The sequence below is a fragment of the Camelus ferus genome, chromosome 9 (genome assembly GCF_009834535.1).
Source record: "Camelus ferus isolate YT-003-E chromosome 9, BCGSAC_Cfer_1.0, whole genome shotgun sequence".
NCBI lineage: Eukaryota > Metazoa > Chordata > Mammalia > Artiodactyla > Camelidae > Camelus > Camelus ferus.
The window spans coordinates 10,400,387-10,544,565 of NC_045704.1; the positions used below are offsets into that span (position 1 = coordinate 10,400,387).

At 40.7% G+C, this 144,179-nt stretch overlaps 3 protein-coding genes, 2 long non-coding RNA genes and 2 other non-coding genes across 13 annotated transcripts in view; 5 read left to right on the forward strand and 2 right to left on the reverse strand.

Moving 5' to 3' along the window:
- The window catches only part of NLRP12 (NLR family pyrin domain containing 12), an 18,918-nt gene extending 16,476 nt beyond the window's left edge, over positions 1-2,442 (forward strand). The window contains exons 9-10 of the mRNA XM_014554582.2: positions 215-385; positions 1,171-2,442. Of these exons, the coding sequence (XP_014410068.2) occupies positions 215-385; positions 1,171-1,258 (259 nt within the window). The 3' untranslated portion in view covers positions 1,259-2,442. The remainder of the gene's footprint in view (positions 1-214; positions 386-1,170) is intronic.
- Positions 2,443-9,261: 6,819 nt separating this feature from the next.
- Positions 9,262-9,369, forward strand: LOC116666178. The gene has a single exon (XR_004323022.1). It is a non-coding gene; the product is annotated as a U6 spliceosomal RNA (small nuclear RNA).
- Positions 9,370-15,503: 6,134 nt separating this feature from the next.
- Positions 15,504-15,575, reverse strand: TRNAA-AGC. Its single transcript has one exon. It is a non-coding gene; the product is annotated as a tRNA-Ala (tRNA).
- A 25,999-nt stretch (positions 15,576-41,574) lies between these two features.
- Positions 41,575-46,288, forward strand: LOC102511787 (cationic amino acid transporter 3). Its single transcript, XM_032487378.1, is given in 13 exon segments — positions 41,575-41,969; positions 42,503-42,651; positions 43,284-43,461; positions 43,670-43,782; positions 43,942-43,988; positions 43,990-44,165; positions 44,336-44,475; positions 44,579-44,681; positions 44,858-45,048; positions 45,253-45,302; positions 45,304-45,420; positions 45,905-46,013; positions 46,167-46,288. Coding segments are annotated over 13 exon segments (1,890 nt in total).
- A 2,809-nt stretch (positions 46,289-49,097) lies between these two features.
- Positions 49,098-62,519, reverse strand: ZNF331 (zinc finger protein 331). Of its 6 annotated transcripts, none has more exons than XM_032487781.1 (5): positions 62,369-62,519; positions 61,245-61,313; positions 56,579-56,664; positions 55,407-55,533; positions 49,098-52,988 (listed from the first exon to the last, which is right to left on the reverse strand). In XM_032487781.1, exons 3-5 carry the CDS (start codon positions 56,585-56,587, stop codon positions 51,652-51,654), a joined length of 1,473 nt encoding a protein of 490 aa, XP_032343672.1. In that variant the 5' UTR covers positions 56,588-56,664; positions 61,245-61,313; positions 62,369-62,519; the 3' UTR covers positions 49,098-51,651. The 6 variants fall into 6 exon arrangements, with proteins under 6 accessions (XP_032343672.1, XP_032343674.1, XP_032343675.1 ...); XM_032487783.1 differs by having other exon boundaries at positions 62,286-62,487; XM_032487784.1 differs by lacking the exon at positions 62,369-62,519 and adding an exon at positions 62,017-62,163.
- Positions 62,520-62,698: 179 nt separating this feature from the next.
- On the forward strand, positions 62,699-115,651 carry LOC116666032. Of its 2 annotated transcripts, XR_004322884.1 has the most exons (5): positions 62,699-62,994; positions 96,386-96,478; positions 97,632-97,744; positions 113,403-113,527; positions 115,076-115,651. It is a non-coding gene; the product is annotated as an uncharacterized LOC116666032 (long non-coding RNA). The 2 variants fall into 2 exon arrangements; XR_004322885.1 differs by lacking the exon at positions 115,076-115,651 and having other exon boundaries at positions 113,403-113,628.
- Positions 78,974-80,424, forward strand: LOC116666044. The gene is made up of 2 exons (XR_004322898.1): positions 78,974-79,060; positions 80,244-80,424. It is a non-coding gene; the product is annotated as an uncharacterized LOC116666044 (long non-coding RNA).
- Positions 115,652-144,179: the final 28,528 nt, after the last annotated feature.

A 144,179-nucleotide genomic window follows, 5' to 3' on the forward strand; every position in this document is an offset into this window, starting at 1 on the left:
TCCTTAAAATGCCTTTGTTAAATGCTCCCCATCACTACATCGCCCTTAACCTGGACTGGTTCAGTTCTACTCCACTGTTTCTGAAATTGATCCTTAAAAATAATAATAGTAATAATAAATGCATCCTTACAAAACACCATCCTGTTCCCTGTGAAAACGACACTTTCCAACAGTGGTTCCTGACGTTGCTCCAACCGCTTCTTATCGTCCACAGGCTGGACAGCTGCGGCCTCACAGCCAAAGCATGTGAGGAGATCTCTTCCACCCTAGGGGTCAACCAGACCCTCACGGAGCTTTATCTGACCAACAACGCCCTGGGCAACACAGGTGTCAGGCTGCTCTGCGAGAGGCTGAGTCATCCTGGCTGCAAGCTCCGAGTCCTCTGGTGAGAGATGGGCCCTGCTTCTGGAGGAGGCCAGACACTGGGCTTGGAGTAGGGAATAAAGGTCAATAATTGAGACCCAGCTTGGAGAAACAAATAATCTAGAAAGCTTGAGTATTTATTTCCTAATCTGTCAAATGAGGCCCTTGTAGTTTAGTGAGAATCTCTAATTACTCTGCTTGGTCTCAAATTCTAATTCCATCACTTACCAATTTTGTGATATATTTTTGTAAATTATTCAACCTTTTTGCACCTCAGTACCCCTGTCTGTAAAATGAGGAAAATATAGTAGCATCTTTGTAAAATGATTACTGCAGGGGGGCAGGTGTAGCTTGGGGGTGGAGTGCGTGGTGGGCAAGCACGAGGCCCTGGGTTCAATCCCCAGCACCTCCATTAAAAAATGATAATAAATAAACCTAATTGTCTCCGCTCCCAAACCCAAGAAAGGGAAAAAGGTTACAAATTAAATGAGTTAAACACAGGTTAGGGACTTAAAATGGTGTGTAGCTTAGCGTAAGCCTATTTCCCAATATGACTCGGTGTCAAATGAAATCCTAGTTCATGGAGTTACATATTTAAAAATTTTCTTGGAGGGGGCAGGTAATTTGGTTTATTTATTTAATGAAGGTACTGGGGATTGAACCCAGGACCTCGTGCATGCTAGGCACTGAGCTACACCCTCCCTTGAGAATTACATATTTTAATGGGCAGGCAGAATGCATGGTAGACTTGATAGGTGGGTTGAATGCCACAACAGAGGCCTGAAGCATTTCCCTCTGTGTCCTCAGGTTATTTGGAATAGACCTGAATAAAGTGACCCACAGAAGTCTGGCAGCACTTCGAGTAACGAAACCTTACTTGGACATTGGCTGCTGAATGGTTCCATCAGCTGCTTCTCTTGCAGTCAGGATGGAGGAGGATCATCCCGGGACCCGTTAATCAACAATCCAGCTCTTCAAGAGAAAATCCGCTGCAGGATAATCCTTGCTGCTTGAGGGTCTACGGAGCTTGGAGGTTTAGGTCTGGGAATGTTGGTGCCCTGGAGAGAATTCAGGGCAGGGCCAGATTCTAGAGCAGCTCACAACTGAGGGCGATTTTTGTGTCCCCACTGGGGAACAACACGGCAGTGTCAGAGGATGTTGGTGTGGGGGGAAGCTACTGGTGTCTAGTTGGACGAGGATAAATATCTTAAAATGCGTAAGACAGCCCCCAACGACAAAGCGTTTAGCTTAAATGCCAGCTGTGCAGGAGCTGAATAACCTTATTCTCAATTACTGGGACAGTTTGGAAGGCTGGTGCAACTTTGAACGATCGCCACACCAACACCCCTTGCAACCTTGTTTTTGCACCTTAACTCTGGCCGCCCTGGCCGGAGCCAGGACTGTGGCTGAAACCTGCAGGCTGACCCACACCATTTCCACCGAGAACGTGAACCAGGAAACTTCAGACCATGTCAATGACTGGTGGGAAACTTCAGGACAGCATGAGCCTACTGGGCTGAAGATATCTGGAAAGGCCAGCATTATGAAGCAGTATTTTAAGATTTTGCGATATTGTAAACTAAAAGTGTTGGTTAAGCCCTGTCCCTGAAGACCTCATTCCCAGTGGCCATCAATATTCTGGCTATGCACACAAGTAGTATGAACTCAATATTAGGTACTGAACCCTTGGCTTCCCAAGCCTCAGAGCCCAAGCCCACCCCACCTTGAACAGCTTCTGCAACACCTTTCCACAAACCCCTAATTATGGGCTAGGCCCTTTAAGGCCGGCTCCCACTTCAACCAACCCCTAGGCTGCGTCAGGGGTTAATGAAATCTGTGGGTATGAATGCAGAGCATGCCCCTTAAAAGGTAGATTTTCTGGTTTCACAGTATAATATGTAACTAGCAACATAGTTCCCAGGGCTTGAATTTGCTGGTCACTTAATGGCCCGGGAGCTGGAATAGCTTGGGGAGGGGCCACTGGGCAGTTTGTAAAGAGATGGGATACACCCACAAGTGATGTTCAAATTCCTCCATTATATACAAACAGCCAACTTCTATAAATGGAGTTTCTGTAAATGGAGTGTAGAAATTGTGAATCACTGTTTCAAGTCTATACCCACAATCTCCCTGCCATTCCCAAAGAACAGACATGGACCAGGAGTGACCGAACATTGTTTATTAAAAGGGGTCAATTGGGGCTGGAGGAAAAATGGCCAATACTGATGCAAGGCTGCAGCATCCCCCAAATCCAGTTGTACGCAAAGTCCACCTGGAACAGGAAACGACTTATGCCAAGAACCTGGAAAAAAACTGCAAATGCTGCAAGTTAGGCAATGGCCCCATAAAGATAGGCATCTCAGGGCCTTATTTTCCTAAACCCAAACCCATGCATTTAGCTAATAGTGGTAAGGGGCCCCAATATCAGAGGGAAACAAGATTTTCTTGTCCTGCCTAGAGAAAAAGCCCGAGTGTTGAGGAGGCACAGAGCCCTGCCCACTGCCCCACCCCTCTATCACAAGAACCCAACCCCTCTACTCGCATAGACTGACCCACTGGAGTAGGTCATTTACTGGAAACATGAACCCGCACATGGGGCATGCTATTGTAACCACGCCGAGCTCAGTATACGCTGGTGCTCAGATAAATGGACAGACTTAAGGATCGAAGTTAAACACTGCACAGTATATTCGGCTGGGAAAATCTAGGGGGTGGTAATTATGTATTGTCACATTCAGCTAAAACCAAGTATAAGGACAAACCCCGCAATTTGAAGAAAAACCTGTTCAGGACAGAGCTGACACTCTCCCCTTGACTTTCAGACAAACTAAGGGGTGTTGTCAGTATACAAAGCCACTGGATCCAGAAAAGTAGCAACAGGATATTAAGGAATTGGCTTTTGCCATCATGGATTGTGGGGACCAATCTGAAGCAGGGCTGGCTGGAGGCAGGAAACATCGCAGCTCAAATCCAGGATCTGCAGATTAGGAACAGCAGTCTAGAGAATGGTTAGTTCTTTCCTCAAAAATCCCATTTCCAAACAAGTTCCTAGGACGCTTTCCCCAAACAGTGATACTCGAAATGGAAGCACTTTCCAGTCCAAAATTAACGGCAAGCACTCCCATTTTGAGTACCCCGGTCTGAGTTGTTGGAACTTGTTCCTGAACGTTCATCCTGGTGACGCGACCTGGCTCCTACAGCCTGGACCTAGATCGCCGTTTACCTGTGCCTGAAAGCAAGCAGTACATATCTAGTAACCAAGATACCGCGTGTTCGATTCGCAGCACACTACTGCTGTGGGAGTGAGCTTCACACGGGTGGGACGACAAACCATTCCTGAAATGCCTAAGTTTACAACCCTACCAGCCGTTCTCCAGATGGGGCCCTCCACGCTGACTAAGCGTCAGATTGTATTGCGACACCACACCGACCTCCCCATGAGTGTCGGGCCCCCAGTAGGGCCCCTTTCTAGAAAAGCCTGGACTGGGAACAGCCCCCAGGAAGTTAAGAGGACTAGCAAGGACCACCATCCTACCAGACAGGAGCTCCTTTCTCAATCGGTAACACTCAAAACATGGCGGCACTCCCCTTTGGAGAACAGAAAGTGCCCCCACAGTTTGAGTGCCACAGGCTGAGACGTTCCACGAGGACCCCACGCCATCACCCACGGGAGGACTTCCCGACAGGGAGGCACAGGATGACGAACCCACCTTAATCTTAAAACCCGGAAGATGCAGTTAAAGAGATCAGACATCAAGCTGGTTTTCATCCGGTCTGCAACACAGGAGTTCTCAGATCATAGCTAATGAGACTTTCAGCGACTTTAAGTTTAGCACATGCAGAGTTCAATTATACTTCTGGACTGTGGGGTGTCCTCACACTAAACAGGTAAAAACACCAAACTTTCAGGATCTGACTTGAGAGGGGAGAACATAGTTTAAGTGGTAGAGCACATGCTTCGTATGCATGAGGTCCTGGGCTCAATGCCTAGTACCTCCTCTAGGCCCCCACACGAAATAATTATGATTGTAAGATCCGACTTGAAATGGTCCACAATAGACGTAGGAAGACCAAGGCTTCCCTGCTTTAGATATCCAAGGAAAAGAAAAACCCCCACCTCCACCCATAAAGCTCCCTTATCCAAGAACCCAAGCGGGAGAGCAGAGCAGACCACGTGGCAGATAGGGGCAAATTCATGGAAACACACAAGAGGAAAAAGCTCAGGGTGCAAAGCATCCCAGTGGCATACCAGAACCCAGTAGAGAAGATTAGTCATCAAAGGGCAAAAGCTAAAAGGAAATAAAAAGTACAGCCAATACTTACAAGGCGTAAGGGGAATCAGTCAGGGACATTGCTCGTCTCTGCAGGTAAAGGCCTCCGGCAACTGCTGGGCCCTATTATATAAGCCAAAGACCTATTCATTCCAGAATCCACTCCCCTCCACTGGTCTCCGCCCAGACCCACCCTGCCCCCTTCCGGATCAGACCCACCCTCAAAATTTTTTTTTTTAAACTATCCAACTCCTTCGTTATTTATACCATCAGAACAAAGTAATTGTAAACAAACTGGGGAAAATGCAGAGAAGTACCCAGAAGATAGTAATTCCCCCTCCTGGGGGCTCAGTTATTCATTCAACAACCATTTACATGTAATATCTATTTGCGGTATTTACTGAGCAAATAAGACACAGCAGGCACTTTGCGAGTTTCTGGGGGTGAGTGGGGTGAATAGGCCTTGGGTGTTAGACTCTAGAATGGTGGTTTTCAACTGAGGGTGGTTTTTTTTTTTTCCTTCCCAGGGGTTATTTGGCGATGTTTGGAGACTTTGGTGTGGTCACAGCTGGGGTGGGGGAGTGGAATACTGTTCAGTGCACACAGCCCCTCACAGTGAAGAACTGTCCTGGCCCGAAATGTGAATCACACCAAAGCTGAGAAGCTACGATCGAGAAGCAGGGTGATGATGGGCGGGAAAAAACCCCACAAATACATATAATTGCTGTTCACATTATTTGATCTCAACCTCTGCATATTTATGTAAATATTTATGTCGGAAACACTTCTGTGCTCTTTAAATCCAATAGTCTATTAAAAAGTATTTAAAATATGTTTCAACCACCATGAATATTAGAATAATATTTCTCAAACAGTTGTCAATCGCTTTTAAAAATGTGCACAGTTTTATTTAATGTATACATATTTTTGAGTTCTGCGGGCTTATTTAAAAGTCTCCCTATGACAAATCTTGGACAAAGAGTAACTGAAGCCCATAGGACGCGCTAAAGCGGGAGGGTGTAGCTCAGGGGTAGAGTGTGTACTTAGCACGCACGAGGTCCTGGGTTCAGTCCCCAGTACTTCCACTAAAAAGTAAATAAATAAATAAACCTAATTACCTCCTCCTCCCATTAAAAAAACATAGAACATGCTAAGGACGGTTGGATGAATTTCATTAAATATAAAGCATTTGGAAAATAAATGTGTTTGATGTATTTTTCACGTTTTCTTTTGTTGTTCTTTAAGTTAATGTGTTTTAATGGTGGAATGGCAATGCAGAGTGTGCTTTTACCGTAATTTCATTAACCCCCTACTGTCAGACATTTTGAATTTTTACAAATTTAAGATAATTTATGAACAGCGCCACAAGGAAGCTTTTTGAGAACAGCTTTGCTAAGCATGAAGATATTTATTTCTGACATCTTCTGCGAATGCATGTTAAGCCTCCCAATATTCTCTGCGTTTGGAAGAACTGAGATGAAGTGATTTGCCCAAGAAAACAGGGCCAGAGGAAGTGGAATGGAACCCTGGTTTAGAAGTCCAGGCTCCACATTCTTACTTTGATCCTGGTCAAGGTTGCTGGCGGGCAGTGCTTATGACCTGGCACCTGCTGAGCTCATCCAGACTCAGATCTAACCTGTCCACTCCTCTCGCATCACCCCTGGACCCCCTAATATGCTAATATGTCCCCAGGCCCAGCAAGGTTCTTCCCATTACTTTCCTGTGTTTGCTATTTTCTCAGCCACAGACAGCTTTCTTTCCCTGCCTTTTTCGCCCATGCAGCACATTGGATGCTGGACTGACCCCTACATATCTTTCCTCTAACACTAAGTCATCTCCCCTGAACCTCCAGATTAAGTCCTCTAAAGCATTCTCCACTCACTCACCACCTTTTTTAAAAAAATAGAAGTACTGGGGATTAAACCTAGGACCTTGTGCATGTTAAGCATGGACTCTACCACTGAGCTGTACCTTCCCCCTCTCTCTGTCCCCTTTGGATGGCACATTTCACGTGCTTAGCATTTTTGTTGGTCTAATAACTTGCTTCCCAGTTCAATTATTTGTCACAATTTTTTTTCTTTTGGGCTTAGCTCCCTGGGGAGACAATGGCTTGTCTTATTCACATATGTTCCCCACCCCCAAACCAGCACACAGTAAAGACACGACGAGGGGGAGGGAAACTATTAATGCAACTGAATTTAAGGAACATTAAACAAAGACTTACATTCAAAGATGATTTTAAGTAATTTTAATGTAAAAGATCGTTTTTGATATGTTTCCAATGATGCCTGACATCTGTGGTGAGACAGTCGAAGATGTCCTGCCCTCATCCTTTTGTTCCTCTAAGCTGACATATTTGCTTGGTCTAGCCTTTGTTACTTCGGTAATTTAACATGCTAGTTAAAATCTCAAGATAATGTCTTTATTAGCTGGGTATTTTTTTTCCAATTTTTTCACAGCATTCTGATGTGTGATTGATTTATTAACGACTAATTCACATTGTCTCTAATATCTTTCTTCTTTAAGAAGCTGCTTTTTTTCCCCCCTTTATTTGGATACAGAAATTCCAAGACTTAAGATCTGATAGCTTGCGGGGCTGGGTGGGGGTTGGGACTAGAAGAAAGGGGTTTGCTTAATCAGAAAGTCTTCCTGCAGCATTGAAAGGCCCTCATTTGCAAATCAGCAGACCTTGTTGTCATTACAATCACCCTGGACTCTCCACCCTCCCCACCCAGTTCTTAGCATTATCTGGCTGGTCTTCTCCATACCAATAAGAATAGGTTTTTTTTTTTCTTTTTCTCTTCTTCTTTTTTTTTTTTTTTAATCCTCCACAGTTTTTGAAATCCCTTTAAGTACTGAATTCTACCTTCAACCTTTAACTACAGCCTGGGGCAGGGTGGGGGGATGGGTGATAATTATTTTCATTAAAAGGATTCTTACCTTTTAATCTGAATGTACTGCTTTGTGATGAGGTTACGGAGGAAAAGTGGGGGAAGGAAAGACAGTCTCCAGAATAGGTGGAATCTTCTCAAGGGCACCCGGGTGTCCCAGGTGCCTAGTTTGCTTACCTGTGTGCCCGATACCTCCAAGATTTAATACTGTGATGTAAGCAACATGGATAGACCTAGAGATGGTCCTACTGAGTGAAGTAAGTCAGGCAGAGAAAGACAAATATCGTATGATATCACTTACAGGAGGAATCAAAAAAAAAAAAATACAAACTCTATTTACAACCAAAATCAGACTCATACACAAAGGAGACAAACTCTGCTTATCAAAGGGGAAAGGCTGGGGAGGGATAAATTAGGGGTTGGGGATTAACAGACACATATTACTATATATAAAACATAAAAAGGACCTACTGTATAGCACATTGAACTATATTCAATATCTTGCAATAACCTATAATGAAAAAGAATATGAAAAGGAATATGTGTATGTATATGTATGACTGAAGCATTATGCTGTACACCGGAAACTGACACAACATTGGAAGCTGACTATACTTCAATTGAAAAAAAAAAGTGTAGCCTGAAAATTGAAAGTTATTTGGGGCAAAATGCCTGGGAGAGAGCACTTCAGACAGCTTTGAGGGACTTCTCTGAAGATGCAGGGGGAAGGTCAGTATTATATATGATTTTAGTGAAGGGAGGGGGTATGTGCAGTCAAGCACACATTTAGACAGAGCCTGGCTGCTAGTCACGAGGAGCAGATGTCACCTTTAATGATTTTAGTGCCTTTCTAGGTATGAGGAGATGCAAGAATTTGGGCTCATAAAATCTTCTCCTGAAAATATCTAACTTTCCGAAGGCCCGTTCTGCCAGTTTTCCCAGAGCACAGAGCGCCACATTCCTGACCTCCACCCTGAACACCTTTCCGGGAATGTTGAAGGTCTGACTGCACTCGTTCCTGATTTAATTTTTGCAGAGGCAGACGGCAAGTGCAAATTTTTAGTTGGCATATAGTAGTGTGTCTCTCTCCCTCACCTCTTTCCCCTTTGGTTAACCGTAAATTTGTTTTCTATGTCTGTGAGTCTGTTTCAGTTTTGTAAATAAGCTCATTTGTATCATTTTTTTTTTGATTCACATATAAGTGACATCATACGATCAGCCCCGCTTTCTCTCCATCTGTTTCTCATGCTTGACGACAAAAATGTAGCTTTTCTTCTGAATAGGGATGACATCATTCATCAGGGAATTTATCTCCCTCTTCTAAAAAAAAAAATGGCAGGTCAGAGAGTTTTCCCGTATTTGCAGTGTTTCAGGCGCCTTTCATGCAAAATAGTCAATATGCCAGAGCAGCATAATTTGGGGTGGCATTTCCCAAACTCCATCAGGGTCAAGACTGTCTCAGTAGGGGGCAGACTTGACTGCACCTGCAATTGCAATGAGAAATGGGAATTTGCCACCAAGCGTAGATCACTTCACAGGGGTCAGTGGATGGAAAACCACTGTAACGTGGGAGGGTTCTTACTCAATGAGTCCAACAGGATTCAGGTTAAGGCAGGTCAAGGACTCAGACATTAAGTGGAGGCACGGGAACTTGATGGTCAGATGTCAGAGGTGATCAGATATGAAGGGTGGGGGAAATAATTTAGCAGGATTCTTTGCTAAGACCGGGCTGGGCAGTGCTCAATTCAGCAGCACATATACTAAAAATTGGAACGATACAGAGACAATTAGCATGGCCCCTGCACAAGGATGACATGCAAATTGGTGAAGAAGAAGAAAAAAAAAAGTCTGGGTCCAGGACCAAAGTGAAGGTCATTATTCTCAAAATTACAAATGCAACCTGTAGGACAAACGGGAAGACTGAAGTGGGGTGGGTCAGAGCTGGGGAAATTGATGCAAAAGCAAAAGGCAACGGGGGCGGGTGGCGGGGGGGTGGGGGGAATCTGAAAGGGAAACGGGGACTTGGAGGCGAGAACTCCTCCCTCCACAGGAATTGGGGGAAACAGGCAGACCCCCACTCAGTGCAAAGAATGAGATTTGGTGAGCTGTTTTAGAGAGTGTTTTGAATATCAATAAACACAAAGAGTAGGCATACATCTGTTAATAATGGCGGAGTTAATTCTGTTTACTCGGAAAGCCTTAGAAGTGGGGCTGGGGAGAGGGACAGGCTCCCATTCTTTGGGTTTCTAAGAAATTACCAAGCCAGAACATTTTTAAAAAATAAACTTCTAATTTTAATTTTTACATAAACTTGTAATTTAAAACTTTTAACTTAAAAAAATTGAAGTATAGTCAGTTTACAATGTTGTGTCAATTTCTGGTGTACAGCGTAATGTTTCAGTCATACACATATATATATTCCTTTTCATATTCTCTTTCATTATAGGTTACTACAAGGTATTGAAGATAGTTCCCTGTGCTGTACAGTGGGACCTTGTTGTTCATCTATTTTATATATAGTAGTTAATACCTGCAAATCTCAAATTCCCAATTTATCCCTTCCCATCCTCCTTCCCCACTGGTAACCATAAGTTTGTTTTCTATGTTTATGAGTCTGCTTCTATTTTGTAAACAATAGAACTTTTAACTTTAAAACTTTTAATTTTAAAATAAACCTTTACTTTAAAAAAATTAACTGTTAATTTTGAAATGAACTTTATTTTTTAAAAAACTTTTATTTACAGAAAAACTGGAAAGATATTACAGAGTGTTCTCATTATACTTCCCCCTTTTCCCTTATTAGTACATTTGTATGACACAGTTAATAAACTAATGTCTTTATTAGCTGCAACCCATAGTTTATTCAGATTTCCTTAGTTTTTTTTTTTAATCTATTCCAGTTTCCTCTCCAGGACACCACATTACATGTAGTTGTCATGTTTTCTCAGGCTCTGTTCAGCCGTGATGGTTTCTCAGACTTCCCTTATATATGTTTTAAGTTTCTCTATTTTTCAAACATTTTTCAAAAAGTGAATTCTTTTTTTGTGTAGTAAGTTAGGTTTGTTTATTTATTTAATGGAGGATCTGGGGATTGAACCCAGGACCCCATGCTAAGCACAAACTCTACCACTCAGCTATGCCTTATTGTGGATACCCTGGACAGCTTTGAGACATTCTGGTCAGGTATTTCATAGCATGTGCCTCAGCTGGGATGGGTCTCTTGTTTTTCTCGTGGTAAGATTGGGTCATGGGTTTTGGGGAGGAAGTCCACACACGTAAATGCCGTTCTCATCACATTTCAAGGGGACATACTGATGTAGTGATGAAGTCTCTCTCCTTGACCAGACTTTAGTCTGGCTCCCCTGAGTCCTGCAGGGGAGCAAAACTGACCACCCCAAAATGTGTCTCTTTGGCATGTGGATTATTTGGAGCAGAACATAACAGAGGCCCCAAAGACTCCACAAGAACATTGGACCTTACCCCTAACTTCCTAAAGAATTTAGGTAGAAGGTCTGTTCCTGGAATAGAGCTACCACCAGGGATGTGTGCAAAGAATACGGGCTACACGTGGCGGGGGGAACCTGGGAAAGCTGGCAGGGCCTGGAGATCAGAGCCCTGCCTCTGCAGGGCCCAGCAAACATTTGTTCACCAAACTTATCCTTTTCCATCTCCAAGTCAATTGCTCTCCTCCCCTTTGACATCCCAAACCCCTAGCCCCGGCATCCTCTTTTGTCTTGAACTGAAGATGGCTTTTACAATGACAGTTTTTGGCCCTTTCGGCAAGTTCCTCCACCTTCCTGGGTCTCCCCCATGTATACACACTACTCAACCTTTATTTGATTTTCTCCTGTTAACCTGCCTGATGTCAAATTTCATTCTTGGACTGGCCAGGACCTAGAAAGGTAGAGGAACATTTCTTTCTCCTGCACAATACTTAACCAAGACTCTCTCTTGGACCAGACTTCAGTCAGGTTCCCCTGAGGCCTCTTAGCTGGGCCTTGACCTTGGCCCTTGACCTGCCTGTGGTCCATCCAGTCCAGCCTTAACAAAGACTATGGCTACAAAGTAGACCCCCACCCTTGACATCTGATAACTCCTGATGGCTGATCAAGTTCCTCTTGCTACTGCCTTGATGTCTAAGTCCTTGGCCTGCCTTTAGTAAGAATCCTGTTAAGCCACTGAGTAAAAACTCCCCACCCAAGACATCTCCTCTAGTAATTTTCCACACACCAACCCCTCCGTTTACTGTTGGCTATGACTCCCTTGCTTCTTTATGTATTTGGAGTTAAGCTCAATCTCACCCCCTATGGTAATGGTCACAACTCCTACTCATGTGCCCTGAATAAAGTCTTCCTTTAAACATTTAAAAAATTATTATTCTTATTTTTTTTATTGAAGTGTAGTCGATTTACAATGTTAGTTTCAGGTGTACAGCAGAGCAATTCAGTTATACATCGACATACATATATATATATATATATATATATATATATATATATATATATATATATATATTTTCAATTTCTTTTCCATTATAGCTCATTACAAGAAATTGAGGGGGTGGGTGCAGCTGAAGTGGTAAAGCACATACCTGGCATGCATGAGGTTCTGGGTTCAACTCCCACTACCTCTTCTAAAAACGAACAAATAAATAAATAAACCTAATTACCTCCCCCCTCCACCAAAAAAAAAAAAAAGGATGGAAAAATTATTAAAAAAAAAAGAAATTGAATAAAGTCTTCTTTACCAATTTTTCCCCTTTTTTTCTTTTACTTATTTTTCAATTAAATGTTTTATTGTATTTTTTATTTTTTCCTTTTTTAAAGTTATTTTCATTCTCTTCCTTTACCGATTTTAACAAGTGCCCGGTGGCTAATTTTTTTCCTTAACACTTGTTTCATAGCCTGCACTGTCAAACTCTCAGAGCCACACATGTTCTAGGATTCCATGCTCAGATGTGTTTTACTGATGGGATACTTCTTAAAAAAAAAAGTTGATGAGTCCATGCCAAAGTGGTGATGCAATGGAGATGCAGGGAAGGGAAAAGATGGGCCGTGAAGGACCTGTCTGGTCAGCACTGGGAAACCAGCATGTCAATAATCTGGGCCCCATCATCCAACCTCCGGACTCATGTTTACCACCTACTGTGTGCTGCCCAATACACTGGGCACTAGCCACGGGTAGCTCTTTAAACTTAAATTAATTGTTGAGTATTCAGCTCTCTAGTCTAGACCTGCCAGGCAAAATACAGGATGCCCCGGTAAATCTGAAGTTAAGATGAACAATGACTTTTTGTCTAATTTTTCAGTATAAGTATGTCCCAAAGGGTACATGTTTAACCTACCATATAGCACAAGGAACAATATTCAATTTCTTGTAATGAGCTGTAATGGAAAAGAATTTGAAATATATATATATATGTGTGTGTGTATATGTGGAGATATATATATCTGAATTGATTTTCTGTACTCCTGAAAGTAACATTATAAATCAACTGTACTTCAATAAAAAATAAGAATTAAAAAAAAGAGTGCATATTTATCTGACATCCACATTTAACAGGCTATCCTGTATTTTTTTGTCCTAAATCTGGCAATCGCCCCTCAGCAGCTGGAGTCCCATTTCAAGGGCTCATAATAGATGCTAGTGGCCCTTGGCTGCCGTATTGGACAGTACAGATACACAGGATCTGCGTCCTGCACAGACAGTGTTATTGGACAGCGCTGATCTGTAAAATTCCTTCTATGGAAAGAGTCAGGTCTGGGAGATCAGGAAGGACGTCACAGAGGGAATGGAAATTGTAGTGAGGGCTGGAAATGTGATTAGATTCCAAGGCATTGCAGCTCCTGGAAAAGAGACTTCAGGTGCCTGGGGCACCTCAAAGAGTAGGTTCTGGAGTGGGGAAGGTATAGCTCAATGACAGAGTGCCTGCTTGGCATGCACAAGGTCCTGGGCTCAATCCCTAGTGCCTCTGTTAAGGGGGAAAAACAAACAAACAAACAAAAAGAATAGGTTCTGATGAGCTTGATGTAAAAAGATACATATATATTTTTTTAATGGAGGTACTAGGGATTGAACCCAGGACCCTGTGTATGCAAAGCATGCACTCTTCCACTGAGCTATATCCTCCCCTGCAAAACATTTTTAATTTAATTTTTAATTAAAATGTTATTTTAATTAATTAATCACTGCTGAGGGGAGTTAACTAGGTTTTATTTGTTTATTTAATGGAGGTCCTGGGGATTGAACCCAGAACCTGGTGCATGGCAGGCATGTGCTCTACCACTGAGCTATGTTCGCCCCTCTACAAAGGTATTTTTAACATATACATATACAGCAGTAATAGGTCACTTAATAACAGGGAATTCCTCGTCGGATTACTGTAGACTCCTTAAAAGGGTTGGGGTGGGCCATAATCTCATTTTCTCTACCTGTTTAGGATTTGCTAGGCAGGACTATTTTTTTAGTTTCCCAAATCCACTTTTGCTAAATATTCCTAAAAGATTCTTGTGAAGAATTTATTTGTTGATTAGGTATTAGCTGAACTCTATTTTCCAGGTCTATTAGGATTCATTGGTAAGAAAGGGAGGTGTAACTCCTTAGTAATTGGGGGTCAAGGGTTCAGAACCTGAGAAGTCCAGGAGGTACTGGAGTGGGGTGGAGGGGTTCAGTGCAGGGGTAACTCCTAGTGATGTGGGATCCTCAGAAGGCATTCTAAAGAAAGCATTGGGAGGAAAAACCGTTTCCTCTTCCAAATGGTTCCAGTAGTTGGAGGCTTGAAAATTGACTGACAAAGGACAGATTATCAGGTGAAAAGAGGTTTATTTACATGTGCATGAGGGACCACCAGGTAATGAGAACCTGGAGGAACAGCCTGGAGGTTTTTTTAATCAATTTAACTAAAGGACGGCGTGTGAGGGCGTCAGTGGGAGGGCACGGGAAGTTCTGCTGGGCTTTTTGATGCTAAGGGAGTGAGCTGTCTGCTTTGGCAACTGAGTTGGCAGGAAACTGCCGTCGGAGGGGGTGAAGGGCAGCTGTTTTTTGTGGGAGGCAGATGAGGGAAGCTTATCGAAGATTTCTTCCTGCATCTTCTGTAGCTCAAATGTTTTCAATTTGGGATAAAGATAGCTTGAGTGGGGGGAGGGAAATAGATCAGTGGTAGAGCACATGCTTAGCCCTAGGCTCTGCGTTCAACCCCCAGTACCTCCATTAAAAAAAAAAAAGATAATTTGGGGGTAATTCTATCACAAGACAGGCAAGCATAGTAGAGTAAGGGGGGTATCTAAGAAGAGGTGATAAGAACTCACATTTACAGGATAAAGAACTTAATCTGAAATACTCTGGAATGCCTTTCCAAGGAAATCTTTTTCTTTTAATTATTATTGTAATGGAGATACTGGGGATTGAACTCCAGACCTCATGCATGCCCACATTCTGCCTTTTGGAAAGTCACAGGGCTGCATCTCAGTGTCCTGCAGGGTCTGAGGAGGAAGGAAAAACAAACTTGTGTGCTTTCTTCATTTTCCAAATTTTTGATTGATTTAATTTTTTTTTGGTTGAAGTGTAGTTGACTCACAATGTTAGTTTCAGGTATCCAGCAAAGGGATTCAGTTATACTTACACACACATATGTTTTCTTTTCAGACTCTTTTCCGTTATATGTTACTACAAGAAATTGAATATAGTTTCCTGTATAGACTGTATGCAAATTCCTTTTAGGAACACTCTGGTTTTTTGTCTTTCTCTGCAGGCCATTCTGCATCCTACAGACCTCAGTCTGGGGAAAGAGTTTAATGAAAGGCAGTTAGCACAGTCATCTGGTCACCAAAGGGCCCGGGCATGGGGCTGTTTTAAGGTCATTCCGGTTTTATTTATTTATTTTTTAAATTTTTCTTGGGGGGTAGGTAATTAGATTTATTTATTTATTTATTTATTTATTTATTTATTTATTTATTTATTTATTTATTTATTTATTTATTGGAGGTACTGGGAATTGAACCCAGGACCTCATGCATGCTAGGCATGTACTCTACCACTGAGCTATACCCTCCCCCAAGGTTACTGCATTATAATAACAAAATGCTAATACTTGCATGGTTTGATTGACCCCAGTTTATAAAAGGAGAAAATGAAAATAGCTATTAAAGATGTGACGCCAAGCGGTGGGCAAAGTCAGAATTGCAAGCACGGAATTATAGATGAGTTGGGTTTTGAACCCAGGACTCCGGCACTAGCGGGTTCTTATCTACCACGTCATAGAGCCTTTGCAAGCCTGATTTCATTCACCGTCCATTTAAGGGACAGCATCTCCCTGGGATGGCTTTGCTCGGCACGGCCCCTGGTGGTCGGGGTGGAAAAGCGCGTCTCTGGTTAATGCCATTTATTGTGTTTATGAGGTGCGCGCAGCGCTTTAGAGAAGGCAACTTGAATTTAGGTCAAATTTGGTTTACTAATCTGCATCCATAATATTTTATTTAATTTATTATTGTATTATTTAACTATGTTATCTGGGGGGAGGTAATTAGGTTTATTTCTGGAGGAGGTACTAGGGTTTGAACCCAGGACCTTTTGAATGCTGAGCATGCGCTCTACCCCATGCGCGCTAGCCTCACCCCGCCCCGCACCCCATAATAGATTTTATATGCACTCCCATTGCTGGTAGACCACTCCATCTCCCCTGCTATTCTAAGTCTGTTTAAACACAGAGTCTGTGATTCCGCCTGCTGAAACATCACCCCTGTAAACTTGTCCCTTGGCCCCATTGCCTCCTGTTGGGTGGCTATGTCTCACCTGGGATGACGAATTAGTGTCCTATACGCTAGCCCTACATCCGCTCTGGCTTCTCCGGGAAACGTCCTGGAGCTAGACCGGAATGTTCTTTTCAAAACGCAGGTAATTACCCTGACATAAGCACAGCTAAAAAGACCTTAATGGTCTCCAGTGTCCTTGTAAAGACCAATTCTTCCCAGCGCTTGCAGGGAGACCTGAATAACCTTGCCTTTGTTAGCTCTTCATCGTAATGACTCTCTCTGCCTCCTCATTACACTTCAGCCACGCTGCCTGTCCTTCTTTTCAGAGGAGAGCTGTCAGCTTACGAGTCTCTCTGCCTGGAATGCTTTTTGCTAGCTACTCACCAGCCTGTGTATCCTTTTAAACTTAAATGTCATCTCCTCAGAAAAAAAATGTTTCTGTTGAGACCAAATTCCCCTCTTTTTTGCACAATAGACCACAATTTAAAAAATCATACTCAGAAACTTCTTTTATAGCTATGTTTTTTTAAAAATAGGAAATTAAAAAAAAAAGAATAAAGAAAAAAAGGGAACTCAAATGTTACAAAGTGAACTAGAACATACTGGCTATGCTGAGTTTGGACCAGTCCCTGATTTTGCTATCAATTGTCTGGAAATAAAGACAATATAGGATTATTGTACCAAGAAGGTGCAACCAGCAAAATGCAGTCTGTGGGACACTTTCCTGGGTCACAAGGCTCAGGTTCTACAACATAGATTATAACAAAGGGAATATAATATTAGAGAGAAGGGTCTGGGTGATGGAGAAGCAACAGAAAAAATAAATGGGAAGATTATGTCCATATGACTTCTTTTTCTTTTTTTAAAGTGGTTTTTTTTTTTTTTTTGGTCTTTTCTTGGGGAGGAGGTAATTAGGTTTGTTTATTAATATTAATAACAGCAACAACAACAATTTAACAGAGGTACTGGGGATGGAACCCATGACCTCCTACATGCTAAGCATGCACTCCACCCACTGAGATATACCCTCCTCTCTCCGTATGACTTCTTTACTGTGGTGTCCATCAGTCTCTATTTTACTTAATGCTGTGTTTCTGTGTCCTCCTGGAGTCCTGAGTTCCTTGAGGACACGTTATTCTCGAGTTCACCATCTAAACAGCAGGACGCTGTTTGGCGTGGGGTACTGCCGCAAAACTTTTCTCAATCCGTTCTCTGAAAAATGCATGATGAATTTTCCTGTGTGAGATGAAGCACCATCCGGCCACATCAGCAAAGGCAGGGAGACAGTTCTGCCAGACAAGGGCCCTCACCGGCCCCTGGGCAGTGGAAATAGGCAGCCAGATAAAATCCAGGATGTCCGGTTACACTTGGATTTCAAGTAAACAACGTATCATCTGTTAGTCGAGGCAGTATTGTCACATATTATAGTGATTGCCACACTGCAGTAGCAAATCGCTTTTTCCTATGAGTGTGTCCCAAGTATGCAATATATATGGGACATAATTGTACTAAAACATTATCCACTGCTTATCTGAATTTCAGTTTTTACCAGATGTCCTGTGATTTATTTGCTCAATCTGGCACCCTTTGGTGGAGAGCGCCCCTTGGGAATTCAGTGAGGCGTCTCTCCAGATGGTTTGTGCTTGTGGCAGGAACTAAGGATGTGGAAATCTCAGCTAAGAGATTAGACTCTCATTATGTTTCATCACCTTTCAGAACCCCTGCCAGATCCTTGAATTTTCCACGAGATGTAAACTCTGGGCAGGAAGGATGGCTGGGCTGGAGGAACTGGCTGGTTCTGGCTGGGTGTCTGTCCAAAACCTGCTTCCTGCTGGCTTCCAAACCCCTGTATCAATCTCCATCACCACCATCCCCCCACACCCTGCCCCCTTTTTCCTTAACTTCCTCCAACATGCATGGTGCATGCCCTGTTTCATGAACGGAGGACTCAGCTCCAGTGCTGAGGGCTGAGAGACCGACCAGACCAGGATAGCTGCTCCCACACCCACCCCAGTTCACTCTGTGCCCGTTGATTTTTCTCTCATCACCAGCCAAATAGTGAACGCCGAGCTGCATGCTAATGAGCCACACGGGAACAGGGAGAGGGCAGCCTTTCACATAGTGCTCGACTTTTCTCCGTCCTCAAGCTTGAGTATGTGACCTAATCGCAGATGAATCCCCCTCCTCCAGGAGTACATTTCCAGAAGCTCCCACTTAGAGAATCTATTTTTCAGCTTGCTGGATGTGCTGTCATCTGCACTCCTCCACTGAGCCGCCCACCTCGGAAGCCACGAAGCAGGTGGAAGGCATTGTGAGGGCTCAGTGCCTATTGTCCTGGAGGGGCCATTGCTGTCACCGTCTGCGTTCCTGTGGAGAGCCACTTTCATTTATCATTCACGTCCATCTCCTGTGGTCTTAGAATCTAGAATGCATCTGTTATCCACGAAAACCACTAAAACTCCGTGTCCCATGTTCTCGGTGAGCCTTGGGTGGCCAGGCTTCTTTCAATAAGGCTTGGAGGTCCTCCACACCCCACCATCCATTACTAGGGCATCCATAAACCCACATACCTAATGCTTGTGTTCCTCCAGTTCAACCTGAACTGACAGCTCATCTGTAATTCTGTGTTTGCAATGCCGACTGGAACACAAGTCCTTTTAGAATCCTAACTTCCACCCTAGCCATGCTCAGTACTTTAACTCTTTCCAGCACCAAGGGGAAAACATTTTATTTTCTGGGAAGGTGTACCTTGCATTTCATTAGCTTTCATGCCCGTAGAAATCACCGCTCCTGGTTACGTCTTTTTTTCTGTAGTTTGATCAGCAGCTGTTTTGGGTTCTATGAATCGTAGGACTGCTCCCATATTGGTAGGAAATGGAACTGTTCATGAAAGAACATACCTATAACATAACTTTTAGAATGTCTGAGGCCAATTTATTTTCTTTTTAAAAAATTTTTATTTATGTTTTGTAGGGAGGAGGTAATTAGATTTATTTATTTTAATGGCAGTACTGGGGATCCGAATCCAGGGCCTTGCATATGCTAGGCACATGATCTACCCTCCCCTCTAAGACCACCATTCTTTTTGTTGTTGTTGTTTTTGAGTGTTGAAGGATTCCTATTTAATTTATTTTTTCTTTTTCTTTCTTTCTTTCTTTTAAACACCTTTATTCCCAAGACTACAATTCTTACAGGTTTACTTCTCATTCCTTCCTTCTTCCTTGCCTGAAAAATTAATTGCCTTTTAAGAACCAGCCTAAACCTCACTCCCTCTTTGACACATGAACTTCTCCTTTAAAAGTGTGATGCATGTGTCCCCAGATGATTTCTGCCTCTAATAGTTTCAAGTTTTACTTGGATCCTTAACAGACATTTGGCCTCAGGAAATTCAGTCTCAGGGAAATTAACCCAGAAGCTGCTGGCAGGGCTTCCCTCTCACTCTCATATTAGAACCTGCCACCTCTAACAATTTTTATCTGTCATCTCATCTCTCCAAGCTGTTCCATCTCCTTTCAGCCTGCGTTTCTCCAAAATGTGTCCCAGCCCTTCCTTTCGTGTGTTTTTTCTTTGTTTATATGTTTTGTTTTTGTTCTTTGGAGGGAGGATGTAATTAGGATTATTTACTTATTATGGAGGTACTGGGGATTGAATCCAGGACGTCCAGCATGCTAAGCATGTGCCCCACCACTAGAGCTATATACCCTCTCCCCTCTTCTGTATTCTTCATGCCAGACACTAAGTTAATTGTTGATTTTTTTTTTATTGAAGTATAGTCAGTTACAGAGTGTCCATTATGCTGGTGTACAGCACAATGTCCCAGTCATGCATATATATACATATACTCGTATTCATATTCTTTTTCATTAAAGGTTATTACGAGATATCGAATATAGTTCCCTGTGCTGTACAGAAGAAATTTGTCTTTTACCTATTTGTATATATATTGGTTATCATTTGCAAATCTCAAACTCCCAAATTTATCCTCTCTCACCCCCTTTCCCTGGTAACCATAAGATTGTTTACTCTCAGACACTAAGTTCATTGTGGAGTAGAGGTTTCCTGACTATGTGGGGAAGACACAGGGGATAACAGCATAGAGCAAGAAACAACTTAAGCCTGAATATCAGAGATCCTCCTTCACAGCTTGCATCAGACAAAACTCATTCCCTGGGATCTCTGTCTGGTTGCTACCGTCCACCTTGTATCCTTGCCTTATGTCCACCGTGATGTTAGGCCCGATTTGTTTCCTGAGCAGATCTGATCTCCTCTCTTCTCTCCTCGAGTTTCAGGATTCTCATACAACTGATGTCTCTGGAACCCAGTCCGTTTGGCACTGGAACACCCTCGCCACCCCCAGTGCACACATTTTTACTTTATTTTCCACAGCAGTTCTGCCCCTTTAGCTTGGCTTCCCCATTTCCAGGCTATGTTCTGAGAATTTTCTTTTATATCTGTATTAGCAGAAATTTATGCTAAGCTGATGTAACCAAGAATCCACAAACCACAGTGGCGAGATTAAGACAGACCTTAATTCCCCCTTCACAGAGGAAGTCTGTGGTTGATGCACGACCAGCAGGAGGCGCTGTTACAAAGCTCATCCAGGGATCCAGGCTGATGGGATGTCTCTAAACAATGTATTTTTTGGTTGGTTTGTTTCCATCCCTTGTCCCAAGGTGGCCACCATAGTGATCGTGTACTCTAGGCAGCAGGAAGATGGAAGGAAAAAAATGGAGAGAATGCAATTTTCTTAGGAAACCACAATCCATAAATTACACAGATCATTCCACTTACACCACAGCCTCTAAAACTTAGTCTTGTCACCAAGGTAGCTGCAAGGGAGGATGGGAAATGTCTCTAGCTGGACGTCACGTGCCCAGATAAAATTCAAAGTGTTCTGTTAGTAACGTGGAGACTGGATAAGCAGAATGACTAGCAGTCTCCATCGTTATGGCCAAAAAGCTGTGTTGTCCTGAGCAGGAGAGCAATTCACTCCCTCTTCTGTTCTCCTGGAATGCAGAAATACGCACAGTCAGCTTGGGAACCAGCAAACTTTTCTTCTCTGCTCAAGTAGGGAAAAAAATGCCTTCACCGAGACAGGAAAAAGAGCAACTAACAGGCGGCCCGTCTGGAAGCCTTATGCCCTGAGCGTCTTAGAAGGAACCCCTCCCACCTTGATCAGCAAATCCCTGCTCACTTTCTGGACCAGCTCATTCCTCAGGCAGTAGACGAAGGGGTTCAGCAGGGGCGACACGATGGTGCTGAAGAAAGCGACTCCTCTGTTGAGCTTCAGCCGCCCTGTCCGCCGGGGGCTCAGGTGCACGGTGAGGCAGCTCCCGCAGGTGAGGGCGACCACCAGGAGGGGGGAGGGGCAGGTGGAGGAGGCCTTGCGGCGGCCCCGGGATGAAGGCAGGTGCAGGACGGTGCCGCTGAGCGGCCGTAGCACAGGCCGGTCACCACCACGGCAGAGGCCAGGGTGCACGCGGCCACCAGGAAGGACACCAGCTGCAGGGGCCTGGGGTCTGCGCACACCAGCTCCAGCAAGGGCGTGCTGTCACAGAAGAAGCGGTCGAGGACGTCGGGGGCCACAGAAGGGGAGGGAGAACACCCAGACGCTGGGCCCGGCGAGGAGGAGGAGGAGGCTGCGCCCCGCAGCCCAGCACGAGGACGGGGCCCACCCCAGCGGTCCTGCGGGCGGGGCACCGCAGCGGCCGGCAGACGGCCGGGTAGCGGTCCGCGGACGTCACCGCCGGCAGCAGGGACTCCGCGGTGCCCAGGATGAAGCAGAGCCCCGTCTGGGAGAAGCATCTGGCTCGGGAGACGGTCCCACGTCCAGTGAGGAGGTGGACCAGCGCCTGCGGGGTGACGGCGGAGGCGCAGCCCGGCTCCAGCAGCGAGGAGTGCCGGAGGCAGCAGGGCATCGGGGTGGCGAGGCGGCGGTCGGCCACGGTCAGGGTGACGATGAGCAGGTTCCCCGGGAGGGTCAGCACGTGCGTGACCAGGAGCACAGCGAGGAGAAGGAGCTGGAGTCCGCGCACGTCGGTGACCCCCAGGCGCACGAACTCCGGCGCTGCGGTGCCGTTGGACGAGCGGCCGGGGCGGGGGGCCCGGTCTGTGACGGCAGCAGAGCCCGGGGCTTAGGTGTGCCCGCTGGGGTGGGGGTGGGGGCCGTCAGTGCACCCGCTTCCGTCCTGGCTCTGTGGTTTAGCCCCTCAGGGTCTCAGGGGCTTCATCAGTAACACAGGGATGTAAGAGTACCCCCCACCCCGCCCATAGGGCTGTTGTGAGGATGAAATGAAGGAAAACTTAGAACAGGGCTTGACCCATGATTAATACGCTCCCAAATGTTAGCTGTTATTTTTGTATAAAGTAAAAAGTATCATTTTCATTTTCACCAGAAGAACTTTCCTCTTGCCCCGACAAAGCCTGTTACGTGCTGGGTAAAACACTTTGATAATCCGCAGAGGGGTGAGACCTATTTCTTGCAGGGATTTTATTTTATACAGAAACAGTTAATGCAGTTTGGAACCAGAAAGGTTAGGACAGAGAATCTGAGATTTGCTTTTTGCAACAATTTGTTTGCTTGTGTCTTTGAACTGTAATATAACATAAATTATGAGAAGTGGACACGTCATTATTGTACCATTTGCTGCATTTTCTGAAATAGAACGTACAGGTACAACCAGCACCCAGAGCAAGGAACGGAATATGACCAGCACCCCACGCCCCCGATGGTCACAACCCCTTCTCCCAAAGGCAACCACAACTGAAGGAACTGGAGAGAGGGGAGGCAGATGAGGAGTTTGGCAGCTGGAGAATTCTTGAAAATTCTGAGCTACTACGAACTACTTTATCACATCTATTCTGTCTGCATCATGTGACGCGTAGATGCCTCCTTTGTCTTCATGTGAAATGCACACTCATTTGCCTAGACCAGCACTGTCCAACCAGAAACATAATGTGAGCCATAAATGCAAGCCACATATATAATTTCAGATTTTCTAGTAGCCACATGAAAAGAAATAATAAAAGAAAACAGGTGAAAGCGATGTTAGCAATATAGTTTATCTAACCCAGTATATCGAAAGCATTATCATTTCACCATGCAATCAGTTCGAAAAAGTTATACATGAGCTGCTTTATATTCTTCTTTTGGGTCTGTCTTAAAAATCTGGTTTCACACCCATAGCACATCCCATGGCAGACCGTCCACATTTCAAGTCCCCAGTAGCCACAGGTGGCTCATGGCTACCACACTGGACAGCTGTGGTCTAGTTCCCCCAGGCTCTCCTTCAGTCTACAGTCTAATTCTGCTTGTCTCAGAATCGGGAAGATCTCCCCTAACCTCAGTTCCTTCTTCAACACCTTCAGTGTCTCCTCCTGCTCTGTCCCCAGGTTCCTAGAGGATGGTGTGAAAGGCACAGACAACAGGTGATGACAATTTACCTGGCATTACAGTCCTCTTTATCACAAAGGGTCCAAGTCCTGATTCTGGACTTTTTTAGAGAGGCATATGGCGTGGAACAGGGGCAAAGGAGAAGGTAATCCACAAACCCAACAAAAGTGAGAGACAAGGAGAGGCCCTGGAGGGGAAAAGAGAGAAACATATTAAGCACAGACAGACACAGAAGGAAGGGGAAATGCAGGGAGAACAAGGGTACAGACTGGGGAAGACACAGATGAAGGCACACAAAGACAGCCAGAGAACTAGAGACAAAGCAGAGAGACAGGCAGGAGAGGAAAGACAGATAAAGCCAGAAAAACAGGATGAAGAGAGACAAAGGGAAAGGCAGAACAAATCAGGGACCAGAAAGAGATGACAAGCAAGCCAGAGTTTTGAACATTGTGGAGTTCTTTTAGATCGTTGGTAAGAATGGAGCCCTGCTGGTCCCCAGCCGTCACTGTTATTTCAGATACTAGGTCACACCCCACATGGAAAGGTGAGGAGCCCTTTCCCCTCCCCGATTCTTCTTACCCAGGAGCTCCCAGGAGGCAGAAGGGTCAGGCCTCAGGGGCCTGGAAAACTTTGAAAACGTCTAATCATTCTTAAGGGACTGGTTAACTCAACTTCCTTCAAACGTTTGCTGAAGGGAACTTGTATATGGGTGAAGCTTTAATAGAAGTTTTTCTTTCTTTCCTTGTTTACTTTTCCCCACGAGTGGAAAATGAGCAGACTGGACTCAGCACATTTTCTTTCCTTCCTTTTCCTCTTCAGCACAGCAGCAGGGGTCGCCCCCAACGGACTCGTGCAGCTGAGGACTATTCATTCCTTGGTGTCCCCAAGGTTTAGCCCTGCAATAATCACCACAATGAGGGTCACTTAATGAATACCTGCTATAATGGGTTATGTAAAATTTTTTACTGCCACGTTTCACCTCCTTTTCCTGACAAGATAGCTATCATCATTCTGGGGAATTTTCTCTGGCCAGAACATGAGAGACCTTTGATTGTCTCTACCGTTCCCTTCTTATTCCAAGACTCTCCATTTTAGCTGGTACCTGATGCTAGGTTCTGATGTGTGTGTTCCCACAAAATTAATATGTTGAAAACCTAATGGCCAATGTAATGGTATCAGCAGGTGGGGCCTTTGGGAGGTGATGAGATCATGAAGACAGAGCCCTCAGGAATGGGATTAGTGCCATTTGATTGATTGATTGATCGAGTTATAGTCAGTTTACAATGTTGTGTCTGTTTCTGGTGTGCAGCACAATTTTTCAGTCATACATGAATATACATATATTCATTTTCATATTCTTTTTCACCATGAGCTACTGCAGGATCTTGAATATATTTCCCTGTGCCATACAGGGATTAGTGCCATGTTAAAAGAAATCCCAGAGAGCTCGCTCCCGAACTGTGAGAAGTAAATTTCTTTTGTATATTAGCCACCCAGTCTGTCACGTTTGGTTGTAGCAGCTTGTACAGACTAAGATGCAAGGCTACCCAGACTTAAGGCTGCGTTTCTCAGTCTGCTTTGTATGACCACATGAGGACATTCAAGTCTTCAATATAGGCGGTAATTCAGTACACAATTCCAGGTCAAACTCTAAAAAGGAAATAATGAGCCATTCTCTTCCCTTTATTCTGCTGCCTCCCCCTTGCTGACTGGAATGCGACCGTAGTGTGAAGTCACCACACTTGCCCAAAACCCATTTTCTGTCTTCCATTTGGAACCCAATGTATGGCTATCTGATAAGGAATCAAAATTACAAATGTAGGGAATTATTTATTTGATTATTATTATTATTCTTTTTATCTTTTTTTTAGGGAGTTATTTTTTTTAAACACATGACTGGGTGTCTTCAGTAAAAAACAAACACGCCCTTTGGAGATACCTGATTCCATAGGGTTTTGTATCAACGGTAATTGTAGGTTCCTAATTTATAGAGGTGACTGAGTGATGATGTGGAGAGATTCATACCATTGTAAGATTCGTATTTTTTACATTTCTTGAGAGGTGGGGTAGGGCAGGCGATGCCATGCAGGACCACATTAGTAAGCTATTTATATTTATGTTTCACCTTAAAATATTTACCAATAGACAGTATGTAGCCCTACAGTAATAATAATGATGAGAACACACATTTGATGGAGAGCTTACCATTTCAATATGCTTTGTATATATGTACACATTTAATTTTCACACCAGTATTAGGAGGTAATAATAGTAACAGCTCACACTGCTACAGTGCTTACCATGTCCTGCATGTCTTGACTACATGTGTTAACTCTATTAATTCTCAACATGTGAGGGTAGATCCCATTTTTTCCACCTGTTTTCATAATGACAAAACCAAGGCAGATAATTTCAATAAATTTCCCAAAGTTGCAGAGGAATCTTGTTCCAGAAACCATGCAAAATTTATGCATAAATATATATAGATTTAGTTCATCCAAGAGGAAAAAATTATTGATAAGTGGTTTTGATCATTTTACAAAGTGGGGTCTGGGGTGAAGGATGGGAGATTGAGAATCTGAGATTTGAGCTCTAAGGAAAAACTTTTGCATGGTACATCCAAAGGCTCTGATTGACCCACATTTTCTTCCTTTCCAAAGTGGGTCCTTGAGCCCTGAAATAAACCCACACACCTACGGTCAATTAATCTCTGACAAAAGAGGCAAGAATATACAATGGAGGAAAGACAGTCTCTTCAGCAAGTGGTGTTGGGAAAGCTGGACAAACGCATGTAAATCAATGAAATTAGAACACTCCCTCACACCCTACACAAAAATAACTCAAAATGGCTTAAAGACTTAAACATTAAGACAGGACACCATAAATCACCTAGCAGAAAATATAGGCAAAACATTCTCTGACATAAATCGTCACAGTGTTTTCCTAGGTCAGTCTACCAAGGCAATAGAAATAAAAGTGAAAATAAATAAAGGGGAACTAAGTAAACATCTAAGCTTTTGTCTAGCAAAGAAAGCCAACAACAAAATGAAAATACTAGCTATAAATTGGGAAAAAACATTTGCAAATAATAAGACTGACAAGGGACTAATATCCAGAATATACAAACAGCTCATACAACTCAATAACAAAAAAACAAACAACCCAATCAAAAAATGGGAATAAGTTCTAAATTTTTCCAATGAAGACATACAGATGGTCAATAGTCACATGAAAACATGCTCAATATCGATAATTATTAGAGAAATACAAACCAAAACTACAATGAGGTATGACCTCACACCAGTCAGAATGGCCATTATTAAAAAGTACACAAATGATAAATACTAGATAGGGTGTGGAGAAAATGGAACCCTCCTACGCTGTTGGTGGGAATGTAGTTTGGTGCAACCACTATGGAAAGCAGTATGGAGGTTCCTCAAAAAACTAAAAATACAATTACCACATAATCCAACAATCCCACTCCTGGGCATATATCTGAAGAAAACTCTAATTTGTAAAGATATGTGCTCCTCAGTGTTCATGGTAGCACTATTTATAATAGCCAAGACATGGAAACAACTTAAATGTTCCTCAACAGATGATTGGATAAAGAAGTTATGGTATGTATATACAATGGAATACTACTCAGCCATGAAAGGATGAAAGAATGCCATTTACAGCAACATGGATGGACCTAGAGATTAACATACTAAGTGAAGTGAGTCAGATAGAGAAAGACAAATGTCAAATGATATCACTTATATGGGGAATCTATAAAAACGACACAAATGAACTTATTTATGAAACAGAAACAGACTCACAGGCAGAAAACAAACTTATGGTTACTAAAGGGGAAAGGGCAGGAGTGATAAATTAGGAATTTGGGATTAACAGGTACAAACTACTATATACAAAATAGATAAATAACAAGTTCCTACTGTATAGCACAGGGAACTATATTCAGTTGCCTTTAATAACCTGTAATGAAAAGGAATATAAATATATGTGTATATATATATATATATATATATATATATATATATACATATAGACACAGAACTAAATCACTATGCTGTGCACCAGAAACTAACATAACATTATAAATTAACTATACTTCAATTAAGAAAAAAAAAAGAAAAAGAAAAAGAAAAGAAGAGAACATAGAATTGGCCCTACCAGAATGACAGATAAATAGGCGGGCATTTGTTCTGAGACCATTGTAGGGAGATGCCTTAAGTCGGGTAGGGGAAACCCCTTACTTCAGTCCCTGGGAACCTGGGTGTGTCAGAGGTGCCCAAACATACATTGTGCAGAACCGTCTTCAGGGATTCCATAGAGGATCTGCTGGTCAGGGTGATTTACGTCTAATCAAATGCAGTACAATGTGTGTCTTTGTTTTCTTCTTTTTCTGAGCTGTCATTTATTTCACACATTTAAAACAATTCTCTTCTTTTTGGGGGAGGTAATTAGGTTTACTTATTTATTTATTTAATCAAGGTACTGGGGATTGAACCCAGGACCTTGTGCATGCTAGTCATGTACTCTGCCACTGAACTAGACCCTCCCTCGGAAGTCACAGAGGGATTGAGTTTCATTTTGACTTCTGGTGTTTCAGCGATGGCAGCCAAAGGGAAGTGTTAGGAGCCACTATGTGCACTGACGTGGTAGAAAGGAGGGGAAAGCAGGTGAGAAGAGAACTTGGGGTGATAGGAAAAGAATGGATGGAGGAGTTCAGGTGGGATAGAGTTTGGTGTATTTGTAAAACTAAATGAAAATATGTGTCTGTATTTTTCCCAATGCTTCTGATTTTTTCCCATCACCTGTTTAACACAGAAGTCTATACACACATATACATGTTAGATATACACACAGATACTCATATGTATTATGCATGTCTAACGCACACTCTGCAGGTTGAGATGTCCTAGAATCAGGTTTAAGAAGCTTCCCAGGTGATTTTCATCATCAGGCAATTTGACAAAACTGGATTTGAAGGTGGTGGGAGGGGATGAGGCAGGATTTGATGCAAGAAAAGGCTTTTGTTCTGAGGACACTAAAAAACCATTCCTTTCTGTTTTTCTAGAATATTTTTTTGAAGATCTATTTTGTGACAGACATTATTCTGGGACCTGAGGATAGCTGGGAAATAAGATGAAATCCCAGCTCAAATGAGGCTTATGCTCCAGCGTGAGGTCCCAGGCAAGGAATATTCTACATTCTTTGAAAAATAAAAAAGCCCCAGCATTCCAAATGCTTAGAGATAATTGGACTCATGGGTCACCATTGGACACAAAGAGAATTAAGTGTTTATATTTCCTGTATGAATCCTATTGCCTCATCAATTTTTACTTTCCTACTAGTAATAATTGAGGATAGTAATAATTGATGAAGCAAAGTGCTTACAGGCAGAAGGTTTGTCTCTAATAATTGTGGAAGGAATGATCGAATTAGTTGACATGCATTTGTAAGCCTTTCTAAGATGGTATTACTTCAGCGTTGACTTAAACAACCAACTTTAAGGGACCATTAGGGAAATTTGAGTATCACCCTGTAGTAGAGAGTAACCGTTGTTTTGTTGGAGGTTTACAGGGACACCATGACCTGGCCCACTGGGGCCAAGAACAAAGAATGCCTGCAGCAAGAAGATTGCAACAATCAACCTCACCCCCTCCCTTGTTTTTCATACAAAGGGAGCCTGTATTCTGACTAGAGCAGGATGGTTCTCCAAGACATTAGTCTGCCATCCTCTAGGTCTCCCGGCTGAAGTCGCTATTCCTTGCCCCAACACCTCATCTCCCGATTTCTTGGCCAGTTGTGCGGCGAGCAGAACAAGTTTGGACTCGGCAACAACCCGTTATTATGTTATACCAAGGGCTCCTTTAAATTTTTTTTATTTATTTATTTTTCATTTTTCATTTTTATTAGGTAGAATTGTTACAATTTGACTACACATATACAATGTAGTGCATGTAAATACATGTATACACAATATACTGCACATATTTTTAAAATTTACATATACGTACTTGTTCATTGTTTCTAAGAACGTTTAGAGCTTTAGCTTTTTAAACTTACGTAGTTATCAAAGGAATAAAGCCAACCACAAAATAAGAATTGATTCAAAAAGATACATACACCCCACTATTAACAGCAACATTATTTATATTTGTCAAGATATGGAAGCATCCTAAGTGAACATCAATAGATGAATGGATAAAGAAGATGCAGCACATATGTATGTAATGGAACACAACTCACCCATAAGAAAGAAGGATATTTTGCCATTTGCAGCCCTTCATTCACTTATTTTTTTCCAGTTCAAATACCAGAATTTTATAACTGGCATAAACATTTCTGTTTTAAAAAACACTGTGCTCAGTTTAACATGAATGGGTCTCACCAATGGAACGGTGCGTGAAAGAAGCCGCTGCACAAAAACGTTCATAGGTTATCATTCAGTTTCTCTGAATTTCAACAACAGGCAAACGAATCAATGGTGATGAGATGAAACAGTGATTCCTTCTGGGGAAATGTAGGTGACAGCTGAGAACACACATTTTATAAGAACGTGTACAATAGAGCAAGAAAGTCCCCCCCGCCCCCCGCCATGGAGACAATGTCCCCCACTCATCAGGTGAGGGGATCAGGACCAAGGTGGCTTATGTTCCACAGTTTGCCAGGAAAGGAGGCAGGATACAAGCCCAGCTTTGGGGTCTCCAAGTGTTTCCAATCTCTCTGGGTTGTGACACTGAACCTGAGGTTCAAAGTCTCTCACCCACTCCGCCGGCTCCAGCCCTCAGCCTCCTGAACAGCCTTGCCCCTCCCCCTCCTGCTCACCTGAGGACTTGTGGGAAATTCTTTCCTTCTCAAGAAGTGTATCTCTCTGGACAATTCAGGCTTTGGTAGTGTCTTTGAGCTTTGACCCTTGTTTAAATACAATCCTGGGCAAAAGTGTGCTCCTCTGAGGAACAAACATTCCCTCCCTTCCTGGAATCTGGGCTGTGAAAGCTCCCCAGGTGTTTCTTATCATCTTATCAGCAGGTTTGGGTCATCCTGGCCAGCAGGTGGTGAGAGGGCAGGGGTTTGGATTTGATGTAAGATCTCTTATCCTAAAGCACTAGAAAGCCATTCATTGAATCAACCAATTTCCCTCTCCTTTTGTCTTTCATTTAAAATAGCAAGATTTTTGGGATCAGGTAAATTAAAATGCATGGATTTTATGAAAAAAAATTTTTCCAGCTTTATTGAGATACGGTTGAATAGAACACTGTGTAAGTTTAAGGTGTACAACATGTTGATTTAATACATTTATGTATTGCAAAATGATTACATTAGCTAACACCTCCATCCCATCGCATAATTATTTCTTTTTTGTAGTGAGAACATTTAGGATCCAGTCTCTTGCAACTTTCAAGCATATAATGTAGTATTACCATTTTATGTTTTGATGAATCTTACACCCAGGTAACTGCCGTCCAGGTAAATGCAACTGAAGACATGAAACTTTTCCATCATCCCAATGAGATTGTCCAGTGTCTTTTTCAACTCAGTTCTTTCTACCACATGGACACTGACTGATCTGCTTCTGGCTGCTGTAGAGTAGTTTTTCCTGCATGTTCTGCAAATTCATAGATGGAATTATACAGAATTATCCACTATGTAGTCTTGTTTCTTTCACCCAGCATGTTTTTGAACCGCATCCGTCTGTGTATATCACATATACCACATATATACCAGTTCCTCCCCTCTGCCAACCAGTGGGCAAGAGCTCTTAAGGGGGAGTTTGGGGATGTTTGTTTGGAGGGAGGATGCTACATGCAGAACAGCAGTCAGCTCAGACAATCATCTTGAGGTTAGTCATGCAGTGGTCTGATCAGTGTCATCTTGATTGTTTTAAGAACAGTTAATCTTCAGTTCCAGGGTCTGTTTGTTCCCATTTCTTTGAGGCCAGTTCTTGGAATTGGGGCAGCTTCTGTCATGTCCACAGTCTGGTCATCACGTAGTTAATGTCTTCCACCTGGTGGGGGTTTTCAGTATCTATGAAACAGCTCACAGGACATGGCTCAGAATATTATTTATAGCCTTTGAGGAGGAACAAAAAAGCCTTTGACTTTTTTTTAATGACTAAGCTATTATTTTGTTTTGCATGGCTATTTCCCCTTGTTTCTGTATTCTCTTATTTCCCTGATTAAACTTATTCTTTTATTCATTTGTTTTTTATGAGGGTGCAGTAATTAGATTTATTTATATTTGGAGGAGGTACCGGGGATTGAACCCAGGACCTCACACATGCTAAACAGGCACTCTACCACTTGAGCTACACCCTCCCTGCTATATTTATTCTTTGACAAAAGTTTTTCTACAGACAAAAGGCAGGCAGAGGACATGGGGGGGGGGGTCTGTCCTGGGAAGACCCTACAGGGTCCTGCTCCATTTCAGTGTTTCCTTGTAAGGGAATCATTACAAATCATTATCAGATGTAACTTTCTGGGTCTAGCATCTCACACTAAGTTCTTTGTGGTGACAAAGAGCCAAGAGAATCAGAACTGAAGCTGGAAAAGAGAGCTTGGGATTCCAGAATGGGATAGAGACAGTATACATTAGGGTCTTGGCAGCAGCCGAAGTGGACTATTTTGTGGCCAGCAGACTGGTCTGTGAGAGCCTTCCAACTGGGCCATACGCTGAGTTGGAAGGAAGGCACTGAATGATCTGTGTAAACTAGAGATATGGGGGAGGCACCAATAGGGGGTCCGGGAGGTGTGTCCATATTTCCTTTGGAAGAGCTGGCTTTGACTCCTGCCTCAGCTAATTGCTCTTGTTGAGCCTCTTGTTTTGGTGGAAAATCCTCGTATTTGGCTTTCTTGAGTTTCGCTCGACGGTTCTTGAACCAAACCTAAGGAGAAAAGAGAGGAGCGAGGGGTTGATGAATCGGGTGATGTTCTTCATTTTGCCCGACACCTCTGCCACTCACAGCCTATTAGTGGAACCCCTGACAACCTAGATCCAGGAAGGAGCAGAAGTGAGAGGCTGTGGGGACAGAAAGTGAGGCAGGGACCAGAGCACACCCAGAGCAAGAGACAGGAGAGCAGAACGGTCACCTCCAGGGGATGTTCTAGGGCTGGTGTCACGCACGAATGCTCCTGGGCCAAATCGGACCCACCGCCTGCTTTTGTATGGCCCATGAGCTAAGAGGTTCTACATTTTGAAATGGTTGGGGAAAAATAAAAGCAATACAATAAGAATATTTTGTGACACATAAATACCATATGACCTTCAAACATGTGTCCCTAAAGTATTATGGAAATGCAGACACACCCATTTATTTGCACAAGGTCGATGGCTGCTCTTACACGATCATGGCAGAGTTGATTGCGGCAGAGAGTATGGGTCACAAATATTTACTATCTGGCCCTTTATGGAAAAAGTTTGCTGTTTCTTGCTTTAGGGGTTAGGAGAGAGGGCAACTGGGTATACCTAGGAGTCTGGGTGTTAGGAATCTTGGGGACTGGTGTGGTATCCAGCTTCAGGAATTATCCTGGGGTCCCTGAGTTTAGGGTACTCCGGGAGGTGGCTTGGAGAGGTGGGACGTTATTTTCTGACCTGCAGTACTCTTGGGTGTATCTCCATTTCCAAGGCCATTTCTCTTTGTAGGCTGGGGCTGGGGTATGGGTTTTTACTGAAAAAGAAGTTCAAAGATGCCAATTGTTTCTTTGTGAACATAGTTCGTTTCCTTAGTGGATACTTCTGGTGCTTTCCTGGAAAGGAGAGAAAGGCATGGATGAGGTATCGAGACAGTTCTAGTCTCAAAACCTTGAACTTCCACTGGCTCTACACAGCAGTCAAGCTTGCTGTCAAGTGACTGAGATTCCTGGATACTTACACACGGTGTGGATGACTTTGCTGCTGGCTTTCCTAAAGCCTCATCTTGCCACGGTTGCTAATCCATATACCCACCATAGGAAAGGGTTGTTCAAATATGGATCCCCTGGGTGTCAACTTTGGATTTAAATTTTTTGTGTGGAAAAAAAAATAGGCCAGTCAAGACATGGAGGCAACCTAAATGTCAATCGATGGATGAGTGGATAAAGATGTGTGTGTGTGTATATCTATCTACCTATATATATGTATATCCACACACAATGGAATACTACTCAGCCATATAAAGAATGAAATAATGCCATTTGCTGCAACATGGATGGACCTAGAGATGATCATATTAAGTGAAGCCAGAAACAGAAAGACAAATACTATATGATATCACTTTTATGTGGAATCTAAAATATGACACAAATGACCTTATTTAGGAAACAGAAACAGACTCACAGACATAGAAAACAAATTTGGTTACCAAAGGGGAAAGAGGTTAGGGGAGGGATAAATGAGGAGTTTGGGCTTAGCAGATACAAACTATTATATATAAAATAGATTAACAAGGTCCTACTGTATAGCACAGGGAACTGTACTCAATATCCTATAATAAACCATAATGGAAAAGAATATGAAAATGATATGTGTATATATGTATATGTGTGTGTATATATATATAAAACTGAATTATTTGCTGTACACCAGAAACTAACACAATATTGTAAATCAGCTATAGTTCAATTAAAAAAAAAGCAATAGGCAACTCAATCCAATGAGAGACGCCCATAACTTTACCCTTGTCGCTCATTCAACTTTTACTGAATAACTTTTATGGGGCACAGGTATTCTTTTAAGAATACAGCAAAGAAATAGAAAAATAAAATTTCTCTCCCCAAAATTTGCCCTCCCAAACGCATAGAATGTACAAGGCCAGAATGAACCCTAATGTAAACTATGGATTTGGGGTGACAAGGACCTGTCAACACAGGTTTGTCACCGGTAGTGAGGTGGAGTGGCACGTCAGATGAACCACTCCAGTGCGGGATGCTGTCACTGGGAGTAGCTGTGCCTGTGTGGAGGCAGGAGGTATATCTCTGTTTCTTCTGCTCAGTTTCGCTGTGAAACTAAAACTGCTCTAAAAATAGTCTAATGATAACAACAATACCACTGCTTTCATGGATATCACGCTTTAGTGGAGACACACATACACACAAACTAAAAGGGTTAAAATACACATTACGTTACGCAGTGATGATGTCACTGAGCAGGACCCTCTGGGGCTGTCCCAGGACAGAGCCCTCCCCCACATCCTTTGCGTCAGCGCCTCTCTGAGTGCCTAGGTAGCAGTATCTGATGCATGTGTCCTGCGTTGTTTTACACATGCTAACACCCCCACCAAATGGAAGAAATTAGCTACTTGATGACCATGAGCACGTATGTAGTCCCTAGACCTGCTGGTACCTAAAGATTGATAATATTAACCCCTGTGACACCGCCCTGTTAATTCACCATCAACTAATCAGAGAATTATGCCTGAACTGATCACATACCCTGGGATTCCTCCCCCCCACCCCTTAATCTTGCCTTTAAAAATGCTTCCCTGAAAGCCATTGGGGAGTCTAAGCTTTTTGAACACTACCTGTCCTGGACTCATTGCTTGGCGCCCTGCAGTAAACACTGCACCTTCCTTCACCGCAGCCCAATGTCAGTGGATTGGCTTCACTGTGCGAGGGTGAGCAGACCCAAGTTTGGTTCAGTAACACTGAATGCTCTACAGAGGGAAAAAACAGGGAAAAGGGGATGGGGAATTTGAGCAGGGAGTTTTAGTTTTAATACCCTATGAGTAAAGGTCTGTCTGAGGCGGGTAGGGAGGCATATACATTTGTAAAAACTTATTCAACTGTACACCTAAAATGGGTAGACCTTATTGTAAGTAAATTACACGTCAATAAATATTTTTTTAACTGAAAAAGAAAATCTTAACAAATTAGGGAGTAAAGCATCTTGCTTTACTTTGTTAAAGTTACATTCCAGATCCCCCTAGGAAACACTTCCTTAATGGAAAAACATAATATGCATTCCTTTTAGAATCGGCAACATGGAAGGGATATTTACAAGCATGGTGGCAGTGTAATCTTGTAACGCTATAAGGAAAGGAAAAAATGTGTAAGATCAGAAGGCAAAAGATGAAACCGATTCTTTGTAGATTATTTCCTACAAAAGCCAACAGAATCAACATCTGGGCTTTTAAAACTATTCAAAGAGTTAAGCAACTTAACTAGTTAAAACTAATTATACTAGTTTTCTAGTATACTAGAATAGAACTAGTATATCTAGTTATACTAGAAATAAAATTGAAAAAAAAAAAAGACATTTACCAAAGCAACAAAAAACTCCAAGATTTCTATGAATTAAGTTAATCAGGAGTTTAAAACTTTGGGGACTTAAATGAGAAAAGCACAGCCTAAAACAGAGAACACTTTTGGGAAATATGTTTATGAGTCCTAAGTAGGGAAGGATTTTGAAATTAGACATAAAATGAGCAAGCTGTTAAAGGAAAAAGATAGATACATTTGACTATATTATGATTAAATGTCATTCAAAGATTCCTTAAGGGAGTGGGGGGAAAAAAAACCCTTAAAATACATAGACCTTACTGTAAACAGCATTATCTGTAAAACTGAGACATCTAACCATTACCAGCTTAAAAGCTTACAATGATTAAATCATACCTGCAAGTGGTTTAACATAAGCCCTGAAATCTAGTAAGTGTTCAAAAAAAAAAAAAAATGATGAGCTTTCCAAATTTCCAGAAATCTTAACCAGATTTCTTGGTTGAGCTTACATTTTATAACTTCATCATCCTACTAGGGATCAGAGTCCCCATTTCTCAAGAATCAGAAGAATTAGGACCGTTAACAAGGGGAGATTTGGAATTTCAGCAGAGACTTGGGAGTCCCTCTGATGGGGCTTGCCTTCCGATGGCAGCTGCTTAACGGTCTCCACCATCCTCGTCAATGGCTCTCAGTTTCTTCACACCCCTTTCCGTCAGTTCTCACTCCTCTGGCTTACCTTTAGAAAGGTCCCCTGGGTCTGACATCCTGTAACCTAGATGTGCTTCCATGCACTGGTCCAGTAATAAGAACTGGCAGAAGTGGCATCAGGACTTAAATACATCCCTTGACAGCCACACCCCCAGTCCCGCCCACTCCACTGAAGTGTAGTTGATGTATAATGTTATGTTAGTTTCAGTTGTACAGCAAAATGATTCCTTTTCAGATTCTTTTCCATTATAGGTTATTACAAGATGTTGTGTATAGTTCTCTGTGCTATACAGTAGGTCCTTGTTGTTTACCTATTTTATATATGGTAGTGTGTATATGTAAATCCCAAACTCTTAATTTATCACGCCTACTCCATCCCTTTCCTCTTTGGTAGTCGTAGTTTGTTTTCTATATCTGTGAGTCCACTTATGGTTTGTAAATAAGTTCACTTGTGTCTTTTTTTTTCTAGATTACACATATAAGTGATATCATATGATATTTGTCTTTCTCTGTCTGATTTACTCCACTTAATTTGATTATGTCTAGTTTCATCCATGTTACTGCAAATGACATTGCATTCTTTTTTATGGCTAAGTAATATTCCACTATATATATCTTCTTTATCAGTTCCTCTGTGAATTGACATTTGGTTGCTTCCATGTCTTGGCTATTGTGTATAATTTATTTTTATTTATCTATTTTGGGGGAGGGTAATGAGGTTTGCTTATTTACTTAGTTTTTAATGGAGGTACTGGGGATTGAACCCAGGACTTCATGCGTACTGAGCACGTGCTCTACCACTGAGCTATACCCTCCCCACCCTTGGCTGTTGTAAATAGTGCTGCTATGAACATTGGGAGGCATGTATCTTTTCAAGTTAGTGTTTTTGGTTTTTTGGATATATAACTAAGAGCAGAATTACTTGACCATATGACAGTTTTTTTTGTTGTTGTTGTTGTTTTTTTTAGTGTTTTGAGGATCCTCCATACTGTCTTCCATAGTGGCTGCACCAATTTACGTCCTCACTAACAGTGTAGGAGGCTTCCTTTTTTTCCACACCCTCTCCAGCATTTATTATTTGTAGACTTTCGAATTATGCCCATTCTGACTGGTGTGAGCTGATACCTTGTTGTAGTTTTGATTTACATTTCTCTAATACTTAGCAATGCTGAGCATCTTTTCATGTGCCTGTTGGCCATCTGTATATCTTCTTTGGAGAAATGTCTATTTAGGGCTTCTGCCCATTTTTTGATTGGGTTGTTTGGGTTTTTTTTTTTTTTTATATATAAAGCTGTATTAGCCACTTGTGTATTTGGGAAATTAGTCCCTTGTCGTCTCATCATTTGCAAATATTTTCTCCCATTTAAAATGACAAATTTTATGTGTATTTTACCTCACCGACACAAAACTTCAGAAATATCCCCTGAAGGGTAACAACTGGCTAATTTTATCACTGCCGATTTGCCCCACCCATCCCCACCCACTCCCACCCAGGGGTTAAAAGTTGTCTTTTGTGCATAAGGGTTCCCAGATTTGGTTTGTAGAGATCTACCAGCTCTACTCCTACAGAGTGTGAACTCCACTCCACTGACTCGACCCAGTGCTCCAGGCTCTGCTCCAAGGATCCTGTAAGTCTGGGGCAACCCCTCTGCTGTAGGAGACTAGGTGCTGAGTTCAGATACTCCTAAACAGCCCTCTGCATCCAAGTGTGCAGTTGGGTCAGCCCAGCTTCAGCCTTAGGGTGGCAAGTGGATGAAAGCAGGAGCTGGGAGCTGTGTGTGTTTGTGTGAGAAGAGGAAGGGTGGGGGGAGATCGTATCAGTGTCTGGAGGCTCTAAGACTCATAATTTGACTGATGTTCAAATGACAGTAAAGACTACGCTTATAGAGGGTTTATGATATGTGGACCACTGATTTCAGTCTCCTGTGTACTGTTGGCCCTCTATGTCTGTGGAGTCCTCCTCTGCAGGTTGGGGGGTGGGGGGTGGCACTGTAAGGGACTTGAGCACTCGTGGATATTAGTCTCTGTGGGGGATTACTGTGATGATTTAATCCCCATGGGCTTTGTACATCAAGCGACTCTGAAACTCTTTCTACTATTTATCATTGGCAGCAATTTTTAAAAATGATGGTAAAGTACACATAACATGAAATTAACCACCTTAATCATTTTTAAGTGTATAGTTTAGTAACATTAAGTATATTTACATTGTTGTGCAACCAATCTCCAGAACACTTTTCATCTGGTAAAACTGAAACTGTGACCCCAGGTAACAATAATTCTCCATCCTCCCCCCACCCTGCCATGCCCCGCCAGCCCCTGGCACCATTCTGCTTTCTATGAGTTTGAGTACTTGTGTTGCTTCATAGAAGTGAAATTGTACAATATTTGTATATTTGTGACTGGCTTATGTGACTTAGCATAGTGTCCTCAAGTTTCCTCCATGTTGTAGCATGGGTCGGAATTTCCTGTCTTTTTAAGGCTGAGTAATATTCCACTGTGTGTATAGACCATACTGTGTTTATCTATTCATTTGGGGATGGATATTTGTGTGGCTTGCAGCTTTCAGCTTCTCTGAATAATGCTGCTGTGAACATGGGTGTACAAATACCTCTTTGAGACCCTATGTTCAGTTCTTTTGGGTGTACACCCCGAAGTGGAATTGTTGGATCATATGGTAATTCCTTTCTTAATTTTTAAAGGAAACTTCATGCTTTATCCACAACATCTACACCATTTTACATTCCAACTAACAGTGCACGAAACTTCAGCAGCAGCATTTGAACAGGAGGCGCACAGAGGTCCGGAGCAGTAAATGGCTTGTTCAAAGGCCCAGGGGTGGTGGGGGGGCCGAGATTCAAATCATAGTTTCTTGGCTCTTTAACTGCTTCCTCTAAACCAAAATGCAAAACTTGGGACTTCTGGAATATCATGGGTGGAGCCTCGTGATGGTAACTTGTGTTGCCTGGGTCAGCCTCGCCCTGCAGAGCCGTGCAGTGAGGAGACATTCCATGCCCCCAAAGGATAGGAAGTAGTGGTCCTGTCATTTCTGATTCAGAAAAAAGGTTAGTCCTCCCTCCCTGCAGGCAATTGGGAGGCTGCTCTGGTTTGATGCTTTCACTGCACTGGGCTAGAGTGTGTCCCTCCCTACAAATTCCATCTCATTCTGCCCCAACTCAGAGTTCCAGTTCCATTTCACACTGCAGGCAATGGCACAGGCAGCTATCAGGTTTCAGGATCCCTGGTATAAAAATGTGTGGGGCATGAGTTTGTTGGAGAATCCAAGTTCCTGCCCAAACAAACGAAAAAGTTTGGATCAGAGAAAGGTTTACTGATGGAGAGGGCTCCGCCCTCTTGAGAAGATGGGATAAGCAGGTTTATCTCAAATCCATTTTGCTGGTGAGCAGGGTTGCTAGGATTTTAAAGGTAACCGTGTAAAGGGTCTTTGTGATTTCAATTTCAGATTAAGAGCTGAGCTGCAGACTTCCTGGCACCATTTTGTGACTCAGTGGGTCATTGGTGATTGTGTTTGGCCCTGTGAAGCCAAAGAGGCAATCATGGTCTTGTGATCTCTTAACTTCTCTGTAGGACAGAGCAGAAACAATGGCTGAGGCATTTTATTGTTTACTTAGAGCCTATGTGACAGGTTAAGAATTTCCATTTCCAGTTGGCCCCCTGCTACTTTGTCTTTGTTTTTGTTTTTGTTTTTTTTTCCATCAAGGCCATTTAGCACTGCTTTTCCTTTGTGTCCATGTCCCATCACTTCCCTAATCAGTGCTGGTGGACCTGCATTTTGGAACTCCGGGAAGGCCCAGGAGACTTGAGCCTTTCTCTAGAAACTTGGGGGGCACAGAGGAACTTTTGTACCTGGGACGGTCCTGCAGGGTCCTGCGCAGTTTCAATCCCCCCTTTTCTTTGATACTCCTCAGTCCTGAAGGGAAAGGGGTGGGACAAGAGAGGGAATAAAGTTTTGGGTGGAGAGATCAACCATAAACCCATAAACTTGGCAAGGGAACTTGGTTTTGGGGGGACTTGCTTTCAATTTATCCGATCACTGAGCCCCTTAAACTGTCTCTTCACACACACGAAGGAAGGGAGGGGATAATGGCAATAATTTCCCCTGTTTTATGGAGGAAAGGAGGACAAAGCAGTATACAGCTTGTGCAAAATCAAAGCCACACGGAGCAGTGCTAGCTCTGAACCAGCAGGGCTGACTGATTTTGCTAAAAAGAAAAAATTAATCAATATTCTTATCCACTCACCTCATCCCAGTTAAGCAGCTGCTGTGTGCCAGGCACTGTGCTGGAAGCTTTTGCTTCTGTAGGGGTGGGAAACTTTTCTTGCCTGGTCTAATAGTTAAATTGACATAAGACAGATTAACTAATTTCCTATGTATAGGAGACACAAAAACGGAGGCTCGAAGACAGCCAGGCAATGGGGGCTTATATGCTACTACCCTGAGTGAAGGAGAAGGAGGTAGGGATCTGGGGCTTCAAAGGGGAGGAAGGCAACCCCAGGAAGGAGGGAAGAGCAAATGCTTGATAAATATTTGCCACTTGATGCAGACATATCCCTGAAATAAAGAATTGCCTCTCTTAATAGCTCTCTTCCTGGCATGGGCCTCATGACCTAGATTATTCTGAGCAGTTAAGGGAGAGGCAGAGAGCTCTCCCTGAGCCTGCTGGGTCTTGACTGCCTTCGGCTCAAAGCAACCCACATGCCAAAGTGGCACATCTGGGGAGACGGATTCCTTTCCCGCTCACTTCTCTTCAAGCCGCTCTTCCGGGAACTTTGAAACATGCTGAAAGTCTTTATGTTTGAAGAAATCAAAGCTCAGAGTTGGAGAACTTGCTCAATGTGTCCCTTTACCACCTGCTCCCCATAAGTCCGTTGCTCCATGGAATTTGTGTCCCAGGGCCACGGGTGGATGGACGTTCTTGATAGTTTTTTGTCCTGTTCTCTCAGCAGATCTGAGCCTTCTCAACTCCATCTAGAATGCTGTGTCAGGATGTTCTCCGATTCGGTCAGAAGCTGGTCCGCAGGCAGCTGCTGGAGCCCAGGGAGGGGTCTGAGAGTCTCCTGGCTCGTTGTCTGAACACCCTCGACCTGGTGGCCTTGGGTGTGGGCAGCACCCTGGGGGCTGGCGTGTACATCCTGGCTGGAGAGGTGGCCAAGGACAAAGCTGGACCGGCAATCGTCATCTGCTTCCTGGTGGCCGCCCTGTCTTCTGTGTTGTCTGGGCTCTGCTATGCGGAGTTTGGGGCCCGGGTACCACGTTCTGGGTCTGCGTACCTCTACAGCTATGTCACAGTGGGAGAACTGTGTGCCTTCATCACTGGCTGGAACCTCATACTGTCCTATGTCATTGGTGAGATGATGGGGTGGGGAAGGTGTGGGGGTTAAGGCTGGGAAACCAGGAGGGGGATTTGGGTCTTCAGTGATTCACCTTGTGGGGTGAAGTGGGTAGTAGTGGCGGGAAAACCCCACAAGTTCATTCTGTTTAGGTCTGTCCTGCTTTCCTTACATGACTGAACAAGAACCAAGAGGGAAAGGGAAGTGTAGGACGCGGGTGAGGGAGACAGGCTCATCCCTCACCACTGTGAAGGCTTTGCTCAGCTCTTGCCTTCCTGGCGTTTTCCTTTACCATTTGATTACAAATTTCAGCCTTCATCTCTCAGACCTCCCAGTCCCACTTACCCTGTTTTCTTTTCTGCATAACATTGTTCTCCTAACGTGTTAGCTGATCTATTTTGTGGATCATCTGGGTCTACTCTCTCCAACCCATGAAAAGAAATTCTTTGAGATTAGGTATCTTGTATGCTTCCCCCATCCCTGACAAAATACACCCCAGGGCACATGGTAGGGGTACGATTCATGTTTGTCAACAAGCATTCCTCCTCCTGCCGCTGCAGGCACCCGCCAGCGTGGCCAGGGCCTGGAGCTCCGCCTTTGACAGCCTGACTGGGAACCACATCTCTCAGGGGTTACAGGGCACTTTCTCCCGGCATGTGCCCTACTTCCTGGCCAAGTACCCAGACGTTTTTGCATTTGCACTGGTGCTGCTGCTCACAGGTGACACAGGGGCAGACAGGATGGGAAGAGGTGGGTGTGGAAAGGGAGCTGGTATGGGGAAGGCTTTGAGAGGCGGAATGGTGGTGGGGTTAGGACTGGAAAGAAGGGCCTGTGATATGAGAGACAGGAAGGCAAGACACAGACCATTGCTTCCCATCCTTGGCAATACTGACAGTCTGGGCTGGACCATTCCTTGGTGTGGGGTGCTGTCTTGTGCATTTTAGGTTTTTAAAAAACTCATTGTCGAGTGTTGAGTAGCATCTCTGGCCCTTCTCACTAGATCCCAGTGATTTATTATTTCCCCCTCGCTTTATTGAGATATAATTGATATACAAAATTATGTAAGTTTAAGGTGTACAATGTGATGATTTCTTAGATGTATATATTGTGGGAAATTCATCATCAGAAAATGTACAATTCAGTGGCACTTAGCACACTCACAGTGTCGTGCAACCATCACCTCCAGCTAGTTCCAAACACTTTCATCGCCCCAAAAGGAAACCCTGTACACATTTAGCTGTTACTGTCCATCCATCCACCACCACCAGCCCCTCAGCCCTGGCTACCACCTGTCTTTCTGTCTCTATGGATTTAACTGTTTTAGAGGCTTCACAAATCCATCTTTCCCACAGGAGTACTGGTTCTGGGAGCTCGAGAGTCAGCCCTGGTTACCAAAGTGTTCACAGGCCTGAACCTTTTGGTTCTCGGCTTCGTCATCGTCTCTGGCTTCACTAAGGGAGACCTGCACAACTGGCAGCTCACAGAACAGGACCACAAATTGGCCACATCTGGATCCAATGGCACCTATAGGTTAGCAGGGTGCTCCTGCCAATAGCAAGGCTTGTGGGTAGGGAGTGGGCATGCAGAATGGGGAATATGATGTGGAGTAAAGAGATCTCAGCTGCTGGATCCAGGCGATGGGGGCACTAGGGGCCAGGACTTGAGGTATTTTTTGAGAAATCCAGTATGGCTGAACATACCTCACCTACGTTCTTCCTCGTTCCTTCTCTCACCGCAGCTTGGGCCCTCTGGGTTCTGGAGGGTTTGTGCCTTTTGGCTTTGATGGGATTCTCCGAGGAGCAGCCACTTGTTTCTATGCATTTGTTGGTTTTGATGCCATCGCCACTACAGGTAACATGGTCACTGTGTGTCCCATCGGAGGTTCAGGCACAGTTTGGGCTGCCTTTGGGAAGAGGGGTTGGTAGAAGGCTAGCCTGCTTTGGGAGGTTCAAGAGGGAGGCGGATTTTGTGCTTTCACCCCAGTGTGTTTTCCTTCCACCCATCCTGCAGGGGAGGAAGCCCGGAATCCTCAGCGCTCCATCCCCTTGAGCATTGTCAGTCTCACTGTTCATCTGCTTTTTGGCGTATTTTGGCGTCTCAGCGTCACTCACCCTCATGATGCCCTACTACCAGATTGACCCTGAGAGCCCCTTGCCACAGGCTTTTCTCCATGTTGGGTGGGCTCCTGCCAGCTATGTGGTGGCTGTTGGCACCCTCTGTGCGCTTACATCCAGGTCAGTTGCAAAGCTTTTCCCTGTCTGCTCTCAGATTCGCAGGTATCCCAGCTCTTGGGATTTAGAGACAAGTGGTAAAGACAACTTACCCCACATAGACTAAGGAACAGAAGAAGCCCCAGTCTGTCCTGCTTCTCCACGTCCTCACATGTTTCCATTTTCCCTTCCAGCCTCCTGGGTGCCATGTTTCCCATGCCTCGTGTGATCTATGCAATGGCAGAGGACGGGCTCCTTTTCCGGGGACTCGCCCGGATCCACACCCGCACACACACCCCCATCGTGGCCACCTTGGCTTCTGGAACTCTTGCAGGTGACTAAACAAAGCCACTCCTTCTTTGATCAATTTCCTTAACATGGGTATTTCTACTGATTTCTCCCTCCCTCCCCCAACCACGTTTGTGCCCTCTTTCTAGGGGTCATGGCGTTACTCTTCGAGCTCAGTGATCTTGTGGACCTCATGTCAATTGGGACCCTTCTTGCCTACTCCCTTGTGGCTTTTTCTGTCCTTGTTCTCAGGTGAGAGTCCACTGCATCTCAACTGGGGGTCTTGGCGTCTTGGCAGTTGATGGGGAGGTGACCCTCTTCTGCCCTCTAAATGTCCTGCTATGTTTAATTTGGGAAGAAGATGGGTTAAACTGTGTGTAGGGTGAGTGCGGGCCGCTGTTAATATTGCCTTAATACCTCTAACTCAGGTACCAGCCAGACCACAGTTTAAGCAGGAATGAGAACAAAATTGAGATGGAGCCTGTAGTTGAGGAAAATCCTTTGGAATCTGTACCTAAAGCAGGAATCTTAAAGACTCTAAAGAGTCTGTGTGACCCTATCAACACCAGCCCCACTCTGAAATCTGGCCGGATTGTCTACGGATGTGCCTTACTGCTTGGTGAGCAGCGGGATGGCTGTTTGGCGGTGTCCTGCCGTTGACAGGAGCAGGTGGGAGTGTGTGTCTTTGGCAGTGGAGGCACAGTCTTGGAGACAGAATGGTCCTTTGTGATGTGGGCAGTTCTGCTGGGGGAGGGGTGTGACCCAAGGCCTGACACACCGGCTTCTGGACTTGACCCTGTTCTCCTCCCACTGGACCCTGCAGTTCTCCTGCTGACGGCCCTGAGCCTGGTGCTGGCCCAGTGGCCCCTGCCGTGTGTTCTCTGGAGACCCCGTCTGTACAACGGTGGCTGTGCTGCTGCTGGTGCTCAGCGCCGGGGTCACTGTCACCATCTGGAGGCAGCCCCAGAGCCCCACTCCTCCTCCCTTCAAGGTAACTGACTTTAAATGACTAAACCATCCACCCTGAGTGAAGGAAGTCTGCACATTGTGAGGTCTCAAGTATCCTTAAAAAATGTTTTTATTGAAGTGTAGTTTACAATGTTAGTTTCAGGTGTACAGCAAAGTGATTCAGTTGTATATATACATAATACGCACTTTTTCAGATTCTTTTCCATTATACGTTATTACAAGAAATTGAATATAGTTGCCTGTGCTCTACAGTAGACCTTGTTGTTTATTTTATATATAGTAATGGGTGTCTTAATCTCTAACCCCTGATAGGTCGGAACTATCTTTGCTGGACTAGGGAAGGAGGGGAGGTGCTATATATAACCGGCGGCTTCGGTGCTTTACACACCCAGCCTGGGGAGGCGCTGGCTGCACAGTGTGAACAGGCCTGGCGTCCCCCCCCCCCCCCACGTGGAGGAGGGGGTCTGCCTTTGTGATGTTCAGGGATTAACTGCCTTTGCCCGCAGGTGCCTGCTCTGCCTGTCCTTCCACTGCTGAGCATCCTTGTGAATGTTTACTTGATGATGCAGATGACCACTGGGACTTGGGCCCAGTTTGGCATCTGGATGGCAATTGGTAAGTGGGTTTCCTGGGATAAAGAAGGCCTCTTAAGTGACTTAACCCTCTTCCTGTTATATCTCTTCTGAACTGTCAGATGCCATAGGAGGCCTGTTGGGCATTTGTAAGTTGGAGAGTGCCTATTCCCTCATTGTCTCATTTCCCTATTAGGATTCACCATATACTTTGGATATGGGATCCGACACAGCTTGGAGAATAACACTGATCCACAGCCTCCAGCCTCCAACTCACAGACTCTTGACAAAAACACCCCTGGTGATGAATTAGCTTAACCACAGGAAATAGATGCTGTGTGGAATCCCTCCGTACACTGGATACCGGAGGTTTCTTCAGTGGGACACTTGGAGCCTCTATGGAGTGTGAAGGTGGAATTCATTTAAAGCTCTGTATTTATTGCCAGTGGACAAAATGACTTTAATGGTCTATAATTTTTAAGTAAGCTTTTAAAAGCATGATATACATACAGAATAGTGCATGCTTCCGAAGTGTGCAGCAAGGTGAAATTTCACAAAGATAGTACAGTAAGTTAACCAGCAACTAGAGGAAGAAATAAAATACTAACCTGCACATAAGAAGCGCCTTCTTAGGACTTTTTCCAGCAAAAACAGAGATTGCCACGTGGGAAGAAGACACAGGTAACTAAACACTGTGTCAAGAGTTGCACTGTGTTTATTTTTTTGTGGTTTGATTCTCCACTTTGATTCATCTTCTTTAATGACATTCAATAAGTCTTTGCTATTATTTCCAAATAATCTGTGGGAATTATTCCTAAATGATTTAAAATTTTGATGCTGTTATTTTTTTCTTTTGTTACTGGTGAAATAAAAGTTTTGTGTTTATTTTAAAGTTAAAAAAACCCCTAAATACACATAGTTTTAAATTTATTATCATAGCTCAGCAAAGGTAGAATACAAATAAAATAAAATAGGGAAAATGAATGACTTTAGATTAGCACATTCATCCTTCATTTTCAGGATGATAACATCAAACGGTGATTCTTAAACTTCCTGGGTTTTTTTTTTTTTTTTTGGTGGGAGGAGGTAAGTAGGTTTATTATTTATTTATTTAGTCATTCTTAGAGGAGGCACTGGGGATTGAACCCAGGACCTCTACCACTTGAGCTATGCCCTCACCCATCTTACTGGACTTTTGATACCTGCGTATTTCCACTGGGATATTTTAATCCACATCTGCCATCTTCATCCATTCATTCTTTTTTTTTTATTATTAAGGTATAGTTGATTTACAACATTATATTAATTTCAGGTGTACAACACAGTGATAACAGTCTTGTTATAGATTATACTTCATTTAAAGTCATTTATTCCCACGTGCTGTGCAATATATCCGGTAGCTTGTTTTATACCTGGTAACTTGTACTTCTTACTGCCCTACCCGTTTGCCCCAAGCCCTTCCCTCTCCCCACTGACAACCACTGTTTTGTTCTGAGTCTGCTTCTGTTATGTTCACTTGCTATATTTTTTAGTTTCCACATATGCGTGATACAATACTTCTTTCTCCATGTGACTTTTTTCACTTAGCATAATGTCCTCCAAGTCCATCCACGTTGCTGCAAATTGCAAGATTTCAATTCTTCAACGTTGAGCAGTATTCCTTCCTTTCCTTTTCTTTCTATCTTATCACATTTTCTTTATTCATTTATACAACTGATGGACACTTAGGTTGTTTCCGTATCTTGGCAACTATAAGTAACGCTGCTATGAGCACTGGGGTGTGTGTATCTTTTCAAATTAGTGTTTTTTTCTCTTTGGATATATAGCCAGGACTGGGATTGCTGGGTCATATGGTAGCTTTATTTTTATTTTTTTGGAAACCTTCATACCTGCTTTCCACAGTGGCTGCGCCAGTTTACATTCCTACCAACAGTGTGATAGGGTTCCTTTTTCTCCACATCCTCGCCAACATGTGTTATTTGTGTTCTTTTTGATGATGGCCGTTCTGATGGGTGTGAGGTGATACCTCATAGTGGTTTTGATTTGCACTTCCCTGATGATTAGCTAAGTTGCTAATCTCTTCACTTCAAATGCACTGTAACAGGTAACTGCTTCTTCTCTTTACACCGCTTCAGCTTGCAGAAGGTTTCACGGGAACACTGCCTTCGCGTGGCTGGGGAGACCTGTAACGGCCTTGACTGTAGGTTAACACACATTCAGGAGAAGACTGGGAGAGCTGTAATGAGGCGAAGTTGTGCTGAGGATGTGGTGTGATTAAATTTAGTTTATTGAACAGTTTAACATTGTAATGTTTCAGCTTAAATATTTATCTTCATCTATCATTCACTTTTACAAAATTTTCTCTCAAACATTTCTCTGACAGTTATCTAGTATTTTACTCAAAAGTTACATTCTCAGTGAGACTGTCCCTGGATATCCTGAAAAAGAAGATCTTAAATTCAGTAGACACTTCCCATCCCCAGCTCCTCACCTCTTCTGTTTACCTGGAGGCCTGAAGCACAACTGTACTCTGTATGTCTTCAACATCCACAGAGGTCCCACCTGTGGGCCAGTCTGGTTAGCTGCAGCTGAGTCTTCTGTCAAAGTATTTAAATATTCTATTTTTTTCCCTTTATTTGAAATTTCAGTTGGCTGGGTCACTCATTACATAATAGTTTAAAGAAAATGAATTCTGTCTAATGAAAGATAGACTGTTCCTCCAGCACAACCATGTATTACCAGATGTGGAAGTTTTCAATGGATTTTTGCATGAATTTTGCTTCATACTAATACTGCAATAGTCCCCACACCCTGCAAACAAACAGACAAACAGACAAAAAAACAGACTCCACAGAGAGTCAACAATGCAATTTTCACTAAGGAGCTCCCCAAAATAAGAGGCAGTGCTTTGGGAAAAGTGCATATGTCACGGGAAGATTTTTAATTAATGCTATAAAACAGTATATTCTTACAAGTGGGAATGCTGAGTCAAAGACACACACACATTTAAAAATTTTGACAAATGTTGCCAAATTGCAGTTGAGAATAGCCCTGTTTAAACATAATGACAGCCACATACGTAATTAAAAGTTTCCTAGTGGCACATTAAGAAAGCAGAAAGACAAAATTAACTTGAATAATATACTTTATTTAGCCGAAAACATCCAAAATGTTATCATTTTGACATGTAATAAAAGTACAAATTATTAATGAGATATTTTACCTTCCGTGTTTCCAGTCTTCAAATCTCAGTGTGTATCTTACACTTCCTTTACCACCTGGCCACATTTCAAGTGCTCAAGAGTCTGTGGAGCTATTTGTTACCATATTGGATAATGCTGATCTAGAGTTTTCTCCCATGCTCGCCTTAGTTTAGTGCAGTAGTCAGGTAAACTCTAGTCCATAGCTCAAATCTCGCCTGTGGCCCTGATTTTGTATGGTCTAGAGGCTGAGTGTTTTTTATTTTTAAAAGGCTATTAAAAAAAGTAAAGAGGAATATGTGACCCAGAGCATATGTGACCTGCAAAACCTAAAATATTTACTATTTGGCTCTCAACTGGAAAACCTTGGCAATCCCTGTTCTGGTATAACTGAATGTACTCAGGTTTACTGTGTTTACTTGCAATGTTGATATGTTCAAGTTTCCGTGCGTTTGTGATGTTTCACCACCACCACGCACACCTAGAAGAGACTGGAAGCATCTCTATTGATCTTGGACTTCTCTGCAAAATGACTTTTCCCCCCGTCATCAGTCTAGCTAAAGGTTTGCCCATTTTGTTGATCTTTTCAAAGAACCAACATCTGGCTCCGTTGATTCTTTTTATCATGTAGAAAAATTCTCCATTTCATTTTTCTCCACTCTAATCCCTGTTATTTTCTTCCTTCTGTTGCTCTTGGTTTAGTTCGCTCTTTCTCTAGTTTCTTACCATGAAGAGTTAGTTTACTTACTTGAGATCTTTCTTCTATTTAAATGTAGGCATTTACTCCTATACATTGTCATTAAAGCATGGCTTCCACTGCATCCCGTAAGTTGTGTTTTGTTTTGATTTTCATTCCTATGTATTTTCTAATTTCCCTTATGAGATAAACCAAAGATAAGCACTACTTCAGCCTGATTCTGGACCCTCTGCTAGCCTCCACAGGGCACTCCTCTGGGTTCTAACCACACTGTCATCTTCTGTGCCAAGGTTCTCTCAATGGCTTTAGCAACAACCCTACATCTCCCAGGCTATACTCATGGACAGCATTCAAGTCCTCCTCCAGCTCTCAAAGGCTCCTCTTCTGGGCTCTCCCCTTTTCTCCAGTCTCCCAGGACCTGTCTGAGCTCTAGCTGATCACTCCCCATGTACCAGGCCCTCCCATGCCCATCAGCTTTTCAAACTCACTCCCATGGGCTCTAGCCTTCCCTCACCCACAGTCTCAGATTCCTCACCATGGACTCAAGTCCTTTCCCCAAGACAACACACTCCCTTCACTCTAGGAGTGACCCTCTTAAGACAGCTCAAGTCCCTCCTAAGTCTAACTGCTCCCTCAACTCCTCCAGGACTTGTTCCCAGGCTCTGGCCCCTTCCCTGGGACAAGCCCACTTGCCTCCCTCTAGCATCACCTCTGTATTGCTGCTGCAGGACCTCCAAGACTTGCAGAGGTCCACTGTGCTGGTTCTGTTCCTAAGAGGCCATGTTTGAATATCCAACAAAGAGACAACTTGTATACAGTTGTAATGTCAGCCTTTCTGGCAAGTGACCAGTGACATCACATGGTGATTTTATTTTGCATATTCTTGAGGAGCAATGATGTTTAACACATCTTCACTTACTTACTGGCCATTTGGTGATCTTAAATGCTTATGTAAGTCTCCCCCTACCTCTTAACTGATTTGTCATTTTATTAATGACTTGAAGGATTCTTTGTAATTTCAATGTGAAACCTTTGTCAGGTGTATGTTAATATCACCTCCCACTCTGCTTCTTGCTTTTTCACCAACTTCATGGTGTCATTCAATGATCAGAACTTTGTACTTTTGATGAAATCCAACTTAATAATTTTTAACGTTACATTTAGTGTCTTCTGTGTGCTAAGAAGTGCTGCCTACCCCAACGTTGTGACGGTAATCTGTATTTTCTTCTAGAAGTTTGTTAAGTCTTAACTCACTGCACCCACAGGGGTTTTAATAATTTACTAACAGCAATGCTACTAATAATGAGAACAACAACAGCTAGTATTTATTGAGCTTACAAAATACTCCAGATACACATTCAACAAGTGTACAGGTACCAAACTCATTTAATCACCACAACAGCAGTATTAGGTAGGTGTGATTAGCCCCACTTCACAATGCACAGGGGTAACAGCTAATTTCCCCAGGTCTCAGGGAGTAAAGAGGTGGGACGGTGATGACAACAGGTAGGGATTGTACCACGAGGAAAGGCTCTCCCACTTATGTTCCATCAGCAGAGTTTTACCCTAGAATAAACCTGAACTATGATAGAGATGAAATGGTACCGGACAGTTTCTATGCATTCATTAAACTAACCTATCCAGTAAAAAGTCACTACAACTGATTATGCTGTGATCAACAAGAAAAGGCCACTTCTCCGTTCTCCAAATTCACCTCTGATATGACTTCTGGTACTCTACAAGCAGGAAGGAGACCAGTAAAGGCTTTGTTATGTTACATTTTATCACAAATTTTCCTCATGTTGTGGAAGAAATGAATGCTGGACAGAGGCCACCGTGCGTTCTTTGTACGCAAAAGGTTTTTCAACAGTATGAAGTCTCTGATGTTCCTGAAGGTGGTTTGTGTGATTACATGCCTTTCCACATTCCTTACACGCGGAGGGTTTCTCACCGGTATGAATCTTCTGATGCTGTGTAAGCTGATGGCCATGACTGAAGGCCTTCCCGCATTCTTTACATCCATAGGGTTTCTCCCCTGTGTGAATCCTCTCGTGTTTGACAAGGCTGGACCCATAAATAAAGGCCTTCCCACATTCCTTACACTTGTAAGGTGTTTCGCCAGTGTGAATTCTCTCGTGCTGAGTAAGGTGATAGCCACAGTTGAAGGCCTTCCCACACTCTGCACATTTATATGGCTTCTCACCTGTATGGATTCTCTCGTGTTTCACGAGACTCGAACCCCAGCGGAAGGCCTTCCCACATTCCTTACATTCGTGAGGCTTCTCGCCGGTGTGGATTTTCTGATGCTGAGTGAGATAATTGACGCGAGTAAAGGCCTTGCCACATTCTTGACACTCATAGGGCTTCTCACCGGTATGAATTCTCTTATGTTGAACGAGGCTCGAACCACAAATAAAGGCCTTTCCACAGTCCTTACATTCATAGGGTTTCTCACCACTGTGAATCCTCTTATGCTGAATCAGCTTATACACACGGCTAAAGGTCTTGCCACAGTCTTTACATTCATAGTCTTTCTCACCGGTGTGGAATCTCTGATGCTGAGTGAGCTCATCGCCGCGCCTAAAGGCCTTCCCGCAGTCTTTACACTCATAGGGCTTCTCGCCCGTATGGATTCTCTTATGAATAACGAGGCTCGAACCCCATCGAAAGGCCTTCCCGCAGTCCTTACATTCATAAGGTTTCTCGCCAGTGTGGATTTTCTGGTGTTGGGTAAGTTGATTACCCCAACGGAAGGCCTTTTTACATTCTTTACATTCATAGGGTTTCTCGCCAGTGTGAATCTTCTGATGTTGAGTAAGCTGATAGCCACGACTAAAGGCCTTCCCACATTCCTTACATTCATAGGAATTTTCCCTATTGTGAAGTCTCTGGTGTGTTCTGACAGAGGCGTTTTCTCTGTAAGTGGGAGCTTTCCCACAGTTGATTATCATTTGATTGAAATATCCCTTTTGAGGGGCCTGTGGTCCTTCAAACTCACCTTCAGACATCCAGGCAAAGCCAAGGGATTTACTTTTTCCATTTGAGTTCCGTTTGGAAAAATTTATCTCATAAATGCCCTTGTGTGTAGGTAAACGCTTGGTCTCATATGGTGATTCCAAATCTGGAAAAAAAAAAAACCCAAAAAAACAAAACCCCAACATATTTTGTTTCCCTTTAAGAAAACAAAAACAAATCTAACCACAAGCCAAAAACTTCTTGATTAGAAATAAAACTTCTCTAATGGGAAATATGAATCACCTAGGGCTCTTATTAAAATGTAGCTTCCACATGTGGCACCACAATACTTGGTGAAGAAACACTGGAGAGAGTCTTGCTAAAGTCAAACAAGAAAAAGGCACTGACTATTAGCCCTACTGTTTACTATCAGCTGAAACAATTAAGCAAAAGAAATTAGAGGGATAAATCCCAAAAGTGAAGATGAAAAGGAGTACAATTTGTAGATGTGGTGATGAACCTGGAGAACCAGGAAAATCAAATACAGAACTGCTGTAAAAACTAGAAACAGATAGTTGGAAAACTATAGAATATATATGTGTGTGTGTGTGTGTGTGTGTATTCAATTAATATAATTAAAAGTAATTCTGGTTACAAACACCTAACATTCAAAAGCAACCAAAAAAGACAATGTGCAGAATGAAATTTAATAAATAAATTGTGGGATCCTTCAGAGGAAGTATTTAGAATAATCTGAGCATCAATAAGGGACTGCAAAATACCAAACATGTTTAAATTCATGAGTTCACAGATAATAAAAGATGGACTACAGTTTAAAGAATTGTTACAGTGAATAAATGAAGAGGCCATGATGGAATGTCACCATCCTGAACCCCTAATAAAACAGCGAATCTAGGTACTGTCAGTGACTGTAACAGCACAAAAGGAGACATAACCAGATGTTGCTTCATGGTGGAAGAACAGAGCACCCAGGGAGCAGTATCACCAAAAAACAGATGCAAAGAAAAGGAAGAAAGCACGGGAAGCTAGGATAACAGCCAACTTTCAGAAACTCTGAAGGGCGCAGGGTCGTGTTACCTACGCCCTTGCTACTCAATAGGGGTGAAATATAAGAAGATAAACAAATGGAGAGGGGAAGGGAGTGAATTAAAGTTCAAGGTGGTGACGTTTTCCTCAGAGGCCTTGGGCTTGGTTGGGACCTGTGTAGGGAGCCCTCCAAGCACCTCAGGTGCAGCTGCTCCCTGCCCAGCCGGCCACCCGTGGTGATGGTGGCCTGCCCTTGGCCAGACGGCTGTCCCTCTCCCCTGCACTGTCTTCGTGTCTCTTCCCTTTTCCCTCTCCACCAGCAAAGCTCTCTCCCTTGCTTCCATCAGACAGTCGTGTCTGGCTTAGAAATGAGATGTCCTGCTTTCAAAAGAAGAAGTGTCACATGATGTAGAACTTAGGAAAAATTGTTGGCTCCAAATTTTTTGACTGAACTTTAGTCAACCGAAATGTCAAAATGATAAAGACTTCAGAAAAGAGAAGGGTTGAAGGACCAACAGGAAACCAGACGGGTAGGGAAAAGAAAACTTCTAGAGGCAAATAGAATATGGCAGTTGAGAGTGTGGATTCTGGGGCCAGAATTCTTAGGTTCAATTCTTGCTTCTGTCTCCTTGGCTGACCAAGTCACTTTGTGCCCCTGTACACCTATCGACGAATTAGACACAACTGTTCCTGTCTCACAAGCCTGTGAGCATGAAATGTGTTTATACAAACACACACGAGTGCTTAGAATGCTTCCTGGTACAGAGCAAGCACAACAGTAACTATTCACATCAGGGTTATCATTTGCCAATAGAAAAGGAAGAAATTTCCTTAGATGTTTACAAGATGTTACCATCCAATGTTTAACTCAAAGTTCATGGATTGTAACTTCCAAGCTCAGTTCAGGTACAGTGTGTAGGAAGTGGAATACGCTCAGTTTGGTTTGACACACATTCTGTTTCTCAATCCACTTCTACATCAAACACAGAAGCTGGTTTACTGGAGGAAATCAAGTCACTGTGTTGAGCTGTTTTCCCTAGAGGAGGGTCCCCGAAGTACCATCAACAGCAATTTGAGCCACTTTTTCCTCTCCCGCCCCCAACACTCGGGGGCGTACTATATTTCACTACCTTTTCACTCTACTAATAAAATCTCCTGTTTATATCACACACACATACACACCCCCCCCCAAAACCCAGCAGTTTGAGTGTGAATGTAAGGTCATAGCATGAGGCTTGGTTTCTTTGAAAATGGTCATGAAATAAATATTCTAATAAAATAAATAATTCTAATTAATTCTTTGGTCACTAAGGCAATTACAGGAGGGGCCAGAGAAAGGTGGGAAGGTCACCGACGGATCAGGAGACCCTGGTGTGTGCGTAATGCCCATTTCCAACTGGACAAAGCTCAGACCGTTCCCTGGGCACAGGCAGAATGAAATTCAATTCTTTTCTTGAAAGACAGTCCTCAAGTTCACAGGGGAGGGCGCTGACACTCCAGGGAGCAGAGTCTCAGTTCCCTGAGGCAGGCGACTTACCCAGCGAGACCAGGTTACTGTAGTTCTCCAGCATCACATCCCAGTACAGGTCCCGCTGCGTGGAGTCCAGACACGCCCACTCCTCCTGAGAGAAGTCTATGGCTACATCTGAGAACGTCACCAAACCCTGAAAGCACAAACCCACACGTCCCCGATAAAACGGGAGGACAGAGTTTCACGAGGAAGGAAAGGAGAGGCAGGGCTACGCTCTGGGTTCGGGTAGACGCAGCGAGCGACTGCGAGCCTGTCCCGCGGGCGGGGGCCAGTGAGGACGTGGCCATGGCTGAAACAGAGCCCCTACACGTTCCTGGAGAGCCGAGCCCTACCGCTGCAGGGAAAACCACTACACCCTGCGGAATTCATCACGCCAGCCCGTCAGGAAACGGATAAAACCATCCCAGCTTGCCTCCCGTTCGCAAGCCCAGAGCCTGCTACCTGCCTGCCTCGTAAATTCTCAGCAAGTGTGGATTCCTACAACTTCCTTTTCCCTTTAAGGGGAAAGAAAAAAAGACAAACCTCTCAGGGCTTGCTTTCCAAATCTAATATAAAATCTTTTCTCTTAGAAAACAGGCTTTGCACCTTTGAATTTTTCAGGCGTCAGTTCACCACTTTGCCAGGTTGTCTTTTAAGCATTCTTTGTGATGACAAAGGCATTTTTTTATTCCATAATACAGACAGATTAGATTTCATTATTACAGTTACACACTTAGGTTGAGTAAAATGTCTAAGGTTTTCCCCGATTCCAGGAGTATAAGATCATTTATACCTTTGTACAAAATAACCTTACCTGGTACCACCCACCAGCCCTGCCGTTCCTTTGTCCCCGATTTAGAGGAAACTGGTATCAAATGATTCAGAAGCAAACAGACAGGTTTGTTCAGCAACGAAATTTATCCCCCGTGTCCCCTGGTAAGGACACGACCTCTAAGCCCAGAGGCCCCAGTTACTCTTGACAAGAGTACGTAGGAGATACCGAATGATTAGCTCAAGGGTTAAGTGAACATGAGCCACAGAGGCGGGCGCCAGGCTATCCGGCATCATTACTCGTTGGAACAGGCAGCGCCGGGAAGTGAGTACTTAGGTGGGACTCGCCTGGGCAGGAGGCTTCACGCTGTTTCATAGACGTATCCACAGTATCACATTTCAAGAAGGAAACAGAAATACACACTTACGCGGGCCATAGTTTTAGACTTCAAGGTCTGATCAGTACTCTTGGGGTTTCCTTTACTGGAGACACAAAATCCAGAGAAGTCCAGATCTAGACAAGGGAAAAAAGGCATTAAAATAAGTGCTCCCCAAATGATTTAATACAATCTTTTCACTCCTCCACCTTTGCTTCGAAAGAAACCCCAGCTTTTTGACCCACAAGATCTGCATATAAATGCATCTGGAGAAGATTAAAAGGATTCTGGGAAAAAAAACAAAAAAGCTCTCCCTGAAATCCCAGGAAATGCTGAATAGACAGGGCAGAGGAGCTTTGATTTTTTTTTTTTTTTGCCTTGAAGTCAGATCCAGACATTTTAGCAGGAGGAATCCTGGCCAGCTCCCTACTAGGGGCTATGAATAAAGAACTTGGCCTTGTCCAAAGAGATATGTGGCTTTGAGGGCTCAGCTTCTGAGAGGTAAGCTACATCACACCTGATGGGAACGTCTTTGTTCTGGGTAGGGACAGGCTGGGGCCTGGCCATGCCAGAAACACCAACCAGGTAATGGGAGCGGTGGGAGGCTTTGGGTCATAGGGGATCAGTTGACTTGGGAGATTGAGATTAACGTCTGGGCAATGAATCAATCAATCTAGTCTATGTGATCCATCAGTCGTGCCTACATGATGAAGCCCCAGTGAAAACTCTGGACACTGAAGTGTGATACTCTGAGTGATTTATCACACATCGATGTCGGCAGAATAATGAGTCCTGACTGCAGCGAGAAGATGCTGGGAGCTCCGTGACGGGAGCCCTCCTTGACCTCACCGTGTGCGCTTGTTTAACCTTGACTGACGTTACCTGCGTCCTTTCACTATAGTTAACTGTGACCGTGAGCAAAGTGGCTCTCAGTGAGTTCTGAGTCCTTCCAGTCCTAATTATTAAACCTGAAGGGGGTTGAGGGAAACTCTTGGATTTGCAGTTACCGTCAGAACTGAGGGTGGTCTTGTGTGGAGACTGTGGCATCAAACCTCACTGTGAGGCTGGCTAAGTCTGGGAAGAGGGCGGCGGCTTGGACCTGAGACTGGCTGTGTTGAGGGTGCTGAGTCTCACTGAGAACATCCTGCCCCCTTTAGTCACACCACTCAGGGTGGAGAGGGGCTGCACCATGCAAACTCAAAGCTCCTCTGGCCTCTAGACAGGGTGATGTGAGTCAAGACAGAGCAAGTAGACAGGGTGGAGAAGGAACTTCCCAGGCAGCGTCTGGGTCCAGGAAAGCTGACTGCAAAAATACATGTTTTACATTGCTGTTGTACTGGTTATTAAATGCTGAGTTAATATACAACAAGTTTCTTCAGTAGAGCACAGGGAACTATAGTCAGTATCTTGTAGCAATCTATAAGGAAAAGAATATGAATATGGAACAAATATATGTATGTTCAGAGAACACTTAAATGGGACACTTTTTAAAAAAATTGAGATAATTATACATTTATAAGCAAGAAATTATACAGAGAGATCCTGTGTACCCTTTTCCCAGTTTACCCCAATGGCAAAATACACTGCAAACCTATAGGAAAATATCACAGCCAGGACATTGACATTGATACAATCCAGCAGTTTTATTCAGGGTTTCCAGAGAATCATTTAAAAAAAATGAAAAAAGTAGAAATATAAATATCTCACAGTAGAGGGTAGATTAAATAGATTATGGTCTGTTATAATGGCATAATATATATGTTCCAGTAATGATATTGATTTGTATTAACTGAGAAAGAAATTTAAGATGAATTACCAAGTGGAGAAGGTATGTTTAAAAAGGTGTACATAATTTGGGACAAGAGGTCTTGGTGAGGTTAAGTACAAGGCTCTGTGGTCTGACTTTAGGATGTGAATCTTTGCTCTGACAGTTACTAACCTCCAGGATCTGTTCCCCTGCAGGTAAGACTCGGATAAAAACTGTACCTACCAGGTATGACTTTCTCAACTATTAAGACGATCATCTACATAAAACACAATAACATGTAATAATTATTTAATTCAAGTTAGCTGCTATGATTTAAGATCAATAAGATTATACATCCCTCTGTTTTTGTAAAACAAACTCAAGCCTGCTGTTTCCCCTTTTCCTCCTGCTAAAATACGTACTTCTCAAACCTGCTGTCCATATAATCACTGTTAACTAAAAACTTCCAGAGCCTCTTAAGAATGAATTCTTTTTAATTAACAGTAGCAAAAAAAGTCTAAGATAGATAAGGAGGAAGTATTCCCTCCCCATCAGCAAAAAGAGGGACAGACATGGTTCTACATCAAAAATCCAGTTCAAAGAATCTAAACTGAGAAGATGCCAAATTGAGAACATTAGTTAAGTGGTTGAATCTTGTCCTTTATGTGATACCGAAGATTTATGTGAACATTTTAAACTGTCATATTTTGTCCATATCCGCCTATGGAAATGTTACTTGGACAGTCCATTTATTATGCATCAGTGATCACCGTCATGTTCTGTGAAAGAAATATTAAAGTCCTAGAAAATCAAACTTAACAAAAAAAATTTTGGGGGGTAATTCTATCTATCTATCTATCTATCTATCTATCTATAGATTTAAGTCCTGGGGATTTAAGTCCTAGAAAACCTAACTTTTAAAATGTATTTTGCGGGGGGGGTAATTAGATTTATCTATCTACCTATTTAATGGAGGTACTGGGGATTGAACCCAGGACCTCATGCATGCTAGGCACGTACTCTACCACTGAGCTATACCCTCCCTTCCTAGAAAAATCTAACTTTGAAAGCCTGTCTTTCTTGATAATTTGTTGCCATGGGATTAGTTTCAAATGATGTCTCTCTAATCCTTTAAGGTGTAAATATGTGAGAGATGTTTTTCAAACAAGAAGGGAATCATTGGCACACCTCTCCCCTCTCTTCCTGCACACACGTATAATCGTATAATGTTGGCCCTTGGCTGAGATGGAGTCTTTTTACAAACTAAGATCTGGAGAGTCTTTGGCTCATTATAGACCAATAAGCAGGATTCAGTGCTCCAGAAACAAAACCACACACACATGCTTAGAGGGAGAGGGGAAGACTGGAAAACATACACACCAAAATATCAATATTAATTATCTCTGGAAGGTACAGTAATGGGTAATTTTGTGTTTCTTCTTTATAAGCTCCTTAGAAGACTGGATTTTTTTGCAGCAGGCCTGCATTAATCCCACTGTAAGAAATATACCTGAAGATAATTCCAAATTAAAAAAAATTGACAAAGAAAAGGACCACAGTTATGGGGGGCAGGGATGTTGCAGTTACTAAAGACAGGCCTGTGGTAGGTGGAGTAACAGTCTCCCTAAGACGTCCATGTCCTAAGCCTGAACCTGTGAATATGTTACATTACATTAAAGGGGAGTTAGGTTGCAGACAGACAGAGCGTGGACTGTGATAAAAGTGGTAATTTACCTCTGTGATCTTCCACCCCCAAACCCATAAACACAGTCTAATTATGAGGAAAACGTCAGATTCCAGTAGAGCAGCATCTTAACGAAACACCTAACCAGTACCTCTTAAAACTGTCAAGGTCATCAGAAACAAGGGAAGTCTGAGAAATTAGCAGAGCCAAGAGGCTCTTAAAAGGAGACACGACAATGAAATGTAATGTGGTATCCTGGATGGGATCCTGGAACAGATGAAAAGCATTATGGAAAAACTAAAGAAATCTGAATAAAGCATGGACTTCAGTTAACGATAATGTTTCAGAACTGGCTAATTGCAACTAATCCCCCATACTAACATGAGTTCTTAATAATGGGAGAAACTGGGTGCAGGGTACTTTGGAATTCTCCGTACTATCTTTGCAATTTTTCTGTAAACCTAAAACCATTCTAAAAAATAAAATCTATCAAAAAAAGAAAATCAATATTCAATCATACATTGCCCACGAAGCATCAAATATTTAACATGTGACCTTTCACAAACCCTGCTCTAGATCCAGGACTCATACTCAAAATCAAACCATACTGCTTCTCATCGTTCACACAAAAAATGTAGCTGAAACAAACTGAAACTGTCAGACCTCAAATAACACCTGGCTAATACAACAAATTTCTACTTATTGATTACAAAAAAAAAAAAAAAATCCCTGCCTTTAATGATAAAGATCTTTGCTCAAATCCTACTTTTCTTCTTTTTATTTTTGCATTCTTTTTTATTGAAGTATAGTCAGTTTACATTGTTATGTCAATTTCTGGTCAAACCCTACTCTTAAAAGCCTCATAAAGCTGATACCTTTGTGATTTACTAAAATGATCAAACCTTCTTTCTTAGTGCATTCTGAAGGTCAGCCCTGTGGAAAAGACCAAAGATACTTAGCATTTGATTCCACCTAAAAATTATTATTTTCCCTTACCAAATCACATCCCAGAAGTGCTAACATTAACTTCCCAGTAGTATTCCTCTATCCTATGCAGATTCTCAGAAGCCCACACAGGAGGATGTAAACAATTTGCCAAATGAGTATGTAAATATTCACTGGAGAGGGTTGGTCAGTGGGGAATACTCTGGCGAATATACTGCAGGACTCTTGGGGAGAAATTACTGGATAAGTCATTACTAGGAAGGACACTTTGGGCCAAGGAAAGCACATATTCTTAAACGCTATAAACACAAATCATTTACTGAACAAAAAAAATAACTTACAGGAACCTTGATCTTAAAAGGTGTGATAATTCTTCCTCCTCAAGATACCTTTTCTGGAGGATCGCTGGCCTGGAGGAAAGAGGAGGACAGAATGAGACACTAGGGCCTTTCTGGTGCACAGACAACATCAGAAAATATTCCCTAAGGACACCTTTTCCCATGTCTTATCTAAAATCAATCAGAAATCAGAGGGCATTGAGATCTGAGTATTTCAGATTCCTGGAGACTAGGCTCTAGTAATTGGGGTTCCCCCACCTCCCAGGTAAGGGGCCTCTCCCCTCCAAAAAATGAATATTATTCTTGAGGCTTTTCCATCCTGTCACTCAGGAAGCTTGAATGGAAAGCACCTTCAGCTTTAAAATTGCCATCTCAAGACGATGTCTGTGCCGTTCTTGTTAGTCATCGTCATTACAGGGTTCAGGCTCTGACCTCCCTTTGGGGCTGCTGTGCCCAAACAAGTACAACATGGTTGGGCCGTGAAGGCAGAGGGAGCAGCAGAGACATCGGAGCTACAGGTTACACTGTCACACAGCCCAGTTCTGACTCAATCCGTGGCCACGTACCCCAAGCACAATCCCGCACCTGTCACAGCCGAACAATCGTACACACTGTCATGAGGTACATCTTGGCTCTGTCACATCGACTGACGCCCACGCCAGAGACACGGCGAACGGCTCTGCTAACCCCACAGAAATGCAAAAGCACATCTCACAGCCACAGAGACACAACTGGGTCCCGCCACCCCCGCAGACCCCACACGCATGTAACTCACACAGAGCAGAGTGGCGGAGTCACGCTCACACGCACGCGAGGCACAGCCCTGGGGACGGGGCCCCGCTGCGTCCCCACCACACACAACAGATAAGTGCGTCACCACCACAAAGATAGGGCCTGTCGCCCTGACCGACGCTCATGCGCACACCTCAGTCAATGTACACGGCCGAGCCCGTCACACACACACACACACGCACACACACACACACACACACACACGCTCGCACTTCCTCCGCAGCCGCTCCCGCAGCCAGAGGCCGAGGCTACCTTTAGGGCCTCCTGGCTTTCTCCCTCACCACCATCGCTGCGGCATTCAGCGCGTGTTTCCTCATGGGATGCTAATAACTCACCGCTTGGGGCCCAACCATCAGCAGGACGTTAGGAGGGATCGTAAGCGTTGACGTTAACTCCGGACAGCGTCACCAGGAAACCAGAGCTTGGGGGGAAAAAAACCCTTTGCGCAGGACGAGCGGCTCCCAGCATGCAACTCCGCGCGCTCCTGACGGGGCCGTGCCCCAGAGCCCTCTGGGAAATGCAGTCCAGAAAACCGGGAATCCGCGGAGCTGAAGCGTGCTGGCTCTGTTTCCCAGCATGCAACTCCACAACGGCACTAACCGAGCTGTGCCTCAGAGACTTCTGGGAAATGTAGTTCGCGACTCAGTCCGCAAGGCTTTCAGAAGGCCTCTCTCCCTGCGGGGGAGGACCTGTTCCTCCACAGACGTGAGGGAATATAATTCAGAGTAGCAGAGTTTATAAATGCTGGGACCCCTGCTAGGGCATAGGAGCTTCCCAGGGGAACGAAATTCTGAAGACGTGACCAGAGCAGGAAGCTACTGTATGTTTTCGACCAAGAACGGATAAATTTGTGAAGTACTGACAGGACAGTGGGCTGGTGGTAGTTCCCTTAAAGCTGCTAACCCCGATCTTCAGTTAATGAGGTTGGTTTGGAGATTCCTCTGGTGCCATCTGTGGGCTGGTAAGAGTCTATGCGCGTTAAAAGAAGAATTTATTTCCTACCTTTCAACAAGGAAGGGGAATCTTCTCTGTGTTTATAATTTCTTAATTGCCTTCAGCTCAAAATAATTTTTATGTCAAAGAGACATATTTTGGGGTGACATACCTGGTTTCCTTCACTTACAGTATAGGCGTTGTTGTCACCGAGGAAGGCCATGAAATCTTAACGTATGTGTTCTCTTCGTCTATCGTGTAGTTTTATACTGTTTATGAATTGGTCTAATTTAGGTCTGTTGCTGTGAGTCAACGGTACTCGTATTTACTTTTTAAGGTACCTACTATGTGACAAACTTTGTGCCAAGTTCTCGCTCCGTCTTACTAACACCTCTACCATGAAAGAGCTCTATTTCCAGACAGGTTAACCTGTCTCCCATAAGAGTTTTGTTATTTTAAACAGATTTACATATCTTTTTTTTTTTAATTAATAGACTTTTTTTAGAGCAGTTTTAGGTTCACAGCAGAATTGAGCAGAAAATACAGAGTTCACACATATCCCGCCCCACCTACACATATATACTCCCCTACCCTCAACATCACTCATCAAGTGTGGCATATTTGGTACAATCGATGAACCAACATGGGCACATTATTATCAACCAAAGTCCATAATTTACTTTAGGGTTCACTCTTGATGTACATTCTGTAGGTTTTGACAAATGCATAATGACATGTAGCCACCACTATAGTGTCATACAGAATAACTTCATTGCCCTAAAAACCCCTTGTGCTCCATCTATTCATTCCTCCTTCCCTCCCTCTCCCCAAACCCCTGGAAACCATGATCTTTTTATTGTTCCTATAGCTGTGCCTTTTCCAGAATGTCATTTGGTTGCAATTGTACAATTTGTAGCCTTTTCAGACTGGCTTCTTTCATTTAGTAATATCTTTTAAGTTTCTTCCATGTCTTTCATGGCTTAATAGCTCTTTTTTTTTTAACTGCACATATATTTTTTAATTTACATATATGTACTGTTCATTGTTTCTAAGAACGTTTAGAGCTTTAGCTTTTTAAACTTACATAGTTATCAAAGGAATAAAACCAACCACAAAATAAGAATTAATTAAAAAAGATACATACACCCTGCTATTAACAGCAACATTATTTATAGCTGCCAAGATATGGAAGCATCATAAGTGCACATCAATAGTTGAATAGATAATGAAGATGCAGCATACATTATGTAAAGGAATACAACTCACCTATAACAAAGAAGGATATTTTGCCATTTGCAGCCCTTCATTCCTTTTTTTTTTCCACTTCCAAAACCAGAATTTTATAACTGGCAGAAACGTTTCCATTACATCAAAACCAACAATAAACCTAGAAATAAACTTAACCAATGAGGTTACCCATACTCCAAAAATGGAAATGACACAAAGAAATGGAAAGATTTCTCATGCTCTTGGATTGGAAGAATCAACACTATGAAAATGGCCACACTTCCCAAAGCAATCCACAGATCCAACGGAACCCCTGCCAAAATACTCACAACATTCCTCACAGAGCTAGAACAAACAATTCCAGAATTTATAAGGAACCACAAAAGACCCCGAATAGCCAAAGCAATCAATCTTTTGTAGGTCTTTTTCCTTTTTTCTTTTTGTTCTCTTTTCTTATGGTTTGATGACTAGAGAAGGTCCTTTAACATCTGTTGTAAACATTTTACTTACCTTCTAATGGGACCAAGTGAAACACAGAGGCGTTTAACATAAAACAGTGCTCTCAGTGTTTATGAATTTTTGTGTAGAGACGGCATTTTCCATTTTAATCTTTTCTTTTTTTATTCTAATTGATTTACATATTATATTAGTTTCAGGTGTACAGCATAGTGATTTAATATTTTTATAGATTATACTCCATTTAAAGTTATTAAAAATATTGACTGTATTCCCTGTACAGTATATCCTTGTATTTATTTTCTACATGATAATTTGTACCTCTTTTTTTAACATTTGAATTTATTTGTGAGTTTTCATTTTATTCTTTTTTGTAGAGGGGGGAGGTAATTAGGTTTATTTATTTACTTTTAATCGAGGTACTGAGGATTGAACCCAGGACCTTGTGCATGCTAAGCATGTGCTCTACCTCTGAGATATACCCTCCCCCCAATAGTTTGTACCTCTTAATCCACTACCATTATCTTGCCCCTCGTGTATTACTCTTCCCACTGGTAATCACTAGTTTGTCCTCTGTATGTGTGAGTCTGTTTTTGTTTTATTATGCTTATTCATTTGTTTTATTATTTAGATTCCACATGTAAGTGGTAACATAGAGTATTTGTCTTTTTCTGTCTGACTTATTTCACTAAATATAACTTTTCTAGGTCCATCTCTGTTCCTGCAAATGGCAGAATGTTATTCTCTTTCTGTCTGAGTGATATTCCATTGAATATATATACCACACCTTCTTTATCCATTCATCTGTGGATAGACAGATAGGTTGCCTCCATACCTTGGCTATTGTAAACAATGCTGCTATGAACATTGGGGTGGGTGTATCTTTTCAAATTAGTGTTTTCATTTTCTTTAGAGATATATTCAGGAATGGAATTGCTGGATCATATGGTAGTTCTAGTTTTAGTTTTTTGAGGAACCTCCATACTGTTTTCCATAATGGCTACACCAGTTTACATACCCACCAGCCTCGTACTAGGGTTCCCTTTTCTCCATATCCTTGGCAACATTCGCTGTTTTGATGATATCCATTCTGACAGGTTTAAGGTGATATCTCATTGCAGTTTCGATTTGCATTTCCCTGATGACTGGCTATGTTGAGCATCTTTTCATGTGCCTTTCGGCTATCTGCATGTCTTCTGCTTATTTTTTAATTGAGGTTTTTTTTTTTGATATTGAATTGTATGAGCTGTTTATGTATTTTGGATATTAACCCCTTATCAAACATATCATTTGCAAGTATTTTGTCCCAGGGGTGGTGAGGTAGAGCACATGCCTGGTGTGCACATGGTCCTGGGTTCAATCCCCATGCCTCTGTTAAGTGGGGGAAAAAGATGATATAGCAAATATTTTGTCCCATTCAGTAGGTTGTCTTTTCGTTCTGTTGATGGTTTCCTTTGCTGTGCAAAGCATTTAGATTTAATTAGGTCTCATTTGTTTATTTTTGCTTCTCTTTTCTTTGCTGGAGGAGATAGATTAAAAAAAATATTGCTACAACTTATGTCAAAGAGTGTTCTGTTTTCTTCCAGGAGCTTTATGGTTTCTGGTGTTACATTTAGGCCTTTAATCCATTTTGAGTTTATTTTTGTATATGGTGTGAGAAACTGTTCTAATGCCATTCTTTTACATGTAGCTGTCCAGTTTTCCCACACCACTTACTGAAGAGACTGTCTTTTCCCCATTGTATATATTTGCCTCCTTTGTCATAGATTAATTGACTATAAGTGCATGGGTTTATTTCTGGGCTCTCTATTCTATTCCATTGATCCATTTTTCTGTTTTTGTGCCAATACCATGCTGTTTTGATTACTGTAGTTCTGTAGTACTGTCTAAAGTCTGCGAGGGTTATTCCTCCAGCTTTGTTCTTTTTCTTCTGTATTGCTTTGGCAATTCTGGGTCTTTTGTGATTCCATGTAAATTTTAGTATTATTTGTTACAGTTCTGTGAAAAATATCCTGGGTAATTTGATAGGGATTGCATTAAATCTGTAGACTGCTTTGGGTAGTGTGGCCATTTTAACAATATTTATTCTTCCAATCCAAGAGCATGGGATAACTTTCCATTCCTTTAAATCATCTTAAATTTCCTTAATCAATGTTGTATAGTTCTCCACATATGAGTCTACCACATCTTTGGTCAGGTTTATTCCTAAGTATTTTATTTTATTTTATTTTATTTTATTTAATTTTATTTTATTTTATTTTATTTTATTATTTGTGTGATTTTAAAAGGAATTTTTTTTTAACTTTTCCTTTCTGATATGTCATTGTTAGTGTAAAGAAATGCAACAGATTTCTGTGTGTTAATTTTGTATCCTGCTACCTTACTGAATTTGTTTTTCAGTTCTAGTAGTTTTTGTGTGGAGTCTTTAGGGTTTTCTCTATATAGTATCATGTCATCTGCTTATGGTGACAATTTTACCTCTTTCTTCCAATTTGGATCCCTGTTATTTCTTTTTCTTGTCTGATTACTGTGGTTGGAACTTCCAATACTATGTTGAATAGAAGTGATAAGAATGGGCATCCTTGTCCTGTTTCAGGTATTAGTGGGGAGACTTTTAACTTTTTACCATGGAATATTATGTTGCTTGTGGCTTTGTCATAAATAACTGTAATTATGCTGAGGTATGTTCCCTCTGTGCCCACTTTCATCAGTGTTATCATGAATGGATGTTGAATTTTATCAAATGCTTTTTTGGCAACTATTGTGATGATCATGTAGTTTTTGGTCTTTTCTTTTGTTGATGTGGTGTATCACATTGATTGATTTGGGTATGCTGAACCATCCTTGTGACCCTGGGATGAATCCAACTTGATCACAGTGTATGATCTTTTTTAATGGATTTGGTTTGCTAATATTTTGTTGAGAACTTTTGCATCTATATTCATCAAAGATATTGGCTTGTAACTTTATGTTTTTGCTAGTGTCTTTGTCTGGTTTTGGTATCTTGGTGAGCCTAGGCAGAGATGTACTGATTTTGTTTCCCTTTCAAAAAAACAGCTCTTGGTTTGATTGATTTTTTTCTATTGGTTTTAAAAATATCTATTTGTTCATTTCCTTTTCTGCTATTTATCATTTTATTTTGCTGACTTTAGGTTTTGTTTGTTCTTCTTTTTCTAATTCTTTTAGGTGGTAAGATGGGTTTTTTATTTGAGATTGTTCTTGTGTTTTGAGAAAGGCCTGTATCACTGCAAACTTCCTTCCTAGGAAATTTTTTGCTGCATCCCATTTATTTTGTATGGTTGTGTTTTCATTGTCATTTGTCTCAAAGTATTTTAAAATTTCCTCTTTGATTTCATCATTGACCTACTGGTTCTTTAGAAGTATGTTTTTAGACTCTGTGTAATCTTTTTTTGTTTGTTTGTTTCTCTTTCTGTGATTGATTCCTGGTTTCATGTTGTTGTGGCCACAAAAGATTCTCGAAATAATTTCCATTCTCTTAAATTTGTTGAGACTTGATTTCTTAATATCTCTTCAAAAAGGGTTATCACATATCTGCCAGTAAGAGTAGTTCATGAAACATAACAAAATTGAGAGTCCTGCTTACCAATTAATGTTTATTGAGACTATATAAGCAAATTTATGGTGTTCAAACCTTTCAGCAGCAAAGAATTAATCAGTTTTCTCATTGGCCTCTTCTATGTTGTGAACATTTCTGCCCTTTCAATTTTCTTATGTTGAAACTCAACTCCAATGGCGATGGTATTATGAAGTCATTCTTTTGGGAGCTGATTAGGTCACAAGGGAAGTGACCTAATAAATGGGACTAATTCCCTCATAATAGTGTCTCCCCAAAGCTCTTTTTCTCCCTCTCTCATTTGACTGCACAGCTAGAGGATCCTCCCTATTAACCAGAAATTGCACCATTGCTGGATACTGAATTTGCTCATGCTTTGACCTTGGACTTCTCAGCTTCAGTCACTGTGAGAAAAAAAAAAAATCAGTTGTTTATAAACTACTCAGTCTCTCACTCTCTCTTTAAGCATCCCAAAGAGACTAAGGTAAAAATTGGTACTGAGAAGTAAGGGAATATCTGAAAAAAATACTTAAAAATATGGAAGTTTTGTTGCAACTCAAAGGATTGAGTGCAGAAGAGTTTGGAAGCGAATGCTGGAAAGTTCTGCGTCACCATGAAAGAATTATTAAGGGCAACTCTGGTGAATGCTCAGAAGGAAGGAGGAGAGCTAGAGAGAGAACCTCAGGCTTCTTAGAGAATATATTACTGTCCAAAAACAACATTTTGGGAGAAATGTACACTCTAAAGGCCAATCTGATGACATCTCAGACAGAAATGAGGAACATTTTATTGGCAACTGGTGGAAAGGTTACTGCTGTTTTTAATGTGACAAAGCGTTTGAATTGTAGTCCTCCCCTAGTGTTCTGTGCAAGGTAGATCTTATGAGCGATGAAACTGGAACTTTGGTGTCGGAAGTTTCTAAGCAAGGTGTTGAGAACAGCCTGATTTCTCTTAAATGCTTACAGTAAACTAGGGGAAGAGAAAAATGATGTAAACGTGGAATTTATAATTAAAACAGAAGCAGAACCTAAAATTTGGGAAAATTCTCAGCCAGGATTTTAAAACAAGTACAATTAATATGCTAAGGGATAGAATAGATAAAATATGCAGCATTCATAAAGAGATAGGCAATGTAAGCAGAGAGAGAGTAATATATTAATAAAAGTCAAAATGAAATGTTAGAGATAAACAGAAATAAAGAATGTGTTTGAGGGGCTTTTTATGGAGCTATTTTTAAAGATTCAGTGCTCTCAAAATTTGAAAAATGGGTATGTTTGTTTTCTTTAATTTTTTAATATACTTTAAAGATGTGACAAAATACAAGTACCGAAGGGTGGGAAAAAAACACTGTAGCAACACAGTTCAAAAATCATAGAAAAACACACGCTCTCAGTGGAGCAGCAACAACATTCTGTGTTAATTCAGTTATAATGCTCCTCATTACTTAAAACAGATTATGGCCTCCTTGATGTATCATCAAATACGCATCTATGGCATCATTTTCAAAGGCTTTTGGCCTTTTTCAACACACACTTTTAATCTATGCTCTGTAGCTGTCTTTAGTTTGTTTTCAAAGAAAGCTGTGGTGCAAAGGCCTTCAAGCTCCTGGTCTTGAGAATGGAGGCGCCTTCACCTGCAGACGGGTGATCACACTGCAAATCATTTGTGAATTCACATGGCCCCAGGGAGGGGAGGGGATGGGATGAAAGGACCTTAGGACTCAGGGTAGCGTTGGGAAGGGTTCTGGGAGCAAAGCCTTACACAGCCCCAGTGCCACTATGACATTTCTGCCAAGCACTCAACTCCCAACTCCTCTTCCCCAAGCCAATATGCACAAAGCAATGACAGAGCCAGACCCCGGCCAGGAAGGGCCCTTCACAGGGAATCAGGCTGACAGAGTCTGTGTTGCTAGAAGTTCCTTCCCCAAATCCTCACACTCCTCAGTGATCTCTAGCTAAATGCAACTGAAGGTGGTTCATGGGTGAGCCAAATCAGCACCAGCAAGGAACTTGTTCAAGGTGTCATTTATCGGCACCACCTCAAATTCAGATTTGCAGATTCATAACTTCTTAGAGTGAGGCCCTGATCACAAAGTGATTTGTATTCATTGTAAATTGCTTCAGGAAAAAAAAAAGTTTAGCTAAGTGGTTCCCATTTGGTTTTCCATTAGGATCACACGACCAGTTTCAAGAAATGACATCACCTGTGCCCTTTCCATCGCGTTGGAGCATCAGTGTTTTAATTCAGGGCTCCAGGTGATTCCTGGGTGCGGCCAAGGGTCATCACGTGGTCTCCTGGCTACATTTCTAAGAGTCGAGCGTAGGCGTTAGGCCAAGGAGAGGCAGCATAGTCTCCTGTCTCATGGACTCGAACGAGGATTGTCTGTGCAGCCCACAAGGCCCATGTTAGCATGTATTTGGGGGAGAAAACCCCTGTAAACAGGAAAGAATAAATCCACAGCTTGGCTTTCGTAAATCTCTCCTGAGAGAATGGAAGGGAGAAGTTGGCCTTTTCAGCACTTCAGGGCCCTCCTGCCTGTGTGTGGTCAGAGCAGGTGAAGGAGCTGTGCTGACATCTTTGAAAGCATCTTCTCAAGATGCTGATGTGATTCCTCAACATAATATCAATGAGAAAATGACCGAGAGCAAGAGGAAGAAGAGGAGGAAATGGCAGCTTCTCAGGTGAATGTCCTGTCCTGGGTCAGAGGCTGTATCTTTTCTTCCTCCATAAATGCCTTGGATTGAAAAGCTAAAACCTTTCATTCTCTGCTCCTGAAATTCCAGCCTAAGGAGGTGGTTTTCTATAACTTCTTTTCTTGTTGTGATAGTCAAGATCAGCTGTTTAAAATACTCCTCTCGTTTTGCCAGAATCGTTTCTTAAAATTGTCTGCCTCCAGGGTCCCTTTAGAGCATAAAGAATTCCCACCAAGAATTAATAATTTATAACGACCATATTCCCTTTGTGAGAGGTTAGCAGGTGAAAGTATTGTGATCCAAGGTTCCCACAGGCACGGGTTTGGGTTTGGGGATCTCGGCAAACGGGGAGAAGGTGGAGTGATTTGTTTAAACTGCATGCAATGTCTACTCTCTCAGGAAAAGAAATGCCCATGGAACAGGATGACTTTAGCGGTCAAACATTACTCAGAAGGTTCTGAGAAACAAAGAGAGATGTTCTAGCGAAGAATCAAATTTTTAAAAAGTTAAGCAGGAGAGACTCCTCTTACACTGGTAAGAAATGCTTACTATTTAAATGCACTGTAGAATTCAGAACAGGGGAGGTATGTATTGATGGAAATTTGCATAAAATGACATTTTTTCATGATAGATTAAGATTATGTTTTCCTTATTTTTGTCAAAAATACCCAAGCAGTGATGTGGGAATGGCATTTCTTCTTAGTTTCTCTTTGCTTGTTGTTGGCTTTGAAAGGACAACATTCAACTGTGTTTGGTAGAGATTGGGTTTTGTATGTGGAGTTTTGTTTTTTTTTTATCAGTTAAGCCTCATTTTTTTCTTTGTAAACTTTTTTTTTTTTAAATTTAAAAAATTTATTTATTTATTTATTTGGTGGGGGAAGGTAATCAGGTATATTTATTTATTTTAATGGAGGTACTGGGGATTGAACCCGGACCTCGTGTTTAGCACATGCTCTACCACTGAGCTCTACCCCCCCCTGCAGTTAAGCCTGGGTTTTGATAGTTTCTATTATATCCCCCAGTCATGCCACAGACGTACTCTTCCTTAATATTTTCCTGTATTTTTCAACTGTTTAGAGAAATCGTATTAGCAATATATGCTGAACTGTGTGAAATTTCTAAAATAATCCTCAGCACAGATGATAGATTTTTCCAAGAAATAAGATTCAATCTCAATGGTTCTATTTTATATTGTTGTGTATGTTCACACTCTAGTTCATTTAAAAAAAATTCAGTGTCATCCACAAATAGGCATATAAGATTTTTCTAAATAAAAATTACCTTGATTTCTGTGACATTGATATTTTCTTCAGGATCACTTTGAAAGTGTCCAAAGTCCCCATTTGTCTGGACGCACAAAATGTCAACAAATTTGATTCATTTTGTCCTTACTTCTCTTATTCTTTTCCATTATAGAAACTGCTTAAACATTATGGCTATGTGTTTGTATCCGTCTGTGATCTTTTTAGATAAATTCTAGTTCTTGTAAACTGGAGTAAAAATCAAGTTTTAACCTATACAGAATGTTTGACAAAATGTCTCCAAAAATAATAACAGTAATATTATTATTATTTTGTTTATGACACTTAAAAATTATATATCAGTTTAATATCCATTGGATTTGTAATGATATTTTTTATTCTATTTCTGATTTTGGTAATTTGCATCTTCTCTCCTTATTTCCTCATTAGCCTGGCTAGTGGTGATCAATTTTATCCATCTTAAGAAACAGCTCTTGATTTTTTTAAAGACTTTTTTATTGATTTATAATCATTTTACAATGTTGTATCAAATTCCAGTGTAGAGCAAAAATTTTCCATTATATATGAACATATATATATTCATTGTCACATTTTTTTCTCTGTGAGCTACCATAAGATCTTGTATATTTCCCTGTGCTATACAGTATAGTCTTGTTTATCTAGTCTACAATTTTGAAATCCCAGTCTATCTCTTCCCACCCCCCTGCCCCCTTGGCAACCACAAGTCTGTATTCTATGTCTATGAGTCTATTTCTGTTTTGTATTTATGCTTTGTTAGTTAGTTTTGTTTTTTTTTTTAGATTCCACACATGAGCGATCTCATATGCTATTTTTCTTTCTCTTTCTGGCTTACTTCACTTAGAATGACATTCTCCAGGAGCATCCATGTTGCTGCAAGTGGCGTTATGTTGTCAGTTTTTATGGCTGAGTAGTATTCCATTGTATAAATATACCACTTCTTCTTTATCCAGTCATCTGTTAATGGACATTTACACTGTTTCCATGTCTTGGCTATTGTAAATAGTGCTGCTATGAACATTGGGGTGCACGTCATCCTGAAGTAGGGTTCCTTCTGGATATATGCCCAGGAGCAGGATTCTTGGGTCATATGGTAAGTCTATTCCTAGTCTTTTGAGGAATCTCCATACTGTTTTCCACAGTGGCTGTACCAAACTGCATTCCCACCAGCAGTGTAGGAGGGTTCCCTTTTCTCCACAGCCTCTCCAGCATTTGTCATTTGTGGATTTTTGAATGATGGCCATTCTGACTAATGTGAAGTGATACCTTATTGTAGTTTTGATTTGCATTTCTCTGATAATTAGTGATAGTGAGCATTTTTTCATGTGTCTTTTTTTTTTAACATTTTTTATTGATTTATAATCATTTTACAGTGTTGTGTCAAATTCCAGTGTAGAGCACAATTTTTCAATTATACATGAATATATGTATATTCATTGTTACATTCCTTTCTCTGTGAGCTACCATAAGATCTTGTATATATTTCCCTGTGCTATACAGTGTAATCTTGTTTATCTATTCTACAATTTTGAAATCCCAGTCTATCTTCCCACCCCCTGACCCCTTGGCAACCACAAGTTTGTATTCTATGTTTGTGAGTCCATTTCTGTTTTGTATTTATGCTTTGTTTGTTTGTTTTTTAGATTCCACACATGAGCGATCTCATATGCTATTTTTCTTTCTCTTTCTGGCTTACTTCACTTAGAATGACATTCTCTAGGACCATCCATGGTGCTGCAAATGGTGTTATGTTGTCGGTTTTTATGGCTGAGTAGTATTCCATTGTATAAATATACCACTTCTTCTTTATCCAGTCATCCGTTGATGGACATTTAGACTGTCTCCATGTCTTGGCTATTGTAAATAATGTTGCTATGAACATTGGGGTGCACGTGTCATCCTGAAGTAGGGCTCCTTCTGGATGTATGCTCAGGAGCGGGATTCCTGGGTCATATGGTAAGTCTATTCCTAGTCTTTTGAGGAATCTCCATACTGTTTTCCACAGTGGCTGCACCAAACTGCATTCCCACCAGCAGTGAAGGAGGGTTCCCTTTTCTCCACAGCCTCTCCAGCATTTGTCATTTGTGGATTTTTGAATGATGGCCATTCTGACTGGTGTGAGATGATACTTCATTGTAGTTTTGATTTGCATTTCTCTGATAATTAGTGATATTGAGCATTTTTTCATGTGTCTATTGATCATTTGTATGTCTTCCTTGGAGAATTGCTTGTTTAGGTCTTCTGCCCAATTTTGGATTGGGTTGTTGATTTTCTTCTTATAGAGTCGTATGAGCTGCTTATATATTCTGTAGATCAAGCCTTTGTCGGTTTCATTTGCAAAATTTTTTCCCATTCCGTAGGTTGTCTTTTTGTTTTACTTATGGTTTCCTTTGCTGTGCAGAAGCTTGTAAGTTTCATTAGGTCCCATTTGTTTATTCTTGCTTTTATTTTTTCTAGGAGAAAATTTTTGAGATGTATGTCAGGTAATGTTTTGCCTACATTTTCCTCTAGAAGGTTTATTGTATCTTGTCTTATTTTTAAGTCTTTGATGCATTTTGAGTTGATTTTTGTGTATGGTGTAAGAGAGTGCTCTAGCTTCATTGTTTTACATGCTGCTGTCCAGTTTTCCCAACACTTGGCTGAAGAGACTGTCTTTATTCCATTGTATATTCTTGCCTCCTTTGTCGAAGGTTAGTTGACCAAAAGTTTGTGGGTTCATTTCTGGGCTCTCTATTCTGTTCCATTGGTCTATATGTCTGTTTTTGTACCAATACCATGCTGTCTTGATGACTGTAGCTCTATAGTGTTGTCTGAAGTCTGGGAGAGTTATTCCTCCAGCCTCTTTCTTTCTCTTCAGTAATGCTTTGGCAATTCTAGGTCTTTGATGGCTCCATAAATGTTATTATGATTTGTTCTAGTTCTGTGAAATATGTCCTGGGTAATTTGATAGGGATTGCATTAAATCTGTAGATTGCCTTGGGCAGTGTGACCATTTTAAAAATATTGATTCTTCTTATCCAAGAGCATGGGATATCTTTCCACTTTTGAAAGTCTTCTTTAATTTCCTTCATCAATGGTTTATAGTTTTCTGTGTATAATTCTTTCACCTCCTTGGTTAGATTTATTCCTAGGTATTTTATTACTTTGGGTGCTGTTTTAAAGGGGATTGTTTCTTTGCTTTCTTTTTCTGTTGATTCATCATTAGTATAAAGAAATGCAACTCATTTTTGAATGTTAATCTTGTAACCTGCTACCTTGCTGAATTCTTTGATCAGCTCTAGTAGTTTTTGTTTGGACCTTTTAGGGTTTTCTATATATAGTAACTTGTCATCAGCATATAGTGACATTTTTACCTCATCTTTTCTAATTTGGATCCCTTTTATTTCTCTCCCTTGCCTGATTGCTGTGGCTAGGACTGCCAAGACTATGTTGAATAGGAGTGATGGTAGTGGGCATCCTTGTCTTGTCCCAGATTTTAGTGGGAAGTTTTTGAGTTTTTTACCGTTGAGTACTATGCTGGCTGTAGGTTTGTCATATATAGGTTCTATTATGTTGAGATACGTTCCTTCTATACCCACTTTGGTGAGAGCTTTTTTTTTATCATAAATGGGTGTTGAATTTTATCAAATGCTTTTTCTACATCTATTGAGATGATCATATGTTTTTTGATCTTTCTCTAGTTGAGAAATCTAATTGATTGATTTGTGTATGTTGAACCACCCTTGTGTCCCTGGGATGAACCCCACTTGGTCATGATGTATAATCTTTTTTATGTGCTGTTGGATTCTATTTGCTAATATTTTGGTGAGGATTTTTGCATCTATGTTCATCAGTGATATTGGCCTTTAATTCTCTAATTCTCTTTTTTGGTAGTGTCTTTGCCTGGTTTTGGTATCAGGATGATGGTGGCTTCATAGCATGAGTTTGGGAGTATTCCCTCCTTTTCAATCTTCTGGAAGAGTTTGAAAAGGACTGGTATGAGTTCTTCTGTGTATGTTTGGTAGAATTCCCTGGTGAAGCCATCTGGTCCTGGACTTTATTTGTAGGGAGGTTTGTTTTTTATTGCTAATTGAATTTCATTTCTAGTGATCGGTTTGTTCAAGTGGTCACTTTCTTCTTGGTTCAGTCTTGGTGGACTGTATGTTTCCAGAAAGTTGTCCATCTACTCTAGGTTATCCATTTTGGTTCCATATAGTTTTTCATAATATTTTCGTATGATATTCTGTATTTCTATTTTATTTGTTGTAATTTCCCCATTTTCCTTTCTATTTTGCTTATTTGTGCTCTCTCTTTTTTCTTCTTTGTGAGTTTGGCCAGAGGTTTGTCGATTTTATTTACTCTTTCATAAAGCCAGCTTTTGGTTTCATTGATTTTTTTCAATTTTTAAAAAATCTGTATTTTATTTATTTCCTCCCTGATCTTTATTAGTTCCTTCCTTCTGCTGACTTTTGGGTGTTTTTGCTCTTCTTTTTCTAGTTCTTTTAGCTGGTGTGTTAGATTGTTTACTTGAGATTGTTCTTGTTATTTGAGGACGGCCTGTATTGCTATAAACTTCCTTCTTAGCACTGCCTTTGCTGCGTCCCATAAGTTTTGTGTGGTTGTGTTTTCATTTTCACTTGTCTCAAGGTATTTTTTAATTTCAGCTTTGATTTCATCGTTGACTCACTGCCTTTTTAATAGCATGTTGTTTAATCTCCATGCTTCCTTTTTTTCTCCTTTGTTTCTCTGTAGTTGATTTGTAGTTTCATGTCATTGTGGTCAGTAAAGATGCTTGAGATAATTTCTATCTTAATAAAATTGTTGAGGCTTCTTTTGTGCCTAAGTACATGATCAATCCTAGAAAATGTTCCATGTGCGCTTGAAAAGAATGTATATTCTAAGTTTTGGGGTTGTAATGCTCTGAAAATATCCACCAAATCTAATTTTTCTATTGCATTATTTAATTTCTCTGTTGCCTTATATATTTTCCGCCTGGAATTCTGTCTAGTGATATTAATGCAGTGTTAAAATCTCCAACAATGATTGTATTCCCATCAATTTCCCCCTTTATCTCTGTTAGTATTTGTTTTATGTGCTTAGGTGCTCCTATATTGGGTGCATATATATTAATGAGTATAATATTCTCATCTTGTATTACCCTTTTAATCATTATAAAATGTCCTTCTTTTTCTTTCTTTATGGCCTTTATTTTAAAGTCTGTTTTGTTTGAAATGAGTACTGCTACACCTGCTCTTTTGACTTTCCCATTTGCATGGAATATCCTTTTCCATCCTTTAACTCTAAATCTGTGTGTATCATTCTCCCTAATGTGGGTCTCTTGTATACAGCATATTGAAGTTTCTTGCTTTATTATCCAGTCTGCCACTCTGTGTCTTTTGACTGGAGCATTTAGTCCATTAACATTTACAGTAATTAATGATAGATGTGTGTTTATTGCCATTTTGAACTTATTTTTGCAGTTGACTTGGTATTTCCTCTTTGTTCATTCTTCCCTTTGTTGTTTGGTAATTTTCCTTTGTATTATCATGGATTTTATTTAGGTTTTATGACTCACTGTAAGTTTTTGGCTTGTGGTTACCCTTTTCTGTAAGTCTATTAGCCCATTACTACAACTGTTTGTACTAAACCTATAGTAGTATATGCTCAAACCCATCCTACCGAGAACAGAAAATTTTAAAAAGAAGAAGAAGAAAAAAAGACTCTATATTTTCTTCCTTCCCTCTCCCAGTCTTAATGATTTACATATCTCCTTTTACAATTTTGTGTTTATTTTATTTGTAATTCATGATAGTTATCACCTTTCCAGTTATGAGTTTCTCATTTCTGTAGCATCCTGCTTCTCTTCTATTTAGAGTAGACCTGTCAATATTTGTTTTAGCATGGGTTTAGTGTTGCTAAACTCTTGTAGTTTTTGCTTGTCTGTGAAGTTCTTTATCTCTCCTTCTATCCTCAAGGATAGCCTTGCTGGATAGTGTATCCTAGGCTGCATCTTTTTTTGATTCAGGACTTTGAATATATCTTGCCACTCCCTCCTGGCCTGTAGTGTTTGTGTAGAAAAATCAGCTGAGAACCTTATGGGGGTTCCCTTGTAACTCAGTCTTTGTTTTTCTATTGCTGCCTTTAGGGTCATTTTTTTATTCTTGACTCTGGCTATCTTGATTTGATATGTCTTGGTGTGGGTCTGTTTCAGACACTCTGAGCCTCCTGTACTTGGATATCTGATTCCTTCTTTAGGTTTGGGAAGTTTTCAATCATGATTTCTTCCAATATCTTTTCAATCCCCTTTGTTCTTTCTTCCCCTTCTAGAACTCCTATTAGGCATAGATTGGCATGCTTTATATTATCCCATAGGTCCTTTATGTTGTTTTCACTTGTTTTTCTCTTAGCTGTTCTGATTGGATGCTTTCTGTTGTCCTGTCTTCTAGGTCACTTATTTGTTCCTCTGCATGATCTAGTCTGCTTTGTACAGCCTTTAAATCAGTTCTCATCTCAACCAATGAGTTTACCAGTTCTACTTGGCTCTTTATAGCTTCAATTTCATTTTTGACATATTTTATATCTCTCAACACTACCTCTTTTAGTTCCTTCAGTACTTTGATCACCTCTTTTTTGAAACCTTGATCTAATAGGCTATCTATGTCTATTTCATTGATCGTTCTTTCAGGGGATTTCTCTTGCTCTTTTAATTGTGAGTGGTTCCTCTGCTTCTTCATCTTCTCATATCTCTCTGGCAGTGTGGCTGATGGAGTATCAGTTATCTATTGTGGTCCTTAAGGAGTTTATTTACTTATCTATCTAATACCGATGCAGGAATAAAACTTAAAAAGAGAGAGAGAGAATTTTAAAAGAAAGGAGAAAATAAAGGTTTGAAAAAAGTGTATAATCAATAATAGAAGAGCAATTTGAATCAGACTAGCAATCAAGTTGAGAAGTCTTTTTAAAAACCTTTAAAAAAACAAAAGGGGAAAAGAGCAAAAAATAATATTTGAAACCTGTGTATAATCAATTACAATAGATCAAAACCAAGAGAATTGAAAATGAAATCAGGTGGGTTTTTAAAAATAATAATAATAAAAATATTTTATTTTATTTTATTTGTTATTGTCATTTGTTTTCTTTTTTTTAACATTTTTTTATTGATTTATAATCATTTTACAATGTTGTGTCAAATTCCAGTGTTCAGCACAATTTTTCAGTCATTCATGGACATATACACACTCATTGTCACATTTTTTTCTCTGAGTTATCGTAACATTTTGTGTATATTTCCCTGTGCTATACAGTGTAATCTTGTTTATCAATTCTACAATTTTGAAATCCCAGTCTATCCCTTCCCACCCTCCACCCCCCTGGTAACCACAAGTCTGTATTCTCTGTCTGTGAGTCTATTTCTGCCCTGTATTTATGCTTTGTTTTTGTTTGTTTTTGTTTTTTAGATTCCACATATGAGCGATCTCATATGGTACTTTTCTTTCTCTTTCTGGCTTACTTCACTTAGAATGACATTCTCCAGGAGCATCCATGTTGCTGCAAATGGCATTATGTTGTCGGTTTTTATGGCTGAGTAGTATTCCATTGTATAAATATACCACATCTTCTTTATCCAGTCACCTGTTGATGGACATTTAGGCTGTTTCCATGTTTTGGCTATTGTAAATAGTGCTGCTATGAACATTGGGGTGCAGATGTCATCCTGAAGTAGATTTCCTTCTGGATACAAGCCCAGGAGTGGGATTCCTGGGTCATATGGTAAGTCTATTCCTAGTCTTTTGAGGAATCTCCACACTGTTTTCCATAGTGGCTGCACCAAACTGCATTTCCACCAGCAGTGTAGGAGGGTTCCCCTTTCTCCACAGCCTCTCCAGCATTTGTCATTTGTGGATTTTTGAATGACTAATAAAAATATTTTAAAAGAAAAAATTTAAAAAGGATTAAGACTAGAAGCATATATAATTGTTTAGAATGTAAAAATTAAAAAGGTAATAGAAAATAGTACAGATAAAAAAAGATTTTAAAAAAGGGAATTTTAAAAGAAAGGAGAAAAAAGGTTTGAAAACAGTGTATAATCAATAATAGAAAAGTAAGTTGAAGCAGAACAGCAATCAGGTTGAGACATCTGTAAAAACCTTTAAAAAAGGAGAAAAGAGGAATAACATATTTGAAACCTGTATATAATCAATAACAGGAGGTCAAAACCAAGAGAAATAAAAATGAAATGAGGTGGATTTAAAAAAAAATTCTAGAAGTGTTTTAAAAGAAAAAATTTAAAGGGATTAAAACTGGAAGCATATATAATTGTTTAAAAAGCAAAAATTAAGAAAGTTAATAGAAAGTAGAACAGATAAAAAATATTTTTAAAAAAGGGAGGGTGTTCTCATGGAGACTATGCAATCTTAATGAGAAGTCTTTCTGTCTTCGTCCTGTTTTGCGAACTCAGCTTGCTGTTTCCGGAGTCCCTCCGTTGGTGCCTTCAGCTGTGCTGCTCCCAGTGCCTGCCTATGGGCAAGCAGATCGGCCCCCCTCCCAACACTGGGGTCAGGTGCTGCTCTCCTTCCCGGTGGGCGGGTGGGTCACTCCCCCTACCGATGCTGCAGTCAGATGTTGCAGTCTGGCGAGGTAGGCGGGCAGATCACACCCCTTCCCAGCACCGTGGTCAGGTGCTGTATTCCTGCCAGGAAGGCAGGTGGCCTCCCACCCCTGCTCCGTGCCAAAGTTCTCTGAGGTACCAGAGCAGTAAGATCCTATCTGCCTCGGGCTGTAAATAAGTCTCCGTCTGGCCTTTGAGGCTGCTAAGCCTTTCCGTGCGGATTCAGGTTTTGGCCCCACCCCCACCTGGGTACTAAGCGCTGGAGGATATGGCGGCCGTGCCTGAGCCCCGTCTCTCTTCACCCAAATACCTTCTGCAGATTTGCAGAAATGGGGGGATGGCACCCTTCCCTCAAGGGCACATCAGCCATGAATTTTTATGGAGTGCCCAGGTTGTTCTGCCCTGTGCACCCACTCAACCATGGCATGCAGCCCCATGCAGGCTCCCAGGGCTGTGTCAGTGCAGCCGCCCCTGTCCTCCACCCAGCTCGGGCAGCCTGGCCTGGCCCCCAGCTGCCAGCTCGAGTCTCAGGCTGGGTGTCGCGGGGACCCTCTGTGCCCATTTAACTTAGTTCTGTCGGTCAAGGGGTGATTCCCTACAAATCCGAGCCTTGGAGGCTCCCCCTCCATTCCACTGGCCTCTGTTGGAGAGGGGGAGACCCAGCGAACGAGTGCTCTTCCTCCTTTGCCACTCCCTCCCCATGGGACCGGCCCCACACTGTTTTGCCTTTTCTTCTTTTTTTCCTTTTCTCCTACCAGACTTCTGATGTCTTTGTCTTTTGAAGAGGGTGAAGTTCTGTTGGAGTTCAGTAGGTGCTCTGGTTGGCCGGGTGGGTCCGTGGATGAATTTTGGTGTATTTGTGGGAGAGGGTGAGCTACGAGCATCCTTCTACTCCGCCATCTTGGCCCCCTGTCCTGTTGTTATTGTATTTTCATTTGTTTATGTTTAACGTGGGTACTGGGGATTGAATCGGGAGTTTGTGAGTAGTAAGCAGAGGCTCTACCACTGAGCTATACCCCTAACCCCCGTGCTGTTCTGTCCTAAGGTTTTGTTACCAAAAACTAGTTTCACCTCTTGTTAAATATTGAGCCAAAAGGCACAACCAAGTCAAAGACCAGGAGAAGAAATGATTTATACCAAGCAGGAAGTTTGAAGGACCCTGCAGGTCATTCCTAAATCAGTGTCTCCCATCTGGCAAAATGAGGAAAGTTTTAAGCTAAGGGTACATGATATTTACGAAGGACCTTGAGTGGTCAAGAGACAGAGTCAAATCTTTAGTTGACTGAAGTCAGGAGGATCAGAAAAGACCAACATCCGCATTCCTCAGGCTCCAGTGGATCTGGTGGTTGAGTGACTCAGGCTAATCTTTACCACTGAAACAGAACTAGGAATCTTTACATGCTGATGTGTTACCTTTACTACTCTCAGTTCCCTACTGATAACAGGCAATGTTTCAGCATGCCTTTGTTTCCTTAGGATGTTTATTTACTCAGAATTTTTGAAGGATAAGCATTGTGTCCAGGTTAAGTCACAAAATGGCTTAGGCAAAAAATGGCTTCTCTTACCCTTTCTCCATGGAACCTCTACCATCTCTGCTTACACTTCTTCCTCCTTATGAGAAATGACCCAACAGCCAGAAAACAACAAAAACATGGGCCAGCTGTGGGAGGAAAAGATCAATAAAAAAGCAGAGTACTCATTTACCATAAGCAGAGCCACGACATTCAATGGAACTAGCTACAAAAATATTTCCTCATGCTAATCTAAACGTAGAAACACAGGAAAGGGACTCTCACCATGTTCCCCTCCACCAGACCTTGCAGGCAGAGGTCTGGGGGACTGATATGGTAAGAAATCTTACCTTCTGTTGGCCTTTGTCAATGTCCCAGGAACTCTCAGCTGCCACTGCCTGGGGACAGGAAATGAGGTCTAGTCAGTCTCCTTGCTGCCTCACCAACTGTTGGGGAGGGAGACCTTCCCCTCTGTCTCTCTTGTCTTCTTGTGGCTGGTCTAGTCATAAAATTGATGCAAGACATATTAACCAGAGAAAACAAATGTACTTTGTGCCCATAGAGTTCTCCTAGAAATAAGACTTAAGAAGTAGCCAATTCAGGTAGATTTTAACCTTTTTAAACAAGGAAAAATATATTTGAGAAGAATTGACAGGAAAAAGAAGTTTGGGATTCGTTGCTTACTAAGGGAAAACATTGAGCAGATTTGTTTATATAGGTCTGTTGGACCTGAATTCATTATCTCCAGTGTTAATTGAAAAAAAAAATACAGCAAAACCTTAAGTGCTATTCCTTGGAATTTCTGAGGACTTAAAGTGTGGGAAGCAGCCTCTCAGATAGCACTGAGGGCCTGGCTCTGCAGAGCTAAGGGTGGAAGCAGAATATACAGTTTTCAACAAAACCCAGGTGGTCAGAGCATTGAAAGCTTACTACTAATTAGGGAAAACCAGATATGTCAAGTTAATGAATTTAGTGCTTTTCTGTGTGTGGGAAGAGGCAAGAGTCTGGGCTCACTGAATTCATTCCTTTGATATGTACCTTAGCTGTCTGGGGCCAGTATCAGTTTCTTACTTCTCTGAGTCCCCTCAGGATATACCCCTACTGATGGCTGCAGTGGTTGGTGGAAGGGTAGGCAAGGGTCAGCCCAATTGTCTACTTCCTGAGTTGCCTCAGGGGCAGTGGAAGTGCCTAATGGCCTGTTGGTCACAGCATCATTTGCTTGCTGATATTACAAGCAACATTTTTATTCACACGAGTGGTAAGTATTAATTTCCATTTTCCAGTACAGGGAGGGCAGCTTTCAGAACGGAAATTTATTTCCTGTATTCGGGGTGACACAAGGGAGAGTAAAAATTTTCCTTTTCCATTGGCCATTTTTAAAGTAAGTTTAATTTAAAATAACCGATATATCATTGAAGCATATTTTGGGGCAGCCTGCTCTGGATCACAACACATTCTTAATAGTTTATCCATAATCTCCAGATTGTTTCTGCACCACAGTTTAAATAACCCACGGACACTGAGCTCCTCTTTAAGAAATATTAGGAAGAACTAAATTCCATATCTATGAACTTGATAACTTCATCACATTCCTATTATCATTGCTGTGGGTGGTGTTGTTCATTTAGGAGCAAAACCTCAGCTCATCTTGTGTACCACTCTCTTGAAAATATTTCATAAATTTCACACATTTAATGCGGTTAATGGATAAATGAACAACCATTGTAAGTATGCATATAATTTACATATTTTAATAGATACTGGTAATTTTATGGCATTCTAAGCAAAGCAGAACGTAGAGACTCTAGAATCCTGGATCAGGAGAATGTAGGGGCTGACAGTTGGGAAACACCCAGCAATTATCCTAGAAGTGTTCTTCAGCCAGAAACTGGGATTGTGAAAAACTGAGGCACAAATGTGAAAGACAGAGGAGACTGTCCATAAAGAAACAAAGACGCCCAACAGGACAAGGATGCTTTGCATAGCTGTGGTCTCAGCGGAGGGTCTAGGAGTCTGATTGTTCCTGTGAATGTATTGGACCCGCTGCTTGTGCCTGTGCAGGATAAAAACCATGGAACCACTGGACCAGACCATCAGCACCAAACGGAAACCATCCTGGAGTAATACAAGTGGTGCATAGAGTATGTCCCCAATTTTACCAAAAGTTATTGAATAACAGTAGCCATGATCAATATACTCTGTGATTATTGTCATGTTCAACTTGTCTGTTGTAGAAAGAGGAACCAAAATATTTAGAAACATGCTGAAGATCCAGCAGAGAATACTGGAGGTGCCCATGAACCTGGGAGCTTTTACCTTAAGCTCTGCCAACCTGGAGCCACTGGGACTGATCATGATCACCTGAAAGATACTCAAGATGCAGGTGGTGCCCATGGACACATCTCTGCTCACTCTTTGAATATAAAATACAAGTTTGCATCCAAAGTCATTAAGGAAAGGTTTCAATCCAAAAGCTTCTGGTGTTTCTGGGATTTCTTTGGAAAGAAGAACTAAGAGATTGGCTGAAGTCAAGTGCTTGAGAATCAAATCTGTGGACCTAAATCTGCCTCCTGTGAAGTAAAGGAAAAGAAAATGGTAAACAAGACAGAAATTCCCAAGAAGTCCTGCTACAGTCTGTAATGAAATGATCACTCCTATTGCCAGATGATTGATGGCCATTCTGTCAAGTCCCAGGGAAAATATTCTTCTTCTGAACCAGAGATTCCTGCTTGGAGATATGAGACAGAGCTCCGTGTATCATATCAAGTGAAATTGATATTCTTCAATCAATATTCTTCGTGTGCATTAGTTCCCATTGAAAAGTAATTATATTTCTTTCTTTTAAACAAGTGTCTGAGTGATCAGTGTATAACATTGGAAGACCTTTGCAAAACCTGGGATAGTGTATAAAAGTTATGTCTTTAATAAACCCAGCATTCATCCTAAATTCATCTAAGAGTCATTACTAGTATTCAAATTCAGAACATTAGGAGCACTGGGGCTTATAAAGTTCAATGAGTTGTCCAAATTTACAGCCTTTTTATGAAAAAGCTGGAGATTAGAACCTGATTAAATTGCTAAAATCACAGCACACTTAGATGATATTTTTACAAAGGTAGTTAGTTATTTTTTTAAGTAAAAGACAAATTTATATTTATGTATTTTCATCCCTCATCCCTTCCTTTTAGATTTTCTGGTATTTTTTAAAATATTTCTGTATCAAGATTCCATTTATCTTTGTTTATTGTATGGGACAGTACCAAGTATGGATAAGGTTTTATGTATCTTAATTAAATGTGGAAAAACTGAATATGTGTTCTATGCCATGGCATTTTAAAAACTCACTCTCAGCTTTTTATTGGTTTGACAACAGAAATACTAAGTTGCTTTTACACAAGATTGGAAAGATATCTCTCAGAGGAATTACTGATGACTCTGTCATGCCCTGGACTATGACACTTGAAATATCAGCATGTGAAAAGCCGTGTGGCATAGAAAATAAATATGTCTAAGTTCAAATCATAAACTGATACATTAATTACCATGACAATAAAAGTATTAACAGGAGGTCAATATTTGTGAAATGTTAATATATCACCTGCATAGAAAATGAAATTTAAAAAAAAAGTGGTATCTTTTTATTGTATAAAATGACCTGTAGAGCTTGGATCTGTGAGAGTATTTTGAAAGCAGAGAATAGATCACACTGTACTTTTGTGCCTGATAGGTGGTACTTGAAACCCATTTTTGAAGTTACCTTTGTGTAACATTCCCCTTCCCTAACTTGATGGAAATCGGTCTGATCAAATCAGCCAACTATGGATGTTTACAGTGGGAATCCATCAATGTCTTTGTTAAGCACTTCATACACCCAGAGTCAGAGAAAGTATTTCTATTTTTAGCAATTGTCCATCATATACACTGTTTCTATCAAAGATTAGATCATTCCTGTAGGTTTATTCTAGTTTTTATTAATCATGGAGGTGCTGTTGGCACACATGTAGTGACCCTGAAGAAGTACTCTGTGATTTCTGGAAAGTAAACTTGCTGCAGATATATTTCTGAATGAAAATGAGTAGTTTCTTCCTCTTTTTCTTTGACACTGGACCAATTTAAAGCAGAAGAATTCCTTTTCCTTTATGATCACTTACCCAGATCCTAACAACCTTCATTTCTTGCAGATTCTTTCTCTAAGACTGAAATAGAAAATACTCACCTCTCTTCCTCTGGTTGCCTCCTGTGACAGGGAGGGAGGAAGCCGGACCCCTAGATATGGAATGTGATACTGTGACCTGCCCGCCCCTCAAATTGCAATTATCTTTTCACCTGTAGCTGCAACGTGAGACAGGCCTGGTGAACTGAGAATATTTGTGAAAACCTGTTTTTCCCCGCCTAGTTGCTAATTGCAAAGCAGCCACTAAAAGTTGTAGTTATCGTCTCCAAAGGGACAATTGTAATGTTTGAGAGAACGCTCTTTTTCCCTTGATCCCTGGAGGCAGACAGAGACTCAAATGGATGCAGCAGCAGATACTGAGGTGTGACATGTAAAGGCCTGGCAGGGAATTTCATGTGTCTCACTGTGTATTTGGTAGCTCTGGAAGGCGGCTCTTGGAAAACAGCAAAAGTAAATAGAAGGAAACCTTCTTTTATTGTGCTTCACTTTTTTGTGTTTCAGAACTATTGCCATTTTTCTCTTTTTATGAATTGAAGGTTTGAAAAGGGGAGGTTTAGTGAGAGAGTTGTATGTAGATGTAAGGGTATAGTGGAGGCATCGGTGGGCATAGTAGGAAAGAAAGAAGATGGTGGCAGATGCAGTCTGACCACAAGGAGCCAAAGGAGAGACAAGACGGACCGGGAGCAGAGCCTGTGGTTTCCATAGTCATTTCATCTGTCTTTAATCATTTGTTTGCTTAAAATTTTATTTTGCAGAGAGGCAATTTTAGACTCCAAATAACACTGTAAAGCATCAAAATGAGCATCCCACTAAGTTCTGGACATTTCTGAGTTATGGTAGTCCAATTTGGTTTTAAGGAAATTAAATTTAGGGATTTAAAATTCCTATAATGACCACTGGTACTGTAATTTGCCTTTGGTGAGGTTGATCCATTTAGTAAGAAATTCACATGAGAAAGGACCTCAGTTTTTAAACATAAAATTATCCTGTGTGTGTGTGTGTTGCCCCCATAATGCTTAGAAAATTAGTATTCCATTTCTTAGTGGTTTTTCTCTACAGTTGAGGACAATTTCCAACCAGCTTTAATTGCTTATAGTACAGAAAGCTCACTTCAAACAGCCAACAAGGCAACCCCTGCTGGGGCCAAAAAGATAGCATGGTCTGGGAGGAACCAGGCAGAAGGCTTTGTTTTAGCCAGTGTTTAGACGTCAGGCCTTCCAAAAGGGTAGGATCATGGCTGAAAACCCCGGCACCATTTCAGAGAAAGAAGACTTGTTCCTGAAGGAATGGGTTGAAGGCTAACCAGCTTCAGGACAAGAAGCCCCTGTTCTGAAGGAAATAGGCTGAAAACTAGCCAGTTTCAGTAAAACATTCTGATCTCAAATCTGATTGAAGTGCCAAACAAGTCCTCAAATACGGAACAAGGTCTTAAATACAAAGATAAAAAATTTAAGTTGATTTTGAATAATGCCTAGAGAGCTTTAAGAATGGTATGGGCTCAAATGCAGAAAAAAAGATGTACCTACAAACTCCAAGGTCAGCAAGAAAAGGTAATGAATTATAATGGACTGAATTGTGGGCACTGCCCCTGTTTGCCCACCAGCCCTGAGGCCATCACGTGTCTTCTGTGGTCCCTCCCTGTACAGGCCATCAAAATGTTGACTTGAAATAAATAGTGTGCTGATAGTTGAGGGTTGTAGAGAGTTACAATTCGGGGTCTACAACCATGGTGAGCCATGCACAGTTCTCCACTTGGCAACCGATGGTGAAGACTTTTATGGAGAGGCAAAGGAAGTTAAGAGAGTTTTAGTAAACCAAGTGTCCATGACTTTTTATTAATGAGCCGTTGCCAGGAGATAAAAGGATTTTGGTTAGAAAAGGAAGGTTCAGACCTGGACCAATGAAGATGACCCCTGTGGGGAGAAAGGGTGTCACTGTCTCATAAACTAGAGGACCAGAAGGTGAAGCCTGAAGGTTTGAAATGCAAGGTTCTAGTACCAAGGAAACTGGGGCCACCTGTACAGAGGTGTGACATTTGATGAGGAGGCGATGCCTCGAGGTGTGAGTCTGGGAGGTGCTGTGAATCAGCAATGTTTCCAATAAAAAGTCATCAAAAATTGTATTCCTCCTCCTCAGTTCATTTAGTATCATGTGCTGAATTCATAATCTGTTTTTTTTTCCAGAAATTATGAAGCCATCAGTTTTTCTAGTAGTGTCCCTAAATTCTAACCCTTTTTAGCAGTACAGTTTAAGATGCTGAGAACATTTTATTCTAGAGTACTGGTTAGTACTTTCATAAGTTTTTCTAAGATGAAACACATTTTCAGGAAGATCTTATGAAACATCTGAAAAAATGATATTGTCTGTAAAAATTAAGGACATTAAATGTTGGTTATTAGAGACCTGATTTACTATAATGGAATTAACTTGGAAATTTGGTTATCTCTGTGATGAACAGTATTTTAAGAAAATTACTAGAGTTATGACTGATAACATTACACTAGGACATATGGTAATTTTAGGAGTCTCGTATAATTTCTACAACACTTATATAATATCATTTGCCCACATAATATAACTGGTTAAGTGTTATCACCATTTATTTGACAAGAACCATAATTAGTTTAAATGCATTCTTTTATGAGGAAAGAAAAAAAAATTGAGATAATTCAGAATTCCTTTGAAAGCCTCAATAATGCCCAGATTGCTAAGACTTCATTTAGAATTTTCTTTTGGAAAGCTTTTTAAAGAATCAAAAAAAAAAAAAAAAAAAAAAGAAAGAAAGAAAGAAAGAAAACCTTAAAACACTTGGTCAAATGGGATTATGGGTCACTGAAACAGTCATTACTTATCCATTTAATCACAGTAACAAACACGTCACAGGCAAATGGGGAAAGTTACGTAGTTGTAAAAAGCTTTAGCTTTTAAAATGTTGAATAGATCCTTTTTTATTTCTTTACTTCTAAGTCATCAATGACCTGATACAGACAACATACAGAATTTTTGGCGTTTTTTAGACAGATTACATTAAAACTAGAAAAAGGCTGTTCACAATCTCTCATTAAGCCCAGAACAATAGTGGAAAATAATTTTATCCTTTAACAGAGAGAAAACAAACTAACATTAATTTTGCAACAGTTTAATTAAAACTCATAGAGTTAATTGATTCCAATCTTGCCAATTCTGACCACACATAAACTTCTCTAAAATTTCTTTTTGTTTTTTTTACAAACCTTTTACAATATTCTATGTACATTTTACATGAAGTAAGAGTTGTAGGACAAAATAGATTTTTAATTTCCTTGAAAAAAATCTCAGTACCTTAACCTCTTTTTAATCCCTAGACACATCCTACTTTCTTTATTATTTCTAGTAGCTGTAACCAACTTTATTACCAAGAATTCTTAATCATTGGAGATGTCAATTTTTTTATAGTGAAAATAAAGAAATATACTATTGTGAACTGGATTAGCATTTCATAATTTCTGGAAACATGCTACCACATAGTACAATTCTTCACTAAGTCTCAAGCCATGTTTACTAATTGACCCAAATATACTTAATCTTAGAGTTTTAATTTTAAACTTTACTCATGAATCAGGTACAGTACAAAACTCACTAGTTCATAAATAATAACTTGAAGTTTAGTTGTGCTCGCTCAGACAGCTAATGTCTTGTTATTTGTTCAGAAGACTTTTAAGATCTATATTTGACCTTGTCACACAACTTTAAAGAGGCTGTGAGTTGGAGTTTGGGGAAAAAGTCCTTCTGCTATGATTTTCTGATTAAAGTGGTGTCATTTTCTCTCTGTCTCTCTCTCTCTCTTTTTTCACCCTAGTTTCAGGTTCTACTGATTGAAATAAGCTGGGTTAATGTGAGCTGGGTTTACATTTCAAAGACTGAATAAGATATAAAACTTTACAGGGCAAGGAAAGAAAATCTGTTTTTTCTCAGGAGTTTTTGGAATATTTTTATCTACTGTCATAAGTGTTAGAGGATTTATTATTCAATTCTTTCCTTCTTAAGTACAGTACAATTTTGCCACAATATCCTGATCCTTTAAAATATCTGTACACATTTTGAGTGGAATAGGGGAGGTTTTGGAATTGGTACAGAAAAGTGGGCCATGTCTTGCGTCTGGAGTGCATTTCTAGTTTTCTGGAGATTTTTAAAACTAAGAGAGTTGTTTCTATCAGCCCTTGAGTACTGACTTCTAGGTGATCTATTTCCTGTTTACTGTTGGGGGGGGTGGATAATTGCCAAGGTGATGGTAATGTTTCTTTGTCTAAGAAGGAGAGTTTAAGTTTGATATATATTTTATGTCTAATTTCTGTTCTTTCACCTTAATAAGGGATTCCATAAGGCAGTTTTGTCCTTTCTTTTGTTCCAATATGACAGGTGTTTATAATGAAAGCTATCATTTTTCTTGTTAAATACACCCAATTTAAAGGATCCCTGTCTGAGTAAACAGTATCTCACCCCTAAAAAAAAGTACATTAAGGATTCCTGTCTGTTCATGAACAAGTGGGATGTTATATTACTTTCACATAGTAACTCAAAAAAAATGCCTTTTTAATAGCTTATCAAATATACAAATAGGTATCTCAAAAGAGATGATGTAAGCCTTAAAAGATCTAGAAAGTTCACTGTCAGAATTAGTCTAAAAAGTAATAGTACTGAATTGTTATAGTTAAGAATGGTGTAGTGAAAACAATGTGTCAGCTGCCCAGGAGGCAGTGAGATGCCTTTAGTCCTAGACACGCTAATCTGTGGCACTGGGGAGGCACTGCTGGAATGGGGCTTTTCCAGCGCTATCAGTGCATTGCAGGTTGGTAAGACAGATGCTCCTTATGGACTGGGAGCCCTTGAGAACATTCCCTTGATTCTGGAATGGCTGTCAAAGACAGTGGTTCTTAGGACTTTGTGTCTTGGAACCCCAGTCTGTTCATCTGACCACCAGATGCTCCCCATAAGTGCACATTCCAGATGACAGAGACCAGAGAGAATTCTGGTCATAAAGCCAAGCTCTAAAATTGTAGACCAAGTCAAGAAACCGAAAAGCAAAAATACCTCGTGCTTGTAAATAAGAAATCCACAGTCAAGTAGGTGTATATTGTTGCCAATCTTATGAGAATGGTTAATTTACCAGTCTGTGAGGCAAGTCCATCTGCAGGACTCTATAAAGGGTCTCTGCCTGCAGTTCTGAACCATCATGACCCAACAGACAGAGGCAAAGAAAAACTGACCATCTCTGGTAGGAAAAGATCAGTTAAAAGCCTGAGTACTCATTTACCAAAACCAGAGTCACTATGTCCTAAGGACTAGCTACAAAATATTTTATCATGCTAATCTAAATTTAGAGAGGTAGAAAAGGGACTCTTACCACTTTTCCTTCCAACAGACCCAGTGGGCAGGGATCTAGGAGCCTGACAGGGCAAGAAATCTTAATCTCCTGCAGGTCTTTGGTGTCCTTGGAACTCTTAGAGTTGTCTGAGGGCAGAAAATCACACAGCCAGTCCCCTTGCTACCTCACCAAATGTTGGGGAGTGGAAATTTTTCCTTCTACTTCTCTTGATTTCTTGTGGATGGTCTAATAATAAAACTGACACAAGACAGAGTGACAGGAAAAAAGAATTTAAGTTGTAACCAGAGATGTCTCCTAGAAACAGGACCTAAGAGGTAGCAAAAGCAGGCAGCTTTTATCTCTCATAAACAAGTAGCAAGAAATTTGAGAAGAATTGACAGGACAAAGAAACTTGGATTTGATGGCTTACTTAGTAAAAAAACAAAAAAGGAAAGTTGGCTTCAGAAATAAATTATTTAAGAAGAAACAAGATCTGTTCATAGAGGCTTCCTGGTTCTAAATTCCCTATCTGTAGAGATGATGATGTTTTTGAACTTCCTGTTACAGGGAGGGAATCTTTCAGATGGGGAATTTATTTTCTCCATTCAGGAAAGGGTCAAATTGTCCCCCTTGGATTGGTTGTTTGTCAAGTACTTTAATTCAAAATAACCAATATGCTATTGAGGCATATTTTGTGGCAGCCTGCTCTGGGTTCCAACACATTCTAAATAGTTTATGCATCATCTGCAGATTCTTTTTGCACAGTTTTAAATAATGCATAGGCTGTAGACTCGTCTAAGACAAACATTTATAAAGATAGAATTGAATATATATTGACTATATAAGCACATCACTTTTCTATTATCATTTATATGGATAATGTTTAATTAGGAGCAAAAGCTCAGTTTATCTTGTGTACCACTCTTATAAGTTTTTCATAAATGACATGCATTCAGTCAGAGGAATGGATATAGAACCATTGCAAATATACATATAATTTACATATTTTTGATAGGTTTGGGAAATTTTGAATTCCAGTCTAATCAAAACAGACCCTAGGTACTCTGGAGTCATGGCTTATGACAATGTAGGGGCTTAGAGCTGAGAAACATGCTGCCAACAGCTTAGCGATGTTCTTTAAAAGTGTAAATAGCTTGCAAGAAGAGCCCACATAACTCCTATGTTTTTACCTTAAATTGAAACATGAACTTAAAATAGGCAAGGAGCAGCCCGGCTGTCCACACACGTAAAAAATTCAACTGATCCAAACTCAGAAGCAAATAAAGGAAACAAAAAAACATGCCTTTAGGGAGCGGGGGGGGGGTGTCCATTTCTCGACCTTTCCCCGCCCCCGCCATGCCCCTCCCTTGGCTTGGCCCCGCCCCCGCTTCCCAGCTCAGGCCCGGACACTATTCACGCCCACTTCCGGAAGCTCTTGACCTAGGCCCCGCCCTCAGCAGGTCCCGGAAGGGGCGGGCACGCGCAGCGTCTGGCACACCGGAAGTGGCTCACCCGGGGCTAAGGTTGGCGGGTGTCTGTGAGTTTCGGTCTTAAGTTTAAACCTGACCATCTCAGTCCTACACGCTGGGGTCTTGGGATTGCTACAGACGTTAAAACTCCTGCACCCGCACCTCCTACCTTCGCTAAGTGCCAGCGTTGGGGTGAGACGTCCTGAAGCCTGAGCTCATGGCTACTGGGTCGAGGGTCCGCTTTGGTTTTTGAGTAAAATCTTTCTGAGGATTTCCCGCCTATGGACTTTAGGCCTCAGGCCATTAGACCCTCCTGCCCTGTTGTTTCCCTGCTTCAATCACTTCTCTGACCTCCCCTCCCACTCCACGCTTTATAAAGTCTTGGGAGATGGACTTTTGGGATAGATTCAGACTCTTTGGGCCTCTGGCCCATGCTCACCCATTTTGCCGATGGGAGATCTGACTTCCAGTAGACCTTGGGCTTCATTATGTGCTCATGTAATATAGATAAATAAGACTCCTGTAGGTGCCCTGACAGTTCCGAGGCTAACTTTAAAAGGTCAAAAAGTGGGTGGTGGCCCAATTCCAGGGAATTCCAGTCCCTTCCCCTAAGTAGTTGGAATAATTCTCCCACTTGTTAGCATATGAAGCCACCAAGCCCATAAAAACTAACAACCTTCACACCTGGTGGCAACTCACCCTTATGAGTAAGAGGACCTGCACTCTGTCTATGGAGCGTCTCTACTTTTACTTTAAACAGCACTCCCACCTACACACACACGTCATGGCCTTTCTCTTGCTTCTTAAACAGCCTGCATTCTATGGAGTATGTATCTCTCCAAATAAATCTACCTTTTCTCAAACTGTGGCTCACTCTTGAATTCTTTCCTGCAAGAAGCCAAGGACCCACACTTGGTGGGGAACACACCAGGGACTCAACTGAGGCCTGGAACCTGGCGATCCTCTCACCCTACATTCATTTTTCCTGTATCAGTGTCCCAGAAGAGCACACTTTTCAGTAGGGTGCGATTTAGGACTGAAAACCTTGGAGTGTCCCTAGAGTGTCACCTCCCCCACCCAGTGATCAGGAGCTTTGTGGACTTGATTGTAAATGGGGAGGCCAAAAAAGCAGGACTAGGGAGTAAGTAAGATCAGGAGAAAGAGACAGAGGGAGAATGAGGAGAAATAGAAAAGGGAAAGGGGGGAAAAGATCAGTGAGGCAGCCCATAAAGAGAAGGCAAAATAGAGGATGGAGGAGGGGCTTGCAAAGAGACCAAATGAAAGAGAATAAAATAACTCAGGAAAGTAGCAAGAGGGGAAAATAGAGAAATGTACAGGAAAGGGAGGAGCTCCAGAAAGAGGAAGGGGAGCAAAACAGGGAAAGGGGCCCTTTGTTGGTAGAAGTGTGGGACAAAAAAGTCAAGGCATTTCAGACAGAGAGAGTGGTTAGGAGAAAAAGAGTTGTGGGAGCAGGATGCAGGGACAGAAGGAAGGATTAGGGATGGCAGAGTGAGAAACAGCACTGAGAGAGCCTAGCCAGCTGCGGGGGTCAGTGAGTCGTGGCAGACGGGATGTAACAGGAAAGATGATGTATTGGAGAGCAGAAGGCACACAGAAATGGGGGTTGGGGCAGATATATATGGAGATTGGAAACAGACTGGGGAGAGGGAGAAACAGGAGATAGGTTGAGATAGGTTTCAAGACTTGTGCAAAGAGGTATAAGGAAAGGAAGACAGAAAAGGAGAGAGAGCAGGGGAGGTGAGGGAGGAAACAAAAGGAAAAACAATGGAGAGGAGGAAAAGGATACAGATTAACAGAAAGATAGTGGAGTGAAAGAAGGAAAATCTAATTCTGGATGAGCGATGGGGTGATGGAATATGGCTGAATAAGTTGTGATAAACTTACTTCTGGTTTTATAATCTATTTAGTTTAAATTTAGCTTAATCCTTTTTAATTTTACAGATGAGAATTGCAGAACTCCGGTTTATAAGACTTGTGTATTCTATAATTATTTGCCTCGTAGAATAGTTTCCATTTGCAGCCTTTCTTCAGGCAGCGAGGGGAGACTTGTGTCAGTGGGTCACCTTCTTCTCTGGGGATGCTGTGAGGGAGGAGAACTGGGACAAATGACTGAATGTGTCACTACATGATGCTTTTTAAAGGAATATTAAAACTGTTGGTTTTTCTTTTAATGAATGTACACTTTTCTTTCTACTCCTCTTACATTTAATTCACTATTTTTAAAAGCATATTGAGATAAATGATAGTATACTGAATTCCTGCTTTTCTATAAATCATTAACTTCTGCAATAAGCTTTGGTGACATATAATAAACCAGCTCTTATCATTCTATTCTAAATATGAGATAGTCTCATATTTTAAAATATTTTGATGCCAGAAGTCATTAGATTAAATAAAAGTCCCACATTGTTTTCCCTATTAAATATATTGTATCTAGTTCAGATTATAAGGCCTGCATTCTTTCTCCTATTTGTCCTATTTTGGAACATTTTTGGGTACTCAGTAAATAATTGGAGACCATTTCAGTATACACTTGGTCAGGACATCAATGATCCTAGTTTAGTGAGTTAGTCTAGTATTTAGCAGCTTCTTTTCTTCCCTTTGTGTGGTGTGTTGAATTAGTGAGCTGTGAGTTACAAAGTAGATGTTCCCCTCAAGCCCCTTTTGTCCCTTCTGTGCAAATGTTCAGCTCTGAAGACTAGGGCTCTGGCTCATCTGTTTCTGAGGGCAGAAACCAGCCCCTAACCTAGAGAGAGGTGAGAGGAGCTGTCCTCTGCATGGCTTTTGGTCAGGGCTGGGTCTGTGACTTGAAGACACGGGCCAGTCCTTCATAAGTCCCCACTGATGCAACATGTGTGTGGCCCTAACCGGGAGGATGAGTTCTGAAGACAGGGGGTCAGAAACCTTACTTGTTAGTTTCCCTGTAGGTGTTTCCCATCCTGAGTCCCTCCTGGGACAGTGCGCAGCAGAGGTCTGTCTGTTCCATGTAGTGAGGTCTCCCCTGTGTGTGTGTGTGTGTGTGGTTGTGGTACACGAAGGGGTGTGTTGATTCTAAGCATTAAGCAGCGTATTTTGACTTTCAGGATTGACGTCTCAAGACTGAATGTTACCTGAGAAAGATGCCCTGAAGGGGAAGAAGAGGGAAGAACAAGCAGTCAGGAATGGCTCTTTCTCAGGTAAAATCACACCCTTAGTTTCTTGTTCAGTGCTCTCCATCCTGGACTGAAGGTCCGAGGCCGTGTGGACTTGATAATCTCTCACCCTCAAGTATCCTGCCTGACAGGTTGGCTTGAACTCACCCCAGGGCCTTCCCTCAGTATTCTCCCATCACCACACAACTTCTATTTTGTATTTATACTCCCTATATGTATTTATGGTGATTAAAGGTAAATATTTTAATACATAGTTTTTCAAAGTTTGAAGTGCTTTTTAAATTACTAGGCTCCTATAGAATAATGTTGACCATCTTAATTAAGTTTAGTATAAATTATACATGTTCACTGTACCAAAAAGGTTGAAATGCACAAGTAAGAGATAATAGAAAATGAAGACACATTCAAAAAACGTTTTTTGGACACTGGCACGTTTTAATTCCTTTGAGTTCCGCATGCATGTTTGTAGGCGCACACTTGTGAAAGTGAGCGGGGGCCCGTGGTGTGTATCAGTGACGTCATCATTTCATAAAGAAGACTTGTATTTATTTTAAAATTAAAAGTATGTCTTAGATGCTTTGCATGTTCTTAAGTCTTTTCCTATCCTGCCATGTTAATGAGTTTTGAGTAGAAGATTGTACCTCCTTGTATGTATGTGTGTGTGTACACGTACATATTGTCCTTTCCAGGAGTTCTGTATTTTCAGCCTGTGCTGAAAATGTGTCATGTTTGCTAAGTTAGGAAACAACTGTGTCCTCGTACTTTTAATGTTGTTATCTGTTAACTTAAATGTGTGCTGCTGTAGGTTCCATTCTAAAGCTGGACCACCTGGCTCAGGTGATGGTTTTGCCGTTTAGTAGCTGTTGACTAGCAGAGTTGGGTCCTCTATAAGGTGGGAAAAAATCAGATGCTATGTTGTTATAGGAGGTAATGCTTATAAAACATGAGAGAAATACATTGTGTTTGGGAACTTTAAGTTGTTCTTGTAATATCATTATCCCATGTTTTCAGTGCTCACCTTTCTTTGAAGTGACTGTGGACTCTGTCATTCCTGAAGACATTAGCTGTGCTCTGCCTCCCCTAGGGATGGACACCAACACCTCTCTCCTCTTCTCGTTCTGTGTGAAGATAAGCACTCTTCTGGTGGCATCTTGGTGAAATGTGTTTTCATTTCCAGAACGATGACATTCAGGGATGTGGCCATTAAACTCTCCCAGGAGGAGTGGGAGTGCCTGGACCCTGCTCAGAGGGACGTGATGTTGGAGACCTGCAGGAACCTGGCCTCCCTGGGTGAGGATCACTTCCCCACAGAAGTTGGGATCTGCCCCTGGGTATCTTTGCATTTATCTTGAGTCTCTTGGGAACTGCTGAGGTACTTGACTAAGATTGAAGCCATGGTGATTCAGAAATGAAAAGATTTCTAATGGAGATTCTGGAGTTTACAGTTCCCCTTTCTTCAGATAACCTGCCCCCTTCATGCTAGGTAATGGTGGTTCTGGAAGTTGAGTAAGCCCAGAAGCTTATGGCAAAACTATAAAATATCAGGCTGGCTGTCCTCCTGCACTTCTGATGTAGTAGTTCTTGGAAGAGAGCTACATGTCTGCATATTTGCAATATTCCTTTAGGATTTGGAAGGAGACAGTCATTGAACAAATTTGTGATGTATTACTCTCTCCCATCCGTAACTTCCTTCCCATCTGAACAAAGGGCTGGAGTGTATTATGGAAAAGCCACAGCACATCAGTCACCTTTTTCATTTAAGCAAGAATCTGTCTTTCTGAGGTGAATATTATTTTCATTTTGGAAAAAGGGGAAGACCCCTGGCCTCTGAAGAGTGAGGTGAGAATAACGGGGAAAAAAATCCGATGTGCGGGGGTATATAAAAGTATGAAAACAAGTAAGAACTCAGATGGCAAAGAGGTGATGACTTCCTCAGGTATTTTTTAGGAAAGTCTTCCTATATGTGAGAGGTCCTTGGGAAAACAAAACTTTATTTCTGTCAGCTCTCCTCACCTCTCTCTCTTCTTCCTGTGTCTGAAATGTTCCTCCCATCCCCAGTGGCATTTGGGCTGTTGCAGAGACAAAGTCAGAGCCTTCATCATGACTCACATTCTGTCACCTGCCCTCTGTGGTCTTTTTTTGTATTTGACTTTGCGGGGTTGACCTCTCATTCTATACTCAATTCTCCATCCACACGCATCACAGCCGAGGTCTCCCTGGTCCCAGCTCCTGTCCTTCTCCAGCTTCCATCCCCATTTTGTGTAGCCAGAGACGGTTTTTCGGATGGAGATCATTGGCTGCCCTTCCATCACATCTGGGGCCCCAGGCCAGTGCCTGGGCCTGCCTCAAGCCCTCTCTGCCTGTTCATGTGCCTCAGCCATTTCTTCATTTCTGCTTTTGCCTCCAGGATCGTGCATAATGGGAATAGCATGAATCTTTGGAGGTTGTTACTCACCAGTAGTATAAACACAGTGGGCAGAGAGAACCTTTCTTTGATTGCCAGTCCTTCATGGGAACCACATCTCAGGCACGGCCTGGGGTGTGCAGGCAGGCCCAGGGCCCATTTCAGCATCCCACAATATCTGACCCCCTGGCTTTGCTCTCATTTCTTTTCTTTTTCTCCCTTTTTCTGTGGCTACTTAATATGGGAACAAGGAAAAACTTTGGCTCTCGCTGATTTCCTTTTTTTTTTTTTTTGAGGTCGTGTGATTTTTTTCTCTGAAATATGCTTTTGAAATACACCTACTGGGTGTCTGAAATTTTATCCTGTTTTCTGCTGTGAGAGCCCACCCTTTAGGTGCTACACATCTTTTGGTGAACTCTCCGACAAGGAGTTTTACTGAGAAAAAGAAAATTCTGAATTTAGAACTCTGATTCCGGTGTCACAGCATCACACTGCCGCGTAGAGAAGTGTCCCCTGAAGTAAGTCAGTAGTGTGGCCAGCGTGTTCCAGGATGCTGAGATAGAAAGTATCGCAGGAATGTGATACAGATGGTTCCAGATGTCCTTCTGGTTTCTGTGGATCATCACTGGGCTCTCTGTCAAGGGCAGTGTGGCAATGTTAATTATGTCTATTAACAATCATCCTCTTTGATTTGAGGCTATGTCAAGCATAGGGATTTATTTTAGGGAGAAAATTGCCAAGTTCATAACCCCGTATCAGTGAGACCATTGACCAAACTACTCTTCTCACAACAGGGTTCATTCCACATGTGTGGCATTGTTCATTGTTCACAAAGATGATTTTGATGCATCCTTTGGGGGAGTTGATGAAGTTACGTGACGCCTATGTTAAAATTGATTTGTACCCTGTTGATTCTGTTTCAGACATTCTTGCTACCATCTGGTATTATAAATGAATTTTCTTTGATTTATATAATCATTGACTACGTTTTCTTGGTCACACTAATAATGTTTTTACTGTTATAGCTGTTATTAGTGGGTTAATTGGATGGAGGAATGAATACTGTTTTATACATTTTGCAAGATTTCCTTCTTGAGTGTTGAGGGTTACAGCTCAGCAGCAGTTTCCTCAAAATGTCTATAACTTGTAGAATTTTGTGAACATTTAATAGTCACAGTTATTCCTTTTACATTTGTTTTGCTTAAATAATACCTGCTTATTAACTCATACTTTTTCTTTTAAATCAGTTTGGATTTTTTAAATGGGGAATATCATATATCTTGAATATATTTTTGTTATTAACTTACTGTCTTTATACCAGAAATGTAATTAAACTGATTGGCTGTAATTTGTTATATAAGGTACCTTGGTTTCTCTATAGCATAGTTTAAGTTTTCCATACATACTTTTTGGCTTTCATGTGAATTTGTCTTTCATTCTTTCTTTTTTTGTCTGCTCCTTCCTCTGGGTAATTTGACTGATGTACCTCCAGGTTTGCTGATTCTCTCTTCTACCTGATGAGACCTGATGTTGGACCTTTCTAGGGAATTTTTCATTTGCGTAATTTTCCCTTTCAGCTCCAAAATTTCTGTTTAGCTTCTCTTCATAATCTCTGTCACTTTATTGATATTCTCTATTTGTTTAAACAGTGTTTTCCTTATTTTCATTAATTCTTTGTCTATTCCCTTTAGCTTAAATAATTGATATAAAGTATTTGTTTAGTAAGTCTGAAGTTTGGGCTCCATTATGGACAATTTATGCTATTTATTTATTTCCTGCATGATTCATACTTTATTATTTCTTTGCCTGCTTTGTAACTTTTTGTTTAAGAAAAAGGGATATTGTGAATATGTTGAGAGTTTGTAAATCATAATCCACCTTCCCCACCCACAGACTTTGTTGTTGTTTCTTCTGACTGCTGTTGTGTGTTTATTTCTCTCAACTAATTTTGTGTAATATGTTTTTCACTGCCTTGTGTGGCCACTGAAGTCTTGGTTTGCTTATTGGTCAGTAAGTGACTCAACAGATATCCTTAAATACCTGAAACCCAAAGCAAAACAAAACACCTTACAGTCTTTGTGGATGAGATTTGTGTGCTGGAGAATGCCTTAAAAACTTAAGCAAGAGTTTACAGTCCTGCCTTAGCCTTCACTTCCTGCTTGCATAGAATCTGATAGTCAGCTGCAGGTAGCGGCTTAGGGGCTTTTCAGGTCGTTTCGCATATTCCCATTCCTGAGCAAGCTCATATCCGTCTTGATTCCATGGAACATGTGGGAGATTTTCACAGGCCTATTTCCCAGGGCAGCTCACTCCCCAGTGTTTGCCTCAGGGTTTATGGCTTGTCCGTTCTTTGCCGCAGTTGTTACGCATTGTCCTAGGTGGCCGTGGCTAATACATTCCCCTTTAAATGTTTTCCACAAAGCCTCCTTGTGGCACTTCCACCAGGTGTGGGTTTGAATCAGGCCAATGAACGCTAGCACTTTGAGCCAGTCCTTCAGGGAAACATTAGGCAGGTCAAAAAACAAAAGAACAAAAAGAGCCAAATTGTAAGTTCTGTCCTGTCACCTCTGATCCTGGAAACGGGTAGCAGCTTGTGGGCTGCCATCTTCGAGGCCACTGCAGATGAGGAACAGGGATGGCGTCAGCTGCCTTTTTCTTGGTTAAGTGTCTTCCTGTTGCTGGAATCCTCTTGTTAATTTCCACAGTTTTTATAAAGTTGATTCCGACAGTTTTTGTGAGTTCATTTCTTCCTTTATACGGGGAAGTACATTTGGAGTTCCTTGCTTTGTCATTTTTGATGTCACATTTCCCTTTTGTTAATGTCTATAATATTACATATTTACCTGGACCTCTTATTTCAAAATCAGTGGTTTCCAGCATATTTTACACTTCTCATATTCTGTGCTCTTTCTGAAGTTTCTTTGATTCTTATAATTTTATAATGTAACAATACATTAAAAAATACTTGTTTTAAAAAATATAATAAGAATTAAATTATTATGTGAAATAATCTTTTATTCTTACAAGTGAATTCTTGAGAATTGGACTCTATATGTACATATATATACACACACACATATCTATTTAACAATATAAATGCTTATTATTTATGACTGGATTTGTCTCAGATTACTAAAATATTTATTATTGTTATTTTGATTAACATATCATTAATACTAGCATATATTATGTAATATAAGCCCAGTGTACTAATTGCTAATGTTGCAGTATGCCTGTTTTGCATGAACATATGTGTATGACAAGTATTGAGAATATTATTTTGTTATTCTCACAGTGGTGTTTTAATGTTCTGTATAAGAATTCAGTAGTTAACTTTATTTTTTTTAAATTTTTTATTGATTTATAATAATTTTACAATGTTGTGTCAAATTCCAGTGTAGAGCTCAATTTTTCAATTATACATGAACATGTATATATTCATTGTCACATATTTTTCTCTGTGAGCTACCATAAGATCTTGTATATATTTCCCTGTGCTATACAGTATAATCTTGTTTATCTAGTCTACATTTTGAAATCCCAGTCTATCCCTTCCCACCCCCGCCCCCTCGGTAACCACAGTTTGTATTGTATGTCTATGAGTCTGCTTCTGTTTTGTATTTATGTTTTGTTTGTATTGTTTGTTTGTTTTTAGATTCCACATATAAGCTATCTCATATGGTATTTTACTTTCTCTTTCTGGCTTACTTCACTTACAATGACATTCTCCAGGAGCATCCATGTTGCTGCAAATGACGTTATGCTGTCCGTTTTTATTGCTGAGTAGTATTCCATTGTATAAATGTACCACATTTTCTTTATCCAGTCATCTGGTGATGAACATTTAGGCTGTTTCCATATCTTGGCTATTGTAAATAGTGCTGCTATGAACATTGGGGTGCAGGTGTCATTTTGGTTCCTGCTGGATATATGCCCAGGAGTGGGATTCCTGGGTCATATGGTAAGTCTATTCCTAGTCTTTTGAGGAATCTCCATAATGTTTTCCACAGTGGCTGCACCAGACTGCACCACCAGCAGTGTAAGAGGGATCCCTTTTCTCTACAGCCTCTCCAGCATTTGTCATTTGTGGATTTTTGAATGATGGCCATTCTGACTGGTGTGAGGTGATACCTCATTGGAGTTCTGATTTGCATTTCTCTGATAATTAGTGATATTGAGCATTTTTTCATGTGCCTATTGATCATTTGTATTTCTTCCTTGGAGAATTGCTTTTTAGATCTGCCTATTTTTGAATTGGGTTGTTTGGTTGTTCCTTATTAAGTCGTATGAGCTGCTTATATTTTCTGGAGATCAAGCCTTTGTCAGTTTCATTTGCAAAAATTTTCTCCCATTCCGTAGGTTGTCTTTTTGTTTTACTTATGGTTTCCTTTGCTGTGCAGAAGCTTGTAATTTTCATTAGGTCCCATTTGTTGATTCTTGCTTTTATTTCTATTGCTTGAGAAGACTGTTCTAGGAGAACATTTTTGAGATGTATGTCAGATAATGCTTTGCCTATATTTTCTTCTAGGAGGTTTATTGTATCTTGTCTTATGTTTAAGTCTTTGATCCATTTTGAGTTGATTTTTGTGTATAGTATAAGGGAGTGTTCTAGCTTCATTGCTTTACATGCTGCTGTCCGGTTTTCCCAACACCATTTGCTGAAGGGACTGCCTTTATTCTATTGTATATTCTTGCCTCTTTTGTCAAAGTTTAGTTGATCAAAAGTATGTGGGTTTATTTCTGGGCTCTCTATTCTGTTCCATTGGTCTATATGTCTGTTTTTGTACCAATACCATGCTGTCTTGATGACTGTAGCTCTATAGTATTATATGAAGTCTGGGAGAGTTATTCTTCCAGCCTCTTTCTTTCTCTTCAGTAATGCTTTGGCAATTCTAGTTCTTTTGTGGTTCCATATAAATATTATGATTTGTTCTAGTTCTGTGAAATGTGTCCTTCTTAATTTGATAGGGATTGCATTAAATCTGTAGATTGCCTTGGGCAGTGTGACCATTTTCACGATATTGATTCCTCTTATCCAGGAGCATGGGGTATTTTTCCATTTTTTATAGTCTTCTTTAATTTCCTTCGTCTACAGTGTATAGTTTTCTGTGTATAATTCTTTCACCTCCTTGGTTAGATTTATTCCTAGGTATTTTATTACTTTGGGTGCTACTTTAATGGGGATTTTTTTCTTTAATTTATTTTTCTGTTGATTCATCATTAGTATAAATAAATGCAAATGATTTTTGAACGTTAATCATGTAACCTGCTACCTTGCTCAATTCTTCGATCAGCTCTAATAGGTTTTGTGTGGATCTTTTAGCATTTTCTATGTATAGTAACATGTCATCAGCATATAGTGACACTTTCACCTCTTCTTCTCCAATATGGATCCCTTTTATTTCTCTCTCTTGCCTGATTGCTGTGGCTAGGGCTTCCAAGACTATGTTGCATAGGAATGGTGATCGTGGCAGCTTTGTCTAGGGAGCTAATGCCTTTTATTATTTGTTGAGATGATTTTGAAGTTCTCATTTAGCCTCAGACATGCAGTTTTAAGGGGGCTGTGATTTTGAATTTAGTAAAGAAAGTCCTGTCAATTTGTGTTTAAAGAGACCTCTTTCTATCCCCTGCCCTTTAGTTCCTGGTTTTACTGACTGAGCTAACCTGGGTTAATGTGGGCTGTGTTTACATTTCAAAAGATAAGATCAATAACTTGAAGGGAAAAAGATAGAATGTGCAAGTTTTCTCCTAGGAGTTTTGGAGAATTTTTGTCTATTACCATAAGATGTAGGGTAGATTTTATTTAGTTGTTTCCCTTTGTAAGTACAGGAAAAATTTGCTGCAATATCCTGATCTTTTATAATACCTGTAAGCATTTTGAGTGGAATTGGGGTGGGCTTGGGGTTGGAACATTTAAGTGGGCCTTGATTTGTTTCTAGTTGCATTTCTAGTTTTGTGGAGATTTTTCAATAAAGACAGTTGTTCCAACTAGCCCTTGAATACTGGCTTCCAGCTGATCGATTTCCTGATAATTTGTAGAAGGGCCTGGGTAATGGCTGAGGAGACAGGTTAATGTTTTCCTCTTTCAAGAAAAGGGATTATAACTGGGAGGATATATAATTGTTTAAAAAGCAAACATTATAAAGGTAATAGAAAATACAACAGGTAAAAACAGATTTAAAAAAAGGGGTGGAGGGGTGTTCTCCTGGAGACTGTGAGCTCTTAATGAGAAGTCTTTCTGTCTTCATCCTGCTTTGGAAGTTCAGCTTGCGAGCTGTTTCCAGAGGCCCTCCGTTGGCGCCCTCCTTCTGTGCTGCTCCTGTCGGCAGTCACAAAAATTAAATAAAATCCATCATAATACAAAGGAAAATTACCAAACCACAAAAGAAAGAAGAAAGGAACAAAGAGGAAATACCAAGTCAACTGCAAAAATAAATTCAAAATGTCAATAAACACACATCTATCATTAATTACTGTAAATGTTAATAGACTAAATGCTCCAGTCAAAAGACACAGAGTGGGAGACTGGATAATAAAGCAAGAACCTTCAATATGCTGCATACTAGAGACCCACTTTAGGGACAAGGACACATATAGATTGAGAGTAAAAGGATGAAAAAGGATATTCCATGCAAATGGAAAAACCAAAAAAGCAGGTGTAGCAGTACTGATTTCAGACAAAATAGACTTTAAAACAAAGGCCATAAAGGAAGATAAAGAGGGACATTTTATAATGACTACAGGAGTAATACAAGATGAGGATATTACACTCCTTAATATACATGTACCTAACATAGAAGCACCTAAGTACATAAAACAATTACTAACAGAGATAAAGGGGGATATTGATGGGAGTACAATCATAGTTGGAGATTTTAACACCACATTAACATCACTAGACAGATCTTCCAGACAGAAAATAAATAAGGCAACAGAGAAATTAAATAATACACTAGAATAATTAGATTTGGTGGATATTTTCAGAGCATTACACCCCCCAAAAATAGGATATACATTCTTTTCAAGCTCACATGGAACATTTTCTAGGACTGATCATGTATTTGGGCACAAAAGAAACCTCAACAATTTTAAGAAGCTGGAAATCATCTCAAGCATCTTTACTGACCACAATGCCATGAAACTAGAACTCAACAACAGAGAAACATAGGAGAAAAAAAGGAAACCATGTAGATTAAGCAACATGCTATTAAAAAACCAATGGGTCAACGATCAAATCAAAGTTGAAATTAAAAAATACCTTGAGACAAATGAAAATGAAAATACAACTACACAAAACTTATGGGATGCAGCAAAGGCAGTGCTAAGAGGGAAGTTTATAGCAATACAGGCCTTCCTCCAAACAGAAGAACAATCTCAAATAAACAATCTAACCCACCAGTTAAAAAAGAATTAGAAAAAGAAGTGCAAAAAACCCCAAAAGGCAACAGAAGGAAGGAAATAATAAAGATCAGGGAAGAAATAAACAAAATAGAGTTTAAAAAAAAACATAGAAAAATATCAATCAGACCAAAAGTTGGTTTTTTTCAAAAAGTAAATAAAATTGACAATCCTCTAGCCAAACTCACAAAGAAGAAAAAAGGGAGAGCACAAATAAGCAAAATAAGAAAGGAAAATGGAGAAATTACAACAAATAACATAGAAGTACTGAATATCATATAAGAATATTAGGAAAAACTATATGGAATCAAAATGGATAACCTAGAGGAGATGGACAACTTTCTGGAAACATACAGTCCACCAAGACTGAACCAAGAAGAAAGTGGCCACTTGAACAAACTGACCACTAGAAATGAAATCGAATTAGCAATAAAAAACTTCCCTACAATAAAAGTCCAGGACCAGATGGCTTCACCAGGGCATTCTACCAAACATACAAAGAAGAACTCACATCAGTTCTTCTCAAACTCTTCCAGAAGATTGAAAAGGAGGGAATACTCCCAAACTTATTCTATGAAGCCATCACCCTGATACTAAAATCAGGAAAAGACGCTACCAAAAAAAAGAATTATAGGCCAATATCACTGATGAACATAGATGCAAAAATCCTCACCAAAATATTAACAAATAGAATCCAACAGCACATAAAAAAGATTATACATCATGACCAAGAGGGGTTCATCGCAGGGAACAGGGTGGTTCAATATATGCAAATCAATCAATGTAATACATCACATCAATAAGAGAAAGGACAAAAACCACATGATCATCTCAATAGATGCAGAAAAAGCATTTGATAAAATTCAACACCCATTTATGATAAAAACTCTCACCAAAGTGGGTATAGAAGGAACGAATCTCAACACAATAAAAGCTATACACGACAAACCTATAGCCAGCGTGGTACTCAACGGTGAAAAACTCAAAAGCTTCCCACTAAAATCTGGGACAAGACAAGGATGCCCACTATCACCACTCCTATTCAACATAGTCCTGGAAGTCCTAGCCACAGCAGTCAGGCAAGAGAAAGAAATAAAAGGGATCCAAATTGGAAAAGAAGAGGTAAAAGTGTCATTATATGCTGATGACATGTTACTATATATAGAAAACCCTAAAAGGTCCACACAAAAGCTACTAGAGCTGATTGAAGAATTCAGCAAGGTAGCAGGTTACAAGATTAACGTTCAAAATTCAGTTGCATTTCTTTACACTAACGATGAATCAACAGAAAAAGAAAGCAAAGAAACAATCCCCTTTAAAATAGCACCCAAAGTAATAAAAAACCTAGGAATAAATCTAACCAAGGAGGTGAAAGAATTATACACAGAAAACTATAAACCATTGATGAAGGAAATTAAAGAAGACTTTAAAAAATGGAAAGATATCCCATGCTCTTGGATGAGAGGAATCAATATTGTTAAAATGGTCACATTGCCCAAGGCAATCTACAGATTTAATGCAATCCCTATCAAATTACCAAGGACATATTTCACAGAACTTGAACAAATCATAATAAAATTGATATGGAACCATCAAAGACCTAGAATTGCCAAAGCATTACTGAAGAGAAAGAAAGAGGCTGGAGGAATAACTCCCAGACTTCATATAATACTGTAGAGCTACAGTCATCAAGATAGCATGGTATTGGTACAAAAACAGACATATAGACCAATGGAACAGAACAGAGAGCCCAGAAATAAACCCACATACTTTTGGTCAACTAATATTTGACAAAGGAGGCAAGAATATACAATGGAATAAAGGCAGTCCTTTCAGCAAATGGTGTTGGGAAAACTGGCCAGCAGTATTTAATCAGTGAAGCTAGAACACTCCCTTACACCATACACATAAATAAATTCAAAATGGATCAAAGACTTAAAAATAGGACAAGATACAATCAACCTCCTAGAAGAAAATATAGGTAAAACATTATCTCACATACATCTCAGAAATGTTCTCCTAGGGCCATCTATTCAAGCAATAGAAATAAAAGCAGGAATAAATAAATGGGACCTAATTAAACTTACAAGCTTCTACAAAGCAAAGAAAATCATAAGTAAAACAAAAAGACAACCTACAGAATGTGAGGAAATTTTTGCAAATGAAACTGATGAAGGCTTATATAAGCATCTCACATGACTTAATAAGAAAGAAATAATCAGCCCAATCCAAAAATGGGCCAGACTTCAACAAGCAATTCTCCACGGAAGAAATACAAATGATCAATAGGCAAATGAAAAAAAATACTCAGTATCACTAATTATCAAAGAAATGCAAATCAAAACTGCAATGAGGTATCACCTCACACCAGTCAGAATGGCCATCATTCAAAAATCCACAAATGACAAATGCTGGAGAGGCTGTGGAGAAAAGGGAACCCTCCTACACTGCTGGTGGGAATGCAGTTTGGTGCAGCCACTGTGGAAAACATTATGGAGATTCCTCAAAAGACTAGGAATAGACTTACCATATGACCTAGGAATCCTGCTCCTGGACATACATCCAGAAGGAACCCTACTTCAAAATGACACCTGCACCCCAGTGTTCATAGCAGCACTATTTACAATAGCCAAGACATGGAAACAGCCTAAATGGCCATAAAAAAATGACTGGATAAAGAAGACATGGTATATTTATACAATGCAATACTATTTAGCCATAAAATTCAACAACATAACGCCATTTGCAGCACCATGGATGGTCCTGGAGAATGTCATTCTAAGTAAAGTAAGCCAGAAAGAGAAAGAAAAATACCATATGAGTTCGCTCATATGTGGAATCTAAAAAAATAAATAAATAAATAAATACAAGACAGAAACAGACTTATAGACATAGAATACAAACTTGTGGTTGCCAAGAGGGCGGGGGGTGGGAAGGGACAGACTGGGATTTCAAAATGTAGAATAGAAAAACAAGATTATACTGTATAGCACAGGGAAATATATACAAGATCTTGTGGTAGCTCACAGAGAAAAAAAAAGTGGCAATGTATATATGTATATGTTCATGTATAACTGAAAAATAGTGCTCTAAACTGGAATTCGATACAAAATTGTAAAATAATTATATCTCAATAAAAAAAGTTGAAAAAAAAGAATACAGAAAAACTACAAAAATAACAGGAAAACAAGTGTTAAAATGGCAATCGATACAGAACGAACCAAAATCACTGTGTCAGTGGACTAAAAGCTCCAATTAAAAGCGAAAGAATGGTTGATAGAAATTTAAAAAGGATAGACTCATCTATATGCCTCCTACAAGAGACACACCTCAGAGCTAGAGACACACAAAGATGGAAAGTGATGCGATGGACAAATATATATTATGAAGATGGAAACATGAAGGAAATAGTGGTAGCAGTACTCATATCAGACAACACAGACTTTAAAACAAAAGATATATGAAAGGACAAAGAAAAGCACTATATAATGAAAAAGGGATCAATACTGAAAGGGACAATTACACTTATTAATTTATATACACCTATATAGGAGCACCTAAATATATAAATCAAATGTTAAGAGACATAAGGAGAATTTGAAACAATACAGTAACAGTAGGGGACTGTAACAGCCCATTTGTATAAAGGAGAATTTAAAATTATACAGCAACAGTAGGGGACTGCAACACCTCACTTACATCAATAAACAGATCATCCAGACAGAAAAGCAACATGGCAAGAGGGCCCTAAAATGACACACAGACTGGTTGGAGTTAATAGGTATCTACCAGACATTCCATTAAAAAACAACAAGGTACACATTCTTTTCAAGTTCATATGGAACCCTCTCCAGGATAGATTACATGCAAGGCAACAAACCAACTCTCAACAAATTTCAGAGAATAGAAATTACATCAAGCATTTTTATCAACCACAAAGATATGAAACTAGAAATGAATTATTGGAATAAAAATGGCAAGTGCACAAACATGGAGACTGAACAGCCAGCTACTGAGAAAACAATGGCTCAATGAAGAAATCAAAGAGAAAATCAGAAAATATCTGATGGGAAATGAAAATGGAATCAAACATTACAAAATCTACGGGACACAGCAAAAGCAGTTGTAAGAGGGAAGTTTATAGACATAAAGATATACTTCATGAAATAAAAAAACAAAAAAAATCTCAAATAAATAACTTAAATAGCCATCTAAAAGAATTCAAAAATAAAAGAGGAAAAATCAAGACCCAACATCAGCAGAAACAGGAATACAACAAAAATCACAGAGGAAATAAATGAACTACAGAACAACAACAACAACAAAAAATACAAATAAAGAACAAAACCAAGCGCTGTTTTTTTGAACACATAAACAAAATGGAGAAACATTTAGCCAGCATCATCAAGGGGAAAAAAAAGGGTATCCAACTAAACAAAATAAGAAATGAAAGAGGAGAAATAACAATTGTTACTACCGAGATACAAACCATCAAAAGAGAATACTACAAACAGTTATATGCCAACAAATTGGAAAACCTAGAAGAAAAGGACATATTTCTAGAAACATACAACTTCCCAAGACTGAGTCAGAAAGAAAGAAAAAACATGAACTTTGGGATCACGTTTAGAGAAATTGAATTAGTAATCAAAAATTTTCCAATATACTAAAGTCCAGATGAGTTCACAAGGGAATTCTACCAAATATACAAAAAAAGCTAATACCACTCCTTCTCAAACTATTACAAAAACTTACACAGAGAATGGGACACTTCCAAATGAACGCTATGTGGCCACCATTACCCTGAAACAAAACCAGAAAAGGACATCACAAAAGAGAAAATACAGGCCAATAGCTATGATGAATAAGATGTAAAAATCCTCAACAAAATATTAGCAAAGTCCAGTTCAACATTACATAAAAAAGGTCATACACTAGGATCAAGTGGGGGTGTACCTACAAGTGCAAGGATGGTTCAATATCTGCAAATCAAACAATGTGACACACTGCATCAACAAAAGGAAGGATAAAAACCACATGATCATTCCAAAAGAAACAGAAAGTGCATTTGACAAAATTCAACATGCATTTATGATTTAAAAAAATCCAATTCTCATCAAAGATGGTATGCAAGGGACATATCTCAACAAAATAAAGCGCACTTATTAAAAACCCACAGCTAAGGAAAAATTCAACAGTGAAAAGTGAAAATCATTTCTTTAAATCAGGAACAATACAACAAGCTCACTCTCACTTCTTCTATGGAATAAATAATTAGAAGTCCTAGTCACATACATCAGAAATCAACAGGAAATAAGAAGCATGCATATTGGAAGGGAAAAGTAAACCTGTCATTATTTGCTGATGACATGATACATTCTATAGAAAACCCTAAAGCCTCCACCCAAAATGGATTAGAACAATGATGAATTCAGTAAAGATCTAGGACACAAGATTAATATACAAATATTTGTTGCTCATCTATATGCTAAAATTAAATTACCAGAAAGCAAAAGCAAAAAACAATTCCACTTAAAATTACTCAAAAATACTTATGAGATGAAAATGCAATGAGATGAAACACCTATACTCTGAATACTGAAACACTGATCAAAGAATTTACAAATGACACAGAGAAATGGAAAGACTGTCATGTTCTTGGATTGAAATAATGTTAAAATTGCCATACCACCTGATGCAATGTACAGATTTAATGCAATCCTTAATACCCATGACGTTCCACAGAACTAGAACAAATTATGCTAAAATTTATATAGAATCTAAAATGACCCTGAACAGCCAAAGCAATCTTCAGAAAAAGAACAAAGTTGGAGGTTACACACTCCTAAACTTCCAACTGTACTACAAACCAGCACTCATCACATCAGCCTGGCACTAGCACAAAAACAGACATATAGATCAACAGAACACAATAAACACCCTGAAATAAATCTGGTCAATTAATCTATGAAAGAGGAGGCAAGAAAATACAGTGGAGAAAAGACAGTCTCTCTAATAATATCAACATTTGATGGTCACATGTGACTCCCCCAGCTTTGGGCTATGGGCAAGGACTTGCAGGACCAAAATGTGACAATGTGCCCTTTCAAACTTAAGGAACTTTCTCCTGTTTCTCAATGACACAGATCAAAGTTTTGATTCTTAATTTGGGTGATCCTCATTTTGCCTTATATTGCTGGCAAATGCTCTTTGCTCTTGAGGTAAGGAGATAACACTGACTTATGTGATAGGCAAGAAACTGTAAAATTGGCCTTTTTAACCATCTGATCTCAGTGCTTTTATAGGTGAGAAACACATCTATATATTTCCATCAATAAATGGATATTCTTTTTTTTTAAATTGAAGTACTGTCAGTTACAATGTGTCAATTTCTGGTGTATAGAACTATATATACATACCTACATTCATTTTCAATTTTTTCATTGGAGGTTATTACAAGTGGATATTCTTCTGTTTAGACGTTCTATCACCAAACTTGGGAGAAGGAAAAAGTCACTCTTCATGAAGTGTAATCTGCTAGAAATTTTCCATATCACCTAGATTTCCAAATAACTGAAAATGATTAATTGAGCAAAAAATGCCCAATGCTTTCTATGTAAGTGCTATGGTCCAAAATAAATTATTGCATCATGTTCTTCCTTTTACTTCTTTGGAAATCCTGGTAAGGTTCTTTGTTTTGTTTCATATTCCTACACATAACCTAAAGGAAGGCACAGTTCAGTGGTCTCAACGCTAGGAAACAACTCATTTTGAGTAGAAATACTTCTCAGGGGAGCACAATATACAAGAAGACACATGAAGTTCCCTGAAAGGTCTTCATGTGTCACACCTCAGGATTTACTGCTGCTCCCATTTGAGTTCCTGTCTGCCTCCCAGGATCAAGGCAAAAAAGAGCTTTTCTTTAATTGCAATACTTCCTTGGAGAAGATAACTACAAACTTTTAATTGTCTTTTGATAATTAGCAACTGGGAAATAATTTTTTCACAAATGTTTTCAGGTCCCCAAGCCTGTCTCACATTGAAACTATAGGTGAAAAGATAATTGCAATTCTGAAGGGAGGGGAGGGGAGGTTACAGCATCACATCCCATATCTTGGAGTCCAGCTTCCTCCCTTCCTGCCACAGGAGCAGGTTGCTGTGACCAGCACACTGAATCCACTCTCCAGGCAACCAGAGGAAGAGAAACGAGTATTTCCTATTTCAGTCTTAGAGCAAGAATCTGCAACAAATGAGGGGTATCAGAAAACTAGGTAAGTGATCATACAGAAAAAAAGAACTGTTCATGTTGAAATTGGTCTACTGCCATAGGAAAACAGTAAGAAAGGATAAATCCAAGAACTAAAAGGAGCTATTAAAGGGAGAAGGGGATGCTAGACCAGCCCTCAATTTCTATTGCTTCCTAATGACAGTGATTGTAACTGTTTAATCCAAATAATATGAAACCTGATTTTAAATATAACTGATGATTGTAATTCAGAAATGCCTCTGTAAACAGGTTACAGCAGAGTAATCAGAGAGTACATTTTTGAGGTATCCAGGTGTGTCAATACCATCTCTATGTTTCATAAAATCTAGAATAAATTTACAGGAATGATCGACTCTTTTATACAAGTACTGTATGCCGATGACAACTGCTGGAATAAAAACATTTTCTCTTCTTCTGTGTGTAAAAAGTGCTTAATGGAGACATTGCTTCCTAATTAAAATATCGATCATTTGTTGATTTTTGCCAGCCCATTTTCCATTACATTCAAGAAGATAAATGTAAAGCAAAGGTAAATGCAAAAATGGTTCTCAGACAGCAGCTATCAATATGAAAGTATAACGTGGCCTATGTTCTGGTTTATAAAATTTCTTATCTTTGAAACTCTACAATTTCATTTTCTACAGGAAAAATAGATCATATCTTAGTATTTGTATTTGCTAAATATGTGATACATTAATGTTTCAGAAAACTTCAGTTACTCTTAATACATTGAATTTCCTGCTAATTAACAGATTATTTTGTGAGGTGAATTAGTAATGTTCATCTTCCAGACCACACTACTTCATCACATATTGGTGTTTCAAGTGTCCTAGTTCAGGGTATGACACAGTCTTCAGTGATTCTGCTAATAGAAGTCATTCCACTTCTTTCATAAAAGCAAGAAAGTGTTTCTGTTTCCAAAACAGAAAGCTTACAGTGCATTTTAAAAATACAATTTTACAGGGAGCAGTTCCCAAGAATTATAGTACAATCAGTGTATCTATATTTTGTAAAGATATTTCAATTTTAACCATAATTGACACTGACATATGTTGAATATATAAAGATAAATGGAAATGCGTTACAATAAATATATTGAAAACATACCACCACCAAACCAAAAGTGAAATGACAAAAGAATGGGAAAATATTAAGTATACATCAGTACTTTACAGAAAAATAACTAACTAGATTTGTAAAAATATCATTGTGCTTAAATGCACTATTAGTTTACCAATCTAGCAAGGATCTAATCTCCATGTATTATGAAAGGGTTTTAAATCTGTAAAGATCATTAAGCCTGATCTGCCTAAGTGCTCCTTATGTTTTCAGTGAAAATACTAGTACTGGCCCTCGCATGACGTTATGAAGAGCACAGAAGGCATTACATGCAGTACTTCTGCATAGGGAGCCATACTTCGTAAAGCTCTTTTCACTGTTACATGTTCATCTCTCAGACACCTGGTTAAAAGAAGGAACGAGGAATAGTTATCATTCAGGGGGAACTAAAGTAAGTGAAGAATATTGAATGAACTATCCATTTCAATTTCAGGATCTCCACCAAAAGTAAAAGCAAAGCAAGCTAATTGATATGCTACACGGCGCTGTGCCTCGTACCTCCATAAAGGAATATCCAGCTCAGAAGAAGAGTGTCTTCCCTGGGACTTGACAGAATGGCCACCAAGCAGCTGGCAATAGGAGTGGTCATTTCATTACAGACCATAGCAGGACTTCTGGGGAATTTCTGCCTCGTTTACCATTTTCTCTTCCTTTACTTCACAGGAGGCAGATTTAGGTCCACAGATTTGATTCTCAAGCACTTGGCTTCAGCCAACCTCTTACTCCTTCTTTCCAAAGGAATCCCTGACACACTGACAGCATTTGGGTTGAAAATTTTCTTCAGCGATGTTGGATGCAAATTTATTTTTTATATTCACAGAATGGGCAGGGATGTGTCCATGGGCACCACCTGCATCTTGAGTATCTTTCAGGTGATCATGATCAGTCCCAGCGGCTCCAGGTTGGCAGAGCTTAAAGTAAAAGCTCCCAGGTACATGGGCATCTCCAATATCCTCTGCTGGATCTTGACCATGATGCTAAATATTTTGGTTCCTTTCCATATAACTAACAGAATAAACAATACAATCACCTTGAACAACATAGATCATGGCTACTGTTATGCAGTAAATTGTCATAAAATCACCAAGTCACTCTTTGTGTCAATGATATTACTCCATGATGGTATCCATTTGGTGCTGATGGTCTGGGCCAGCGGGTCCATGGTTTTTATCCTGCACAGGCACAGGCAGCGTGTCCAGTACGTTCACAGGAACAATCAGTCTCCTAGAACCTCCCCTGAGACTGCAGCTACCCAAAGCATCCTTGTCATGATGTGCTTCTTCATTTCTTTGTGGACACTTTCCTGTGCCTTACACATTTGTTTGGCAGTTTTTAACAATCCTAGTTTCTGGTTAAAGAACACTGCTACCCTGATCACTGCATGTTTCCCGGCTGTCAGCCCCTACATTCTCATGACCCATGACTCCAGAGTACCTCGGGTCTGCTTTCACTAGAATAAAATACAAAAATCACAGAAATCTATCACAAATATGTAAATTACAGGCATATTGACAATGATTCATTGTTTATCCCTTAATCTCATGAAATATGACATTTATGACTCAGTTTACAAGAGAGAGGTAAATATTTTTGCTCCTAAATGAATGTCAGCATCCATAGCAATGATAATAGTAATGAGATGCATTTATCAAGGTCATAAATATCTAACTCAATAATTATTAATAATTTTAGTGGAGGCATTCCAAGTTTATACACTGTTTAATCTGCAACTGTGGAAACCATCTGCAGGTTACTGATAAGCTATCTAGAACTTTTTGAGACCCAGAGCAGTCTGCCCCTATATAGGGGGCATAATTAGTTCCTTAACAGCATATGGATGATTTTAAATTAAGGTTACTTAAAAAATGGCCAATGCAAGAGGGACACTTTGATTCTCCCCTATCTCCCTGAAAGCCGAAAATATATTTCCCATGTGAAATGTGCCCTCCCTCTTCTGGATGTTGAAAGACATCCTCATCACTAAAGGCAGGTAATTCAGCACTGAGAAGCCTGTATTAACAGATCTTGTGACTTCTTTAATAATGTACTTCTCAAGCCAATTATGTGTAAATCTTTGACTAAATAAGAACCAGGGGGTGGGTATAGCTCTGTGGTAGAGCACATGGCTAGCATGCACAAGGTTCTGGGTTCAATTCCCAGGATCTTCACTAAAAGAAAAGAAAAGAAAAGAAAACTAATCACTACCATGTTATTAGTCATTAGGTCTTTGTCTAGGAGATCTTTGTAGACACAAATTAAATCTTTTACTCCTGTTAACCTATATTGTATTAATTTTATTATTAGACCAGCCACCAAACCTCAATAGAAATAGCGGGGGTATTTCCTCCTCCTGAACAGGTGTTTAGCCAGTAAGGAGACTGGCTGGACCCAATTCCCTGCCTCCAGGCAGCTGCAGCTTTTACATCCTGAGATATTGGCAAGGCCAACAAGATGTGAGGTTTCCTACCTTGTCAGCCTCCCAGACTTCTGCCCACAGGGTCTGCTGAGGGAAAGTGGTGAGGGTCCTTTCTGTATCTAATTTTAGGTTAGCCAGAGAAAATATTTTGTAGCCAGTTCCTTAGGGCAGTTACTTTGGCTTTTGTAAATGAGTACTCTCTTTTTTTTTTTCTTTTAATTATTTTCCTTCCCACAAATGGTCACTGTTTCCCTTTGTTTCTATCTGTTGGTTCATCTGTCATAAAGAGGAAGGACCATAGAGCAGAAGGCAGAGGCACTTTACAAGCCTTCTATTTTAACAGAACCATAGATTTGTGAAATAATATTTCTCATTAGACTGGCGTCAATAAAGACCAATTTTACTGTGGTTCTCCCAGGTAAAATCCAGATGGTTTTTGATGTTGCTGTTATTTTGTTCTATGTCCTCAGTGTTTGGCTTTATGACAAGTGAGAATACACCCTCTGATCTCTGCCAACTGAAGGTGAACTTATGGAGTGTATTTGCTGATCACTCATCCAGGCAGAAGATCGAAGACAAGAAGTCACAGGCACACCCTGTGTCCAGCCATTCCAATTCCACAAGGATGCTTACAAGGGGTCTCAGTTCACAAGGGACGTTTGCCTGACCAACCCTCATTCCCTTGAATGCACTAGAAAAGCCTCATTCCATCAATGCCCTGTAGTGTCTCAGAATTGCATGTCTAGGACTAAAGGCACATCACATACCCATGGGAAACTGGAGACAGCTTTTTCTATACATTGTTAACATCTATACCAATGAAGGAATTTTACTTTCTTAGACTAACTCTGGGAGTGAATTTTCTGGATCTTGTGAAGGCTATATCATCTCCAGTGAGATAACTTTTGCATCTTTGGTTAAGCTATAAAAAATGTTTATTGGTTTCCATTGCTTTGAAAACAAGATTCCAGTAGTTAATGGACAGATATGGATCCTTCAAACTGGCAATATGTAAGGAAAAACTTTAGGAGCCCTCATTATAATTACAACTGTCATATTAGTACAATGATCAAATTGAAAGTGGGAGAAAGTAAAAAGATGTCGAATGAAATAAAAGCACACAACGTCAGAGCTGTGGGTAAAATTTTATGTGGGGTAAAATGAGGACTATAGCCTGGGAGATGGCATTTCAGGTAGCTCTGAGGAATGGCTCCAAAGAGGCAGGGAGGAGCTCAGTATGATGATTTTAGTGAAGAGGGGTATGTGAGGTCAAGCACACACTTAAGACAGAAGATTGCTGCTAGTCACAAGGAGCAGAGTCACCATAAATGACTTTAGTGTCTTTCTAGATTTGAGGAGATGCAAGAATTTGGGCTTCTAAAATCTTCTCCTGAAAACGTCTAACTCTCTGAAGGACTGTTCTGCCAGTTTTCCCAGAGCACAGAGCGCCCCATTCCTGATCTCCAGCCTCAACACCTTTCAGAAGGTGTTGGAGGGCAGCGGCTGCAGCAGCTCATGGCCTAATCCAAGCAGAGGTAGGTGGCAAGTGCCAACATGACCCAATCCTTGTAGAGGCAGATGGTAAGTGTCAATTTTCATTGGCAATGACTAGCCTTAGGGAATCCCTTATTGACATGCAAAAACTTAGATTTAAACTATATATCCAACATCAATTTTCCTTCTGAAAAGAGGAAAACATTAACCTGTCTCCTCAGCCATTACCCAGGCCCTTCTACAAATTATCAGGAAATCGATCTGCTGGAAGCCAATATTCAAGGGCTAGTAGAAACAACTGTCTTTATTGAAAAATCTCCACAAAACTAGAAATGCAACTAGAAACAAATCAAGGCCCACTTAAATCTTCCAACCCCAAGCCCACCCCAGTTCCACTCAAAATGTGTATAGGTATTATAAAAGATCAGGATATTGCAGCGAATTTTTCCTGTATTTACAAAGGGAAACAATTAAATAAAATCTACCCTTTATCTTATGATAATAGACAAAAATTCTCCAAAACTCCTAGGAGAAAACTTACACTTTCTATCTTTTTCCCTTCAAGTTATTGATCTTATCTTTTGAAATGTAAACACAGCCCACATTAACCCAGCTTAACAAATTGACAGAAGGACTTTCTTTACCAAATTCAAAATCACAGCCCCCTTAAAACTGCATGTCTGGGGCTAAATGAGATCTTCAAAATCTTCTCAATAAATAATAAAAGGCATTAGCTGCCTAGACAAAGCTGCCACGATCACCATTCCTATGCAACATAGTCTTGGAAGCCCCAGCCACAGCAATCAGGCAAGAGAGAGAAATAAAAGGGATCCAAATTGGATAAGAAGAGGTGAAAGTGTCACTGTATGCTAATGACATGTTACTATACATAGAAAATGCTAAAAGATCCACACAAAACCTATTAGAGCTGATTGAAGAATTGAGCAAGGTAGCAGGTTACAAGATTAACGTTCAAAAATCATTTGCATTTATTTACACTAATGATGAATCAACAGAAAAAGAAATTAAAGGAAAAAATCCCCTTTAAAATAGCACCCAAAGTAATAAAATACCTAGGAATAAATCTAACCAAAGAGGTTACAGACTTATACACAGAAAACTATAAACCACTGATGAAGGAAATTAAAGAAGACTTTCAAAAGTGGAAAGATATCCCATGCTCCTGGATTGGGAGAATCAATATTGTTAAAATGGTCACACTGCCCAAGGCAATCTACAGATTTAATGCAATCCCTATCAAATTAACAAGGACACATTTCACAGAACTAGAACTAATCATAATAAAATTTATATGGAAACACAAAAGAACTAGAATTGCCAGAGCATTACTGAAGAGAAAGAAAGAGGCTGGAGGAATAACTATCCCAGACTTAAGACAAAGTACAGAGCTACAGTCAAGAAGACACCATAGTATTGGTACAAAAACAGACATAAAGACCAATGGCACAGAACAGAGAGCCGAAATGAACCCACATACTTTTGGTCAACTAATCTTCAACAAAGAAGGCAATAATATACAATGGAATAAAGACAGTCTCTTCAGCAAATGGTGTTGGGAAAACAGGACAGCAGCATGTAAAGCAGTGAAGCTAGAACACTCCCTTACACCATACACAAAAATAAACTCAAAATGGATCAAAGACTTAAACATAAGACAAGATACAATAAACCTCCTAGAAGAAAATATAGGCAAAACATTATCTGACATACATCTCAAAAATGTTCTCCTAGAACAGTCTTCTCAAGCAATAGAAATAAAAGCAAGAATCAACAAATGGGACCTAATGAAACTTACAAGCTTCTGCATGAAAACCTCCAGAATGGGAGAAAACTTTTACAAATGAAAGGGACAAAGGCTTGATCTTCAGAATATATAAGCAGCTCATACAACTTAATAAGAAAAAAATAAACAACCCAATTCAAAAATGGGCAGAAGACCTAAACAAGCAATTCTCCAAGGAAGACATGCAAATGATCAATAGACACATGAAAAAATGCTCAATATCACTAATTATCAGAGAAATGCAAATCAAAACTACAATGAGGTATCACCTCACACCAGTCAGAATGGCCGTCATTCAAAAGTCCACAAATGACAAATGCTGGAGAGGCTGTGGAGAAAAGGGAACCCTCCTACACTGCTGGTGGGAATGCAGTTTGGTACAGCCACTGTGGAAAACATTATGGAAATTCCTCAAAAGAGTAGGAATAGATTTACCATATGACCCAGGAATCCAGCTCCTGCACATATAGCCAGAAGGAGCCCTACTTCAGGATGACACCTGCACTCCAGTGTTCACAGCAGCGATATTTACAATAGCCAAGACGTGGAAACAGCCTAAATGTCCATCAACAGATGACTGGATAAAGAAGAAGTGGTATATTTATACAATGGAATACTACTCAGCCATAAAAACAGACAACATAACGCCATTTGCAGCAACATGGATGCTCCGGGAGAATGTCATTCTAAGTGAAGTAAGCCAGAAAGAGAAAGAAAAATACTATATGAGATCGCTCATATGTGGAATCAAATTAAAAAAAAACAAAACCAAAAACAAACAAAGCATAAATACAAAACAGAAACAGACTCATAGACATAGAATACAAACTTGTGGTTGCCTAGGGGGCGGAGGGTGGGAAGGGATAGACGGGATCACAAAATTGTAGAATAGATAAACAAGATTATACTGTATAACACATGGAAATATACACAAGATCTTATGGTAGCTCACAGAGAAGAAAATGTGGCAGTGAGTATATATATGTTCATGTATAACTGAAAAATTGTGCTGAACACTGGAATTTTACACAACATTGTAAAATGATTATAAATCAATAAAAAATGTTAAAAAGAAAATAATTGGAGGAGACAACTTAGATGTCTGACAAATGGAAGTGGTTTCTCCATGATGGCACTTCTAAATTACGTTTGCATCCCTAACAAATCATGTTCACAATGAGTTTGTAATAATATAAGTGGTAACTTACAGGTGAAAAACACAATGTATTTATTTTTAGTTCCTTTCAATTATTTAGAATGAATTGGAAAATGTTAGATGTTTGATGCTGATTTTTTCTTCTTGATCTGATTGTGAGTTTTTCATCTTTGTGTCACTTTTCTCTCTATTTTAGTTTTTCTGTGGTGACTTACGACTTTCATGCCCTGTCACTTTGAGTAAGTTATTGGCCTTCCCTGTGCCTCACTTTCGTTACCCATCAACTGAAGATAATAACAGTACTCACCTCACTGGGCCTTTATAAGAATTAAATAAATTATATCTTCAGAACAGTGTCTGACATTAGGAAGTGCTATCAATACTTGTATTCATCTGTTTTATTATAGAAAAATAACTTATATGCACAGTGATATCACTTTACGCCCATTAGGAATACTATTGTCCAAAGAAATGGAAAATGACAAATGTTGGCAAGGAGGAGGAGAATTTGGAGCCCTGGGTCATTGCTGCTGGGAATGTAAAATGGGGCAGCTGCTGTGGACAACAAAATCCTCCGGAAGTCACATGTAGATTTGCCATGTGATCCGGCAGTTCCTCTCCTGGGTTCATACCCAAAGAACTGAAAGCAGGGACTCAGATAGATACTTGTGTACCAGTGTGCACAGCAGCACTGTTCACAGTAGACAAAAGGGAGAAACAACTCAAGTGTCTATCAGTACGTGAATGGATGAGCCCAACACAGTGTAAACACACAATGGAATATTATTTAGCCATAAAGAGGAATGAAATGCTGACATGTGCTGCAATGTGGATGAATGTCGAAATGTTATGAAAGTGAAATAAGCCAAAGGACAGATACCTTATGATTCCAGTTACATGAGGTTCCTAGAATAGGCAAATTCAGAGAAACAGAGAGTAGAAAAGAAGTTTCCAGGGACTGGAAGGAAGAATGGGGAGTTAGAGTTTAATGGGTATACAGTATCTGGAATGATAAAATACTTTCTTGAAACAGATAGTGGTGATGGTTACACAACATTATGAATGTACTTAATGCCACTGAATTGTACACTTACAAATGGCTAAAATAGTACATTTTATGTTATGTATATTTTACGACACTTAAAAGATTAGGATTATGAAACTATAAATATGGAAAGTAACCCTGTTATCTGATTAAAAATCAACACATATTTATTGCTGAAATTTTTGAAAATTTTAAAACATGTAAAATAAGAATCATCCATTATTCTACTCTGCATAACAACTGATAACATTTCTGTTTTTTAAAACATACATATTGTAGTTACATTTTATGCAAACATAAATTACATTACGTAAATGTAGTATACAAATGTTACAGTTTATTATACACAATTTTTGAAATGTGTGAATCTATCCACATTTTTTAATGTTTTTCAGATTTCTTTTAACATTTTTTATTGAGTTATAGTCCTTTTACAATGTTGTGTCAAGTTCCAGTGTAGAGCAAAGTTTCTCAGTTATACGTGAACATACATATATTCATTGTCACATTCTCTTACGCTGTGAGCTACCGCAAGACCTTATATATATATTTCCCTGTGCTACACATCCACATTTTTAAATGTGAGGAGATTCGCTTAGTTTTAAAACTGATGTTTGTGAATTGTGAGCCAGTGTTTGTGCTAACACCATAGGGTGGAGCCACGTTAGCTGATAAATACAAACATTCCCTGATGTTTGACAGGAGCAGGTAAACCATGTTGTTGCTTGTGTGAATTCGAACTTGTGATTCCCACACTGCTGAAAAAATTTACATCTTAATATCCATAACAGTGGCAAATAAACATTGATTAAGTGTTAAAAAAGAAAAAAAGATACATGCACCACAATGTTCACAGCAGCACTATTTAAAATAGCCAAGACATGGAAGCAATCTAAATATCCATCAGTAGATGACTGGATAAAAAGGGTGTGTGTGGGTGTGTGTGTATATATACAGACACAATGGAATAATACTCAGACATAAAAAATGAAATAATGCCATTTGGAGCAACATGGATGGACCTAGAAATTAGCATATTAAGGGAAGTAAACCAGAAAGAGAAAGACAAATACCATATGATATCACTTACGTGTGGCATCTAAGAAAATGATACAAATGGACTTGTATGTAAAACAGAAACAGACTCACAGACATAGAAAACAAACATGGTTAGCAGAGGGGAAGGGGGCAGGGATAAAATGGGAATTTGGGATTTGCAGATACTAACTACCATATGTAAAATAGATAAACTTTAAGCTCCTACTGTATAGCACAGGAAACTATAATCAGTATCTTGTAGTAACCTATAATGAGAAAGAATATGTATATATGCATATGTGTGTGTGTGTATACTGAATCACTATGCTGTACACCAGAGACTAAGACAACATTGTAAATCAACTCTACTTCAGTTTAAAGAAAGAAAGAAAAATAACGAACTACAGATTAATATGGAAAAAACGACAATAAACAAAACAAGCAAAATAAACCAGAAGACACTTCAATAAGGACATTCATCCGTGGCTAGTAAACACGTGGAGAGATGCTTAACTTTCTTAGTCATCAGGAAGTGGAAATAAAACTCCCACGTGGTACCAACCACAATGCGAAAATTAAAATGACAGAAATTATGTGTATTAGCATGAATTTAGATAAACCAGAAATGTCATAAACTGCAGATATCTATGAAGATAAGGACAAAACTTTTGGAGACTGTTTGACAGTATCTTAAAAAGCTTAACACGTGTAAACCTGTGACTCAACAATTCCGCTGCTACACATGCAACCAGCATAAATATTTACATGGGTCACCAGAACACAAATTCTAGGATTTATATACCAGCAATATTCATAATCGTCATAACCTGAAAACCAGCCACTTGCTCTTGAACAGTGGAATGATTAAATTCATTAATTGATATTCTCACGATGGAATCCTATACAGTAATTGTCAGGAATTCTCAACATCATGTAACTGTACAAATGGTTTCATAGCCAACATAAGAGATGTAAAATCCAAATACAGAAGGGTTAACAATGCATTATTTCATTCGTATAAATTACAAAACAGGCTGGAAGTGATGTGCGCTGTTAGATGTCAACATAGTGGTTACTCTTGGGGTCGGTGCCTGGAACCGGGTAGAGGGGAAATTCGGGGAGGGTGACAGTATTGTTTCTTGATTTACATGTTACTTACAGACATGTGTTCTGTTTTTCAAATTTCATTGAGCTAGCACTTTTGCCTTTAAATATGTGTATATATGTATATTTATACACATTTATCTTTATATATCTGAATATATATACATATGAGCAATTACAAAATGTTGGGGAAAAAGGCAAACATTAGTTTGATGCAACCCTGATATTGTAAATGTGAATGTTAAAGTTTTATATAATTTGTATTATCAGTAATTTTTAAAAGCACACTGTAACTATGAGATACTGAGAATACAACTTCCAGCAAGAAAGGGGAAAATATAGAACTATTTTTAAAACTTAACAAAGAGGTTAGAAATAAGAAAATGAAACATATGTCATAAACAGCACAAAGTAGGTCACAGCGCAAAAAAATGTGACAATGAATATATGTATGTTCATGTATAACTGAAAAATTGTGTTCTACACTGGAATTTGACACAATATTGTAAAATGACTATAACTTTTTAATTTTAAAAAGTTAAAAAAATAAAAAAGCACAAAGTAGGTGACTCTAATTCCAATATATTCATTTGTATATTAACCATCAAAAACTAATTAGTCCTGAAAAAATCAAACAATTTTTCCAATATCCCTTTGGATATTTTGTCAAAAAATAGAGTGAAAACATAACGATTTTAATACAAAAGTGAAATATACATTTCACACAATTTTGTAACCAATGAGACAATTACCATGGCATAGCAGATAAAGTGTACACAGCAGATAAAGGAGACATTAAGTTTAAATAGTTTGTTTTTATTGTAATTAGTCTTCATTGTTGAGTTCTTCATTTACACTCTTGCAGTACTGCTAACTGATGAAAACAAACATAACTGATTTTATACATTTAAGTGATAAAAATGTGCATAGAAACATGTATGCCTATATGTACATTTTTAGACAGATACACATGGATATATGCATGTGCACACACGTATATCTTGCTTGTGACATAATCTGGTATTTTCGAGTGTCTCTTATGAGATAAAACATCTTTCTCTATTTTTGTGGCATATGTTCAATATATATCTGTTAAGTCCAGCTGTCAAATTAATTCTTTTGTTTTTAAAAATTCTAAAACTTCGTTACTTTGCTTCTGCTTTCATAAGATAAATGCAGAGAGAGCCATTTTGAAATCTTTCATAAAATTAAGGAAATATCGTTTTAAAATCCACGAGCCAGAAACTACACACACACAAAATATTTCCTGGCTTAGCCTTTCAAGTGGGTTGGTCTCAACCTCTCCAAAATGAATGAAGACTCTACCACAGACTCATTTCTTTCTCACCTACAGACATGAAAACGCACTTGAACCTCTTTTCTTCAACATTCCCAGGTGACATTTGCACAGAATAAAGAACAAATCTACCTTCTATTGATCCTCAAATGCATGCTAGTTCCTCCCAGATATCATTTCATTTCCCACTGGCAACATTTACTTGGTTTCTTTTAAAATCACTAAAAACATATTTTGTGCTCTATTTTGTCCTACTGAATTTCCTTCCGACCCTTTTTCCCATGAAAATGTTTTCAATATAATACTGTTCAATATACTACTCTCTCTTCATAACATCGTATTTCAAATGACTACCGTCTCTCGAAAGCTGTCACAGACAAATCTCATCATGAGGACTTCAAAACCACAACTCCCAAAATTGGACTTATCCTCCATCTTCACTCTATGGTACCCAGTGTTTTATGAGAGCATCTTTATTTCTTCAGTATCCAGAGTGACCACCTTTCATTCTGCTTGGCATTCACAAAACATTTCCTACACTCCCAAACCTGCTTAACTTCCCAGCATACATATTACATACATGTTACACATTCAATGAATTCTCCAAAATCTCAAGATTTTTTTAAGAATCTTTCATTTTATTCTTCCATAGACTCTGAACTCCTCCACTGCAAGTATTAATAAAATTTCAGTTGTGTAAATATTTCCATCATAACTCATTGATAATCGTATTGGATTGTTTATTGTAGAGCAGAAGCTTGGTCTGTCTTACTCAGCAGTGTCTTGTAAAGTTATCATCCCATACATGGGCTGAGGACCCTGAGGGGGATGAAGAGACAATTGGACACTGTGCAAATACACACATTTATGTAATCCTTATCCAGGGAAAGCAGAGCCTGAGTGCACTGGAGTCCCTGCTCATGAGCACAAAAGGGCTGACAGTTGGGAAACATGCAGACGTTAGTACAGAGGTGTTCACTAGCCAAAAACTGGAATGATTTACAACAGAGAAGTAAATGTGAAAGATAAAGGAGAGGGTATAAAAAGACACAAAGGTGCTCACCAGGACAAGGATGCTTTGGGTGGCTCTGGTCTCAGGGGCTGATTGGCAGGAGACACTGGTCCTATGAATATACTGGACCTGCTGCTTATGCCTGTGCAGGATGAAAACCATGTTGCTGCTGGCCCACAGCATGAGCCCCAAGCAGAACACATCAGGGATTGAAACCAATACCGTATTCAATGAGTCTGTGATTTCATCAAGAAATTCAACATAACAGTGTCCAAAATCTCTTTTACGGGTGAGATTTTCTTGCCCAACTTGCCAGTTACATACAAAACAACTGTACTATTAAGCATCATGTTTAGTGACCAGCATAAGGAAACAGAGATGCCCACATACTTGGGAGCTTTTGCTTTATGTTCAGCCCACCTGGAGCTCCTGGGACTGATCATGATGGCCTGGAAGACACTCAAGAGGCAGGTGGTGCTAATGGACACTCCCCTGCCCACCTTGTGAACGTAGAAAATAACTTTGCATCCAGCATCACTGAGAAAAAGTTTCAACCCCAAACTTGCCATTGTCTGGGTGACTCCTTTAGAGAGAAAGACTAAGGAGTTGGCTAACATCAGGTGCTTAAGAATAAAATCTATTGGCCTTGACCTCCAGAGACAATGGTAAAGAAAACAGACATTCCCCAAGATTCCAACTACAGTCTGTGTTAAGTAGACCACTCCCATTGTCAGATCCTTGGAAGACATTCTGCTGGTTCCCAGTGACTGGAACGTGTACAGAGCCAAAGGATCCTGTGCTGGAAGACAAGGAATGGGTTACTGGTATCTTGTCAATTAAAACCCAGTATTCTCCACTTACTCTATTTCTCACTGAGAAACATTTCATTAGATCATTTTTATTATTAGGCTCAAGGAGCTGTATGTATAACCTTTAAAGAAGACTTACAACATCCAAATCACTGCTATGAAAAATGTACAAGCAGTTACTACCTTATTCTTTGGTTTCTATGCAAATCTGAAACTTTACTTTGTAAATATTGTGTCATTTATAAATGGAAATTCCAGAGTTTGTGACTGACTGTTAGAATTTTTAAAGCAGGGAAAATATCATGGTATGTGTTTGAACCCGAAATCAGAAACCCATTATTTATAAAAGTTATTCTCTCTTAAGTGCTGCTTCCCTAAATTCAAGGGGGGAAAAAGTCTCATCAAATCAATAGACCACAGGTGTTTTTAGTAGCAACACACTGTCCATTAAGCACCTCACACTCCCAGATCTAGAGAAAACTTTCTTAGTACGGCAATTGCCATCCAGAATGACTGATTCCCTGTATTAATACCAAAGCTCTAGTAATCCTGAAATTTAGTCTCTAGGTCCTGAAAGCAAGCCTCACAAGCAGGTTGATTTCAAACTGCAGTCCTTAAGCACCTTTAAAATCAGGTTTCATTGCTTCGTGGATGGAACTCCCACAATCACTGTCATTGAGGATTATACTAAATCACATTAGGAGACATCGGGGACTGCTGCAGGGTCTAGGACCCCATCTCTCCTTACTAGGTCAGCTCAAGCCTCAGTATTCTTCCTCCTTCCTGTGTGGCTTTGGGACTGGATCAACTTCAAACCCAGAACAATCCCTTCTCCTGATAGGATCACTTACCCACGTTCCTGAGAGGTTTCTTTTCAGCCTGCCTCTCAAATTGAAACAGGAAATACTCCCCCAAAACCTCCTACTGCCAGAAAGGTGGGCTCAGGGTGATGGTCACAGCAAGCAGCTCATGTGGGAGGGCGGCAGCCAGACCCTGTATATGACTTTGTCATTCTGTGACCTCACCTCCCCTCGGAACCGCAATTATCTTTTCACCTGTAGCTACAGTGAGTATGCAGATGTGGGAAGCTGAGAATATTTGTGAAAAACTTTTTCCCAGTGGCTAGCTACTGAAAACAACAATGACAAGTTCTAAGTTAGCATCTCCCCAGAGACCTCGGCAGTGTTTGGAAGAGGCTCTTTCTTTTGCACAAATTCCAGGAGGTAGACTGAAGTTCACAAGGAAAAGGGCAAAAATTGCCTGTCAGGGAATGCAGGACAGAAGAGGGAATGTCAGGGAGACACCAGAATTCCTTTTTTTATTTTTGTTTTCACTATTTTTGTATGTTTTTTTAATGGAGGTACTGGGGATTGAACCCAGGTATTCGTGCATGCTAAGCATGTGCTCTGCCCCTGAGTCATCCCTCCCCGCTGAAACAGCAGAATTTCACTGCATTCTCTGCTCTCCTGAGAAATTCTACAGAAAATTGAGTACTTTCTAATATCCAGATGGCTGAAGTGCCCCATCATTTAAGTTAGAATCATAGAAGTAAAATCAAAGTACCTAAAAGGATTTGCAAGGTGTTACAGTCAAAGAGAAGAGGATGATGTCAATCATTGACGTGAGATGTCCTTGGGTGATATTTCATGTTTCAGCGCCAGTTATTTGGAAGTGTAGATGATACGGAAATTTGTTAGGAAAATATACTTTACCAAGGTTGATCTCTCCACTAGTGATAAGAAGTCTAAAGAGAACAACATCTACAGAAAGGGAAAGGTTTATGAGTCCCTCAAATGGAAAAGCACCAGGATCCAACGGTTGGAGGAAGCATTAAGTCAGTGCTGCTTCCTCATGTAAGTAGCATTGGATGATTCCATTTTTGTATACCTACTTTTACCTGAATTTTCAGCATTGAGATTTAATTGCTTTTGTAATGAATTAGAAACTCAAAATGAGGTCCAATTGATTCTTTACTTTTCCTTAAAAACAAATACACAATTTCACCCATGTCATCTATTTAATACTCTCCATATCCAAGTCAGAATAGAGCCACAGTTGAATACAACCCTTTGGTTCATGTGCACAAACACACACTCAAACACATTTCCATATACATGAAAACACACGTGTATTTGCAACGCACACTCAATACACAGCACTATAGCCTCACACACTAACACACATTCTCGTATGCACTTTCCAGAACAAACTTACACTCAGAAGCACACACTCACACACACTCATTGTTAAACATACTCATACTCACACGTTTCCCTTCACACCCACAAAACCACATGCACACAGTCAACGTGCCAAGTATGTACTTCAATAATGTGCTTACATATTGAAGGAGGCGGGTGTATTACAAGGTGTCGGCTCAGAGAAATCCCAAGATCTGTAGCTGGCAATCTGGAGATCCAGGAGAGCCAATCGTGTAAGTACCAGTCTAAGCCCAAGTTAGAAGACAGGAAAGAAACCGACATCCTGGCTCCAGATAGCCAAAAAGATAGAGCAAATTCTTCTTTACTTAACACCTTTGTTCCAGTCAGTTCGTGGAGGGACTGAAGGAGGCCCATCCACACTGGGGAGGGCAGTCTGCTTTACTCAGTCCACCTGTTTAATGTTAATCTCACCCAGATGCACCCTCAGGGACACACACGGGATGATGCTTAACCAGTCATGTGAGCACCCTGTGACCTGGGCAGGTTGACACATACATGAACCATCACACCCTTTAAACAGAAGCAGCGTGCGCGCACACACACACAAAGATGGAAAAGGTTCCTTGGGGATTTCCACTTCCATAGTAAATAGGACCAGCCCTTATAAAAGTAGGAAGGTTGCCCCTCAGCCTTCACTCTTCATTGTTTTACAGAAGCTGTCTTGCCACGTTGAGAAGAAAAGCAGCGTGATAATGAAAGACTCGCTCTCTGTCAGGAACTGTTCTCATTAGTGATCTAGCAGAAAACAAAACCTATTTTCTGGCCCCAAGTGGCTTTTCTCTATTGGTGTTATGGATGGAAAGTGCCCTCCCAAAATTTGTACGTTGAAATCCTGACACCCAGTTTGATCTTATCAGGGTCTGGAGTTCTTGAGAGGTGATTGGATTCTCAGGGAGGATGTAATTAGAAAGAGACCCCAAAGAGCTTTCTCCCCCAGTCCATCTTGTGACGACGCAGGGAGGGGATGGTCATCTATGAACCGGGAAGACGGCCCTCACCCAACACAGGATCTGCTGGTGCCTTCGTCTAGAACCTACTATCTTCTAGAACTGTCAGGAATAAATTAGTTATTCTAGTTATTTAAGCCACCCAGTCTGTAGTATTTTTTTTTACAGCAGCCTAAAAGGATTAAGACAACGGGGATAAGTGAGCATTAGTTACATAAAATGTAATACAGTGATGAGTACCTTGAAAATGCATTTGGTAGGTGACAGAGGGTGACAGGGTGTGCCAGTTTCAAACTGTATCTATGGAATGCCTGTGTGAAAGGGTGATAATTGAGCAATTTGTCATAAAGCCTGGTGAGGTGTACAAATATCTATTGCACACATTTACAATTACAAATACAGGTACAAATCTGAAATTTGGGATTCCAGGTTTTTGCGTGTGTGTTTTCAGGGCTTAAAAGTCAAGACCTATGTAAATGAATTGTGTGTGTTTTTGAGTGTTGATGCTTTAAAAAAATTAACGCATAAAGAAAAAGTTCCCTAGGAATGTTGAGATATAAACAGAGAATCTAAAATCATGACCTATTTGGGGTTTTCCCAAAAAATGTCCTTTAGGCCAAGCTCTTTAATTCCTAGGGGAGGGTAAAATAATGAATTAATGGGAAGGGATTTGATGTCATTTTCCAAAACTATCTGAGATGTGTGATACTAACTCGGCAAGTACTTTTTAGGAGACACACTTTTCCTATAACCTACCCCAGGAGCCGCCAATGGGAACACTGTCACTTACACTTACGAGTGCGCACTGAGTAAAATTAAAGGGTTTGTAAATGTTTTCACCTGCAACTTTTACCAATCTGTGTCTCCAATGTTGATGTCATAAAGGAAGATATTTTAACATTTCATAAAATGTTGTAGTTTCAACCAAATTGCAACCTACTCCCTCATCTCTGTATCCTCCTTATTCTGAATCCAAGACCAGCTGGCTCTGAATGAATTTTGGTTTCTTCTTCCCGTTGAGACCAATCTCGTGTCACCCTCACTTAGTCCTGGACCCTAAAAAGGACTTTTCAGTGTTCTTTCATTTCCCAAATTTTATAAACACACACTAAAACATAAATCTACATCATAAGTAGCAATTGTTTTTTCTGTACACAGCCACATAATAACAATCGTAGGCTTTGTAAACTACTCTGCTCTTGTCCAGACAACAATATGTAAATGAATGGGTGGAGCTGGGCTCCAATGAAACTTTGTTAAAAAACAGACAGTTGAGTGATGGAGTGAGAATTTGAGGCTTAAGACATGAAAACAGCCTAAATGTCCTTGGACAGATAACTGAATAAAGAAATTTTGGTATATTTATACAAAGGAATACTACTCAGTCATAAAAAGAATAAAATAATGCCACTTGCAGCAACATAGGTAGACCTGGAGATTGTCATTCTAAGTAAGCCAGAAAGAGAAAAATACCATATTATATCACATATATGTGGAATCTAAAAAAAAAAAAAAAAGACAAACGAACTTATTTACAGAACAGAAACAGATTCACAGACATAGAACACAAACTAACTCATGATTACCAAGAAGGAATAAATTGGGAGTTTGAGATTTGCAGATACTAACTAATATATATAAAATAGATAAACAATAAGTTTATACTGTATAACACAGGGAACTACATTCAATATCTGGTAGTAACTTATGGTGAAAAAGAATATGGAAACAAATATATGTATGTTCCTGTATGACTGAAGCATTGTGCTGTACACCAGAAATTGACACAACATTGTAAACAGACTATATTTCAACAAAAATATTTTTTTAAAAAGAAAATTTAAGGTTTCATTTCTCCACAAAAGCAACTGATGAGCTGGCAAAAAAAAAAAATCAGCCATCAGAATCGGCTTTTGCAGAACTCTGCAGCAATTAACAGACGACAGTCAGGGGAAGACTTCATGAGGGAAAACGATGCTGCTTTGTCCTAAGAGAGTGCTGTAGTGTATGAAATCGCCTGACTCCCATCACCAACACCCCATGTGAACGGCAGTCACAGGATGCCACCACACACTCTAGTGCATACAGCTTTTACCAGAAGGAGTTATACAAAGAATTGTGCTTTAGTGTTTTGACTGATCTGCCTGGAGGACAAGGGGAAGGGCCTGCCTTTGCTTCACCAGAATCAGAGCATCCTCAGGACTGGGGCAGATTCCCAGACAGTTTTTGCTCCAGCATTTAAAGCTATTAAGTATTGACTTCAGCAGCATAGGTCAAAGGACAACAGTAGGGGCAAGGAAAAAACCAGACCCAAAAGCCTGGAAAGGAACAGGCTAATTTAAATGTCAACCACAACCGAAAAACACCTTCACTACCATGTCTCCACTAGGCATCATAGTCTTGCAAGTTAATACTAAAATTAGCCATCACCAGGCAGAATCTGATTTTCAATGTTATCACATTAGAGCATTCCAAATGTACATTTTTCCACCAAAACGAATGAAACATACAAAGTAATTTTTTTTTAAAGTATGAGCCATTAAAGAAGGAGAGGGGGAGGAAGATGAATAGGAGAAGAAATTAACAAAAACTGTCTCTGAAGAAGCCCTCCGCTGTCCTTGGAATGTGAGCTCTGCCTGCTGTTCTCACAGTGGGAGCTGCTCCAAGGATGCAGCCTTGAAAGAGTAAAGTGTTACTGAGACCACCTGGACGGCATAAACTTTTTAAGATTTTGATGGGCAGGCACAGAGATCCACTCTTCTTGTGGCCGTCCTAGACAAGCCTTGTATGTAAGTTTCCTCGCTTATTAGAACTGCCACTACCAATCTGGAGTGATCTGCCTCCTTCTTCAGGCTCTCTTTGTCCCTCCTCATGTGGTGGCCAGTTTCAGATTTCACCCAGGAAGCTCCAGAGGTGGCAAACCATCTCTCATTAGCACCCATGTGTCTACGCTGGCAATCACAGCTTTAGGAAGATGGAACGACATGAAGTGTGGCAAACACTGAGTTCAACTCCCAACATGCACGGAGCCACATGTGGAAACCACGGGTAATCATTGGTTAAATCCACTTCACCTGGAACCCAATTTCACTAATCGAGGCCCTTTTAATACTACAAAGGCTAGTGTGTCCTTCAAGCAGCAGGTAGCCCAAGCAATGAGATGTTTGCCTGTTTTCCAGGAACTTGGAGTCAGCTGTGTCCAGTTCCAGCAGAGCCAGTTAAGTGGAAAAGGAACCACAACCCTCCAGCTGGGCCAACTGGGCATGTGCTGGGGACCTTTCTGATGTTAGAGGGCTAAAACCGCCACCCTCTGTTCTTTTCTTGGGGGTGGGGGGGTAATTAGCTTTATTTATTCTTTAAACAAATGAACAAATCCAATCACCACTCCAGCTTCTTTATTCCTTTAAAGGGAGAGGTAATTAGGTTTCTTTGTTCATCCCTTGATGGAGGTACTGGGGATTGAACCCAGGACCTTGTGTGTGCCAAGCAGGCACTCTACCGCTGAGCTATACCCACCTCCTTTTGCTTCTCTACTCTTTATCCCTAAAGTACCACAAGCCCCTTTCCTTTCTGGAGGCAGATCTGAGACTTGTCCCCCTGTCTCCTCACTTGGCTGCCTTGTGGATAAACCCTCTCCGCTACCCTCTCCTGAATCAGCATTTTGGTGTGCTGTGAGCCATTTACTCTTGTTGATTCAGGACAGAGTTTCCCCAAAAAATGAAAAAGAGAAAATAGTTTACTGGGGCATTATCTTTGCCCTCTCCTTCCAGTGAGGATGTTACAAATAAGTACAGAGTGTTTAAGAATCCTTATGCCCACTTAAATAAGGAAAAACTCCGTTTTCCACGTCTTGTGTAGTTCCTTCCTTCTGAGAGGGTCCCCAACGCAGAAGCTTCTGTGCCTGTGGCGTTGGGTTGCTTCCTCCTCCCAGTGTGCGTGTGTTTGCCACTCTGGAAGCTCATCGAAATCCCTACAATTGGAATCTTGGGAAGGCTTCCTCACATAGGCATGACCAATTATTAACTCCTTTCCTAGCTCATCTCCCCTCTCTAGAAGATGAGGGTAGGGCTGAAAACTGCAAGCTTCTAATCGTGGCTTGGTCTTTCTACTGATCAGCCTCCATATAGGAGCCCCACTCAGGTCATTTCAATATATGCTCCTGGTACTCTCATCAGTTAGGAATTTACACGCGTGTCGGCAGTCGTAAGTGAGCAGGTCGTGGGACCCAGGTCAAAGCTCACAACAACTTGCATGTGTGTGAGCTGAGAAGTACATGTACGCATGCGCTGGTGGCAGGAGCCAGCATTATGAACACACGCATGTGCGGGCGCAATAAAAGGACAAGCACGTGCACCGGAGCGCGCGCCACCCGCGCGTGTACTGCGGTGAAGTGCCGTTTTGCCCCATGTCGGCTCCTCGCGCTTTCTTCCGGTTGAGCAGCTCGCCTCCTCGGATCCCTCTTCAGCCCCCCTCGGCTGACAATGAGTTTTACAAGCTCTGAGCCGGGATGTGGGGACAGAGACCAATACACATATTTTCAATGATCTCAGCCCACATCTCAAGCCAAACCCAGTGAATGCTTATGTCTGGGGGAAGGAAAGAGTCATTGCAGCTTTCAAGCTCACTGTGTGATTCTGCTGTGCAGACTGAGATCGTTCATTTTTGTGGTCATCACACTTCAGCCTAAATGGCAAACACCTGGAATTCTTAGTAAGCGCCTGGCTCGGAAGAGCTGGTTTGTGCCTGAGGATTTGTATTTCTTAAAAGCTACAGGTCCCTGGATTTCACTGTATGGACCCAGGTCCTCTTTACTTGGCTCAATAAAATTTGAGGAAGAAAAATAAAGAAAACTGACCTGAGATGATAAGGAAAAAATCAAAACACCTGCAATATATGTTCCATTTCAAGAGAAATTTTATTCATATTGAAAGAAATCAATCAAACATAATATTGCAATGGCTTTTAATAACAAAATCTACAAAGGGAAGAGAGTATTTCCCATTAAACGAGGTAGAGAGCTTCCACTAAAACTCTTCCTCAGAGTCAAAAATCCAACACTCAAAAGGTTGTTGTTTACAAGGTGCAAATATTTTCCAAAATCATAAAAAGGCCTTTGCCCACTTGCCCAAATGTGAGTCATTTACTCACCTGTACAGATGAATTTCACAGCTCTCTACTGACATTATAATATAACACAGCTGCCTTGTGTTGACTGTTTCTTATATACCTAACTTACAAATAACTACGCTTGACAATTTCACAAACTCCATTTTAAATACAACATACATTTACAAAATTTACAGGCTGTCTGTCTCCTAACTCCCAATATTGTTGGGAGTTGCAGCATTGGCTCAGGCACCACCTGGGGAAGTGCTGACTCATGGACACAGGTGCTCCTACACTGTTTCAGTCCTCAGTCTTTCCGTCCCTTCCCAGTCACACGAGACCTGACACCCAGCCTTCTGTCCATGGCGGACTCACAGTCACTCAGGGAGGGGAGAGACCAGGAGGTCCTTGCAGAGGACGCTTAATGGGACTGAACAACCTGTCCCTCAGACTCCTCCATGATGCCAGGGCTCTGACCAACAAGTGTAGGCTTCTTGAGAAAAAGGAGGTGGGAGCAGTTGAGGTTCAAAGTTTGACCATCCCTTCTTCCATCTCATACAGACAGTTCTGTCCAGCTCGCCTGAAATATTCATGGTCGGGGTTGGAGACAGTGCAGATCTCGACTGGACTCAGGCAAGGTGCTTTGGGTGGAGCCTGAAGGTCAAAGCTGGGCATCAGGCTGTGTCTCCCTGGTCATGTGGGCCGATTGTTTGGATTCAAGTCCAGGTGTCCTGAGGGGAAGCTGAAACGCCTGACAGCCCCAGACCAGGTCACTGCGATCTGGGCTGGGAGGTTGAGGATAGGCTGAGTGCCTTTGGGGAGAGGATTCTGGTAAGTCTGGATAGGGACGTGGGAAGACTTCTCATCTCATGCCTGGATGCTAAATTTAGAGTTCTGGCCACACTGTTGTGTGGCAGACTGTCAGCTAGGCTATGACTCCACACCAGGAAGTTTGACTTGTACTTTCTGGTGGAAGCTCCTTAGAGCCTGACGGGTGAGGCACTAAAGGCCACCTCAACTCTTCAGTTCTCAAGCACCCAGTTCAGGTGCTTTCTTGAGAGACGGTGTAGGGCAGGATCATTTCATATCAGGTCTCTTGACCAGTGGCTGACCTGTGACAACAGGGCCCAGGACAGACCTCTTCCTGGACGTTTGGACAGGCATCGGCCGGGTGGGACGCTGTGGGAGAAAGAACATCATTTAGACACCTCAGGAGTCAGAATTAGCAAACTGGATGCAGTCCAGGACCGACAATTTCAACCACAGCCTAATGGAACACAGGAAAATAATAAACAACTTAGGACAGAGAAAAACTGGCAGACTAAAACAAAACGGGGAAGTTAACAATATACCCTAGGATCTTTTCTACAACAGGAGGAAGAAAACAACCCAGTAGGAATAAACAACACATGCAAAGTTAAATTTCACAGAAAAAATCATGCAAATGATCATTACACACTTGAAGAGGTACCCCCCTCAGATGTGGTCAAGGGGAAAAATTACAATACTAATCTGAGTGGTTTGCCTGTCAGAACAGACAATAAAAACTTTCCCAATATTGTCTGCTGTTAAGGTCGAGGTTTAGAACATTTCCCTACACGATGTGAAGAATGTCAACAGTGTCTATCGGTTTGGGGGCATTTGGGAGAATTTACAAGTTAAAAGATGCCTTGACATAAAGTCAGAGAAGGCATCTGATAAAACACTTCACACGTGCACTGAAATGCCTCCACGAGCATTCGCTGGTCCTCTTGCACAAAATAGGAAAAAAGTTCAAAATAAATTGGAATATGAAAAATACAGAAATGAAACAGGACTCCTAGAGGCCAGCCTGGGTTTAACATAACCCCACACCCATGAGGGGCACAGAAGTGAAGCAAAACAGGGACTGAGACGGGAAACAGAGCAAGGCAGCAGGGGCAAGACTCACCCTCACAAAGGGACACGGCTCCGTGGATTCCATCCAGAGTCTCTGTTTTTCCTCTTGGGGTCTTCTGGGAATGTTTCGTGCGAGAGGATTTCTCTGCTGCTCTTGTGGCCTGCAGGACAGTTCACATTAAGTGTCTGGATGCCCCCACCTTCCTGTCCTCACTGGTGACTGGGGACCAAGAACACTCCCAGAGCCCAGTCCCCACCCTTGTTTGGGGGTGATGGAGGCATCCAAGCTCCTGAGACCTTAGCAAAGGCAAGTCCTTCCATCACGTCAGAGGCAGCCCCTCCTTCCCGGGAGCACCCGCTTCCCCACTCTGCTTTCCTCATTAAATGCACTCACATAGACGCAACTGCCTCTCCGCCTGCCCCGTGCATCCTGCCCGGATAGTTTCTGGCCCTTCCCCCTTAGTGATTCCCAGGAGTCTCAGGACTAGAATTAGCTCTGAGTGTGCAGCCCTGCAGGGCACAAAGCTCCTGTCCACGTCTCTTGAGTCACCCTCCCTGCACCTGGGGTAGCTGTGTAAGACAGTACCCCTCAGCTCCACTGCCCGGGTCATCTGGCCCTGGACGCCTCACCTCCGTCTTGGTTCCATCTCTCTGCCAGGCTTGGTAAAGTATCCCGGAGTCTGGATGTCTTGGGGCTTCTTGGGTTCCAGATTCTCCTTATTCTTGGAGCCCAAAGGCTGAGCAGCAGGGGCCCCACTCCAGCACTTGCTGGGGCACCACTTGCTGATGGCCAAGTGCCCAAAGGCTCCACACTTCCTACACTTCACCTGTGGGCAGAGGAGGAGGGTGGGCAGTGAGTCCACAGGAATCACAGGCAACTTTCAAAGGATGACAGCTGGGCAAGGTGGGCTGGACCTGGGCAGGTCCACTTCTGCTCAGATAATTTTCATCAATATGTACTGTAGTCCTTACTACAGGACCCAAAGTTGGTTGAATCCGTGGATGGGGAACCTTGGTTACAAAGGGCTAGGGGCTGACTGTGCCATTCCATGTGGATTTCTCACGGACCCAGGTGCTGCCCTGAATGCAGGCACTGTTTCAGATTTCTTGTGTTGCACAGAGTTTTGACATTGGATATGAATTTGGGATAGAGGACAGAGAACATAACCACCAGGAATTCGAGATACTCTGGCTGCCCACAGAGCATTTTAGAGAGAGATCAAGGGGAAAAGAATTGAGTGTCTAAAGATGGGAGAAATGAACCAGATTTGGGGCCTTGGACAAACACCAAGCTGGACATGACACTAAATAGGGAATAAGATTACTCCTCAGAGGATCTGATGGGCCAATCATCAGACGAGGATACTACAAACCAGTCTAGCCCTGGATACGGAAGAGCAGTTGAGTCATAAGATAGACGTTTCCATGGAAAAAAACACTCTTTGGGATTCATGCAGACCCCCTGGTTCTTAAAATATCCACGCTTCCACTTACCTTGGTACCCCTCTCTTCTGGAAAGGGAGTCCTCTGCCCCACCGGTCCCCTCTGTAGCACCTTCTCATTCTGGGACGTAGGGGGTCTTAGGGGCGGATTGTGAATGTAGTGAATTTTTATCTGCCTCATATCCTTGGGCTTCTGGTCATTCTTCCTTGGGAATTGACTGTTGGATTTTCTAGACACACGAAAAAATAATAGCATGGAGACACAGAGACAGAAGCCATCCTGCCCTTACCTCTCTGAGTAGATGACAGGGCTCACTGAGTCAGACCCACTAAGCCACACCCACTACAAGCTGGTCTGCTCATGAACTGATGTCCCATTTTGTGACACTTGTCATCTTTTCCCAACATTATTTACTCCCAGAATAGGACACTGCCTGAGAAAAGACCACTGGATGAACAAACAGTGAAATTAAATTTGCAACCCTGAATGCCTGCTTTTGGAGACTTGCCTGTGGTCAGGGCTGCTTGTACTGTTTCTCCCTGACAAGCTCCATGTAACCTGCACCTGTGTTCTGGGTTTTGGGTCAGGCATTCCCTCCAACATTTAACCATCTACCAGCATTTATGAAAGTGAATACACAGGCAGCCAACTACTATTGACTTTTTCCCCCACGTATTTCCAGAAAACTCAGAATTCTCATAGAACAGTTTCTTACTGAGAAAACCTGCCAGTTCTTCTGGCAAAGCTTTGCAAAGATTTGATACTTAAGCTGATGATCACCTGTGAAATTTCAGACATGGCCTCATAACCACATGCCAAATTTCATCAGAGGCTTGCACAAAGCCACAGAGGAACAAGCAATCTGAGGATGCCCGTGCAAGCTCACATATATCTGCAAATTCACGCCAGGCAACTCACAGATAAAAGCCTGTGTTATACAGGGACACATGAATCGAAAGTCTGCTCAGGTAGAATCTACAGCCCACACCCGTGCCCTGCTGGAATCCCTCCAGGCTCCACCCATGTCACTGCCTGACACCGTGCACCTACCTCTCCTCTCGGGCTCCAGGTCTTTGGGGGGCTCTGGGAAGCTGGTCCACCGAAGGCTGGCCCTTCTTACTCGGGACACAGCGGGCCGTTGGATCCTCTCCCGGCAACAGAGGAAACCGTAGCAGAACCTCCACAGAGGCATCAACTATCCATTTCTCTGTCATCAAGTTGATCTGATAGCGATGAAAGAGGATAAAGATTCAACTAGAGTTCTGCACACAGGAAGAAGCCCTGGGGTGACACAAGATGAAGAAAGCTCCCAGTTTCCTGAGTTCTTTCATCCAATGCTAATCAGAGTGTAAAGGCTCATTCCTCCAATCCCACAGTGAGCTTGCTTGTGACCCCAGGTGGCAGGCAGCAAGGGGTGAGAGCTGAGTGCTGAGAGAATGCTGGCGATCCCCAGCCGGGAACGGGGGCTGCATGTGCCCCTCCCATCTGATCACTGCAGGTCCTCTGTGATCGCCCAGGGTCCATCCGCCCATGTTGTCAATCACTAGATTTCACCCCTGGTCAAGGGGGAAACTGCCTGAGCACTGACACCGGACTGGGAGCCCACCTCATCCCTCTGCATCTCATTCACCCAAATTAACATCTCCCTCACTTACGTCTCTCTGCGGAATCCCAGCTTGCTTTAAGAAGGCTTTGCCCTGTTCCATTGAAAGTGTGCCGGGGTCCATCACTGCGGGCGCTCTCCCAGGGGCACTTTCTCTCTGGAAGGAAGAAAATGAAACCGTTGAATTTTGTACATCCCTGGAATCTCCCAAATACAGGATACAGTCAAGTCTCATCCCTCTTCTCTGCCCACCATCTCACCTATTACCTTTTATTCAAACTACATGTATGTAGAGGAGGGTATAGCGCATGTGGCAGAGTGCCTGCTTAGCATGCACAGGTCCTGGGTTCAACCCCCAGTACCTCCTCTGAAAATAAATGTCTAATTGCCACCCTCTCCCCGACAAACTACATGTATATATTCTTCTGTGAGAAACATAGCACCAAGCAATGAAAAAATAAGGTGATGTTTTTGTTAAGTTACTCCACTATGTCAATAAAAATTCAATTAACAATTCAATCAAGCTAAGAAGAAAAAAGGAGTAATTTATTCCAGTCAAACTGAGGGTTATAACCCAGGAGACAGACTCTCAGAAGCTGTGAGAACTGTTTCCTGGGTCAGGAGTCAGAGAGGCAGTTTTATACATTTTCAAGACAAGGAATAATGTATCATCTTAACAGGTTAATGTTATATCTAAATTTCATCAGAGATATTTTGGTGACGTACTCACGTAGAGAGCAAACCTACAGGTCAACAACACCCCATGTACAGGATAGAATGGAAATACTCATCTTAAAAATTACAGTGCTGGCATATGAAAAGGACTATTTTTCACAACGTTTGATTATATCCCTTGGTCTTGAGGAGGTGTGGTTATTGTATAATGTGGATGCACATTGGGAAAGGACAGTCACAAAGGCATGTAGAGACATCTTATGCGTGTTTCAATTCTGAACTAGATTGTTTTGCCATTAAGAAATTTATGATTTTTCCCCATCATGTACGTAACATATTATATTCATTAAATGCAGAGTCCTTCTTTAGAGACTTTATGTAATATACCATAAAACACTTGGGAAAAGTGATCATGTAATTGATCTTGAAGAAAATTCAATGTACTTGAAAACTGGATATTTTACACCCTATAGTCACCCTTTGTCACATTTTAAGAAAATTAGATGCAACTACACTTCTAAATTTCTATATAACATTAGGATTTTTTAAACTGGAAATACGTTTCCAGAAACTTCTGAAATGAAACTCTTTAAAATCATAAATGAAATTAAACTGGAAATCGTAAGGGAAAAATAAAGCATTTCGAATCAAAAATTAAGGACAGGAAAAAAACTTGAGTTCAGGGGGATTCCTTAATCTAAATGGACACATTATAAACAAATGAAATTTATCCAAAGTGTTTGAAATTGGAGAGAGAAGAAAGATTATAAAAAAGGAAATGAAGATGGAATTGATTAACTAAAAAGTGAATAGGATCTAATGGAAATACAAACGGTTTGCAACAAGAAAATAACCTTTCCCCAGGCTGTCATAAAATGACAATAATATGTATCATAAGGTTCGTATTCAAAAAAAGAAAAGACATTATTGCCATAGAAACAGGAAAGAAAGGATCAGGACCTGCTACAACTAATCTTGGGGCTGACATATTTCAATGTTTGGAATAAAGTATGCTTTCCTCTTCCGATTTTAAATGACCAAACTCCAGTAGGTAGGAAACGTCTCAACCACAAACTAAGGTAGAAGAACTCTTGCCTCCACAGTGGACTGGGAGCTCCACACCTGAGGTGCCGCTCCATTTTTTTTTTTTTTTTACAGGTTTAGGGTCAGGGTCCCAAATTTCAACCGGCTCCAGACAAGTTCTCATAAATGCACTAGGATAAATGATGAATCCATAAATCATTCTCAGTTTTTAAACGCCCTGGGTCTAAGACATCAGGCTCCATAATGCTTGTCCACCACCTCAGACAAATCACGTGCTTCGTAACTGTTTCTTTTGGTTGTTGTTTTGTTTTGTTTTTTGAGGTTTGGGGAGTCTTTTTAGGGGGAGGGGGGAATTTTGACCTTCATCTCAAAATTAACATTTTGGAAATATTTTGTGAATCAGGATCAGTGCCAAGTAATTCTATTAAACAATTAACTAATCCTTACCTTAACACCTAAAATGGCCATCTCTACATTTTCCCCACTCTCCTGTTTCTCTGAGGGATACGCGGAGGCCCCAAATAGTAATGAAAACTAACCTGTCTTCTTGCTATTCCAGAGCAGTTCAGCTATGTGGATACTCCACAAACCCACAAGGACCGAACGGTTACCAGGATGACTGGAGAAGAGACAACTGACCAGAAGACTATTCCTTCTGCTGGGCTTTATACTGTCTCAGGATGCCCTGGAATTTCCCTCCAGCTGACATCACCGTCCTAACCTAATCTCCGGGGATCTAATCACTGCCCACCATCCCTTGATTGGATGGAATGTTGTATTGGGGTTTACTGTTTCTTCCCACTCTCACTTTATCCCAAACTTATAGATCTGAAACAATGCACTATAATTTGGTCCTTGCCATTCCCTATGATTTTAAAAAGATACACATATAACTATATAATTTAAACAATATATACTGTGTTTAAAATATTTATACATATGTTGCCACTGGGCCAGGTTGTGCATGTGTGGGGGCGGGGCATATATAGGAAATCTCTGAACCTTCTGCTCACTGTTGCTCTGAGCAATAAACTTCTCTGAAAAATAAAACCTATTTTAAGAAAATAATTATTCATATGCCAACATACTGGCTGACTCTTTCTGCATCTTGCCAATGAGATAACCCAGGCCCCATGGAATGGAGTTCAATGGCAACCAGGGTTTTGGAAATCCCAACCTGCTAAGCACCAATGAAAACCAAGGCTGAGAACAGCCAGGCTCAGCCAAGATACAGTAACAACCTTAGCTTCAATCAGTTGATGAATGTATAAAGGAAAAGTGGTATACACATCAGTGGAATCTTATTAAACCACAAAAAGGGGTAGAAACTTGCCCTTGGTAACGACATGGATAGATGTTCAGGGCATTATGCTGAGTGAAATAAACCAGACAAAGTCATACTGTACGATCTCACTTATATGTAGAATCTTCATAAAGACAAACT

What these genes read in the sequence shown, in the direction of transcription:
- ZNF331 (XM_032487781.1), bottom strand. An exon ending in CAGTAACCTGGTCTCGCTGG is followed by an intron (nt 52,989 to 55,406) that starts GTAAGTCGCCTG and finishes TTTTTTTTCCAG; the next exon opens with ATTTGGAATCACCATATGAG.